We start from the raw sequence: 142532 nt of genomic DNA on the forward strand, positions 1-142532 counted from the left end.
AACCTTATTGATGGGCAAGTAGTTTTGCCCCTGGGGAACTACCCTCTTTTTAAAGAGATTGCGGTACAATCCTGTATCTGCCTGCTCAAAGTGGAAGGTCTGGCCAAAGGGGCTTTCTCCTAGAAAAGAGCGCAAAGGATTGCAGCCTTAAGCCCTTAGTTCTATGTAGTATGCATAGAGGAGCAGTCACCAGGCTGGACATGGATCCTGAGGCTGGTGCACTCCTGTGGACACACACCTCTACATCTGGTGATTCCTGATGATCCTCTCCCCCCGACTCCAGTCAACTCTACACGAAGAAGGATCTTGCTGACACTTTTGCGTGTGCCAGGTCCGTCTCTGCTTGGCTGCCTGCAGTTTCTCAGGAATGAGTCAGCTCTGGAATAGGCAGGTTTACAACTCACGTTTTACAGCTTGTCTGGTCCCTCTGGAGCACAACAATATGGTTGCTATGCCTGTGGAAGGAACTAATCTCCTCCTCAGCTACTTGGCATGAGGAGGAAGAGAAGCCACCCAGGGCAGATCTGGACTCCTTAAGATGGACCAAAAGAACTGAGAAATATCCTCTTTGCTTCTTCAGTCAAGGGCTCCTGCTCTAGTTCATACTTGTAGTGATATCATGCTCCAACTGCTCTTCTGGGGATTCAGGATTCAGAGGAAGCAGTCTGAACATAAGCACATCTGGAGTTGGACCAACAGTCTGTTTAGGCCTCCTCTTCCCCCAAAGGCCAGGCAGATGCTGGAGGAGGCAGGTTCACAAGAAAGACACAATGGTGATGTTCACACCTAACTCAGCATCTGGTCGTCAGACACATGTGACATTCGAACACTGAGGATGTAGAATCATAGAACTGTAGAGTTGGAAGGGACCACGAGGGTCATCTAGTCCAACCCCCTGCAATGCAGGAATCCTTTGCCAAACGTGGGGTTCAAACCCACAAATCTGAGAATAAGAGTCTCATTCTCTACCAACTGAGCTAACCCAGCCCTTGTGTTCAGCTGCCAGTAAGTCATACATACTAAGTTTTAAAAATTATATGCTAGTAGTTGTTACAAATAGTTAGCAAAATGAGTTGCATAGTTCATCATGCATTCTGTAAAAAAGTACTTGTTTCTTTGTCTTAAAAAAGCTGTTAACAATATCAGCACCTGTGTGTTCTCAAGGTGAGAGTGAGCCCCATTGCACAAGTAAACCTCATTCTGTGCACAGAAGCTCAGTCGAATCCCACCCTTCACTTCCCCCCTTTGTTAGCTTCCCCCTTTTTATTGTTAAATGTGCAAATAAAACATTAAAAAGGGATTTGTCATAAACTGTTTACATGTAAAGCACAATGAAGCACTGAGAAAACAGAGCAAGTGAGATAAATTGGTTCCATTCAAAGTATTTATTATTTCTTAAAACCAGGTGACTTTAAATGCATTTTCATATCTGAAAATGTCCAAAAAAAATAATGTCATATATGATAAAGGTATTTCAGAAAAAAAGATACAAAAGGACCATTAGTTTATTTTTGCCCAAAAGAATCAGGCTGGACTTGAGGAGCAATGGCCCTTCCAACTCAAAGGCTCAACGATTCTAAGTTATACAACTCTCACACCGCTGCCACCTGGTCTGGCGATAAGGAGAGTGCAGCCACTTTTTGCCTCACTCTGCAGGGCTCAGCAGGGCACCTGAGGAAGCTCTGCTACTCACAAAAACGCAGGCCTTACTATCAGCCATACTTCCCCTGGTGGGGTTGCTTATTTGGCTCCATCTCCCCTCATTGCCACTGAATGGTCCCCATGAAAAGCAAGTGCGCAGCAGAAGAAGAGTATTTTCCAGATTTCACAAAGTTGCAATTCCCAGGATTTTTCATAAGGAAGGCATGACCGGAAAGCCAGCTTAAATTTCTGGCATGTGTATGTCTCAAGACATTTTTGAGGAATCATAGAATCATAGAGTTGGAAGAGACCACAAGGGCCATCGAGTCCAACCCCCTGCCAAGCAGGAAACACCATCAGAGCACTCCTGACATATGGTTGTCAAGCCTCTGCTTAAAGACCTCCAAAGAAGGAGACTCCACCACACTCCTTGGAGTTGTTGTTATTGTTTATTGACATGGAGCTACTGAAGTTTGTGACACTTTGCAGAATGTAAGCTTTCATTTATGTTTTAAAGTTGCTTTTCTGCTGCTAAGGAGCTTACAATCTAAATTTTGACAGGAGGAAGACAGAAGCAAGAGGAAGATAGGAAGAATGTGAGCAGATATCTTTACTTAGGCTTCGTTGCAGGGGCAACTACTAAGCCAAAAGTGATGGCATGGGCAGTCCTGGGTTAAATGGGATCTCAACACTGGCAAATGAAATGTGGCGTATTTTTAATAAAACCATGAAAGCCGCAAATGGCAGAGCCTGTGGCATCTCTGGCGCTAATAAGCAGCCTGACAGGGGCTGGCAACTGTCATGGAAGTGGCATACAAAATTAGCATGTTGCTGCCCACTGCTCAGCTTTGTGAACAAGCAATTATCTAAGCCAAAGCAAGCTCACCAGCAGCTCTTTTGCAGAAACATCTAGAAGTTCGACACTACTGCCATTAGACTGTAACTTAAGGCACGTAAGAGAAGCACCAATTCTAACTATCCTCTGCTACCCTGCTTATCTTTTCTAAGGTAGTTCTGCATTTATGTGGTGGTGGGTAGCTGCAGCTTGTGACCTTCTGAGTTATCAGTGAAGGGAAAAGGTTGTCAATGTGTAGGAAGCCGGCTCAAGGCTGAGCTCCTGGAGATCTCTCGGTACGCATTGCGCAGCAGCACGTAAGGGAAGCAGGTCTCCAGCATATCAGTGGTCAAGAAGGACGACTCCTCTACAAGCTGAAAAAGAGGCAGGGAAAATGTGTACGTGGTTACCTCGTCCTGCCAGCTCGCTTAAGGGCCACGGCATGATGCATACTGGGTGCAGAAAATATCCAGATTATGTATCCCCAAATATATTTTGGATGTTGCCTAATGACACCAATGATACCACCCCACCCCACCCCAGAGAGCAGAAGGCAGTTTAAAGGAGGGCTTGTGATATGCACACTCTTCCTGCTTTCATGTCTGCTGAACAGGTTTTGGCAGTTTTTAAAAACATGGTATCAAAACCTGTTTCACCTCAGAGTTGACACAGCAGGGCAAAAAAAGGTAGCAAAAGGGAAATGAAACCTGTGTCAAACCACTTTCAACAGTCCTAAAAACTATGGTAAACTCTGCAGTCTTGATGTGTTATGATATCTGTTTCTATGACAATTCCACAGGTCCAATGGGGCTGGCCAGCTGACATACTGCAGCTTCACACCAAGGAGACAGGTTTCTGAGAGAGGCAAAGTGGGCGGGGAGAGACATCACGTCCCATGATGTGCCACACGTTACTTCTGACCCACTTTCTTCTCTCCTTGTACAGGTTACAATACTGGTTTATCAGAGGGAAAAGTGGTAAGAGTGTATATACACCACAAGCAGAAAGTCCTCTTTCAAACCTGCCTTCAACTCTGGAGAGAGGGGAAACCACCATAATATGATCTGCCTTTAGCCCAGGATGTTCAGGTTCTGAATTCCAAATAAATAGCACAATGCTTACATTCCTACCTCTCACTGATATTACAAAAAAAGGTGCTCTTAGTTTGGACAGAATGTCAAACCTCAGGTCTGGCTGCTTTGATAATCTGGAGTGGTACGTTGCAACCTCTCAACTCCTTGTGATAGGTAGAAAACAGAAAATCAGGGCACGTAGAGAGCCCTTTGCATGTGGGAATAAAGCAATGAAGGTATCAGATAACTAGAAGTGCTCATACAGGTCAGATCATCTAACTCCACACCTCAAGGCATCCTGATCGAGGCCTGTCTGGCCTTTTTGTGAAAAGCTCCAGGGAAAACAGATGCCAAAACCTTCCATGGCAGGCAGACACGTATTGCAATAGCTCTCCGTCTGCCATGGGAGGTTGGGGGATCTGTTTTCCCTGGAGCTTTTCACAAAAAGGCCAAGCAGGTCTGTGCTCTGTGGAATCACTGCCCCCACTTTGAACAGGTCAGAAGCTGGGACACCACTGACCTGCATTTCCAACACATCCCAGCTGTCAGCCAAGAGCCACATTCCCCCCCCCCCGCCACCCATCCTGCTAGCAAGCCAAAAGGCAACAAGGTTCTGCCTAAGCCAGTGTCAGAGGAGCAGCCATCCCAGCCCTCCAATTGGGACAGAGAGTGAACGCCATGCTGGCCAGCTCGTTCGCAAGCTCCAGATTGAAACATTTGCATTTAAATTGCTTTGCCGCAAAAGCAGTTCGCCTGGCGAATATCAATCCCTCCGGGGAATCCAGGCACTCCCTAGCTGAGACGTCTCCTACCATCAGTAGAAGAATCAATAACCATCTCCTGCTGCCACGGGAGCTCCTAATGGAGATGCATCACCTGCGCTGCTTCAGGTACCAGAGTGTGGCCTCTTGCTTCTACAGATTGGATCTCTTCACCTGGCCTGAAACCACTAGGCTCTCTCCTCCCTGGAGGCTCCCCTTCAAAGGACTACATCTGTGCTGCCAGTTTGCAACAAAAAGCCAACACCACTGGCCTTCGCAAAATGAACGTGCCCACCTGTTCTCCGCAAAATCTTGAGGGTCCTACATCTATCAGCCACTTTCAAAACTGCACCCCACCCATGCCACATGGCTTGGCTCCCTTGTTTGAGCCATGGCAGTTGGCAAATTAGCAAGGCATATATTGGATCTGCTCCTTCACCTCCACCATGGTCCTCATCCAGCTGTAGCCTCAGCTTGCCCCCTCCGCTTGGAGGAGTCTGGCTTCCAGTGTCCAAGAGAGTATTACCAGGCATACATTGCCTCACCTACACCTGAGCACGCCAGATAGGTTACCTACAGCATAGTCCTTCTCTGCAGTCTCCGCTATATAACCAGAGCGTTCACCTTTCCATTGCCCCTCCTGAGCAGCAGACTTGCTTATCTATTTCTTAAAAATGTCGTTTGGAGCGTTGTGCAAAAGAGAAGGAAATATAGAAGAAAAAGGAACAGAAAGTTTGCACCAAGGAGGCTATAATGTTCCAACTAGATGGTTATAACAGGATGTGTTGTGAGCATTATGGAGGAAAGGCTGGCTCAGAAGACACTTTGCACATGCACATAAGCAAGAGAGGTGGAAATCATAATGAAATCATCATAATGAAAGAAGAATATTTCAAAGACTGAGGCTAAATCCAGAGCAGGTATCATGATTTCTGCTTGTGCGTGTTAAAATCTTGGGTGTGTGTCCTCCTCCTCATTTATGTGTCATTTAAGACGTTTTAAAACCCTACTTATAACACAGTTTAATTTTGTCCTTTTATCAAAACAGCTCTGTTCCTAGCCAGCCTTGGAAGCATGGCAAGCCCTGATCTGCTGCCTCTTTGCAAAGCAGCTGCTCCTCACAGGCTGTAGAAGGCAGCCTAGAGGACAGTCTGACTTTTCTGCTTCTGGGGTCCCATTTATGCATCCGGACGACTTCCTGCAGACTGATAAAATAAGCTTCAATCAAGAAAATACTTATCTTCCACCCCTCAAAGCAGCAAAGCACGGTGATGACAGAGATGCAAGGTAAAAAGAGAGCTCAGCCTAGGCACTTTGCTACTGAAGAGCCAGCCAGCCTGAGGAGGGTAGAAAAAGCAGGGGAGCCAGGAGCAAGGGTGAGATGGAGAAGCCGCTGTTTCTGCCAGGACATTATTATTTTCTTTTTAAAGCAGGGTGGCAGTTGTTTTTTAAGGCGAAGGGTGTGAGGGGTAAGGGGACACACAGACACACACCTCAGGGGAAAGCAGGAAAATAAAGGGCATGGAAGGAGAGGGCAAGTGGGGGACGAGGGTGGGGGGTATGGACAGGAAACCCACCCAGAAGCAGATCCTGGAGCCTGAGCTGCAGCTACTGTAAATCAAAGCCCTTCCAATATTGAAACATCAGTCCCACATTGGCCAACATCTTAAGACACAAGTGAGCAGCAGATCGGGGGGGGGGGGGGGAGGGAGGGAGGGAGGTGAGCAGCAAGATGGAAGGCATGCGAGGGCAGGCAGCAAACCTGGACAGGAGAGGCGGTGGCAGCTGAAGGCTCAATAGCCAACCTGACAGCTGGCAAAGAGACAAACACACACACACACAAATATATATATATATATATATATAGAGAGAGAGAGAGAGAAAGCGAGAGAGAGAGAGTTTCTTCCTAGAAAAAGGTGCTGTACTGTGTACTGTTGTATACCACCAGAAAAAAAGCACAGGCACCAATGTCTATAAAGCATTTTATAGCAGCCCTGTTTAGGGAAGCTTTTAATGTTTGATGTATTACAGTATTTTAATATTTTTTTGGAAGCCGCCCAGCCAGATGGGCAGGGTATAAATAATAATAAATAATTAATAATAATAATAATAATAATTACATGAAGCATTTAAAAATAAAGCTATTATTCTTTTTTGCAACATTCAGTGATAATTAATCCCATTTTAAAGGTAGAGAAGGAGAGGACTGAGGTGTTGTCAGGGCAGGACTATGAAGCAGAATGAGCAAGAACACACGCACACCAAAAAAGATTTGCATGTTGATTCCTATATGGAAAGATGCAAGGATTGAAGCTGCTGCAGGTCCTTCAATCCAGGACCCAAGGATTGCCAGGTGGGCATTCAGGTGGTTTGCTCCTACCCACCTCCAGCCAAAGGAGGGAACTCTGGGGCCATTTCTAAAGAGCTTTAAGTGTTGTGCAGAAATTAAAAACCAAGGCTGTTAGTACCCATTGGCTCACAATGTAAGGGACACAATTTAGAAGGGAAAAGGAAGGAGGGAGAGGGAAAATAGGACAGAGTGGGCTAGCTGATGCTCCCTGATCCTTATAATAGTTTCTAGATCATCATCAGGCTTTGCTTGCTTGTCCAACAAGTCTGTGCTCTTTGAAGCTTCTGCTGCTGGACACACACCTGCCTTACTTTGAACTCTAAAGGAGCTGGAACTGAAAAATTATATATGAGTATTCTCATAGGAGGCCCTCTTTTTTCTCATATGAGTGCAATTCAGAGGCAGGGGCGGAGCTAGTCGTCCGTGCGGTGAGCTTCCCTAGCAGCCTGCTGCATGCACGGGGAGGGGCGCCGCTAGCCACCCGCGGCAGCATCGTCCCTAGAGGCTCGCCCCCTGCACAGCAAGTGGGGGGGGGTAGTGTGGCGATGTCTCCCGCCCTCATGGCTGACACCCAGTGCGCCCCCCGCACCTGCCTTCCTCCGCCAGTGTCCAGAGGAAGCCCCCTCCTGTTCAAACTCCTTCCCCTATAGGATACTGACCAAGTGCATGAGGAGTGAGATGGATTCCCTGTTCTTGGTTTTCAGCCGGTCAGCTTCTTGTCCCAGCTGTAAGAGGCTAACAGAGGCCAGCTAGGAAGACAGGAAAAAGACAATAAAAGCCAAGTCAAACTGCCTGTGGTCAACAGCAGCTAGAGGTGGAAAATCTTTCCAGTTTTCATCTGCACTGGAATTTTTTTTTACTGTTTTATCACTGATGTTTGCTGCCCTGGGCTCCTTTGGGAGGAAGAGTGGGATATAATACATATAATAAACAAATAATACATAATAAATTTAACGGGTACAATTAATCAGAGTTTTACTTGTAGGTTGAAGAAGCATACTGGTTAAATTGGAGAAGTCTCCAGGCTTTGTGTCCTTCTAACAACCCTTTCTTACACAAAGGAATACAGGGTCCAAAGGAAGAAATGTTTGTGTTCTCTAACACAAGCTAGCACAGTTGCAGGCAACCACTTTAAAAAAAAAAATCTTTTAATGAAAAGCAGTGGGGGAGGCTGCATTCAAAAAAGAGGAAGACCAAAAGTATTGAGATTAGATGCTTAACCCCTAGAGGCATTTTTTTCTGCTCAAAATTGCCTTCCTCAATCTGTTTTTCTCCCCACTAGGAAAGAATTAATTCCACGTGTGGTAAAGCAACTTGAGAAACAGCATGGGCACAGCCAGGATTTTTGTTAGGGAGCAGGACTTTGGGGGGGGGGGAGCAGAACTCACGTAACTGGTCAATTAGTTAAGTATTTCTATTGTTTTACTTGATGGGGGGCAGCTGCTAGTAGCATGCTTGGCTTTGCAAAGGCCCCTCCTCTACGGCCAGCATGAAAACACAGGCTGCTAGCCTTCTAGGCAAGTAAAAAAAGTGGGTGCTTGCTCCTAGGCCAAGGGGGTTGGTGGGTGAGGAATGGATCACTCCGTTCTGCCTCTGATAGCACATTGTGCTTTCCCTGCTTGTGGTGGTGGAAGAGACTTTTCTTCCTCCACAGCTAAGATGGAAACCAAACAGTCTGGCAGAGCTGAAATGGAGTGGACCTGTCTTCTGCCAGCCCTCTCTTGCCTGCATGCAGTTCTGGGTCACCTATGACTACCAGATGAGTTGTTAAATACAGGGCTGATTTAAAAAACAGATTTAAAACAAACAGCAGTCAAATGAAGCAACCAAAGAGGGTCAAGATGCATATGCCTCACCATCCCACCAGATGTGATTAAAATAATGAAAATGGCTTTTCTTTCTTTAAAACAAAGAACCCTTTAAAAAAAAAACCCAGTGTATTACATGCCAAACAGAAAATGTCGTTTTTCGTCAGAATCTTCATAAAAGCACCTTTCTTTTGTGCAATATGTAAATTTAATCAGCTCAAGTTAAAAGCTAGGGTATCTTTAATTGGTTCACAGTCTCAGCAGGAGCACATCTAATTCTATATGCCAGAGCTGGTTGCAAAAAGAACATCTCTTCCAAGTATTTTTTGCCATTCCTGTTCTGATAGATCTCCTACACAACAGGCAGAAATTCAAACAGCGAAATGCTTCTCCATCCTTTCACCTCCAGGTCATGGGAAAAGCTATCCTTGTTGAATTTCTGCTTGCTGGGGGAGAGGGGTGGTGACATTATCCAGGTGCCAGTCCACTAACTTCCAATGCACCTGACTGCCCACTATGGGATCTCTGCTGAAATGAGCTGAAAGGAAACGTTTCACCTGGTGAGATGGTGCCGGAAACATGAACTGCCATTGCAGCTAATCAACAGATAAATCATACCAACTCCTACAGGCCAGAAATAAGAAAGTGATCATGCTTAGCGGTCCCTCTATCCATCACCCACAGCCAGCGGGATTGACTCTTCTCACACTGCCAGCCATGGGATAATACAGTTGTGTGATACACGAGCAGCCTTAAATGTTAGCAGGAAGAAAGCTGTCTGTTGGCATCTGCAAGGCCTTGGGATCCATCCCCAATTGAGCACACAGGCAGTTAAAGTCCATGGAGGAGCCAGCAGTAAATTGCAATCATATTCAATCTGGCGTCTCAGTGCTCCTGGGAGCAACGTATGAGTTGTCTGCCAACTCTGGAAAAATCCTAAGTAGATAATTTGGTCACACCTGTGAATTCGCAGACTGCTTTTTCCCTTTTTCCTTTTGCACCAAGTGGCAGCCCAGATTATGGGCATTCTCTGTTTCTGGCCAATAGGAGGCAAGAGGCTTGAGACTCTCCTTGCAAGGATAAGAAGGCAACAAGCTTTGTGTCTGGCTGTGGCAATGCCCACGTGGGGTTTCCAGCAGGCCAAAGGGGAAGCGAAGAATGGTCTGTCAAGACCCCAGCAGATGGGACAGGTGAGTGGCAAGGGATTTTCAGACACACACACCACAATCAGACCCACATGTAACATTTCCATGGTGACCACACTGGAAGAATACTGTATAATTAAAATCAACCAGGAGACTTCAGATCTGCCCACCATGTATAAGTCCACATAGTCTCAGCGTTTCTTCAGCAAACGAAATTAAAAAGAAACTGCTTCTCAGTAATCAACAACTCACTAGCAAGCAAAATTTCAATTTTCAGTAAGCTGAACAGCAAAAGCAAGGAAATATCTTTGTCTTATTATTAGGGCATTGAAAAAGACAGGTGGGGGGATCATCTAGTATACCACCTGTACCACAAATGCAGCCTATTTAGCTGAATGGCACATTCCTGAGCATTTGTTCAGAACAGCAGAAGGCATCTGTTGTAAATGCTCCCCTTATCAGGACTCTCAAAAACCAGGCAAGCAACATTTTTATCATGCAGTCCCAGGGTGAGTGCTTTTCAAAGCCCGATAAAAAAGAGACAGATCTTACGGTATGAAAGAAATCCTTGCATCTGATTTTTAAGTTTAGTTCACATGACACAGAGTTCCAGCCTGCACAGGAGCATGTGCTGGAGATGAAGGCGGCAGCTTTTGTTAATAACAACAAACAGGCAATTATATAACACATTCAGATGTTCAGTGTTCAAAGCATTTCACCTGTATTACCATATTAATCCTTACAACAGCACTGTGAGGTAGTCCAGTATGAATAAAGGTAAAAGTAAAGAGACCCCTGACCATTAGGTCCAGTCGTGACTGACTCTGGGGTTGCGGCACTCATCTCGCTTTATTGGCCGAGGCAGCCGGCGTACAGCTTCCGGGTCATGGGGCCAGCAGGACTAAGCCGCTTCTGGCGAACCAGAGCAGCGCAAAGAAACGCCGTTTACCTTCCCGCCGGAGCGGTACCTATTTATCTACTTGCACTTTGATGTGCTTTCGAACTGCTAAGTTGGCAGGAGCTGGGACCGAACAACGGGAGCTCACCCCGTCACAGGGATTCGAACTGCCAACCTTCTGATCGGCAAGCCCTAGGCTCAGTGGTTTAACCCACAGCGCCACCCGCGTGCCAGTATTGCCCCCTTAATACTGCAGATGAGAATGCAGAGGCTTGTTTAAGACTGCAATCTCATATCCACTTCCCTGGGAGTGTGTGCCATTGAGCACAATGGGCCTTACTTCTGTGTAGACATGTTATAGGATGGTACTGCAAAGGAGTCTGCAATTAAGCTGAGACTCGAATCAGCAGTTTCTAACATAGTCCATTCTTTTAACTGTTATGCTACACAAGCTTCTCTCCTTGCTTACTACTTTTGTCTTTGTTTATACAGCACGTCTCATATTTACAAGCAGTATTATCCTGATCAAGGTTGAAGGGTTTGTCTGTGGATAGATAACCCCAGCTAGGCAGGGCCCCTCAAGCTCTACATGGTGGTGTTCAATGCACATTATCGCCCAGAGAAAATCAAGAGCTTCACTTACCATCAGGAATTCCTTGAGATGAGTCTCAATGTTCTTGTTGTAGATTGTAAAGAGGGCAGCCGATACTTGGATGATGGCTTTGGCTAGGCAGTGGATGTTGTTGATGAAGCCTATGTGCACACACGGGGGACGAAAGAAACTTACACCAATTCCAAACTTTTTGAGCAGCTAAATGGACCTGGAGACTGGCACTTGTCTATGGAGGTAAGTGCGAGCCTTGACCCCTCTCAGTTAAGCACTGCCTTGAAGGTAGTATTATATACACAACAGAATGGACTGATGCAAACCAGATCCCTTTTCTCCCTGTTACATTCAGGTTTCCACCTCTCCCACTTCCCTGTGTGGCTCCTATTAAATGTTCCTGGTACCTATGCTTTTGAAACATCAGTCTGGGCTGCTATAAACTGTAGTGTGTGGAGCTATCTTTAAAGATGGTCCAGAAACTTAAAAGTGGTGCAAAATGCAGCCATGCTGGCTGATTGGAGCTGTGGCCCAAAGATGTCTGAAGTTCACTCGTGGGCTACCCCTGAATTAGGATGAGGGACACACCTACTTCCTGCCCTGCCCTTTTATCTTGCATAGCCTTACCCTGAGTTGTTCTTTGTGATGAAATGCTGGCCTCCATAGAGATACAGACAATGATAGCATTATATTGCAAATCACTAAGCAAAAGGAGGTGCTGAGCAGGAAGCTATCACCGCCTGCAGTCACTGTGACTAATACTTGGCAGGCATCTCTGCCTTGGAAGATTTTCCATGAGTGAGTGGATCAATACAGGAGGTTTGGGGAGGGAGCTGTAAGCCTGCACCTTGCTTCTTACCGTCTATCTCGGTGGTGTAGACTGAGGAAGGGTCCGTGGCCAGCAGCGGCAGAGACACAGCTACAAAGACCAGCAGCAAGCAGGCAGCCTTGTAGTCCTCCTCTGTGGAAGAGCTGTCTATCAGGGAGGCAAAAGGAATGATGTATAGGAAGAGATTTCAGTAATAAGCCTGATTTACACTGCTGGTTCCTGTCTCCCCCCAGCTCGGCTGCTCAACAGACTTGACAAAAAAAAAAAAAAAACCCTAGCAGAAAAAAGGGTGGTGGTTTTTTAGAATTATAGCAGCTGTGACAGGCCAATAAATTATCTGATGGATGAAGCTGGTGAGCTGAACAGAACTGACACGGCTTGGCTCCGCTTGAATCGACACGTGTGTGTCGGTGAGACATGGAAGAAGAAACTAAGAGAAAAAGTTCAGCCCTGGCAGTGGTGTGTGGGTGTGGGTGTGTGCAGGGACTGGACTACTGCACCTTAGACAGGCAGGCGCTCCCAGCAGCATGGACCATTGAGCATCTGCGTCTGACTTGCTTGGATTCAGAGCCTAAGAAACGCCAGCCCACTCCTCTTCCAGCAGGGAGGATCAGGACAGCACTCCTCTTGGACAGCAGCCCTCTGGCATGGAGAGAAGCCTGGGGCTGGTGGGGCAGGAGGGGCGGGGGCAGATATTGTACAACAATTGCCCTGGAAATGTAGCCAGTGACTAAGAGGTAGACTAGCTGCACCCACAGAACTATGGCCTCCCAAGGCAGCAAGAAAAATAGTAAGCAAGATTTTTGAGAGGCTGGCCAGCCTTGTGGAAAACCTCTTTTACCAAGACAGGTTCTACAGAAGGGAGACTCAAGCCAAGGTTAGAAATGTGCCCCCTCCTGGCATCTCTTTTCAGCCCTCCAGACTCTCCCCCAGCCCCGCCCCTCCCACCAGTCCTCCTTGAGTATTTTGCCTTCTTGGAATGGCTCCTTGAGCTGTGAAAATGCTTCTCACTTGCCTGGATGGAGAGATGTTCCTATTTGTGGACTCTGCCTTTTCCCTGGCTGCAAAAAGGTACAGGTCATATCCATTACTAATCCCACTTTTGATTGTAGCCCCACTCATAGCATGCCTGCAGCTCTCAAAAGGATTTGGACGTGGAGATGTGCCCCCCCCCAAGCTGGTCCTAGAGCATGTTAGGGAATGGCACAGGCTCAGTTTGAGGCCAGCACTGCAGGGAGGCAATTGCTTGGCTGGTTTTGCCCCGGCTAAAAACAAAACTCTGGAACCGACTCCCATGAGAGGTGGGGACTCTCTTTCCTTGAAGGTTTTGAAGCAGGGGTTGGATGGGCATCTGTCAGGGATGATCTAGTTGAGACTCCTGCATCGCAGGGGGTTGAACTAGATGATCTCAGGGTCCCTTCCAACTCTACAATTCTATGATCCTTAGTGACTGTAGATGCAAAGCTGGGAAGAGAAGAGGAGTGAAAGCAGAAACTACAAGCAACCAAAGACTGGAGTTGAGAGTGAACTAAAGAATGGAAGCCTCAAACCCCCATGATCTCAAGTCCCAGTGTCAGTTGAAACAGGGAGATTAAGCTACTGCTGTTCTTTGCTTTGCCACCATGCTGGGAAGAAACACAGCTGCATTCTGATGCATGAAAAATGGCACTGATTTAGACAAGAAAGTTATGGGGCAGGGGCTGGAGAATTTTTTTAAGAGGCTCAGGTACCAACAAGAGTCTCCAAAGGGTAGAGAGGGGAGGGCTAGACTGGGGCACATGGGCCACTATTACTGCTGCTGCCAATATAACCCCAGCAAAGCTATGGCTGGCTGGCTGTGCTCTAGGGCTCCTGGGGCTCTTGCAATCTGCACCGGTGAAGGTGGCGAGGTGGCAAGCTTGTTTGTTTATTCCTGCATTCATATTCTCCCCTTTTCTCCAAGGAGCTCAAGGTGTCTTAGATGGCTCTTTCCCTCTCCATTCTATCCTCACAACAACCCGCTTACAAGCTGGGAACAGGTCCAAGGTTACCCAATGAGCTTCATGGCCAAGTGGGTATTTGAACACTGGTCTCCCAAGTCCTTGTCTGAGCTCCACTCTGGGTTTCTATGTCTCTTGTCCATGTTGTGGTGAAGGAAGAAGAGACGGTTGCCCGGAAGGCAATGGAGCACAGGCTATCTCATCAGAGAAGCTCAGGAAAGGGCCACACTTCACCTGCAGAAGGTCTTGAGTTCAATACCTGGCATCTCTAAGTAAGTCTGGCAAAGACTTTGGTCTGAAACCCAGAGGCTCCTGCACAATGACTGCAGACAGTACTGAGCTAGACAGGCTAATGGTCTGATTCAGTATAAGACAGCTTCCTCTGATTCTGGTCTGCTATTCTAAGAGAAAGACAGACTTCTAGGTTCCAGAAGAGGAGCTTTAGCTACTACAGTCACTTGGGATTATTCAAGGCCTCAATGCCATTAGGAGGACAATGTCACACACAGATGCCATCTGCCAAAACCAGGGCTGAGACACTTATTTGGCCCAGTGAGCCAGATTCTCCCACCTTCACCTCACAGGCCAATTTTGATAGATGGGCAGGGCCACCCACCTGCCAATTACCCAATAGGCCAACCAGATTCCCCACCCCTGGGTTTTGGCAGATGGTACCAGCGTGACGTTATCCTTGTGCAGGCCTTGAGCAATCCCAGGCACTAGGCCACTGGGGAGAGAGCGGCTAAGCAATATTGAACTTCCTGTGCATCAGCTGACACACAGTGAGTTCAATCCTGCTTTGCCCAACTGCATCTCTACCTGCTGCATACTAGACATCACATATGCTATTAGGTGTTGGGCAGGTTGGCGTGGTTTGGGGGAAATGGCCTGGCAGGCCAAATGCGGAGGGCCACAGTCCACCCTAGGCCTAAACTATCTGGATTTTGGGTCCAATGTGAAGAAAAGGAAGCAGCAGCACAGAGAAGCAAATTGCATCAATTGTGTCTGTGGCCTGAAGCTATTAAATACATGAGTGTTTTCCAGGTAGGGGGATAGCATTCAGCCCACTGGTGAGATGCAGGTGTGCAAATGGCTGTGCATGTACTGGAAGATCAAAAGCTTGCCACTGCCAACTGGGAAAGGCACAAAGCAAAATTCAGGAAAGCTGAGATTCTTGGCTGAAGCATGGGAGTGGGCCTTTTAAAACACAAACAAACCCGTGACAGCATCCAAGCAGTGACAGCCTCCTAGAGACAGAGTTAAATATTTATCAGTGCTGAGATGATGTACCACCTGGCAAGATTCCCTGTGCAGCTCCTTTGAAAGCGGAGCTTTCCTGATACTAGGAATGCTTGCCTTCTGGGATCTCTTGCCTAGTAGATAAAGGGAAGACATTTTACAGCCCTACAGCTCAGTCTTATCGCAACAGTACATGGAAACATGGGCAAGCCTTGGATCTTACCTTTCTTGAGGCTGGAAAGGGCGGATACTAAGGCTGGGTCAATGTCGCAAGGGACCCCTGCAGCTGTGGCGAGTTCAAAGATGCTCAAGGTCACCTAAAGAGAAGGGTGAAAGGGCAGAACCGGGTGTTGGTAATGCTGCTGCTGGGCCTTGGTCTCTTGGTCTCACTGCAACATATCAGACCTGGCTGGCACATGCACAAAAATAAGGTGGTAGGATTCTGGACTGTAAGACTGCAGGTGGGGAATATAATCTTTTACATTCTCTCCATGTTTTATAAAACAAAACTGTGCACTTAAAAAGGCAGCACACATAATGGAGAAAGGGTAGTACAGTGGTACCTCGGGTTACAGACGCTTCAGTAAATTAGTATAGCAGGAATTTACTAAGGAGGGCAAACAAAAAATCTTACAGGAGGACTCAGGCAAGAGACAAAGCTAGCTAAGACATGGCATTTCACCTAATTTCAAGCTGAAAAAACACTGCACTATTTAACAGAATTTCAGATATGGTAAATACATTGCATAAGTCATGAGAGGCCCATCAGGACATTTGCTCCATCCTGCTGCCTCAATGGCATATACAGGCATGAAGACAAATCCTACTAAGCCCAGATGTACCCAGCCTAAACAACCAAATCAGGGCTTCTAGAATGGGAACACCAAGTAATATCATGTGTCAGGAATCAGTCCCACTGAGAAGAATCAAACGAACTGTGGAGCAAGGAAACACAATTCCTGGTTTATTAATGGGGTCGGGGGAGGGAAACCTCTTAGGGACCCACAGTTTTGAGCCTAGCTACTATGCTCCCTTTTCTTTACCCATGTATTTATTTGATTTGGTCCTTCACAATGGTCAGCTGCTTTTCCAACCATAAAGCTGTTCAAGCCAAACACAGATCCACAATAAAACAACAGTACAATATGACCAAATCCATAAAGGATCATCTTAAGAAAAACCGTACCCAATATGAATAGCACTGGCAGCTGAAAAGCTGTCCCGAGAGTTCAAAAGCTAAGTAAGTATCCATTCAAGGGCTGAGAAACTCCCCAGGGTCAGGCACAAGCAAGCCTTCTTAGAGGACTCCTTACAAAGTTGGGGTGTCATCACTGAGAATGCTACACTCTGAGTCACAGATAGAATAACCTCTTAAAGAGAAGAGACCTAGAGTGTCTGTATTATGGAGTGGTTCATAAGAGAGGAGATGTTCCTTGTGTTATTCTGGGCCTGGGCCATTTGGGACTTTTCTTTTGAAGTGTGCCTATGTATGCATATGCAATATTGCAAGGAAAAATGGAGGCTGGGATCCAGCAGTCACCACAAGTACCAGGGACAAGAGTAAAAAGAATAAGTAGATGTAGAGGCCTTGAACAGTGGTCAGAGAAAGCTGCCAGGTGCGATCTTGTCCAGAAGGCACTTAATTTAGGGTCCTCCAATTCTTTGCACTAGGCAAATGTGCTGACATAAAAATCTAGCTGAGAAAAATGCTAGGGAAGCGGGCATGTTGACACTCCCTTCCTCCCACACTAGGATCTTTTTGACAGCTCTTCACCCCTATCATGCTTCCCTGGATCTGAGCAGTCAGAGAAATCTCCCTCGTGTTCCCTCTCCCTGGCAGCAGCAGCAATGAATACGATCGATATGAAAGCTGGGGAACTGACACTCAAATCACAAGAGACATGAAACGAGACAACCGAAGGCTTGGGTCCTTGATTTTACTACAATCTCCGAATCCCCCTTCAGGAATTTTAATTCACCTTCCCGAAACAACCTTTACTCCCTTTGCCACCATCATTCTCTCTAGCACATCTCTACTGTTCACTGAAAAACCCTGCTCTCTCCTTTCCTGTGAATCATTTTGTATAGCTTATAAGTCCTCTGGGCATGGAGGTGAGATGCATCAACAACACCTACTGCACCACTGGCACGAAGGGAACCGCTAGACTGGTGTTTTTAGGCAAGTGTATCCTGCAATATGTTCTTCACATAATAATAGTGCACCAGTGGTGGATTTGTTTTGCTTTATTAGCTGTTCTACGGTGCTTCCCCAATGCCACCACATCATGGCTGTCTTCAGCAGCTATAGCAGAACACCAAGAGGGGGCAAAGAATGTCTGTGGTATGAAAAGTTACATGATTTCAGTAGGAAGTTACAGGATATGCTCTAGTTAGAAATTAAGCTGTATGACGGCTCCAAAACTTTTGCAGATGTGAATAGTATTCTGCCGAATTATTTGGTTGGTGAGTCTCTGCATGTTTTACAGCAGGCACACTGGCATAATGTAACATGCAATGCAATGTGCTTCATGCAGAAGCCCTCAAGTGTGTAAACCCAAGTTGCATGACCTCTTTTCTATAAGGAGGAAGAACCCTGTGAATCAGTCCTCCGTGTGTATCGGTTGCTGCACGGCAGGCACACATCATGTGTGGAGACAGGGGAGGTGGGGTCCATGACTGCTCCTGTATCACATAAATTGAGCTGCAGTACTAGCCCTGTAAACTTATGAAATGGAATTGCATTTCTGGCTGCTTCCAGAAGAGAGGGAGTTGTGGGGAGAGAAAGAAGAGAAATTAACTAAACGTGAAAGGCTTCTGCAGATTTCATGTAAGTTGGCACAGTAGGCAGTTGGGGGTTGGAAAAAGTTTTAAAACATTTATAGTTGTTAAAAGCAGAAGCGACCGCTACAGCTGCCTCGAGCCCATTCTTGTGTGCTATCTGAAGCATCTCTGTGAAACACACTTCTCATCTTGATTCAAGAGGCTGTGAATGACAGAGCACCCACCCCCCTCCTTGGGCAGCCTGTGCCAATTAATCACCCTTGTGGTTAAACATTGCAACTTATTTCTAAATATTTTTCTAACTCTTAATTCCTGGCTGTTGCTTCACATTCTGTCTTCTCCAGCTAGTGAAAGATCAGAGAACTCTGCCGAGAGAAAAGGAAACTCACTGCCGAGGCTTGAAAACAAGTCTATCTGGGTGTCCCTCCAACTTCCGGGAAGACAAATTTCTGGGGAGCAAGGCTAACCCTACACAGCAGGGTTACAAAATGTGCGACTGGCCAAGTCCTTCTAGCCAGGTTTGGTTTTGGAATCAGCCCAACAAAATGGGGACTGAGAAAGGAGAGACACTGTCTCCTTCCTGCTGGACATTGTAAATCAGACCTTTGCAAGCTCCAGTTCCATATAGATGCTCAGTGGCCGATTGCCTGCATTGGCCCCAGTGTTCCGATCTCATGCATATGCAGCAGGCATCCCCATTCCCCAAAGCACATGCTGCATGGCTTGGCCTGAACTGTCACTTTTCACCTATGTGTGGCAGGAAATGTGTCCTGAGGGCAAATTAGCCACAGCAACAACAACCTGCATAGTGTCAGTGCCATCCCCCTCCCTGCTGGTCCATCTCAATGCTATTTGTATACAAATAGCACACACACACACACACACACGCGCACACACACAAACGTAAGCAACCAGAAGGCATTACATGGGCAGATCTCCCACTGATCATTCCCCAACCCCCAGCTCCTCCCACCCAAAGTAGCTTGGGTTCCCTTCCAATTTGATCCAGAGCCCATTTGAGGGAACTTGCCTGTTCCTACTTCTTCCTAAGGCCTGGCAAGGCAAAGGTAAGAGCGCCCATGTCTTTGCTCCCAAATGCATTTGCTTGTGTGGATGGTGATGAGGAATTAAGAGAGGTGTGTGAAACAGCACCACCTAGTGACACCAGGATAAGCCAGGAAATACTCCTTTAAGATGCACACCAACGGCTTTTAAAAAGCTCTGTGGGACGTGGCCTTTTTCATTAGTGCAACAGTTGAGACTCTGCTGCCATTGCTTTTTCTTTATCAAAAAAGGTGGAGGAGGGAAGGAACATTAGAAAAAGCTTACTCTTCAAAGGGAAAGAGAAACCTACAGTGCCAGCTCTGCCCGCCTCCCCTGGAGAAATGCTGCTTTGAAAGAAACCCAGAGAGGAGCTGATGTCTCTAAGCAGTTGAAAAGAGGACGGTGACAGCAGAACTGCAGGGAAGCTAAGAGGGGCTACATGTAGCTATGCAACAAGGGCAGCAGTTCCTTTCAGCTGGATTCCTGCACTCAGCCAGCGAAGGCTGCCTTGGGGACACCTGAGGCTGCAACAGCAGCAAGGATACGGCCTCCCGGAAGCCTCAGATGATGCTGAGGTGGCAGCACCACTACGGAGCTGGTCCTTGTCAGTAACAGCAAAACACACACACCTCTAAGTTAAAGCAGCATAGCCGTTGCCAAGTAGTACATTCTAAGTTTAGGCAGTTGCAGGCTGCCCAAAGTCAGCAGGTGTGCAGAACTGCAAGTTCCAAAAAAACCTCTTTCAATTCCAGCACAAACACAAAACATGCAATAGAAATCAGACACCCTCATGCATGTGGTGCTGTATTTGGGTAATGGAACTTTGTGCAGGCTCTTGTGAGAAGAATTTGTAAAGGAGGAAGGAGCTATGTACTGGACAGTAGGAATAATGGAAGTTAAAAACTGGGCAGGGGGCGACAAAAGCAGGATACCCCAAAAGTCCCCTAGGCTGGATACAACACTGGGATGCCTAATCTCTGAGAAGGTAGCCCTCAAGATCAAGCCCACCTAAAGTAACACCCCTTTGGCATGGAAGCCCTTGCATGCATACATACGTGTGTGAGCACATGTATGGTTCCTACAGGTCAGTTACTTAGGGGTAAGGAAAGAGGTAATATCTTATTTAAAATTCCTTTGCACAGCCCCGGATTGAGTCCTGGCATTAGAAGCCATGTTTTTTAATCTAAACACAGCACACTGCAGATCTTGCAAAGAGAGAGAGCTCGCATCTGTAGATACATAATCGTGATGACCAAGCTGTGGCTTGTGCATGTGCAGGAGTGATTAAGAACCACAGAAAATTAATCAGCCTGTGTTCGTCCTTTTCCTGGAGCTTTTCACATCACCAATGCTTGAACTTGGGGTGTATGCGTGTATTAATGAAGTCCCTTTGCCTCCCTCCCTCCAGTTTTAGCCAAATCACGCCCTCCCAATGGGGGCTAAGACTCCATTGCCCCACTCTCACAATTCAACTACTGCACAGCAGCACACAGGTTCTCCACTTCCCCATTCTTTCCAGTCACTTGGCCATGTCCTTCTCACACTAGTCAGCTTGGAATCAGTGGAGGCTTCCCACCAAACCACCCCCACGGCCTGTAATAGTTGGCCCAGGTCTTGCATAAAGGGCCTTCCATGTCTGCTGGAACCAACTCCTAAGGAAACAACCTGATCATCATTCTGGTTTCCCACAAACCTGTGTCTCTCTTGTTCTGGAAGGCTCCAGACAGAGACTGATTGGTGCCCTCGCTGTCATTCTGCTTAGGAGAGATGTTCACCATCTCTCTGATACAATCCAAAATACCATTTCCCTGCAAGTGGCTGGGGCTGCAAATCAGTCTTCTCTATTCATCCACAGGGCCTCACCACTAATCATAGTTGTAATTAACTTTCAGGCTGCATTGCAAAAGGGGGGGGGGGAGTTGGGTAGGTAGAGAGCCCTAACTCCCCTGCCTAGGAATTCATCAGCCTCCTCATGGGCATTCTCCACACACATCCTGGCCTCACTGTTGCTCTTGTTCAGGTAGCTGAATAATAATAATAATAATAATAATAATAATAATAATAATAATATTTTATTTATACTCCGCCATTCCCATTTCAGAAAACCAGGCTCAGGGCAGCTAACAACAAATTTTAAAAACTTAACTGTGATACAACAAAAATCAGCATAAAATACAATATAAAAGCGTGAATAACAATAAATTCCAAGTTCAAAAATTAATTTAGGGGAAAATTCATCCAATAAACATCAGGTGATCACCAGGGCTGTGGGATTCCAGAGCGGGTAATCTTCATAAAAAGGGGAGGGGGTGGAAGGGAGGGGAATAGAAGATCAGGCTAAATTCAAATTGAAAGCCAGGAGGAATAGCTCTCTTACAGGAAGGAAATTAAATCCTGCAGGGCCCTAGTCTCATGGGATAGAGCATTCCACCAGGTCAGAGCCATCACTGAGAAGGCCCTGGCCCTGGTGGAGGATAATCTGACTTCCTTAGGGCCCGGGACCTCTAAACTATGATTATTCATGGACCTTAGGGAAAGGGATGGCACAGGAGCCAAATACTCTGGTGAACAGACGCCCCTAGTGGCAGGACCCAGAGCGAACGTCATATTCAATGCAGTAGGGGAATTCAAACTGCCAGAACTCCTGGCGTGGTCACCTGTACACCGAGACACAAGGCAGCAAGAGAAATCTGGGTAGAAAATTCATAAGCAAATGATTAAGAAGTAGTTTTCAACCATACCGTTGCTTTTCTGCATCCAGCGCCTCCATAAAACACGAGCTGCATGGCCTTTAGCAGGAGCATGCATGCTAGAGTCCAAATCTCATCCTTCTGAGCCCACATGACCAACGGCCAGGGTTGATGGGAAATGCTGTCCAATAACATCTAGAGGAGCACAGGTGAGGCTCCCCACTCCAGCTTTAATACATACTTCAATGCTCCTTGCAATTTCCAGAGGTTCCAATTACCTCTAGAATTTCATGAAGCAGCCCAGATAAAGCTACCCATGAAATTTTCACCCATGAAAGGAACTGCAGTTTTGCAACCTGGATTGCCCTAAACCTAGGCCTTTTACTCAGTCCTTGTTTTCCTGGAGTTGTATCCAACCAACTTATACTCTGAGTAGACCCACCTGTTAGTCATGCCCATTAATTTCAATTGGTTTACTCAAGCACAGTTTGCACTGAGCAAAGGAAATCCAACCTTGGTAAATGTTGTGCTCCTTGACCTTCCCACCCCTTGGAGAAACAGGGCAAGTTCAACAATGAGAGCTGCAGTCCAAAGCATCCTGAAGGCACCCGGTTTGTGAAGGCTGCCTTACACAGCTCCTATTGTTGTAAACTGGCTCATAGACAACACCACTGTCATCAAATTATAGCAGGTATCAGGCAGAGAGAGACCTCTGCCTGTGGCCTTCAAGAGTCAGAGAAGACAATCCTGAACTAGGATTGACAAGCATTGGCATATGACACTCACCTATGTTCCTTTGTTCCACTTGCACCTTGCAACTGCTAGAAGCATAACAACAGCAGAACCAGCCAGAAGGGAGGATACTGGCTATTCTTGCAGCCCCAACCCTGCAGCTGGGCCGCAAGCAGACCAGTTTGCTCATCCGACACCCAACGACCTCCACAAGTACCCCTGCTCTGCAGTGGGGTGGAGGGGTCTGCAACTGGGGTATCACACACCAAGATGACACTCTCTGCGGGAGCCTCTCAAGGTTGCAACCTCAATGCCATGACACAATCAACAATGAATGAGACGCTTAAGTCAGGACATGTCAAAGGATACTCCGCACCATGGGAGGTCAGAGCTTCTAGGAGGGGAGGACAAGCAGTCCCCACAGTGACATATAGATAAATGAAATGGAACAGAGATACACCCTTGCCTCAAATGGAGGCAGAGGAGGACTCAAACAGTTTGACTAATGCAGAGAGATGAGCTTATGTCCTCTGCTCCCCAACCCCTCCCTACTATTTGCAGCAATGGCTTTTAATGTAAACTGTTCAGCCATGTAGAGTATGTGGAACCAGAATGATGGCACAGCATGAATCCTAAACCTTGAGCCTTCAGAACTGGGCTGAAATTACCTAAGGCAATGGATCCACCGGACTCCTGTGCAGGGCCTCCGATGGAATCATATTAGGTCATCCAAGCTTAATTGGCAAGCTCCACACCATAGCGCTTCCCAGTGCCATTCACTTCATCCCAACATTATTACATTTTGATTAGGAGGCCTGTAACGCTGTGCCACTTTTTAAACAAATTACAATTCACACTCTACCCCTTTTTATTGAGGAGGAGGAGGGAGGTGTCACAGACTAAGGAAGAAAGTCTGGGGACTCAGCATAATTTAGGAACTTCCATCATTTTGTAACTAGAGCACATTTAAGTTTGTAAGGAAAGAGGGATGCAGCTGGAGATCATGCAGAGCGGTCCAGCTGTACCTTAGTTGTGTGCTTTAGGACATGTGCCAGGCAGGAAAATAGAATGCTATGTCTGTCTCTTTATCAAGTCTGTTTTGGCAGCAAGCAGCTTTTCCCATCGTACTCAGCAATGACTTTACTTCATTTAGTCTTTAAATCCAACATTAATTTTCACTGCCTCTTCTTAGATTGGGAAGGGGGAGCTTCAGACCCCAACTGTGGCTCCCGAAGCCTCTTTATCTGGCTCTTGGGACAGTCCTGAGGCCACACCCCTTATCAGCCCTCTTCTGCATCTTCCTTGGGTGTTTATGCCTGGCTAGAATGTGTCCTCGAACTCTGATCATGCTTCTTGCTTGCCTGGGTGGAGGATAGAGAGGAATGGGCGAGTGTGCATAGACACAAGCCTCCCCAAAAGTGGTAAAAAAATACATTTCTTGTTCCACTGCCATGTGGGCCCCCGAAGGCTCACCAAAAAGGAATGCAGCCCTAGGGATGATAATGGTTCCCTACCTCCACCCAAGATAATGCCACATGTGAACCCACCATCTGAACACCGTTTGGGGCAGGGTAGAGGCTGAAGAGAAACAGTTCAGACATGCTAAGCCTGAGAATGTGGGATTCAAAGAACCAAGGCTACTGTCACAGTAGCATTCTGGAAGCACGCAGGGGAACTGACTCACCTGGCAGAAGCTAAGTTATATAACAGACTCTTCCCAGGCATTTTTAATACCAAAGAGTTAAATTCACCTTTATGTCCATGTCAGGATCGACAAATTCCTTCAGGCACTCGATGGGGCCCATCAGAAAAGGGCAGTGATTGGTGAACACCTGTCAAGAGTCAGAATGCAAGAAGTGATGCAACAGAGAAGTGCTGATTCTTCTTGCTTGCTATAATGCTGTATTGCCTGCCCTTCCCATAAGTCCTGCTGCATAAAGTCATTATATTTTATCATCCAGCATGATCAAAAGGAAATCAAGGAGCAGGAATGAATGCTTTTGCTCTGGGTGTGGCTGGGAATACATACACAGATTTGCGATCACTCACCTCTTGAAGGCCCTCTTGCGCCAGGGACCTGAACCACAGAATCTCCCCAATTATGGTCATCCTCTTCAGAACATTTTCGGCGGCTGTGGAGAACACATGGTTATTGGTCCCAATTTTCTAGCAGCCACAGAATTCCAGGATATGCATAACTTGCTTGGTTAATTCTATGGAAAACAGTACAGTCCAACCCACTTTAGGACAGAAACCCCAGTAGGGAGGTGTACTGTGGTTTCATTATTTGGATCTTTGAGCAGGCATTCCTACAGCGCTACATCTTCTGGAGTGTTTTCTGAACTTTACTGAGTTATACAAACCTACATTCATGAGAATTCCTTTGCCTATTTGCAATGGCTTTTTAAAAATCGCTGCTCACAAGCAGCAAAGGACTATTTCAGTTGTTGCTTCACTCCAAATTTAGCCATTCAGGTGGCTGCTTGGTGGCTTCTGGAGCAGAGAACAGAAGAACTGAGGCCGTGCGTAACCTTTGCCTGTCACCTACCAGTTAGGCGGGGTAGCAGTGCGGCCATCTGCTCTGGCTGGTAGAAGTTAGATCGGATCTGAACCAGTACATCCATATTCTCTGTCACTAGTTTCTAAAAAGAAGAAAATAAAGTTCTATCACACAGACTTTGAAAACTGGCCATATAAGATGATGTCCTGACAGGGCAGCTCAGCACCAACCATGGTCCTGATGTTGTGCATGAGTTTAAGAAATACCCCACACTAAGGTTGTGGTGAGAGGAGGCAAGATGCTGAGAGAGGGTGGAAGGGGAAGGAGATAGGGGCTGAGTCCAAGGGGCCAACCATGAAGTAACAGCAGCCCAGTCAGAGAGGTGATGGACACCTGTGTCTTCCCTGGCTGTCAACCCAGAGGGAAGGAGCTTGATGCTGCCACCCTTCTGGCCCCAAGCACTCCCCAGCCAAGAGAAGGGACTATGGTCTGCTTGGCTGTAAAGGCCCACTCACAGGAAACAGGAAATGGGTGTGGCTACACATGAGAATGACATGCTAAGGAAGAAGGATCTCAAGAGCTTGTTTCAGAGTCAGAAACTAGGATGAGAAGGCACATGGTTGATAGACAACTCTCTTTTCTTCCTTCTGAGGCCTTGAGCAATTGGTTGACAACAAAGGATAGCCTTGAGTGTTCAACTGAGTGGTGCCTGATGCACCACCCTGCAAACCAGGATTGTACTCTCATCAGTGGGTGACCAACTCCCTCAACCCTGTGGGTCAGTCGCACAGGAGAACCCAGTGGTAGCACAGCAAACAGCAAATCAGTTGGTTCCACTGATGCATGTGAATCAACAGAGGCACAGACATACGGAAGCTCCTTGACAAAAGCAGTCCAGCTCCAACCTGCCCATTCCTTCCCACAAAACAAAAGGACATTTATAACACTCAGATGCTCTGTTTTAATCAGTGCCCCTGAACCACTGTTCACACGATATGTCAGAGCTGAGTTGCAGGACAGCAAATTGCAGCAAGCTCCCTTCTCCTCCTGGCTTCATACCTTCAGCTCCACCATTTGCGAGGTGATGTGCCACATGAGGTTATCACTTAGGAACTTCATTCCGTAGGGCCCAAGGAGTTCTGCCAGGGCTCGCATCTCTGCAGAGGGAGGAAAAGGTAACAGCATACTTTGCAGACTAGCAGTAGCCACAGTGTGACCAATTCTTTATTGCTGTTCCCTGTGGATGTCTGCCAAGTGCTGGTTCCTCTCTTGATTATGCAGGCAGCAACAGAGGCCTACGCCAGCTAGACAAACTGAGAGGCCTTGCCCACCTTTCTCTGCATTGTGCAGGACATCTCAAGCTCTCATTGGCTCCTCCAAGCCCTGTCTTCTGTTTGGCTGAACACTCCTTTCAGGACAAGTCAAATCCTAACCATGAATATTTTGGAAGCCAGATAAGGATTACTCTCTGCTTCCTCCAACTTCCTGAGCTCCAGCTTCTATCCTCCTTTACTTGCTTCTCCACACCTTACTATGGATTGCTTCTTCACTTTTAAACATCCACTATAATCCACATGACTGTTTGCCCAAGATAAAAAAATGGGCTTGCTAATGGATTTTGTGACTTCTACTGAGCAGCAAAGTCACAGAACCATGCAATTGGAGGGGCACTCATAGACAGTTCAGTCCAACCATTGTCACAATGCAGGAATGCACAATGCAAGAGCATCATAAACAGATGCCTGTCCAAAGGAGCATGGGAGAGCCTATCACCAATGGTTCCACTGTCAAATAGCTCTTACCATTAAGGTTTTTCCTAAAATAACATTAGTCGTGATGGCTAGGGCGGGAAAGAACAAGTCTTTGCATGTGACAGGCACTTGGGTATTTGAAGAGTGAGATCATGACCCCACCCCCTCCATTGCTGGCCGAATAACCACTCATCGTGGCATCACTGTGGTCAGTCTTGTTGCCAAATTCAGCTCAAGAACCACTACTGCAACTAAGCCTTGGGTGCTCCAGACTGAGTGTGTGAGCACCTACCTGAAACATCAGAAAACTCTTCAGCACTGAAGGTCTGTTCCCCTTCTTTGGGTATACTGACAAAGGTCTGCATTGATGGGGAAAGGACAATGGAGCCCATGCTGGCCTGGCGCAATAGTGACTCCAGGTACCTGGGAGTGACAGCAAAGGAAACATGATATAATTTAGCTCAACAAAATGCTGCTGGAGGAGTCAGCTGATTAGCAGGTGGGGGAGAGGAGCCATGCCTATGGGAAAACCTCCTTAAACAGGACTTTGGGCCAGAGTAACAACTACCTGACACCTACCTGCCTCTCTTACTACTGCTACTGAGCTTTTTTTAAAGGAGAGAGACAGAGATGACAGAGCTGAGCCATATCTGCTGGTCCTTTGTTTCTATATGCATGAGTGAGGCTGCTCAGTGCTTAGGGAAAACTCTCTGCATATACTTAGGAGAACTCTCTTCATTAATATCTGAAATATTGGCATTTAAAGCAGATTCAGAGGCTCGTCCTGGGGGGGCTTGAAAAAAATTATGTCCTGCCTACCATGACAGTGCAATGCCCCAACCAGCCCCTCCATTTTCCCAGCCACATACCAGTTGGTATAGAGTGTGGTGAGGGTCTGTTCCCCACTTGCATCCAGGGGCTGGGTCTGCTGCAGAAGCACGTTGCGGAGGAGGCGCCCAGTATCCAGACCTATGCGATGCATCAGTGAAACCAGGAAAGTGGTATAGGCCTGCACACCTGCCAATGCTTCTGAGGGACGTGCCAGTTCTGGGGAGCTTGGGTTTGGCTTTGCCAGCCGCACCAAAGACCTGGGGGTGGGGATGTGAATGTTTATTGGATGTACATTGGCCAAAAGAAAAAAGCACCCAAACACCACAGCTTGATGTTCATCACTCTGCCTACCTCTCAAGCTAAAGTTTCCCAATATGTAGTGCTATGTTGAATAGCTTGTTTTCTTAATGAGCACTGAGGATCAGGTGATGTTCCAGGCAAGGAAGACAGGTCATATCTACTTGGATGTTTGGGACTGAAATCTGTGCTCTACTGGCAGCGGCGGAGGGTGAGGTAGATGGCAGTACGAGAAAAACATAAATGTAGCCAGAGAAGGAGACACAAGCCTGAGTTTTCCAGCTGGCTGCCAAGAAGCAGCCATGGGGAGAATTGCAAAGACTGAATGCTGTTGCTTTGGGGGAAATAGTGGTCCTTTGAAAATTAGCAAAGTTTGAGCATCTGCTCCCCATTGCTCAACTAATTAGCCAGCACTGAGCCCAGCCCAGCTCCTGTCAGGGTGATGAGAATATTAAGTGCTTCGGAGACTTCCGGGTTAACGCCTCCGGCAATGGCGGATTTCCTCTGATCGGGAGGAATCCGCTCCATGGAAATCAGGGTCTGGACTGCCATGGCGAGGCAGAGACCCACTAAAAACCACAGGCGGGAGAAGCCTGTGGACGTGGGATTCGGCTGGCACCTTTTGCGCCTCCCCTACTCGCGGGGAAACCCGGTTTCGGGGATCCGGAGCGACGTGGGGTGAGCGGCGCGGTGCTTCGAATCAACTGCTTCTTTCACGGAGTGAAGCTGCATTGCTGTTGCCGGAGAGCGCTGACTTTTTCCTGTGGACAATTGGACTTTAAACAACTACCCGTGAGTAGAACGGAAAATTGGATCTTTAAGCATCTTAATTTGGCACCGAAACGGGAAGGTTTCAAACAGGAAGTCCGCCTTCCTCTTTTGTAAATAGATTGAAGCAAAGACGTTGTAAGCTAAAGTCTGGAAAGTCTTTTGTAAAGGATTAAATCTCCATCGGTTAAAATTACTAAACCCCCCCTTGGAAGCAGGAGAAGAGGGGGGAAATTTTAGATCGCCTAAGCCTGCAGGAGAGAGAGTGAAGAAAGATAAATTACCACCGTTTTGAACCTGGGAACGGGCTGCCAGTAAGATCGACGTTTTGGGAAAGTTCATTGACTGTGAATAAAATGTATGTTGACAGATAGTTAAATAAGAGAAATATATTGTTTCCATTGTCTCCTTTTGCACTTAAGAAGGAGCAAAAGTAACTGGAACTTTGTTGCTAGATCTGTGTTTAAAAGGACGGCTACAAATAGAAATTGTTTCCCCTAGAGGGAGCTTTTGAAACTGTTGCAGGAGTGGAGCTGGGGAATTTTCCAGCTGCAGAGATTAAAGACCATGAGAATCAGAGATTGACCTTGGACAAGAATGTCGACAGAAGAAGTCTTAGTGGTTGCATTTTGCAAGACAAGTGCTTTATTGGAACAGCTTCATGAGAAGACGGATGTGATGATTATTAAAATTGACAATTTGGGACAAAAAATGACTGATTTGGGACAAAAAGTGAATACCTATACAGAAACTACTCAGGAATCGATTCAGGAATCTGTTTTGATATGGCAAGCTGTGGAGAAGATGAAGGAGAAAGTTGTTGTTGAACCTCAAGTAATACAAGTGGAGAGAGCCCCAGCCTTACACCCGCTTGGATTGGAGAAGGAAAGTTGGATGGATCCCCTTATGCAGGGATGTTCTGGCTTTTGGGATCTGGATTTGGGTCAGGGGGAGATTGGAGTTGTGGGGGCCTTTAGCTTTGGAGGGATTATGAAACACGCTTGGAAATATCTTTTGGACTTTAGTTCTGACTATGGAGAATGGGCTGACCTGTCGAGAAGGAATAAAGACATTGTTAGGTTGGAGTTTCCCTGAGATCTACTCCTCAGTGCCAAAGGAAGGAAATTAAGAACAAGATCAGCAGAAGATAAAGTAAAGTGCATGTATAAATATGAAGAAGATCTGCAGAAGGGACATGGAAAAGGGTTAAGAGCCTCGGACAGAAGATCACCAGGTTGATGGACCATATGGAATTGATAGAAAGGACTGACAGAATCCGAGACCAGGGAGAAGAGACGGTGGACGGTGGAAGAAGATTGGAAAAAAATATTTAGAGAAATATTGTAAAATTAATGAGTGTTAGAAAAATGTTGGAATGAAATTATACGGCTTTAGTAGAAATGTTATAAGGAGTTAAGTATAAATAAGTTTTAGGGTTTTAATGGTAAGATAAGGTTAAAATAAAATAAGACAATTAAATGACAGGAAACAGTGAAAGATGGAAAGGATTTGCTGAAATAATTATTAACTAGAATACAAAAAAGAGAGGTGTGAGGAGGTCGATGAAACAAGTTAATGAAAGATAAAGATATGGAAATATTGGATGTGTTTTTAATTGTTTTTGCTTTTGTCTTTGTTTTGATGTATTGTGTCTTTTGTTTTTTTTATATGTACTGTAATGTATTGATTGGTATTGTTTATTTTTTCTTTTTCTTTTTTACTTCTTTCTGTAATTCTTAAACTTTTAATAAATATTATTTTAAAAAAAATCTTACCAGCCCATGTTCAGGAGATGCAGTCACCAGGACTGAAGCACCAAGCCAACAGAAGCAAGTGCATGGGACAGAGGACAGCAGCAGCACTTTGGTGGCAGCCAATTTAATTACACTTCAGTGTAATTAAGCAAGACTCAAGTGTTCATATCTAACAAATCCACCCCACTGTCACCTTCCTGCCTATCCCACATAATCGGCACTACTGAGCAAAAGCTGTAGCACATGCACCATAGCTGTGTACTTCTATGGCTTCTCTCAAGAACAGACCCATAATGAATAGTGCCACATCACTTCCTGCTGCGCCCCTCACGTCCTGTACCTGCTAAGGCGTGTCTCCAGCTGGCTGCTGAGGTACTCTGCGGGAGTCACAGTGTGCTCAAAGACAGCAAAACTGGCCACGTTGTTCAGGCTCCAGCAGATCTCAGTCAGCGTCAGGTGCAGCTTGTCCAGACTGGAAGTGGGGGTGGGGAGAAGATGGTGGTGGGTTAGAGCAATTGATACCGACTGCCTGGTTTGCAGGAGGCAGAGAAGTACTGGCCAGGCGAGAACCTCATCAGTCCAACTCCAGAAGCACTTCGCAGGTCAGATGTAAGAGCCAAGGACAGAAGGAGCGGCAGTAGGATACACTGTCTTTTCATCCCCTGCTCTTCTGATCATGTCTGTTTACACACACACAATATGTATATGAAAATGCAACCTATTATAACCAAAATGCCCTATCTCTGGTCAAACAGGCCCAGTTATATTGAATATTCAACATGTAGCAAGTCATTTAAAGCATAAAATGCCATTAGTTTATCGATCACCCACTCTCCCAAGCCTGCACTCCACCCCAAAAGCACAGAGTGTAACTGGTTTTGGTCCTCCCATTCATTCCGTCCTCTGGTTCCCTAAGGACACCAGAATCACATCTTGCTGCCGCCATTCTAGTTCTCCCTTCAGGGAAGCACCCCACCCCACAAATACATATTAGGAACTATGGATGTTCCCAGTGTCAGACTTGTACCTCACTGCTGGGAAAACTGGAGCTCATTCATTCCATCTCTGACTGGCAAGTCTCTAGTTCGAGAGACCCTGCAATGGCACCACCGTGCGGTGTTTTGTGGGAGAATATTCCACATTTTTTGGGTGGGGGGCAGGATAGCTATAGGCAAGCTTTCTGCCATGTGCAGGGGAAACACTGCCCACCTCTGGCTGCTTTAGCCTTATTTACCACTACAACAAAAGGGCAAAATAAGACGTGACTGATCTTCTGACTTTAAAACAAACTTCAAAAAGAAGCTGGGGTGGGGGCCAGGAATGCTCCAATTTTGATTGGAGCAGCAGTTTTAGAGGACCCCTCCCATGTGCCCTGCATAGGAAGGTGGGCAGGAAGGAACTAGGGATGTCATCCTCTCACCCTGGGTGAAAACAGTAGCCTAATTTGCAGAGTCCTGCAACAACCCATTTGAGGATCCCTCCTCCACTGCAGAAAAATAACCCTCCCCCCTGTACTGTTTTCCTGACCAAGCTTCCCCACTCCAAAGCTGCTATTAGCCCTGCTGGGCAGGAAATACATATACCATATTATGCCTGTCTTTTATTTCTGAAATTATGAATAGCTTCAGGTCAGCGAGCAATTTCAGCCAGGGGAAAATGGTGGGAAGTTTAAATATCCCCTCTCTTGCAGCCATTGCTTCAATAAAAAAATGGAACTGCCATGACTGCTTTTTAAGTTAAATCTCCAGAACGTAAGGAGATGTGAGAGTATGCACCTTCCACACAACATTTGTTTTGACTGCCCCCTACTTGGAGCCAGAGCATAGAAACACCTTGCAAAACAACTAGGATTAATGGCATTTTCCATGCTAACCACCAGACAGGTCTTTGCACGCTTGACTGGTGGGGTGGTATCATTTTAAGTGCACCCTCAGTCCTGTTTTAACCGTATGGCAGTGTTTCTCAAACTTGGGTCTCTAGCTGTTGTTGGACTACAACTCCCATCATCCCTAGCTAGCAGGGCCAGTGGTTAGGGATGATGGAAGTTGTAGTCCAACAACAGTTGGAGACCCAAGTTTGAGAAACACTGCCGTAAGGCTTCAATTGTGCTGGTATGAAGAAGTTTAAGCATTAACATTGCCCATGACGTGCTGCATGGGTTCATTGTGGCCTTACTTGGTGACCAGGCTGCGGTCTTTCCGGTGGCTCTCTGCACCAGGCTTGTCCCTCTCTGGCTCTCCCTTCTTGGACGATGCTTTTTGGGTCCTCTTGTTCCGAGCCTTGCTGATGGTGGCAGCACAGTGCTTGGGTAAGAGCTGGGAGACATAAAAGAGGCGAGGGGGTTATGTGTGGGTGGGTCTGCTGCAAATCACAAGGTGTGTTGAACCAAAGGTGAAATGTTCTGGAAGGCCTGCAAGCACCATCTTGGTAGTCAAGATGACCCCAAAATAATTGGTAGTTATTGAAATAATGAGCTTGTCTATATTTACGTTTCCTTGCTTTGATATATGCTAATTGGCATGCTTTGATGCTGTGCTTATCTTTGGCCTTGCTTGGGATGCTGGGCTCTAAGCCGAGAGAGGGGAGAAGCTTTGGATAACTGTCATCTATGGCCTCACCAGCCAGGTGTGATGGGAGGTTCTGGGGAAACTGACATATGCTGCTTTGCACATAAGGCCTGTTTGCTTGGGCGCAGACATGTCATGAGGACCTCTCACTGTTGTGGTGCCCCTCCCGTGTCTGTAAAGCCAGTGAGGCCCTGCACGCTGTGTTATAAGTTTGAATCTTTCCTTAATAAAGTGCTAGAACTGGCTATTCTGGCATTCTAGGCATCCATTTTGGGTAACCCTGCACCCAATCACTTCCACAACCCCTCCTTGGGGTCTGTGGTTCAGAGCACAAGGGTAGCAGGGGTGAGGTGGGGGTGGAGAAAAATTATTCCCTGGGCAATCCTTGCTTCAACAGCTAGTCCCTGGTCACCAGGAATCTGTACAAGGCAGTTATTCTGATAAATCCTTTGCGGACTCCTCACTCCGGCTGCCCCCTTTTTTGCATTGTGCCTACAGTCACAGCGAACTCCTCTTGCATGTGGGAGTGTTCTCTCAGTGCCAGGGAAGTGTGCAGTTTTTGCTCCTTCCCAAACTATCCAAGACTTAACAGGAGCCACTGAGAACTGAGTGAACCTCTTTCATCATAGCTACACAGCCTCATTGGCATAACTTCACCCTGGGTTCCATTCCATTAAAAGTGTGGAGGATCTCACTGCCTGGGAAAGTGCTGCCTGCTGCACTGACAGAAGATGGAAGCACTTTCCCAGAGAGAAGATGTCATCTGTCACAGGGCTTGTGCTCAGCAGCTCTTTCCAATATTTTGATTTACAGTGGTACCTCGGGTTATATACATTTCAGGTTACATACGCTTCAGGTTACAGACTCCGCTAACGCAGAAATAGTACCTCGGGTTAAGAACTTTGCTTCAGGATGAGAACAGAAATCCTGCTCCAGCGGCGCGGCAGCAGCTGGAGGCCCCATTAGCTAAAGTGGTCTTCAGGTTAAGAACAGTTTCAGGTTAAGAACGGACCTCTGGAACGAATTAAGTACGTAACCAGAGGTACCACTGTACCCTTACAGTATTGAATAGTATTAATTGTTTTAATGAATTTGTTGCTGTTGTTGTTTGCTTCGTTCATACGCAACTGTGTTTGATAATACAGTGATTGCAATGTTATGATGATTATTGTGAGCCACTCTGAGCTCAACATTTGTTATTGGAAAAGTGGAATATCAAATCAAATCCTATCATTCCTTTGTCCTGCCCAAGAGACTGCAACCAGGATTGTAAGATTTTAACTCTGCTTTTGATGCTTATTTGAATGTGTTCCAGAAGAGACTGGATTATCAACCTGTTATGCCAGTAAGATCCTTTGCACATCAATGCTCATTTTGCAGATCAGCCACGAACAAGTACACAACACAGACCTCATGCAGAGAGGAAGAACAAACCAGATTCATCAAGCCAACAATCCGTGCAGTTTTTTTGTTTTTATCTGCTCTCGTATGATTTTTATACCATTTTATTGTAGTTTTGCCTCTTTATGAGTCATTGGATTTTACTGTGAGCTGCATTGGGTGGGAAATAAATGTAACACAATAATAAAACAGGAGGATTCAAACTTGTCATTCAAAGTGCAAGATATCTTCAAGTTTCCAAATCAGATTTTATCTACCTGGGTTTCCCTCTTTCATTCCATTTTGGCCAACCATCATTTCTGCATTCAACATGCCCAGAAAATGTCTGGCAAGCTGAATTAGTCATACATTCTGCCCGATCTTCCCCTGTCCCCTGCCCCATATGCTCCAATCACAGAATAGTGATTGTGCTATCCTATGCTGCAGAGAACTCCACTAGGATTCTGCCAATTTTCCCATTCTCTTCATGCCAGTCCCACATCTGCCTCCGATGCTCATTCCCCAGCGTCCATAAAGGAGTTGGCTTCCTACCTGCTCACTCAGCTTGCGCTGTTCAGCAGAGGCATCCAGGATACAAGTGCAAGCCTGTTTAGCCATCTCTTCCAGGAAATTGTTGCACAGACCCAAGGCACAGCTCTGCAGATGAGGATACTGAACCAGGAAAAGAAAGAAGCGCCTGAGATCTACAAGGCAGCCTTAGGTGCCATGTTTGCTGCAAGTCTCTGCTGGCTGCCCCTCTCAGAGGCTGTGAGTGGACACTTTTCTTGTTCATTGTCACAAGACAGGGTTAAAAGAATGGTGCTCCAAAGGCCTGCTGTCACTGTAGCCTCCAGTAGTGCAAAGCTCTCTGTCCACCGACAGTGGGATTTATTCTTGAGTAAAGTGAGCATAAATCTGCAGGCCTACCAGCTTAATTCTATGCATTTTTTAATCCAAAGAAAGGTCTGCCGTGTTCAGTAAGGCTTACTTCCTAGAAAGTTGCAGCTTAAATTAAACAAAAGTAAGGGTGGGATTCAGCGCCACACTATTATGATCATTCCGTCTGCAAAAGCATTTCTGCTTGCCAGATGGAACAATTTCCCCTCCCCTCCCCACGCTATTTGGGGGTTCTCCTGGCCCTCTGGAGGAAATGTGAGAGTCCCACTGCTTTCATGGGAGTCCTTGTACTAGTACACCAGGTCACCTGAATCTGGCCCTGTATTTTCAAACCCACGCAGAATAAATTATTCAAATAATAAGCTTCATTTACATAAATGAATACAGTGGACAAAGTTCTGCTTTTCTGGTTATCTTGGTGCAGGATTTGACATTTTTATCTCAAAGTAGACCCAGCTCTGACTACAAGGCAGGGGCATGAAAGCCGAACTCATATAAGCCCAGTAAGGGCATCTCAGTGATTTGACACTTGGCCTCTTTGCTCTTTTAGCTCCAGCTGCTTCTCCTTGCCCTCCCCATCCCTTGCATACGCACCTCCTCAGGGCACAATGGATGGGAGGCATGGCTGAAGTCAGCACACAGAAGCGGGAAAGCAATGGAATAGCGCAACATTGATGGCTCCTCCATGGTGGATGCAAAGAGTTTCTCCAAGAGGCGCACATAGAAACTGTTAAAGGAAGTGAGATGTCATGAACCAGGGCAAGTAGGAGCAATCAAGGGCACACATGAAGTTGCCTTACACAGAGTAAGACTGTAAGTCCATCAAGCTCAGCATTGCATATAAATATTTTGGGGTGGGGAAGGAGTGTTTCCAAAAATTATGTACAAAGTAAGTACTGTAAATAATTAAAAGTCAAAAATTTCAATCCATCAGAAAACTCAAATAAAATAATTAAGGAAGCCAGGTTCAAAGTGTGTGTGTGGAATGTCAAAGTTAGCTAAAAGGGGACATGGGTTTTTTAAAAGTTGAGAAACCATGGTAGGGGGGTAGGAGAGCTGGAAAAAAATGTCATGTCTGATAACCAATCCACCCCTTTGGTTTCAGATAGCACATGGATAGACGAGTGTAAAAAGCCCAAGACACAAATTTTCACAGCTCTCTAGCGGATACGTGGCTCATTTAGCAGAGGTAAGGTATTTAACTCTGGAAGTGTATACAGTGGTACCTCGGGTTGCATACGCTTCAGGTTACATACACTTCAGGTTACAGACTCCGCTAACCCAGAAATAGTACCTTGGGTTAAGAAATTTGCTCCAGGATGAGAACAGAAATTGTGCTCCGGTGGCGCGGCAGCAGCAGGAGGCCCCATTAGCTAAAGTGGTGCTTCAGGTTAAGAACAGACTTCCAGAACGAATTAAGTACTTAACCCAAGGTACCACTGTACTCATTTCTAACCAAACTAAGCCTTCTAGGAGGCTTTTCCCTAAACACATTACTTCTGGTAAATAAACTACCATAGTCGCTAGAGGGCTGTGAAAATTTGTGTCCTGGGCTTTTTAGACTCGTCTACCCAAGTACTATCTGAAACCAAAGGGGCACATTGGTTGCCAGATGTGAAATATCTTGGCATTTTTTCCGCTCTCCTACTCCACGATGGTCTACACTGAGGGCTCATTCCACTTCCACTTCTCCCATGCCTAGAAAGCAAGGGTCAGCCCATGCTTAGGAAGTGGTCTGAGTGGTTTTCCCCAGGCCCTGCTCTTTTCCCAGGGAAAATCCGCCCTTTAATGTTAATCCAGAGATCACTCAAATTGCCCTTTGCTCCAACTGAGTGCTATAGAATGGGTTTTCCCACAGAAAAGCAGCAGGAGAAGAGGAAGTGTGGAGAAGCCTTGACTAGAGCAGCTCAACAGAATTTCATAGGTCATTCCCAGCCATACCTGGAAATGCCAGAGACTGAACCTGAGACCTTCTACAAGCAAGGTGGATGGTCTACCACTGAGCTATGGTTGTTCCCCATAGAAGCATAGGTGCTTCTATATGCACCAGTTTTCACCTTCATCCCGTTGTCCATGCCTCCTCCTCCCACTCCTTTTGTGCAACCCCTCTTCCACACACACCTACAACTTTGTGCTGCAACTATGAAGCACCCTTTCCCCCTTCTGCCCAGGGATGAAGCCACCATTCTCTCCAGTTCTGCAGACCCTTTCGTATCCCTGTTTCATCCCCAATACCATTCCCATGCCTCCTACTCCCTCCTTTTTTGCAAACCCCTTTGCACCACCATTTTCATCTTTATCTCCTTTTTCTTAGTCCCTCCTCCTTATTTTTCTCAACTCTCCTCAACTCACACACTTTCACACACTTGCTCATCACCTCCTTAGCACAATCTGAGCTGGCAACAAACAGTACCACACTGCAGCCAGGATGGTTGTGTGAATTGGCACCCTCTTTTCTTCATTCTTTATACCCAGAGAACCTGCCTATGGTGGGGCCTTTATTTTCTAACCTTCCCTTCAAAAAAACTCCCAACATTTGCCAGACAACTATGCAAATTAAATGCATTGACTGAAATATTTTATGCCAGGATGCATGTGTTCTGGTAGCCGACATGCTCCACCTGTGTGCCCCAAATCTGCTCTGCTGTCACTATTCCCTTCCTCCATGCCATATACACACCAGAATATAGAGAGGTCCGATGTCTCGACCATCAAGTCCTCCACCGAGTCCAGCATCTTAGTGTGAAAGACGATGAGATTCATCACCTTGGCAATGTCATGATTCTCCCGCAGTTGCAAGGGAGCCTTACTAACGCTGGTGTATGCCTAGTGGAAGGGGGAAAAAGATATTCCTTGGGAGAAAGAACCCATGTTCTCTGACACTTCACCCTAAACACTGAGAGTAGTACATTGCTGTTGTTGGCATCCCTCTGTCTCGAGACAATGGGGTGTTTTTCCAGGAGCGAAGCCAAACTGCTGGAGAATCACAGCACCTGCTGTGGCTGCAGAGATCAGCAACCTGTAATTGCTGCCTTCCACATTACTTTTGCTGCGTTAGCCACACTGAAGTGACCTTTCCAGGGTGCAAGCCTGGGCAGCGTGTGTAGAGGTCCTGGACTGCCCAGACAACAAGACCTCTTGGCCTCACTGATACAGTCCAAAGGAAAGCAGAGTAACACATTTGGTACCAGCTGGACTGTAGGAGTTGCTGGAAGGAGGCATACAATAGGCTCCCAAACATGTCCCGCAAGGCAGTGGGTACAGATTTTTCCTTGAGGAATCTTCTTGCAGGATTTTTCCTTGGGGTTTACTCCCGAAGCCTTTCTCATGAATGAGTATAGCTGCTGGGCAGCAGAGGTTTAGGATCAGAGTTTTTCTTCTCCTGGATGGGCTACCTTCCCAGGAGCAATATTACATTTTGAGTGTTAATCAAAAAACAGTAAAATTGTACGTGTATCTGTGATGGCTCATTTACACACACACGCTAATGCTGGACTCAGTCATTATGGAATATGCAGGTTCAGTCCTCAGGAATGTGGAATCTACTTTTGTTATTCACTAGAGCCTTGAGATCCACCAACAAGAGGCAGGTCCAAAACAGCGACTTAGCCAGGCAAACACACGTTAAGTGTTAAAGAGCAGGATGCCTCTGGGCCCATGCTCATCCCAGGAACTTGTGATCAGTTCCCCAACCAAGCTCACAAGTGCTATGCAGGGGACTCCCCACTTCCATGGAGGCTTCTGCATACATAAGTGGAATCATGCGAAGTGGGGAGCACCCTCTACACACCCTCTCTGCCGCTCTTTCTCCAATACATACCAAAAATACTGCATCCAAAAATATCCACAACTAGAACTGAAGCTCTGGGGCCGGCAGGAGGCTGGTGGACATGCAGGAAAGCGGTGGCGGCTGCGCTACCCTGCACATCAGCGGTCAGGCAGGGAGGCTGGGCAGCCTGAGCAAAGCCCCGCTGCACCCCCAGTCTCTTCAGGGCTTCCTCCAGCCTCACTGACATCCTCTTTGGGCCTTGGGGTGGGTCTCCTCATAAGTTATGAGGACTCTCCAGCTTTCTCCCACCATTTGCGGGTTTGAATTGAATTATTTTTTTATTTCCCGATGCCGCACACTCCTTTGACTGCACGTAAGTTGCGGGGCACCTGAGGTGTACTGTACCACTCCTTTGGATACCCCCCAAAGCATTCTTTTTTGGCAACTGAATTTAGGAAAGACTGGAGGTTTTTTAATTGTTGCCACTGTTAAGACAATGGCAGAAGTCAGAAAGCCAATCCACTACCATAGATGTACCAGATAAATCAGAATACACAACCAGAGAGAGAAACAGACTGACAGACAGAACTTTAGCTAAAGCATCAAGAAATGCTTCTTGATGGCAGGAACAGCATTTGTCAATAGAAAGGCCACCTGAGGTCTTCAAACAAAGGCTGGGCAGCCTTGATGCACCTAAGAGGGATGTATATTGAAGCTGGCAAAGGCTGAAGGGCCAACAACTTAGACTTTGCATGGTTACATGTCTTTAGCCCCAGGTGAAAGCCTTCCTCTTTACACAGGCCTTTGGTCATTAAATAATCTATGGCCTGTTAGATGCGGCGGGGGGGGGGGCTGTTATTTGGATTGTTATTATTATGCTATCTATTATTATGCTCTGTATTACTTTTTTTAAAATGCTCTGTAAATTATGTTCTTAATGCTCTACACCGCCCTGGCTTCTTTAGATAAAGGGTGGTATATAAATCAAATAAATAAATAAATAAATAAATAAAATTATGTATTTCCAGGCTAGCAGCACAGGCAAAAGACTCTTTAGCCCCCACTTCCTCAGTGTGTGAACTGCAACACAGGGTTTGTCATGTCAGAGTGAGTCACAGTTATACCTCATTCAGAGCCCCCCCACATGAAAGCAGCCTGGCTCCATGGGGCATCTGCAGCCTCCCAGCACCAACAACAGAGAAAGCAGGAAAAGGTTTAAATACACGGGGAAGGAGGAGACTTGGGCAGCTTGTTTTGTCTGTTGTTTACCTCTTCATACCTCTCTCCTTAAGCAGCTAATTTTCCCTGCTTCTCCTCCTCCCAACTTCTAGGAAAAAATAGATTTCAAGTGGGGATAAACAAGACCAGCCAGCACTCCCCTGTGTGTTTGACTGTGATCCCCTCCAGATGCCCCAGCCCCTCGGCCAAGCAGGCAGCATGCAAAGTCCTAAGAGGCAGCAAGGGCTCCCACTGCACAGGACACCGTCTCCGCCGGCATGTGGCTGGAGCAGAAGAGGAAGAGGAGCAAATCCTGGCAAAGAATCTTACCTGCAGCCTGAACCAGTCCAGGCGCAGCCCAGAAAATTCAAATTTCTTCTTCTCCTCAACTGCAAAGAAGAAAAGTATTTAACAGAGGCACAGTTGCTAGAAAGAGCCACAGGGGTCTCTCCCACCATTCAAAGGCCTTACAGATGAGAAAATTTAGGATGAAATGCAGTGGGAAGACAGGCCTCCTCCTAGAAAAATGATTTGCCTTCCGACAGCCCATTCTAGAGGAGTTTATAAGGAGTTTAAGTACCATCCCTTTGTTCCTGGATGCAGTGGGTTCCGTTTTTACTTGCACCTACAACCTGTCCTTATGGGACGAGGGGGTGCTGTGGTCTAAACCACAGAGCCTAGGGCTTGCTGATCGGAAGGTCAGTGGTTCGAATCCCCCGCAACAGGGTGAGCTCCCGTTGCTCGGTCCCTGCTCCTGCCCACCTAGCAGTTTGAAAGCACGTCAAAGTGCAAGTAGATAAATAGGTACCGCTCCGGCGGGAAGGTAAACGGCGTTTCCGTGCGTTGCTCTGGTTTGCCAGAAGCGGCTTAGTCATGCTGGCCACGTGACCCAGAAGCTGTCTGCAGACAAATGCCAGCTCCCCCTGCCTATAGAGTGAGATGAGCGCCGCAACCCCAGAGTCATCCGTGACTGGACCTAACGGCCAGGGGTCCCCTTTACCTTTTACAACTTGTCCTTACACCAAACGCCAACAGCTTTGCTCTAGGCATCAGGACCCTGTCAACTCCTCGTTAGTATAGTGATAAGTATCCCCGCTTGTCACACGGGAGACCAGGGTTCAATCCCCAATGGGGAGACCACTGACCTTTATGACTCATCAGGACCCTGTCAAATTCACACATAGCCTTGAATGTGGGTCAGCCTCTGGGGTCAACTCTCAGAAGCTAAAGCTGGCAGAGCTTCCTTCAGTCAGAAATATTTTTCCCACCCTACTGCTAACACAAGCAGGATTCAAACAAAACCACACAAATTATGCACAACTTGCCAAATATATTCCAGTCACAGAGCCTAACCCTCCCTTGGCACTCAATTTGAGTTACTCTTGTACAGGAAGGGTTAAAATGCCCACATCCATCCATAGCAACCTCCAGCTGACACAATAATTACCTTGCTTGATGGTTAGGGATGAGAGTGAGTTCACAAAGGATGACATAATCACAGACTCCTCTTCAGGGCACACAGTCAGGTCCTGCAAGAGGCAATAGGGCTCAGAGACGAGGCTAGTGCTTTATTTGCATTTATATATAGTAGCTTGTTTGCAATGGATTTCAGTGAATGTGATTAGTTAATTAATTGATGTGCCAGTTTTAAACCTGTACATCCCATGAGTGTCTTTGGGCAGTGAGGCTACTCACAAACTCAAGAAATGATGGCCTCAGGACAAGGATATAATCCCAGAGTGCCCCCTTTGTTCTCTTGTATAATTTCTCGCTTGTGAATTGTGGGGAGGCCTGGGATGTTTTGTCTCCGTAGGCAAAACGTGTTGCCCCCACCCCCAGCAGATCTGGCACCTCTCCCTGCACCACCGTTGTGTCCACACTGCCACCATGACACAATGGCAGGGGTGAGGGCGTGTTAGTGGTGAGGGCAAGGGCACTGTGGTGGCAACAACAGTGGCACAGGTAAAGCTGTGGCGCGGCTGTTAGCGGTGCAACAGCAGGGGCAGGGGTTGCACTGTCCACCCAGGGCAAATTGCTTCACCCTACGTCATGCGAGCACCCGCCTTGTGAACAGGATTCTGCTCTACAGCATCACAGCAGACTGTGTCAAGCTGCTTTACACCATGCCAGCCTGTTGGTCCATTTCAGCCTTGCCCAGCCTGATGCCCTCCAGAATAGATGTTCTTGGACTATAACACCCATCATCGCTGAAGGGAGCTGTAATTCAAAATATCTGTAGGGGTCTGGGTTGAGAAAAGCTGCTCTTTTTGCATTGCGAAGGTTCGACTAAATGAGGCTTTTGGACCCTTCCAACTCTACAATTCTTAGATTTGTCGACTCTCACTAGCAGTCTGCTCTAGTATCTGTGATCTGGGAACCTGGAGATTGCCAGGGACTATTTGCATGCAAAGCATGCACCCCTAACACTGATATATGCCTAATTTGCAGCATTTTTATCCTTCTCTCCATTTTTGTCCATTCTCTCCTTTCTCACATTTGTTTGGTACTAAGGAATCTCACTGGAATTGGGAGCTCCTAGAGACTACCACACATAATCCCACCAACCACACGTCTTCCTCCTTCCTTGCAGCTCCCATACCTGGATAATGTTGCTGAGCACCTGGGCATCGAAGTGTGACAAGTACTGTACATGGTAGCGCTGGAGGATATTTTGGTGCCGTCGGACGAGGCGACGGAGCTTTTCCATCAGAAACAGCAGCTCAGCCAGGTAGCTATTGGTGAGAGGCAGGACAGAACGTTTGTTTGCTTATTTAAAACATTTGGAACCCCACCTTTCCTTATAAAAAGGCAGCTGACGAATTTTAAAAAAATGAACACAAAAAATAGTGGGGTGAGGAAGAACACACAGTCCCACAGTACACCTACAGAATCATTTCAGCAGATTAATAAACCAATACAATAAATAGAGCAGTTAACTACAACCCAAATGCCTTCTTAAAAAAAGAGATTAAGACTAACTTTCAGAATGCCACTGAAGGGGGGATAGATGAGACTTTGGATGAAATATAGGGAGAGGATAGCTCAGCTGGTTAAGAGTGTGGTGCTGGTAACGCCAGTGTTGCAGGTTTGATCTCCGTATGGGCAGCTGCAAATAATCCTGCATTTCAGGGGGTTAGACTCAATGATCCCCAGGGTCCCTTCCAACTCAACAATTTTGTGATTCTATGAACTAGGTGTCCTAATATACTGTATGTGTGAGGTTCCCTTGGCTGTTAACACCTACAAAGACACACCTCTGACCTGCCAGCCTGGATACAATACTCCCCAAGTTCATGCCAGAGGAATTTTACCTAATTCCGACAAGCATTAGCTTCTTCCCTTCCCTCCATTCTCACATGGCACTGCCCCAAAATGTGAGACCAAGGAGAACTGTTGTAATCCCCCCTTCTAACCAGCTCTTAGGGCTACAGAAGCTACATCCTCCTTTTCACGGGTTCACTCTGCACTACATGGTCAAGAACTGGAGGGGGGCAAGATCCATCTGTGCTCAACATGCTGGGATCCATCTCCTCCACCCCATCTTCAAGCCACACCCCCATTCTTGGAACCCACCCGATCAGTACATGTCATAAAAAGATTTGTGGGAAAGAAAAAACGTCACACAAAGAGACATTTCAGGGGCAGGAAAATTGGACTCTAATTCTAGAACAGATGCAGGCATAGAATTTTTTAATATCGGAATGTAATTATGATTTGTGTATTGGTTTTGTGTTTCAGGGTCACGTGTATATATGATGATTATTCATAAATAGTTTAAGCAAAAAAACACCCAAATCAGTACCTGTCAGTGAATTCCTCTGGGTTCTTGCTCTTGCTAACATGTTCACTGTGTCGGCAAAGCCAGGTTACCTCATCACGGCAGAACGACAAGGCCATGAAGACATAAACAGCCTGTTGTGGGGGAAAGAGGGAGAAGGGACTTTATGAGAAAAATATTCCCTCCCTTCAAATCAGTAAGGCCAGCTCAAGAAAGGGACGTTCAATATGGCCCAACACTGCACATTAACTTTTTAAAAAGCTATTCTATTCTACGTAGCCGATGTCCTTGAATTGTGTATTGCATAATGAGAAGCCTAAAAGGGGGGGGGGAGAGATCCATCATGAAAATTAATGACATTTGTTGATTACAGCTTGTTCTGGCTTATATTTTCCTGAGCTTCAAACTTTCCTTTTGCTACTATAGTGATGAAGGAGAAAGGGAACATGGAATAGGAGAGACCTGAGAGGACCATCTATATGTGAAGATGAGAAAAGCAGAAGGGTAAAAACTGGAAACATAAATACTTATGCATGGAATAGATCTACATAGATCTATAAATATATAAATGTTCCTATACAGGATTTCTTCCCTCACACACGCAACACACACACACACACACCCTCCTGGAAACTCTCAGTGCCATTTTCCCTCAAGCTCTGCCTGCCTGGAAGAAAACCTGCTGGAAGGAAGAGAAGCAGTGGGGAGGGGAGCTGCCTTGGCCATTTAAATTGCACTTTTCATTTTACTCATGACTGGAGCAGCTGGTGGTTAAAAGATGCAACCCGCTGCATATGGTTTGGCTTGTAGTGACTGCTGCAGAAGCCCTTGGGACTGCTCAGATACATTATAAAGATAAAGCAACCAGGAAAGCTGGAAATAGGATGGTTTGTTTTTAGTAAAAGTTTTGATTCTCAAGAGGCAGAAACTACATGAATTTCAGGATAAAAACAGGCACTGCTTTTTGGACAACCCTTCCTGCCCTACCCCTTTCTACTGTGGTCTTGTATGATGTCAAAAAATAAGCCACTGTAGGTAAGGACCACATTCATATCAAGTCAGTCTCGAATACAAGGTCAACACAGCATTTGGCAGCAACATGGGGTAAAGGGTCCTCAGTGCTGGTGCCCCAGCTTTGGGACAGTTTCCCTGTTAGGACAGGGGTCAAGACTGATGAGTTGTCAGCGTCAGCTGAAGACTTGGCTGTTCACCCAGGCTTTGCTGGAGTTTAACGTCAGGTGCATGGTTGTGATTATTATTCAGATTGAAATTCACCTTCTTCTGGTTCTGCACTGTTTTTACGCTCTGGTTTTATGTTAACATTTCATTATTTTAATTTGAAAATCGATCTATAATTGCTTGTTTTCAATTAACAGGTAATAAATATGTATACACACCCTTACATCTGGCTTCCTCTTCCCAGGCACACTTACACAGGCAAATGCATAGAGGTGTGTGTGTGTGCGCGCACACACACACACACACACACGTTTGCCCACTTGCCCAACTCAAACACATCATGCATGCCAGACTGTCTTCTCCCACATTCTCAGCTCTTGTCTACTTGCCTTTGGCCCCAAAAGCCCTGGCTCATTGGCCAGAATGGTCTCCATCTCCCGTACAGCATTCCTCAGGAAATGGCGCCGACCTCGATGCAGCTGCCCACTGTCAAGACAGCGCTGGAAGGTTCACACATGAAGATGACAGCTGCCCCATGCCCCATCAGACACACCGCAAGCAGCAACTAATGACAATGCCCAGCTACTCAGTCAAGGTACATAGTACCCAAAGCTGGTCAAGTTATTTTGGAACTAGAGGCAGAAAATTGCAATAAAAGCACCATCATCTATTAAATGATGAACAACTGGATGCCCTCGTACGATGCCTAGAATTGTCCACCAAATGCTCAGGCTGGGCAGACTCCTAGATGTGCTGTGCAATAGATGAGGGAGCAGGTGGATGGCAGGACCTCAGAGGGAACATGCAGGAGGAGCTGCAGAAAAGTGGAGCTACCTTTCCCCCTTCTCCAAAGGAGATTTATGGTGCAATCCTTTACACGTCTATTCAGGAATTAGTCCTACTAACTTCAGTGGGGCTTCAAAGTGGGAGCAAGTGCATATGACAGTGGTGGCTAACCCCTGTTTTAGAAGTCTGATCCAGTCCTCCAAGCAGATTTTACAAGCCCTCCAAGAACCGAAAGATTTTGGTAGTGGTGGCAGAAACATATATAACAAAGCAGACACAGCTAGAGGGTGGGCAGAGTTCAGTTTTTCCAATGGAGAATCAAACTGTCCCCTTCCTGGCCACTAGACCCATCACTGGATGAGGTGAGCAGAGAGGGAGCTTGTGTCTTAACAGCTTCTTTGCACAGATAGCTGATGAGGGCAAGTGTCTGTGTGTGCCTGAGCGTGTGGGATGGATACACCAAGTTTTAGCCACCCCTGCCCCTGGCCTGCTCCCCCACCCAGAAGGTTGGCCATGGCAATTGAAAGCAGCGAGATGCCAAAAAAGGTTAGTAACCCCTGATGTACAGGACCACAGTCTTAACGGAGGACATCTACGGTAGTTTATAAGGCAAAAGGTGGCAACTTCAGTAACAAAGGGCAGCTGGTGGAATACAATGAAGAAATGGGGATGATGGGGACATCGGTCAAATGGGGCTGGGAAGCAAATTTCAGACATGAAATGAAAGGTAAAGCTAGTGAGGCAAAGTATTAAGCAGAAGAGATCTGGTTATCTACTAGGAAAACCCTGGAGCAGACAAAGTGCAGACTTAGGCAGTAACACGGCAGACAAAGCAATGAGCAAGAAAGCAAAGGGTCATTCCTACCTGTTTGCTACAGCGTGCTCTTTGCATTCTTTGATATCAGCTATGCGTTTTCCATAACTGTGCAGAGAGAGAGAGAGAGACACTGAGATCACAGCCAAACCCCTCCAAAACATTATGTTGTGTTCTGTTGCTTCGTCCATCCAAGCAAAGCCAACTTTGTGCATGGACAAGTTTTCTAAAAAATTGAATGATTTTTAAAATCCAGTGGCACACTGGCAACCCCTTCACTTTAAAATGGCTACACCAAAGCTTTCTTGTCTCTTGTGATGTTTTCCAGGACAAGCTACAGCTCAGGAGCAGAGAACATACTGTACATGCAGAAGGTCACAAGTTCAATCCAGGGCATTTGCAGATAAAGATGTCAGGAAGAAAGTATGGGAAAGGCCTGCATTTGACTCTCTGGACAGCAACTGCCAGTCACAATCAGCAGTACTGGCCATGAAGGACCGAAGGTGTGACTCAATGGATGGCAGTTTCATGTATACAGAGGGTGAACAAATACAAAACAGGAGGACGCTCCCACTCAGAAGAACATTTATAACTTGCCTTTCCTCCAAGGAGCTCAAGGTGGTATGCACAGGGAAAGAATAAGGGAAAAATCTGATAAAATCTAGTGTTAGGATTTGCTAAAATAGTTTTGGAAATTGGGATGTAGAAAGGGGAGGTATGGGGAAGTCGACGAAATAAGGTTTAAGAAAAAAAAGGGTATGAAATTATACATGTTTGTTTGTTTGTTTGTGTTTATAAAAATTTTGTAAAACCAATAAAAAATTCTTTAAAAAACAAAAACAACAAGGTGGTATGCACAGCCCTTCATCAACCCTCACCTCCATTTTCTCCTCACAACAAGCCTGTGAAGCAGGTGAGTCTAAGAGTTGGCAATTTACCCAAGCCTCACCCAAGTGAGCTTCACAGTCAAATGGGAATTTGGATCCAAGTCTTCCCAGTCATAGTCTTCACAACTGTGCCACTCCTGTGCTTCTAACATTAGTGCAAAAGAGGGGATTCAAACGTGCCAAAATTTGCCTGTGGGTCTATCTCACCTCTACAGGTCTCTTACCCTTTGATGCTGCTGAAGGCCTCCTCTGCCACTTTGTGAATAGAAAGCACTTCATCCCGTACTAGAGCAATGTAGAGAGAGCCACGGAGAGCTGCCCGCCACAGATCCAGACAGCTTTGGGTAGAGCCCAGGCAGCTGTGGCACAGCAAGAACCCAACTGCAGGGGTAGAAGATGGTCAAAGGCAAGGATAAGGAAGCAATGGACACCGACCCTCCCTGCTCCGTACAGCAGCTAGCCCCTCCCTGCCACCCACTTCCAGGAGCAAAATGAATTATGCAAATCAAGCAAGTGCATTACAAACCATAGCGTTTCTTGCCCTAGAATTTACCTGGGTGCTAGGTTTGTGAGGCAGGGGGTGGGGAACCCAGAGCGCAAGCATATATCTGCCTATGCCCACTGCGGCCAACGAAGATGATCTTGGACAATTTCTGCACCTTTTGGCTATGATTATCCAGCTCTGGGTAAGATTTCTTGCTATACTGAGTCAAGGTTCCAGGTTGACCATCCAGCCTGGATCCTCCCCAGCCTACCAGATCAGCAAAGAACAACATGGCGACTTACTCACAATCCATCGCTCAAGAACCTCCAGAGAAAGGTATTCACAGGCCATCTGGAAACAGGAAAGAAATATGAGTTTTCTGCCTACAGAAATCTGGTATCATCATCTTCCTTCCTAAACACTCAGTGCCTCTACTAAGGTTTTTTAATGTGTGCAGCATAATTTTCTACGAGGTCTGGAGTAGCAAGGTCTCACTGGGTGCACATGGGAACCATTTGGTAGAACAGCCAGCATCACAGTCTGCTGCAGCAGTTCACTCTCTTGCTTAGGGGCAGGGGAAACTCAGGCCTGCAGCACTCCAGACTCCCTTTTTGCAGCCTCTGGGTCTCTCCCCAAGCCATATCGCTTCCCAAGGCCAAACCCCTTCTCTCTAGGTCACCCCCTTCACTGGCCCTGCTTCTGGCCTTTTTCAAGGGCCCGGAACCATGGTAATACCTCTTGCTTGCCCACATAGAACCTTAACTTGTCTATAGGTGGAAAGGAGCCCACTGTACAAACTGAAGATTCCCATCCATTACCCTGCTCTCTTTTCTGTCTCCGTGGCCTGACCCTCTGGTGGCATCATGATTGAGGGGGCCGTGGCCGTGACTGAGAGGGCCAGGGCCATGCAACATCAGCGCACCCTGCAGCATGCACACATGACACCAGTGCCCTCCCGCAGCCTGCACAAGTGATGATGTGTCATGGGGACACCCCGCGGCTTACTCCTGTGACATGAGCACACCCCACAGTGTGTGTGCACGGCTGCTGCAGAACTCTGAGGGGCCCAGCCCCTTCATTGAAAATCACTTGGTGCGCCTGGGTGGCATGTGCTCACCCCCACCCCACAGGCTGCCCACAAAGCACTGCCATCAAACTGGTTCTGCATCCCTGCTCTAGCTCAACTGCCAATAGTAACAGAACTTGTCAGCATTACAGCCTCAATGACATCACAATCAGCTTGCACTGCATGCTGGGAAACAGTGACTTATCTCACTGAAGTCCGTTGAAACACAAGAAACATCTACAAGAGGGCAGAGCCTGCATATGTGAGCTCTGTAAAAGGCAGCACTGCTGATCCAAAATGCAGGCCTCTGATTTTAAGATGCTCCAGAAAGCCTGAGTTTGGGCTGTGCTGGAGAGGTAGCAAAAGTGTCACTGTCTCTATACACGGACACGCTCACCGTGTCTGAACTGGCAGGAGCTAGCATGTTCGCGGGGTTGCTGATCAGACTGAAGAGTTGGTCACTTCGCCACTGATCAGCTGTGTGGTTTCTACGGGCGAAGAGGAAGTGCAGCGAAAGAAGTGCATTGCTCACAGCCTGGAAAGAGAACTCTGTTAGCAGCAGGAAATGACAAAACGCAGAGAGACAGAGAGAAGAAAGCAGAACTACATGTTACCCTTGGCACACATGACATGAAGAAGCATCAAGCAGTTGGGAGGAGCACTTAAATCTTCCCATACTTGCTTTTTCTCTCTTGCAAATGCTCCCCTGGAGGAATTTCCCCCACAGCTCAGCTTTAGCCAGATTTACAGGTATTTACAAAGTTAAGTATCCACTGGTCACCCACTACTTCTCCCCTACAAGTGCCCCACACTTATGTGTTTTCCTCAACTTGTACTCTACCCACAGATGGCAAACTATCATCCAAATATTAACCGAAATTTTTAACTGGATTGACCAATTCTGCAACACAGACACATTCACCTAACTCCTACTTGCTTTGGGATCATCCAGTGTTTGTTCAAAAGCTGAATAAATTTGTCCTCCTTCCTCCCCTATCCCTTCTCTACCCCGCCCCACCCCCTCCAGCGTGTGGATGACTTGATTATTAGCTTTCCTGGTTTTGCAGTTTACCTACTTCCCTCTTTTTTACTTCCTGTTCCAGTCACGGCTGCCACCAAAACTCCCCACACATTTCTCAAAATGTTATTTGTATACACTTGTGAAGCAGCAAAAGAAAAGGGAAGAAGCTCACAATAAGAATTGTAATTGGGCTACCTTCAGCCAACACCATGAGAAATTGGAGCAAAGAATGTTCATTCTCTCCAACCAACTACAGAACCACATTCACCTCCAGGCAACCACAATTCAGAGGTACAGCACATGCTTTGCACATATCAGTTCCCAGGTTCTGAGGTGGTGGGCTCTCCTTCCTTGGGGATTTTGAAGCAGAGGTTGGATGGCCATTTGTCATGGGTGCTTTAGTTGAGATCCTGCATTGCAGGGGGTTGGAATAGACCCCTTCCAACTCTACCATTCTATGATTCTACAAGGTGTGACCAGAAAGTTTGGTGAATGGTCACAGAAATCGGACAGCGAGAAATATTCAAACATACATACCTTACAGGCCTTCAAAGTAGGCCCCCTCTGATACAATGCACCATTGACAACATTCGTAGAACTGTTAGGAACATCTGGAGAAGTCCTCTTTTTGTACTGCTTTCAGCTCCCTTTTCACAGCAGCTGGGACATGTGAAATGTTGGAAAATCTGCGCCCTTTCAGAGCAGATTTCAGTTTTGGAAAAAGAAAGAAATCTGATAGGGCCAGATGGGAAGAATATGGAGGGTGGGACAACTCAGTAACCATTTCACACAGAATATGTAATTCTTCCATTACCATTCGGATGGAGAAACACTGATCCCACTTCAATAACTCACGAACTCTGTCGACATTTGCCGTCATTCTGCTCATCAACCGTCTGCCAGACCGAGGGTCATCTTCAATGGTTGCCTCCCTTCATGGAAACGCTTAAACCACTCATACACTGGCTTTTGAGTTACAGCTTCATCTCCGTACACAATTATGAGCATTTCATGGGTTTCCGATGCTAACTGTATGTTCAAATATTTCTTGCTGTCCAATTTCTGTGACCACTCTTTGAACTTTCCAGTCACACCTTGTATGTTCAATTCCTCACATCTCTAACAAAAGGGATCTCACAGGACCAAGCACTGGGAAAGATCTCCAAGATGTTGGAGAGCCACTGCCAGTCAGACTCTACAATTTGACAAGACTAGATGAGCCACTGGTCTGATTCAGGACGAAGCAGCTTAATGATACTGCATAAAAACAAACACTCCCATTCTTGAGAACACAGCAACATACGCAGGAAGAATGCATGTTACAAAATCATAATGTGAATCTGGATGTGCTAAGAAGTTAATGGAGATAGAGTCTAATGCTGAGACCCCAACGCCAGGCCTGTGGGCACCACACTGTCCTCATAAACTCTCCTTTGGTGCCTCCCAAGCCTCCCACTTCATTCTTTATTTTAATCTCACCTTGGTATGGGGCCCAAACTCTTCCATCAGCTTGCGCAAGGGATTCTCGTACTCCAGTATCATCTGACCCAACCGAGGGAAACTGGCATCACTATAGCCAGATAAGGAATGAGTCAGAGGTGTTTGCCAGCAACAGAAGCCCTCCTCCATCACTGACACTGCCCACCCATTTCACTGCAAGAGCATGACAAGAGTGCTCCAATGACAGAAGCCCTGGGCTCCAGAGAACCTTATTGGGCCAATCCAGGCAACAACACAAAACACAGGGGAATGTAACATCTGGTCTCCAAAAGTGTGGGAGGGTGGCCTTGCAGGAGAAGGGATTCTCATGCTGTGATGATGAGAGGATGATGGGGTGAGGTTGGCCTATTTCACTGCTTTTTTCTTTCTTTCCTTCTTGAAGAAGATGTGTGCTCCCATACCGGTGGTGGGGTGAGGGGAATAAAGAAAAGCAAGGGGATTGCTGTGGAGGAGGTGGAAGCCTGGCTGGTGTTTTTCCTCCAGGATAAGAGACGAGTTGAGTGCTGCTGATGGAAAGGGGCATCATGGAGTGCCCTGTTTCTAGAAAATTTATGAAATGTGTGGGTCACCACCAACAGCGGTGTCACAGGTATCTGTGACATTTGCACAAGGACATTTCACACAGTCCTCTTGCTAAGGAGGAAAGCAGAGAGAGGAACTGTGTTTTCCATATCAAAATACTGGTGTTTAATGCAATTACCTTTCAGTAGATGGGCTAGCTTGGGGGGCATAGGAGTGGGGAGGGGGAGTGATTTGTTTATTTACATTCTTTATTAGCGGCTCTTCAACCAAAGCTCCCATAACACTTTACAAAGCAAAAACAATACTAATACAGAATTGTCAGGGAACTGACATCGGAGCAGAGGGAGAAGGCGGTGCTTCCAGACTCTGCAGAAGAGGGAACGAGTAAGGGTAGAGAGAGAACGTCATCGGGGAAAGAATGTCCAGGTGACACCAGGAAGAAGGGAGAGGGAGAAAGCATCTCGGAGGAAAGGCTCCGAGACTCTGGCAGTGAAGCCAGTGAGGAGGGTAGAGGGGCACCACTAGGCACGCCCACTCTGCGCAGAAGGGTTACGCGCAGAGAGGCGAGGCGGAGGTTGCCCGTCAAGGAGCTCTTATGCTGAAGGAAGTTTAGGAAACGCCCACTCACGGATTCGTCGAGCGACTGAGCAGCAGCAGCACCCAGGCTGCTCAGTCAGGGAAAGACACAACCGCCCCTAAGCAGTTTGGAACAGCTAGAGGTTTACACACAAGCAACCCCAATTCCCGTGACAAGAATAAAAGAAATAATTTGCATTTGAATCTCCCACAAAAGCCAAACAACAACAGAACACCTGGAAAGGCCCGTATCTTTGAGAAAATGGTAGGTTTCAGCTACAGGTGGCATATTTAGGTTAAAAGTTAGGAATGGTCTTTTAACTATAATAGCATACAATAGCAAAATAGCTGTTGGGGTGGGGGAAGTGTTACCTCCTCCTCAATACTTGTCAAGAGAAGGCCAGACATCCACCTGTTAGGGATTGCTGTAGGCATCAGGAATGCACTATTGGGCCAAGGGAGTGGAATATATGGACACTGACCCTGATCCATGGATCATCTCATGGGTACACTGGTACAGGCCAATCAGGGCTTTGCGGTCATCAATACGAGAAAGGAGTAAGATGGCAGATGCATAGGTGACAATCAGGTCAAGGTAATTCTTGGTGAAGTCATAGTTTAGATGCTGCAGAAGGAAAGAAAAAAAAGTAGTTTTATTTATCTGATAAAAAGGGAAATGTACTGACATCTTCATCAACTCTGGGCAGATTCTGACTCCTGGCAGCAGCACTTTTCTTAGAATCTCAGCACAATCTGCTCAGATAAGGAATGGTGGACCTGTGGCTCTCAAGATGTTATCGGGACTATAATTCCCATCATTCCCAGCTACTGGTGATATGGAGTTATAGTCTCAACAGCACCTGGAAGTTCACAGGCTCCCCATCCCTTATCTAAGCAGATTGTGATGGGATTGTAAGGCGTTCCTCATTCCCTGTCTTAGACAATGGCTCACTTTGTGTGAGTCTCCAAGCCATGTTGGAGGATTGTGAATGAGCCTAAAGGCCGCATAAACCCCACTCCTCTCTGACACGCAGCTTCTCTCTTACTTTCCTGTTTTAGCAGTAGCCATATTTTACCACAATGTACCAAGTGTCAACCACAGTTAGTATTTGCCTTCCACTGCCAGAATCAAAAATGCATTTAAATTCTAGTTTCCAATTCTGTTCCGGAGGAAAAACACTAAGCCATAATTTGCCAGTTCAGACATTGGGGCAAACTATGGTTAGCACTAAACAGGCACTAGGTGGAGTCTTGCTTCCGGCTGAGGAATTAAGTGCTGCTTTGAGGGCTACAAAAGTTAGTTAGTTGTGAAGAACAGGCAATTCAAAATTCAAAATACGGTACTTTTCTTTTAATGGCAGAAGGAAGAGGAGATCAATCCCTCCCAATGAGTGCAAGACTAGATGAAAGGGGAAGGTGGAGCTCTGCTAAGTCTAGAGGGGAAACTTCTATGCTGCAAGATCAGTTCAGCAACGGACTTGAGAGGTAATGAAATGAAAATCTCCTTACTTGGACATTTTTTAAAAATGTACTAGAGAACATTTATTCATCTCCTTGCCCAGCCCTTACAAACCTATGATTCATGGAAAAAAGACACAGTTCCTCAAGCATTCATGTGTTAGATGAATCATACTGACAGTTCAGTTAGCAAACTGTCAATAGCCAAAAAGTTTGAATTGTGGTCCATTTGCAGCTATAGCAGCTTCCCTACGAAGTCCAACAGCAGCTTTCAGGAAGTGGGGTTTTCAACAGGAAAAGGAATGGGAAAAAAGGTTCCATTTTCCTCTCCACATACTGAGGACATTCACTTCCTGTCCAGAGCTAGAGCCGGGAATTTAAGGATCCATGCTTGGCTGCCCCTTGTGGTAAGTCACTCAGGAAAAGGGCTCTAACTTCCTTCTAGGCTCTGGTAAGACTCTGCCCAGCCAGGCAGCCCACTGATTTATCCTCACCTGATAGGGATCTATCAAAGCTTTCAGGTCAGGCTTGAGCTTTGCTTGGGCAGCAGGAGCAGTGACAATTTCTGCTATAGCTGGTTCCTATCTGCTCAACTCCTTGCTGCCTTGCTGCCTCCTTATTGCCACCCGACTGACTTTTTTTCTTTTTAAAAATATTTTTTATTAATTTTGAATTGCAAAAATCCAATATAAGCCTTATAATATCAATACCAAAATACAATTACAATTCAAATACAAATCAATCACATGGCCGATTATAACATTTAGGTGGCTCCCCGCATGCTGGACGTCAAGGTCTACTAGTTCCCTTTAATTCTGCTTACACACTATTGCTCAATCCAATTACAATCCAGTCCTGATAAAATCCCTTATACCACAGCTACAATGTCTTAACTTCAATTCATATTAACACATTTAGTAATTTATAAGTTCGCTAGTCAAGTTCTCATTTCTTCTTCCTGTGTAAGGTATTAATCTTAATCCACTGTTCCTTTATGTCTTTGTCAAATAATATGTCCATCTTGGTTATTCCCGACCTCTGTCGTGCCTTGTGGCACTGTTGACTTGGTGTAACTCTAGATAGATCTCTCCTCTTTTGTTCTCCAGTCCCTCTGATTGCAGCTGCAAAATTCCATTGCCATTACTTCCAGTCCCAGGAGGGGAGTCACCTGGCACCCTGCCAAATCCCTGGCAAGCCTCCAAGTTCTCTCTTCTCCGTCCAGCTGAAGAAATTAGCTATAATTTATTGTAGAAGAGTGATCTAGCACCCCGCCAAAGCCTTGGCAAGTCCTCAAAGTCCAATCCGTCCTCCCCTCAACCAGGGGAAAAATAAAAATTAACTTCATAGAGATTCCAAGTCTTTTAAAAATTATTTCATACTATTATGTTTTCCTCACACAGTTCAGTTTGATATTGTAATCCATATCTGTACTCCTGTCTCCCTTCATCTTCACCTGCTATATGAATTTATTTATTTTTTGCATTCTCAGGGGGTTTGCCAAGTCATTTATGTAACAAAGGATTTATAATGAAGCCGTTGGCTCCCCCCCCCACTCCACATACTGTTTTTTAGATTGAATGAAGTCTTCTTTCCAATTCGTATCTTTACAACCTTGTAGCTGTTTCAATTTGGCAGTTTTTGATCTTGTCCCATCATTTCCAGCACGCGTCTGTACATTAATCCCAAATAATCTTTAACGAACAGAAGAACTTCTACTCTTAATGGCGTCATTGGAGGGTTACCAAGAGGCGAAGTGCTTTTGCACTCAGTGCCTCCCTGCCTCCCGCATTCTATGCCAGAGCGGGAGCCAGGTACCGAGATGATCTGTGAGTGTAGCCCGTTCCCACCATCCCTGGGGGGAATTTCCAGGGATAATTATTCTCAATCATCCTTGATTAACCTTTGCCAACGATCTCCCGTTGTCATGGGAGGTAACTCCATTAAGGCAGACAGGAACCGGAAGCCCCAACTGACTTTCTAAGCTGCCAATGGCCCAGCATCAAGATAAAAATATAAGGCATAATGTCCACAGTTGCATACCCTCTCTGCATTAAACTAAAAGTAATGCCCATCTGCCTTTAATTCTCAGAAGCCAACACATCCATACTTCATTCAAAAGATACTCACAATGTCAAAGTGGCACAGGCTGGCGTCCATAGTGTTCAGCAGCTCATAGACATGGTCCTAAAGAAGAAATATTAGCATTAATAAAGCTATTGGGGTAGAGAACTGGATTCCGCACACTCCATTGCTGCATATCATTCATTTTTATTATTGCATTTATAGCCCACCTTTCCTGCAAGGGGCTGTACTTTGTTCTTCCCCTCCCCACATTACTACAGCAACTCAGTGAGGTGAATTAAACTCAGAGAGAGAGAGGGTGGGAGGAGAGAGAGGAAGAGACTGACTGGCCCAAGGTCGCCATTATAAAATTTTAGGGAATACACACATAGCAGACACACACTTCACATAAAACCAATCCTTTACCCTTCAAAATGTAGGAAATATTTCCTGAGAAAGGACACATTATTTTAGCACACAGAACAATGGAAAAGGCCATCTTGGTTCTCCTAATGACTATAAATAATTTCCTCTACAGAAGGAAATAACTTGGTGACACCTTTCCCAGTAGTTCTTTCACTTACAAATCCTGTCTTAAGGGCATATTTGATGTATGGATAGGGTGGGCTTATGACCAGGATTCAAGAACTAAGGTAGAAAGGCCAGACTGCCCAGGTAATGCAATCAGTAAAACATTATCAGGTATCTTGGCAGACAGGAGAACCCACACTCTCAAATTTCTGTGATGTATGTATGGTGCTTTTAGGGTCTTCTTTGGCTAAGGGGTTGGGAAATGTCTGAAGTCTTTAAAGGTTCCTGCACACTTTGTTCTTGGGCTCTCTCACCTCCTTGGAAGGAGGGGGGTGGGACTCTGTTGCAACAGAAAAATAAAGATCTGCCTTGCTTTCACTGCACCCTGTTTCCATCCATTCTTCTCTAACTGATATAGGGGACTCAGAGTCCTTTGGGGAGTTGGGCAGCAAAAGCCAACCTCTAATTTTATACAACAGCCACCCACACCAATTTAAAACAGTCTGGTTGCAAAGATCAACCCAGCATGAAACCATTTACCGTTCCCCACTCCATGTCCCCACAAAACTGTATGAATCATCTCAGATTTTGCTCAAGCTGCTGCTGATGACACTGACAGATGTTTGTGTTTCTGTCCTTGGACATTAAAGATCTACCTGATTATGAATTCAACTGTAAACTCTGTGTAGCATTAAAACAGACATGAACACTTCATCTTTCTTTTTTAAAAAAATTGTTGCTTCCATTCTTGAGAGGCTGGCTTTCTTATTAAGCACAAATGTGTCAGGATTATTTATTTGGCTGCTATCTTTGCTTATTTAGCAAATGTCCTCTGTCCACAGATGTGACTGCTTTTTCATTTTAATTCTATTTTTGTACACTAGAATCTGTTTTCTGGTTTTATTCTGAACAGGTTTTACATTGCCAGGGGGTGTTGCTGTGCCTCCATCCCACCCACCCCTTGATTGGTCTAACTGGGTAGTCATCCCTAGCCTACATTCCAGTGTTATTGTGAGGAAGGACTGGGGAATAAAATGTATTTGGAAGGAGAACTGGATAAAATACTGTATCTACTATATATTTTGGAAAGTTGTTTGTTCACCATACATTTAAGATATCATAAAATTTTGCACGATGGTTCTTGGGATCAAGGAACAGATTTTCATTTATGTTTGGAGGCAACTGGATGCCATTTCAAATCAAGATGGCAACTGAACCTTTCAAAACTGCACTGATTTTAGCCACTGATTTAAAATCTGCATGGTTTTTTTGGTTTCTTAGAATTCCCAAGCAATAGCAAGTATGAGACTGCTAATATAAAAATAAATAAAGTGTCCAAGTTCAAATCCACCTAGAGATAGTGTGGCATAGCAGTTAGAGGGCTGGGCTGAGACATGAGACCAGGATTCAGTTGTGAAACCCACTGGGTAACCTTCGCCAGCCACTGTCTCTCAGCCTCACCTACCCCACAGGGTGGGTTGTAAGGATAAAATGGGGAGGAGGAGAACAAGGTACCCCACCTTGATCTCCTTGGAGGAAAGGTGAGAAATAAATGTAGTAAGATACAAATGTGATGATGATAATAAATAAGAATAAGAATGTAATAATGCAGAAACCACTTGCTCTGACAACAGCCATGTCCCAAATTCTGCAATGCCAAAGTGGGAAATGCTCTGATGACCTTTTTGGCATTATGACTATTATTTCACTTTATTATAACTTACCCATCAGCTGAAATGACCACTTTTGCACAGCTATTAAAGGTGTAGGAGTCTGGTCTTCTTTTTCATCTGGTCAGCCAAGTTATTATATGCAAGGAGAAGACTCCTGGCCTAGTAAAGACTCCACAAAGGCTCAGCACTCAACAGTTGCAGTCATCCCTGTCATTCAAGAAAAACTATAGAACAACTGCTCTCCTCTTTCAAAAAGGTAGAAGGCTTTTTGAGTCAGACCAGGGCAAACCAATAGCAGCCTCAAAAGCAACATCTCAAATCCCTACTAACACTCACCCGGAATTCCATTACATCCACAAAGGTTTGATAATAGGAAGTGAGTGCCCGGAAAATATCTGCTTTCTCCTTGTATACTGGTCCCAAATGTTGCTGTAAAGAAAAGCAAACAAAGCATGGACAAGTATGACTGATCACCATTAACCTCATTCCTCTGGGAAACAGAGCAGAGCTTTTTCAGTAGTGGCTCCCTAGCTAGGGAATGGACTCCCTAAAGCTATCGATCTGGCCCCTGATCTTGGTGTTTTTTTCCCCTGCCATCATTTTAAAGAAATGAGCTTGTATTTATTTTAATTTCAGCAGGATTTTTGCAAAAACAAATTATATTTATTGAGTTTTATTAAGGCTCCATGTCCACATATACAGGTAACTCAAGTGACAAAAGCAATTGACCACAAAACAAAAATGAAACACCAACAATTCAGGTGAAATACTTGATCTGAAAATTACTGGATTCATTTTAGTCACACTCTGGCTACATTTAGGCTTACTCCTTCTGTTCAGTTTTTTTAGTGTCACATGACAGCTAATTATTATATTTTGTATGTTAGACACCACAATCCTGAACACAATTACTAGGCAATAAGCTCCACTGAACACAGGAAGAATGAATTCAGAATAAGCTTGCATGGTTTTAGGCCTTACCTCACAACTTGCTTCCAGGCCACAGGGCAACAGCGCCAAGTTTTTCCAGACTGTGTTGTAAATAAAAATATGCCCTTTTTATTTACAACAACTGGAACAAATACACAATGGCTACCTGGCATCTCCACATCACTGGGAGGAGTGGCCCAAGTCCTTCCTCCCCTGCTTGACACTTACCATTTATCTATTTTTTTAAAGAGTCTCTTTTTTAAAGAGACTGATGAACTCATCCAGCTTTCCAAACTTTTCGTTCCTGAAGAGCAATTAATATCATCTAGGCCTTCCCCAATATATACAGGGAGATATAGTGATAGCACACATGTTTACAAGGAAAAAGTCCTATGTTCAGCCCTTGCCAGCTCCAGCTGAAAGGACCTCAGGAGGTATCAGGGCTAGAAAAGGAAAGGTCTCCTTGGAGAGCAATTGGAAAACAGCCCTTGACTAGATTCATACGTTCATGTGGATTATGAAGGGCTGGAGCTCCATGGTCAAACACATACTTTGTATGCAGAAGGTCCCTGTTTCAATTCTCTGCATTTCAAGATAGGGTTGTAAAAAGCCACTACCTGAAATCCTGTGCAGCTGCTGCCAGTCCGCATGGACAATACTAGGCTAAATAAATGGGTTGGTGGTGTGGCTCAGTAAAAGTCAGCTTCCTCCTACTCAGGGATAGAACATATTTCTACCTATGCTCTGTCCTAGTTAATATAATGTAATTGGAATTTGGGGCCATCAAGAGAATGCCTCCTGACTCAACCCCTCGAATACACCCAGGATGGCAGCAGTTCTTCTCATGCAAAAGTTACTCTTGTTTAAGCCAGGAGAATAGCAATGGCCACTTTCTGTTCCCAGAGAGCACAATCCCTCCAACTCCCCACTCCAGCTCTGACATGGGGTCTCACCGTGCCGCTCCGTGTGTCCAAGTTGGGAAACTTCTTGTTGATGTATTTGATAGAGGATTCCATGGTCTTCTCGGTGAAGAAGCCTGGCTTGGTCCGGGAATCCATACATGTCTGCAAAAGTCAACAAAGCTGCACTCAGAACTGAGCAACGTGCAATGCCAATTGTGCTGCTCTATTTAATTTCTAGGGGAAGCGGGTAGCACTGTTCATCAGGAATACAGCATCCAGGGAGAAGAAAGTTTAACCCTTTACCCTACTGCAGTTGCAACACACACACAGAGTGCCTTTTGGTGCCAATAGGACCTGCCTATAAGCATAACAGCAGAGCAACAGGGATGTTACAAAAGTTGGACGCCACCCATGAACACTGCAGTCTCCCAGAATATCTAATTTCTGACTTCACTAAACTTAAGCTAGGCCCCATCTGCACAGCACAGTTAAAGCAGCATCATGCCACTTGAAGCAGTCATGGCTTCCTGCAAAGAATCCTGGAAAGCAGTTTGTTAAGAAGCTTAGAGTTGTTGGGAGACCCCTGTTCTCCTTACACAGCTATAATCCCCTGTGTTCCCTGGGAAGAGATTGTTAAACCACTTTAGGAAACATAGTTGTAGGAAGAGAATTCAATTTGATTCAATCTGACTGGTTGATCATTGCTTTCATGATGTTGGTTTGGGATTTCTAGCTCTTTGCATGTAAGAAGGGTCGGCATTCATGTCCAATCCTCCAGTTGACACATTTTTTCCAATTACGGATTATTATCCTATGAGCAGCTGCGTTAAAAGCTGTACCCATTTCCCTTTCCTCTAATAAGACCAGATATTTAATATGGCAAGATCATAACCAATAGCAACAGTCACTTTATTAAAAAGTGGAGGTAAACAACAGGCACTCCTACAAATCAGCAGATCTATAACCACACATCAGATCCCCACAGAGACTCCAAATCCCATACAAACCATACTGAGCATACAGCCACACAGTCAACTCTCAACTCACTCTGTAGTAGTAATAGTAATAGTAATAGTAATAGCAGCTTAGCTAGTCACTGTCATACTGAATCTGCCAAGGTCAAGCATTCACCTCTCGGACCATACCATCCCAACCTTGTCAGTGAACCACCCATTCAAAGGACCATTCACAGCCATTTAAGAAAATAACATTGTTTTGTCAAATCCAAGATTCTAATTCAAGAGGCACTTTAAATAATAAACCACAGGCCCATCCACAGTAATCAGATAGCAAGCTCAAATCACTCACTAAGGTAAAATGCAAGTGATGTACATGTGGTGGAACTTGCAACAGTTTGCAGTAGAGATCATGATCAAAACCGGAAGGGGAAGGGAGGTGCCGCCAACAAGACAATTCTGTTGTAAGCTGTGATCGGATCTGCTGTTGCCCCTACAGAAAGAGGAAGCTTCAGAGAGTCCTCAGCCAACACTCACATGCAACAGGAAGAGGAACCACATGCGTGTGGTATCTCCTTGTCTGCTAAAATGCTTAGAATAGCTCCAAGGTTTCAGCTAGTGGAAGATCTGTTTACGTCTTTTCAGGCCTTCTACTGAGACAAGATAAAGGGGAGCCAAACAAATGGCTCAGTTCAAAAAGTTAGATTAGCACACCTGGGTTCAAAGCCCCATGAAGATCAGTGCACGACTTTGGGCCAGTTTCTCACACACACAGGTCTAACCTACCTCTTGTTGTGATGATAAAATGTAAGCTTCCCTGAGCTCCACAGAAGGGAGGAGGGCAGACATATGCAATTTATATCCGCTCCCACATCTTCCTCTGCCTGCTGAACCTTTCTACAGCATTAATGCAACGGTGATCAAGATCACAGATACGGAGCAGCTGCCACTCCAACCGCTGGTGATATGTATTCGATGGACAAGACTAAGATGGGCAGACAGGAGATGGACAAAGGGGAATAGTCAGGAGCACCCAAGGTTGCAGTAGATATGTGAACACTAAGGTGGCTCAGGAAAGGTTTGTGCTGGTCAAAAATGAGTCTTGAAGAAAGGAAGGAATTGGCTGGACAAATAAAGAAAACTCTTTCTGCTGGGAGTTGAAGAAACAGCTTGATTAGCACCGATGAAAGCCAGGAAGTGGGACTGGGAGCTAGAGAAAATTGGGACCGATTGCAGATCCAGGAAAAAAGTATTTTTTTTTTCAGAGCGGCAGTATGCAAGAATCCCTAGTTTCCTCCATTAACCCACTAGATCCACTGCCAGCTGCTTCTAAGAAGGCATCAGCAGTAGACTGAAGAGCCATGAACTCTTCCTTGGACCTTTCCCAGTTCATATTTGTTGGGGGGTGAGCATCATGCTTTCACAACTAGGATCAAAATAGCTGTGTCTACTAGTCAATGAAGCCTTGCCGCTTCTAGGACTTCCTCAACCCAATAAAAGTAACTAGCAGCCCTGATCTCTAGCTACCTGCACCCATGGCTGTAAGAGCCATTCTCTCCTCTTGCACCAAGCCAAGAGCAGAGCACGGCAGAGGACCTCACCACCCCTTTTCCAAACCACTAGACCCTATGACTTCCTTCTCAAAGTTGGGCACAGATCCATTTCCCTGCAGAGAACACGAAGACCTGCCACTGGTCACATCAGCTCCTACCTTCTTGATGTTGTACATGCGAACAAGGACTCCCTTGCCCCTCTCATTGAGGATGGTCAGCTTCTCCGCAAACTTGTGCTGATACACAGAGGGAAGAGACATCTCCCTGCTGAATTCTCAGTGCCCTCTCAGTCTTCACTTGAAGCAAAACCTCAAAACTAGAGGCGCAATACAGTGCTGTGATCTCTTCAAGGAGAAAATTTTAAAGGGGGGGGCAAGAGATCTGGGTGCCATGCAGTGGCCACACCCAGCAACACAAGCTCCAGAGGGCCTGCGTTGCTGCTTTCGCACTGGGGCCGGCAGCTGCACACAAGCTTGTCTCCTGACACTTCCCCCTTGAGAAGCGATGAACGCTGCTTCCCTTTTGGGGCTGAGACTTCCTGTGGCTGGAGCGCTTAAGAAGCACAGCAGCTCTGTTGCAAAGCAGATCTGCAGATCATGCTAGTTTTGTTCTGTGGAAGCAAACCTCTTCCTGCTAGACAGTTAACTCTGCTGCTTCTGCCAAACCACACCTATTGTAAAATTAAAACTACCCTATTTTCTCCTGCTGCCTTTTTCAAGCTGGACAGCGAATAGAAATTATGGAGGTGAAGCTTGTTAATGGAGAAATCTGAGGGCTCCCTTGGACAAAAAACAAGGACCCCAGCCAGGAATACCAGAGCAAAACAGCAGCCAGTAGGTTTGGTCTTTATTGAAGACTGTCGCGACGGGACTCCCACCTGCCACCAGGTGGAACAAGATGGAAGCCCAGAACAAAAGAAGACCCCCAACTTTTATTAGTTGCTAATCCCCCAAACTACACCCCTAAAACTACACAACTGCATCACTGATACATCACAAAAAGAAGGGGTTGTGGGAGGAGTTTGTGGAGGTAACCTGAGTATCTTGTCACCTGGCTGGTTCCTCCTTTCCCCCTCCCCATGAGTACTTTCCAGAGGACAAAGGGAGGTGGCAGTTTTCTGCCCCAGAGGGAAGAGCTGATCATTGTCCTTTGTTCCAGTCGAGTTGAATCCACTCCCATATGCAAGTTCTTTGTGTCCTTGATGGTCTTCTGTCTAGGACCATCAAGCTTGGCATGCCAATCAGGCAGGGCTCCTGCGTACATGTTGGTACAGTCAAGGGATTATGGCCGTCCTGGCTCAAACCATCCCCTTTTGATAGTCCTTCCTTCATGGAGCAAAATAAAAGTGAAACGGTGTAGATCCGATGTACAAGTGATTTTCTATGAATTTATAACAGAAACATCGTGTATGTCATGTGTGAGTGTGTGTGTGTGTGTGTTGAGTTTGTACAAACTAAATGATTGGGGTGGGTTCCTGCAACAAGCTGCTGAACCTCTGTCCATTGAGTAGCTGTTAAATAAAGGTAAAGGTACCCCTGCCCGTACGGGCCAGTCTTGCCAGACTCTAGGGTTGTGCGCCCATCTCACTCAAGAGGCCGTGGGCCAGCGCTGTCCGAAGACACTTCCGGGTCACGTGGCCAGCGTGACATCGCTGCTCTGGCGAGCCAGAGCCGCACACGGAAACGCCGTTTACCTTCCCGCTGGTAAGCGGTCCCTATTTATCTACTTGCACCCGGAGGTGCTTTCGAACTGCTAGGTTGGCAGGCGCTGGGACCGAACGACGGGAGCGCACCCCGCCGCGGGGATTTGAACCGCCGACCTTTCGATCGGCAAGCCCTAGGCGCTGAGGCTTTTACCCACAGCGCCACCTGCGTCCCTAGCTGTTAAATACCACCAGACAAAAAAACAGAACAGCAATAACTGATTTAATTACCCTGCTCTTACACACACACACACACACAAACCACCTTTTTGGGAAGCAGTTAAGGGCACTCACTATGAGAGTTACACCATTTTACATTTAGATGTATTCCACCTTTCCTCCAAGGCACTCAAGGGTGGGCAGTTGTTGCTATTATTTACCGTATTGGCCCGAATATAAGCCACCCCCAAATATAAGCCAAACTGGGAGGGGTGACTAACACCCCAGAGGACAGGATCACACTTCAAAACGACCTTGACAGATTAGAGAACTGGGCAAAAATAAACAAGATGAATTTTAACAGGGAGAAATGTAAAGTATTGCACTTGGGCAAAAAAAATGAGAGGCACAAATACAAGATGGGTGACACCTGGCTTGAGAGCAGTACATGTGAAAAGGATCTAGGAGTCTTGGTTGACCACAAACTTGACATGAGCCAACAGTGTGACGCGGCAGCTAAAAAAGCCAATGCAATTCTGGGCTGCATCAATAGGAGTATAGCATCTAGATCAAGGGAAGTAATAGTGCCACTGTATTCTGCTCTGGTCAGACCACACCTGGAGTACTGTGTCCAGTTCTGGGCACCACAGTTCAAGAAGGACACTGACAAACTGGAACGTGTCCAGAGGAGGGCAACCAAAATGGTCAAAGGCCTGGAAACGATGCCTTATGAGGAACGGCTAAGGGAGCTGGGCATGTTTAGCCTGGAGAAGAGGAGGTTAAGGGGTGATATGATAGCCATGTTCAAATATATAAAAGGATGTCACATAGAGGAGGGAGAAAGGTTGTTTTCTGCTGCTCCGGAGAAGCGGACACGGAGCAATGGATCCAAACTACAAGAAAGAAGATTCCACCTAAACATTAGGAAGAACTTCCTGACAGTAAGAGCTGTTCAACAGTGGAATTTGCTGCCAAGGAGTGTGGTGGAGTCTCCTACTTTGGAGGTCTTTAAGCAGAGGCTTGACAACCATATGTCAGGAGTGCTCTGATGGTGTTTCCTGCTTGGCAGGGGGTTGGACTCGATGGCCCTTGTGGTCTCTTCCAACTCTATGATTCTATGATAAGCCACACCTTTAAAATTCAAGTGTGTGGGGGGGGATACAATACCCAAATATAAGCTGCTCTCTTAAAATTCTGCAGGCACTCACACCCGTTCCATTTTACCATATGTCTGGTTCAGCAGCGATATTGTAAAAGCCCATTTTTGTAGGGTCGCGAATTTAAGCCGAGCTTTAACTTTTCACGGTGAGAATTGGGGGGGGGGGGGTGAGGCTTATATTCAGACCATTACGGTATATTATTTTTAGATCTCAGGATTTGTGTTGAAATTGTCCAATGTGTACTTTTTGATGTTTTATTTATTGTTGATGGCTACTTTTGTTAAGTCTGTAATTATGTAATTTTTTACATGCTGTAAACTGCCTTGAGCATGGTTTTAGCTTTGGAAAGACAGCATGTAAATAAAAAGATTGATTCATTGATAAAAGCTTATCCCCTCTCTGATTTATCCTCACAACAACACTGAGGCAGGTTAGGCTAAGAAAGAGTGAGAGGCCCAAGGTCGCTCAGGAAGTTTCACGGTGTCAGGGGTACAGGGACAGAGGCACAGGGAAGGCAGGAAATGGAGAGCGATGGAGAGGAATCCCAGGACAGCGAGGAAGAGGATAGCAATGACGCAAGGGATTCCATGAGTCTCTCCAGCGAATCAGAGGGATCCCAGAATGGGGCGCCTGTGGTCAGGGCAAGGGAAGCCCCAGGGGGAAAGTGTCAGGAGCGGGGGCCAGCAGGGGACCCCAAAGCGGCAGCTGGGAATAAGGGCCAGCCTCCCCACCAGAGCGCAGCGAAGGGGGGGGGGAGGTTCCAGTGTGTCAGGGGAAACAGCTCCGGCAGCAGAGAAGGAGGAGGGGTCAGAGAAGCCATTCTCCCGGAAGGGGAGGAGGGCAGTGAGGGGAGTAGCGTAACTGTCAAAAGGAAGGTTAGAGGTTGGGCGCGCGCGCCAAGTTCAAATGAGGAGGCGCGCGGAAGAACAGGGAGCCCGGAGGAGGAGCCAGGTTCCAAAGCCCGCAGGAGGGGGGAAGAGCAGTCTGGAGATTCTGCGTCAGGAGAATCCAGGAGGGGCGGAACCCTGGTGGGCAGAAAGACCCTGCGGAAAAGGAAAGAGAGAAAAAGGTGAAGCAGCGTAAGCCTATTAAACTGGTGTAGGGGAGGGACCAATTCAGAGGGGACTTCTACCGTCTAAGGTTAACAGACGTGGGGGCTGCACGCCTCGGTTGTGGAACTTACTATGAACTGCAATAAACATCCTTGTATATAAGAAGAACTTGGCGTTGGTCTTTTGTGAGCTGAGACCTGAGGCAGCCCTGACACACGGCTAAGTGAGGAATTGAACCCTGGTCCTCCAAGGTCCGGGTCCAACACTCTAACCACTATGTAACACTCCACAACAAGCCTGCTAAGTGGTTTAGGCTGCGAGGCAGTAATTGGTACAAAAGCTCTCAGCAAGCATCATGGCTAAACTGGGATTTGACTTTAGGTCTCCCTCAGCCCAAGACTGCAAGCCAAGACAAACCTACGTGGGGCAAGTAGGTCCCACTGCACTTCGGAAGAGGTGCTTCTGAATATTTCTCCACAATACTTGCTAGTGTGGCGTCAGACTGTTAGCCTGGGAGACTAGGGTCCAACTCCCCACTCATCCACAGAGCTCTCAGGGTGACCAGTCACCATCTCAGCCTCACCCACCTCACAGAGTTGTTTTGAGGATGAACTCGCTAGGAGAACCATGTGCACCACCTTGGAGGAAAAGGTGGTATATATATGTAAAAATAAATTAATGAATTTTGTTACACCACATACACTAGTCCAGGGGTCTGCAACCCGCGGCTCCGGAGCCACATGTGGCTCTTTTACACTTTTGCCGCGGCTCTGGGGTGGATACTAGCGAGGGGAGGAGGCGCATTGTGCGCCCCGACACTCCCCACTGTGGCGGGCGCTGGACTGGCTGTGACGTCGCATGGGGGTGGTGCATGTGTTAGTCACGCACCGTCCCAACGTCACCTTCCTGCCCGCCCGCTACATTGTAAGGGGCGTGTACGCTGGCCACTGCATTGAAAGGGGGCATGTACGCTGGTGACTGTTTTGAAGGGGAGTGAAGAACACACACACACAAAAAGGTAACTTGTTAATTTAACGTTTATTTCTATGAGGAGGAGTAATTCTGAGGGGGTCAAACAAAGAAATAATAAAAAGTGACAAAAAGTTGTTTTGATAATGACGAGTTTTGCGGCTCCCAGTTGTTTTTTTCCTTCGGAAACAGGTCCAAGTGGCTCTTTTCATCTTAAAGGTTGCAGACCCCTGCACTAGTCAAACAGGAAACAAAAGATTGCCTTTTATCACCAGGTCACAAACATTAGCTAACGGGTTCCACCTGGCATTTCAAACCAGAGTGAATAAAAATCAATGATTTTTTTAAAATAATTTTTAAAAATATTTTTTAAAATTTAAATCGGATTTAAAATAATAAAAATAAAATGCTTTTGGAGGAAAAATCTTTCTAAAGATAGTTTTCTATTTAAGTTACCAGTAAGTGTGAAGCAGTAAAAATGAAAGTGCAAACCTTGTGAGCAGAATACTCCGCAAGTCTTGGGATCTTTGTGTAACGATTGTGCAAGTCAGTTGCATGTCTGTGCAACTCGGACTTGAGGCAAGTGCTGAAGGCTCTTCAGGGCTGGCAACCTCTTCCCAATCCCACCGGGTCCCAACAACTGCACTCACACTTAACTGTACAGAATAGGCACCTGAATGTAGAAGCAAATCCAAAGGGTGGTGGAGGAGGAGGAATTAGTAAGAGGGATCTGTAAGACCTTGGCGAGACCTTGAAGTGCCTGCCAGTCAACTAGTAAGAGTTCACTGGTTCCAAGCGCTTCTTCCCAGAGCTCGCCTGAAATTGTCCAAACGATAAAGTCTCTACCTGGAACTTCAGTCCTGACGTTCTCTGCTCCAGTCCTTGGTTCCCCTTTTCCAGCTTTCCACCAGCCTGTTTCTCCGCAGCCTGCTCTTTCTGCAAGCCTCTCCCAGCCCAGGCCTACCAACTGTATCTCTCCCCCCCCCCCCGCCCCTCCAGAAAAAGTACAGCAGAAAAGCTGTCCAAATATACAGTAATACCTCTGCAAACGGCCTTGTCTAGCGTCCATTCCAGCAAATGTCCACAGCAAACCCAGAAGTACCGGAACAGGTTACTTCCGGGTTTGCAGCTCACACATGCGCAAACACGCTAAGTTGCGCTTCGTGCATGCGCAGACGCGCAAACCGCTCCATGCACATGCGCAGACACAGCGCTTTGCCCTGCGTCCTTTTTGGCTAGCGGCCTGGGCTCCGGAACAGATCCCAGCTGCAAAACAAGGTACGACTGTAAACAGTTAACTTATTAAGCCTCACAATGATGTATTTCTAATAGTAAAACCAAATCAGTAATTTTTAATATAACTGTAAAAACTACTCTGAAAAAATATTATTTCAAAAATGAAACCTTATACCAGTAAGAATGAGTCTTTCTGTAAAAAAATAAATAAATAAATCAAGTCTTACTGACTAGTGATTTAAATAGATTTTATTTAAATCAAATCCACTGTTTCAAATGGCAAATAACATGGTAACTGTTGGGGAAGGAGGAAAGAACTCATATTTCTGCTATCAAGCATGGTGGTTGATTTTCTGAGGAAATATACCATATTTTCCCATGTATAACACGCCCCCATGTGACTTTGCGGGACTCAAATTTTAAAATTTAAGAAGAGGGGGGGGGCTCCAAAGTTGTTGAGCTTTTTTTAGGGGAGAAATGCCAAAAAAACCGCTCCCACAACAGACCAACAATGCCACTCGCACACATCGACAAAGCAAACTATCCTCTGTCCCCTCCCCAACAAAAGTAGCAAATCTCCCACCAAATTGTCGCAAGGACAGCAAATCAACACCAGCCCCTGCCACAGCTACCAATAACAATCTCTGACTCACAGCAGCAACCAATCCCATGTTCCCACAATGCACTACCCATGTATGATGACCCCAAATTTTGAACAAGTTTTTTGAATTAAAAGAATAGTCTTACACGTGGAAAAGTACGGAAGTCTTCTATCTGACTAATGTGCCAGTTCCCACCAACTGGCAAGGCACGGCTGCCCAAGGTTGTAGCTTGGAATGGCAAGTATGCAGATCCATGCGCATAAACTCCTGCTCTCTCTTAATGAGAGGAGAGGGCCAAGGCCATGCAAATTCCCTTTCATCCTGACAAGACTTGCCGTTAGAAAAAGAGTGAAATCTATCAGGTATCTATGGCTTTAATAGGTACCTTTGTTACAATGATGTCACAAAGTTCTTCAGAAAGCCACCATCCCATTGGCTGGATTTACAGTTAAACAGCAGGGTAAATTGAAACCTGAGTGACTTTGGATTCAGCAGCTGTTGAAGCCAGCCTCTTTGATTTGGTCAGCCCCACTTCTTTCAAAGCCTGCCAGCTGCAGACAAGGCAAGTGCTTCCATTTATTATCAGATAATGGACTGGGGTGTAGAAAAGGCTATCAAGAAATCTGAGTCGAAAGTAAGGTGCTCTTAATTTGTGTTTGCGGAGGTAAGCTGAAAGATTTGGGATTATTGTTGTCTTCCCTTTATCTATCTTCTATCCGGGAACCCAAAGTGCTGTGCATGTGGTTCCTATGGTATACCCTCTCTTACCTAGGGAATGACTTGACGCAGCACTGCTTAGCTTTAGCAAGGAGTTGCTTTCAAACTGCACCTTGGGACACTGTATGTGGTAAGGCTTTCGGGTTGTGTTTAATTTTGTATAATTTTAATTGTGGGAGATTATCCTGGGACTGTGAGGGGACCTGATGGGGTGAATCAATTGAGATTCAAGGACATGACTAACATGGGCCTTCAGTGGGTCTAACCTTAATTTGGAGACAACCCCGTGAGTTTAAAATATTCATATAGAGAAGAAAAGTAATTCATTACTATGGTTAGTGTTTAACCAGAGATGGTGGCAGGATGTTTGATAGTGCGGAGAGGATTGCTAGCATTATTATTTCTGCTGTTGAGTTGGAGGGATTCCAATGCTGAAGGAGCCAGGCAAGGTTCTAGGTGAGTTAAGGGGCCCAAAGTACAATTTTGAAGCTGGTTAGTAGCTCCTTATTTGTACAAGTTCAAAATGGAGCACAATCAGAAAACTTAACAAGGAACCAAGAGTTTATAAGCCTCTAATCCGAAAAACAGAAGTTAATTCTACCCCCTGGAAGTGAGAACTTTTTTTTAGCCCTCCGGCCAGATTCCTTTGGGCTGCATTCCAGGGGTGGGTGGCCAAAGGCAAAAGCAGGTACAGCGTTGAAGGTTACTTTTCTCTCTGTCTAGTAAACTAGTTTATTCACACTTGTGCGCCTCTCTCTACCCTCCATGCAGCAGGCAAGAAGCATTCAGAATTCCAAGGGCACATTCCAGCCAGGAACAAGCACTAAAGGCAGCCACAAGCAGGGCTGGTTAGGGCTGTGGCCCGGTGGGTGGGTGTCACACACATCTGTGAACATTTTACAAAAGAAAAAAGAGTTTTATCAGAGAGCATTGTTAATCTTGAAGTGATCAATCTGCCAAAGATATAATATGTGGTAGGTCAAAGCTGGGATTCAGGAGCACACAACTACCACTCAAAAAAATCTGAACTAGTCTGTAAAATCTTCGGTTTGTGGTTAAACCATGGGGCCAGCATGTTTTTAGCTGCTTGGTTGAACAAATTAAAAAGCTGAATAATTAATGTGACTATTGCACAGGAACATTACAATTAATGTATGTTTACTCAGAAATCACATTGCATTCAGCAGACTGTACTCCCAGGTTAAGTGTCAATAGGATTGCAGTCTGCAGAACCCTGAAATATTTTGTAGCATTTATTAAGCCACTTTGGGGCACTAGTGCTGGAAAGCCAGGATTAATATTTACGGAAGAAACATCCCACAAAAGTCATTGGGGTATAGGCTCTGAATATTTGGTGTGGTTCTTGCCTTGATGCATCTGAGGAAGTAGGCTGTAGTCCATGGAAGTTACGCCATAATAAATTTGTTAGTCTTTAAGGTGCCACAGAACTCCTTGTTTTGTTTTGTTGTTTCGCTGTAAGGGTACTCCTGGCAGTCCTTGCCTCAGTGACTTCAAAAGATCTTGGCTGCCTTCTGAAGCAGGCTTTCTAGTAGTCTGGGAGGGGAATTCTAATCAGGATTTCTCTGCCACTATTGCTTGAGAATGTTTCCTGCCGAGCAGAATTGTCCTGCCCAGTGGGATGCCCAGACTGTGTTTTCAGAGTAACTTATAAATCCTCCTTGTCCAAGGACAAGTAATTAGCAAATACTTTGTTATCTGGAGATTGCTGCCCTAACTGTGTGATCTCAACACATAGCAACAATAGCTGACTTTTGCTACTGAAAGTAATGCTGGGGCCTCCTGTCACATTAGTATAACTCCAACAGGCCTTATATAGTCATTCTTAATCTCTCTCTCTCTCTCTCTCTCTCTCTCTCTCTCTCACACACACACACACACACACACTCACTTTATTTTTAGCTACTGCATTGTAGTCCCGACATCCCTCCATAGACAGTGTGGCAGCACACATTCTTCTCCCCCACAACCCCCTGCAGTAATCCTGTGAGAGTAGGTACGCTGGGTGTGTTGGTGCCAGGTTGGGGGGGGGGCTCTTGGGTACAACTCCCTCCCACAGCCTGTCTACCTCCTTGCTGAAAAGCATAAAGAGGAAGCCCATATCACCAGGATGGTGAAAGCCAAAGCAGACTGTGAGGAGCTCCAAAGTAATTTCTTCCAGCTAGGTGAATGGGAAATAAAATGGCAGAGGATGGTGCGTGTCACTTACCACGATGTCCCTTTACTCTTTAAAAGGCAACCCCAAATTTCCTTCTAACAGCAATGACACAGACCTTAGATCAAGGGGTCATCATTGAGCTATCAACAGTGTGTACTGCAATGGCAAAAGCAAAATCCATGCTTTGTAAGGGGGAGTATTGGGGAAAGTATTGAAAATAAATCTGACGGGACTGTAATGCCTACTATGCTAAAATATGATAATTATTATTGTATTGCTCTGTACTGTGAGGTTGGTGCATTCCCGAAAGGGCACAATACAGCTGGAAAAAATGCAAGAAAGCGGCCAATCAAAATGATAGTGCAGATGCTTACAGGGAAAGGCTATATTGTTTGAAGATACTTTCTTTAGAAAATAGGACATATAGTGGAAGCTTGAGTTATGAATGGTAGCAGAATGGTTGGCAAACTTATTCCCTTGCATAACACTAGAAGTTGCCCAATTAAACTGGCATAAATATAGGAGTGACGAAGGTATTTTTCACAACACATAATGAATAAGGATATTATTGCCAAATGTGATGGTTTTATAAATGGGACTAGACAAACAGAAGTGTACCTAGGGTCCCTTGTGCCCTTGGTAAAGAGCTGTATCAATATCCCCCCCCCCAAAAAAAACCCTTTACTGTATGCCTTTGTGCTGTGGTGCAAGGAGGGGAAGCTGCTTCTGCGTTTGATCTCCCCATGATAGCAGTGGCATGTTGCCATATACGGTATGTCATACACTCCATAGTGATAGGTGAATTTTGTGGCCCCCCCCCAGTCTGTGCCCCTAGCAGAAGCCAGTTTATCCACCCACTAGGTACACCTCTGTACATTCTTACAGAGGACTAGTGGGTCAACAGCATTGGCATCAATATAAATGTAATCTCCAAATCTTTTAAACAATGATTCCTCCAAAAACTTTGAGGGGAAGGGGCAGCTAACAAGGGAGGGCTGTTTGCCTTCATATCCTGGCGGTTGATTTTGAATCTGGCTATCAACTGCTAGAAATGGGATGCTAATTATTATTATTATTATTATTATTAATACCCCATCCATCTGGTATAAATGGGCTAGACTAGGTTGACATGTGGTTTGATAACCAGGGCTCTTGTGCTCTAAACTGATGTCTGAAATAAGTTCAGAAGGAGCACTTCTGAGCAAATAAGCTATCTCAGCAGAGGGTCAGATTCTTAGGCTTCAGACCATGTGTCTCTCTTGTATTGTTTTGCCCTGATGCTTTGTAACATCTCATTCTTAAACACTGCTAGGAGCACAGTACGCAGCCAGTCCTATATTAATTCCATGGATCCTGAACGGCTTGTCCAGTGCCCTTATGATAAGAACCACCAGATCAGAGCCTGCAGGCTACCTTACCACTTGGTGAAATGCAGAAAGGTAAGAGGAGGGGGGAAAGAAGAGTATTGGTTGGGTACCACAAATAACTTCTCTTCTTAAAATGGCCTTGCACATCTTGGATTTGTAGGAAATGGTTGAAGTGTGTTAATTCACCACAGAAGAATGAGCTACCCTGGCTCCTATGGGTGAAAGCAAGCAGAAATCTAATTACACTTTGTGCATTGGCTCCCTTTTCAAAAGCAGAGTACTGTATTTTTCGCCCTATAGGACGCACCTTTTCCCCTCCAAAAATGAAGGGGAAATGTGTGTGCGTCCTATGGGGCGAATGAAGGCTTTCACTGAAGCCTGGAGAGCGAGAGGGGTCAGTGCGCATCGACCCCTTTTGCTCTCCAGGCTTCAGGAAGACATCCGCAAGCCTTGGGAGCCCGGCGGGAGTTCCTGCCAGGCTCCCTAGGCTTACGGATAGCAGCCTGCATCCCGAAGCCTGGGGAGCTTGCGGATAGCAGCATGTTCTGGGGGCTGGGGTCGGGGGAAGCTCGGGCTTCCCCCGCCCAAGCCCCACGCCTGGGGGGGGGGATATTTTTTTCCCTTTATTTCACACCCACCCAAAACTAGGTGCGCCCTATTGGCCGGTGCGTCCTATAGGGCGAAAAATACGGTAAGTTAGCTCTGATCTGAGGTTATGTGACATGTTGAACATCCAAACAGATGTAAACAAGTTCAAACAAAATTGCACAATGAAGCCATTTGAGCGAGTCTAGAGTCTCCTGTTTGGTACACATGTTCTTCTATTGGAAGGACTCTTAATTTTAACAATTTTGTTTTTGTGACCTTGCAGTGAGATATTGTGTGGTTTTTAATTCTGATAACATGCCCCGTGATAGCATCTTGGTATCACACCTATATCCGTGTGACCACCAGAATTGCACAGCACCAGCAGAGTAGTCTAGCAAAGCTTCGAGCGGTCAGCCTTTCCAGAGTCAACAGTGAAGGAAACTCCTTGACCACAACACAGTTCAGTGTTACGCGTTTTATTGCTTGAAGACACAAGGCAATTCAAACACACTACAGTGGTGCCTCGCAAGACAAAAAGAATCCGTTCTGTGATTCTCTTCGTCTAGCAGTTTTTTCGTCTTGCGAAGCAAGCCCATTGACGGATTAGCACTATTAGCGGCTTTTAGCGGCTTATCAGCTTATCGGATCAGCTGATAAGCGGCTTAGCGGCTTAGAAAAAGGGGAGAAAGGGAAAAAAAACCTGCAGGAACTCGCAAGACATTTTCGTCTTGCGAAGCAAGCCCATAGGAGATTCGTTTTGCGAAGCACCTCCAAAACGGAAAACTCTTTCGTCTAGCGAGTTTTCCGTCTTGCGAGGCATTCGTCTTGCGGGGCACCACTGTATATACATAAAGTTAAGAGATGCTCGTGCATCATAAACTATGCTATAGTAAGTTGGTCTTTGAAATTAAACTGAAGAGATTCAAATATACAAAGAGGTCCACATTTGAGGAGAGATGCAGCACTGCATTTTGCTGCTGAATGCAGCCTTGGCTTTATAGCTGGCAATGCACAGACACACATTCTTTGGAGAAAGGGAGATGGATGAGTCCTGCCAAAGGCCTGTGGCCTTGAACTGTTTCCAGAGGTGGCATCCTAACTCTGAACAGAAATCAGACATGGGGGAAGACACAAACCAAGCAATTAGTGCAATTCTGCACATATTTGCAAATTACACCAGCACTCCATTAATCCTCTCCAAAGTAAAGTCAATCCAGATTTAGATATTCTAGCCCTCTAGAGAAAAGCAGTCCTAAAAATAAAAAAGGAACTATTCTTCACAAAGTCCGCAATGGTTTTTCTGGGGTGGGGGCTTACTAACTGGCACATCTGTTCATAGTGAAATGACTTGTCCAAGTGGGATGAGGAGTAAAGAATCATTAACTTAACTGTTGTTGTTTTTTTTCAAATATACACCCTTTGTTTAATCCAGGAGTGGGGAACCTGTGACCCTCTAGATGTTGCTGGACTCCAACTCCCACCATTCCTGCACATTGACCAGTGGCTGGGGCTGATGGGAGTTGAAGTCCTGCCACATCTGGACAGCCACATGTTCTTCACCCCTCTGTCTCCTCTCTGTGAATAGGACTGACCAGGTAGCGAGGTCTTCTAGGAAAGCCATGGTGGATCCAGTGAAGAATGCTGGGTTCAATTATTCTACTATTCTCTAGAGAGGAAGAGAATCTATAATCATCCCATATGAAGCCAACATGGATTAAGTGGGCATGTTATCATAGTAGAGAACATCCCCTTTCATTCTTGAGTTCTGGGTGGGTTTGATGGAGGCCTAGCTCTGCACTGTTAACTTCTGACTTTTTCCCAGAACAACCAGAAGATCGCCAGAGAGCTCGCAACATGCCCCTACAATGCCCGTCACAGAGTTCCAAAGCAGGAGTTAAAATTGCACATTGAAACTTGTGAGAACAAAGTTTCTCCAGAGGTCTTGGAGGGTAAGAGAATTGCTCCTGTCTGCTCTAAAACCCAGTCGAGCATGCTGTGTCTATAATATTGATGCTGCTGGTGTAAGAAAACTTAATAACTTGCTATCTGTAGCAAAGCTCTGGGCACTCTAGGCTGGAGAGACATGCTCTGATAGCACTGCATGCTGAGCATTCAGCTGGTTGTAAAAGCTGGGCTGAAAGAAGTAATGAATGGATTATACTGAGCAGGGTGGGTGTAACAAGCAGCATTCAGGTGGGGGGAGTGACTTGGCTGAGTGCCAGTCCATTTTCTTGAAGTGTGTGATGTAATGGAAGATGGGATTAAAATTCAAAACTAACTTGATTGAAGTACTTACTGGTCAAACAAGTGAAGGGAGAAGTGCTGTAAGGTAAGGATCTAGGCATTATGTCACAAACTATAAAACAGGAGGCTACAATCTATAATACATGAAGTAAAGGCAGGCCCGTAGAACTATATGACAAAATAGAAAAAGAATGAATATTGAAGGATGTCTGTGTTTCACTTCATGTAGCATTTTTGAAAGTGCAAATTGGGTAGATTCGCCTTGAGATTCAAACTGAATTGAATTTATCACCATTCCCTAGCCAGAAGGAGCAGCCTTTATGAATTGTGGGGAACAGGTATGTTCCAGCTTAAAACTCTAGTATACAATGTATACCTTCCACTAAAAATGGTTGGTTATACTTGATAGCCTAAAATAAAACTTCATATATGAAAACTGGGATATTTTGGTGGTGATAGCTATACACACAAACCACTGGTATAGCCATAACTCGCTGTAGCCCTGTTCATGCATTCAAAAGAGCCAGTGAGGGTTTAACTTGGAGAGGGGCACCAGGCATCTCTACCCCAGGCTTGGGCCCTAGGTTATGGGTGCCCCGTGTGCATGACGTCCAGTGCCACTGGAAGCCAGGTTACAAAGCCTCTGAGATGCTGTTGAGGCCTTGCGTGACCTCGGAGGTTGCATCAGGGGCCCTGAAGTATGGGTGCTAAGCACCCACTACGAAAAATTTGTGGGTGCTCAGGCACCCAGAGTCCCCTATAGTTGGCAACCCTGACCCCAGGTATGCTCACTCCACCCCTGGCCTCCCCATGTTTAGGCAGGAAAGCCTGAAAAGATGTACCTGATGTGAACACACAAACACAATATCAAAGCATGGAGCAGCCATCTCTGAAACTAGAACTAACTTCCAAAACCAAGATGCCTTAACTTTTTTCTTTTTTTAATACTTTGACAGGCACTTCAAGCAGAGGTGATCCAAAGAACAGAATCAAAGAGGTGACAGCCTGGCAGTGCCCCCCTCCAGAAGAAGACTGGGAGGCTGGTGAGTTGTTGTTTTTCTTCCACTTGTGCAAAAACACACTTTCCGGGTTGCACCACCGGGTTGCTGAATTTGAGTGTGTTTGGCTTATTAAAAGAAAGCTGCATTTAGAATATCCCCCCCCCCAACCTTCTAACATGCTTAACCTGGAGGCACCAGCCTGGCACTTTTGTAAGGAACTGGGCCTCTTTGGCAGAATTACCATTAATGAAGAAGCCCTGCTGAATCGGACAAAGTGTCTAGCATCCTATTTCAAACAGCAGCCTGCTAGATGCTGCCGGAAATGATGACAATGGCACCTCATCCAGTGTCTGTCCCACGTTCTGCCTCAGAACATGAAAGTTTACCAGAGGAAGAAATTGCAAAGTTCATTGTCCTGGTCAGATTGTTCCAAATTATTCTAGTGACCTGCTGCTGAGGAGGCAGAATGCATAGCTTCTTGTAACTTTTATTAAAGCATCAGAGCAGTTTATTACATAAGGGCAATACTATAACAAGACGGCCCCTGGTCCTTGGGCTTGCAATCAAAATGACACAAGTTATAAGGAAATACATGTGGACTCCAGAGGAAAACAAATAATATAATCTCAGGCTTAAATTTTTACCGTATAGCATAAAGGTAAAGGGACCCCTGACCGTTAGGTCCAGTCACGGATGACTCTGGGGTTGCGGCACTCATCTCACTTTACCGGCCGAGGGAGCCGGCGTACAGCTTCCGGGTCATGTGGCCAGCATGACTAAGCCACTTCTGGCGAACTAGAGCAGCGCACGGAAACACATCGTAATTATTAAATGACCAGCTGGAATCAAAATGGTTATTGGAAAGAGGGTCTCAACAGGGCTGGTCTCCCCAAAGAGCTTAATAGGAGTAGCCCTGTTTCCAATGTCTGCTCTGGTACAGCCTAAGAACTGAAGTCTAATTTTGTTTTCTTCTGTCCTCCCCATTACCTTGTTAATCGCAGTATAGTACCTGCAAAAATGTAGCTGATTTATAAATAGAATAATGCTGTAGTAAGGGCAAATGAGGGTGTTACAACCATTTGCAGTCCCAGAGCAAATCTGTAACTTTTATTCAAGGAAACAATTCATATGGGTATTCCAAAGAACATCAGGAAACCCCACTGCTCTGAAGTGTCACTTGATTCAATTTAGACTCTCCTGAAAGCCCATCCAATCTGGAGTCTGAGTACCCCTGTAATATGCGAGTGACTATGGCAAGGGGGATGAAGTGCCCTGTTAGGAGAACTCTGCCTAATGATTTTGTGACTCTCTCCTAAGATGCTGCTGAATATCCTGCTCCTCCTTTTGTTTTTGGCACCAGGTAAGACTACATAGGTTCCTTTGTAGCCTCATGAAAATCTAATTGTATTCAGAGCCTGGCTAGCAAACACCATGGATACAAATGCCAATGGAGCAAAAATGCCAACAAAGAGGATATCCCCCTCTAACCTCTGGAGGCACTTCTTAAGACGCATTCACTTCCAAGAGTATATAATCACCACTCACTTTTGCTATTAATAAAATAGGAATCTACTCAAGTAACTTTGCTGTTGTGCCTATTTCCCACTTGGCAGCATAGGGAAAGTCAATGTAGCAACCATCGTATGTTCTTAGACAGGCTTCCTCATCCTCGGCCTTCCAGATGTTTTGAGACTACAATTCCCATCATCCCTGACCACTGGTCCTGTTAGCTAGGGATCATGGGAGTTGTAGGCCAAAAACATCTGGAGGGCTGAGGTTGAGGAAGCCTGTTAGACTTCAACTCCCGTTGGTCCCAGCCAACATAACCAAAGGTCAGGGGTGATGTGAGTTCTAGTACTACAACAATTTGGAGGACACCACATTGGCTACATCTGCTTTAACACATAGGTGGGCTGATGTTACTTTTTATACACTGTCAGGCTGTAGTACAAACCAAAAAAACATTTTTTACTGGAAATTTATCAGTTCAGCTCTCAAATATATTTCATCAGTGGCTTTGCTCTCTGACAGAACTGGCTTTTGTGACTATATTTAACACTTATCTTGCCTCTCCATACACTGAAGAGGACTTGTTATTTTAAGATGAAGAGGACTCGTTCTTTTAAAATAAATGACTAAGGACACTATACACATAACCCATGGAAAGGTTTAAATGGTTAGCTGGGGAACTTTGACAGCGTTAGTTACTGAACACAGACTCGTAAACAGATGTGCAACTTTAGACACATAAACATAGGATTTCACCTACAGAGAACAGCAGCAATCAGTATGTTTTTACCCCTTTCCAGCTCTGCAACTAGAGGTGCTTCCATAGTAATCCCTGTCTATGGAACTGCTGCCTTTTGTTTACTTTTTTGAACAGAGGATCCACTTCACCAATTGTACAGCGGTACATCTAGATGCGAACAGGATCCGTTCCAGAGCCCCATTCGCATCTAGAAGCAAACTTAACCCGTGTACGCGCGTTTGCGCGTGCCACGTTTCGGCGCTTTGCACATGCACATGACATCATTTTGAGCGTCTGCACATGCGCAAGTGGTGAAACCCGGAAGTAACGTGCTTTGTTACTTCCGGGTTGCCACGGAGCGCAACTCAAACGCGCGCATCCCGAAGCACATTCAACCCAAGGTATGACTGTAGTTGCATTCCAGTGTTCTTTTGTTGTCCCCTGCATGGTTCCTCCATCTCTCAAACCTGATTTGTGGTCACTTTTTATGGTAGTTGGATTAGCTAGTGTTGCAATGTGGACGGGTAAAGTTCTATTAAGGCTTTCCCAGTCCACAGTGCCTTTATCTGAAAGCTGCTGCTTTGTAAGTTCTGGCCATTTAATTGCTTCCTCCTCCCACATCCTGGAGGATTACAGGTAGAATGCTTCTCAGTACCCCAAATGTCAAATACCGGTAATGCCCCAACTCTTATCCTGCTCACCCCAAATTCTAACCCTGCTTGCAGGAGGTGTCAGAATCTAAGAATTGTGTGCCACTAACCCTGGGGGGGGGGGGTGATTGCAGAAATAGAACTTTGGATCTATTTTGAGAGACTTGGATTTATGAGAATGCTGAGACTCCTAACCTCTCCCCCTCCCAATGAGCTGGCAAATTTACAGCACCTGCTTATCTAGTTCACAGCATTGTCCAAGGCCAGTCTAAAACTCCAGCAGTTAAAGTAACATTGTTCAGCTGTGCCTTCATAAGACTCTCCACTATGGCTGGGCGATATCTGGTTTTCAACATCATGATATATCACCAGCTAAATATCCTGATATCTCACAATATATATTTGCAGCAACAGAGGGCCTTGCTGTGCCTCCCCGCAGTGGCAGAGGGTCCTGCCGTACCTCCTCACAGCAGCCGAGGGCCTTGCCAAGGCTCCCTGCAGTGGTGGAGGGCCTTAAAATGTCAGGAAGTAGTAGAGTTAATAAAAATATTAAATAAACATCCATATAATAAATTTAATATTTAAAAGCCCCACTGAGTTCAACTAAACTTACTTCTACTTTCCTGGGAGCAAGCCTCATTGAATTCAGTAGGGCTTGCTTGTGAGTAGAAATACATTTGCTTGCACTGCTTACTGAAAAACACCCTCTCCCATCATCTCCCATAGCACCCAACCTCCCATTTCAGCATAAAGCAGCCTGCTAAATCTTCTCCCCTCCACCCTCCCCCAGAAGGACCCCATCCCACCAATCTCTCCCTTTTTATCAAAGGGAGGGAGGGCAAGCAGGCAAAGAGATAGTTTCCTTTAAATAATAAAAAAGCTTCCCTTTTAATATGGAGGAAAAAGAGCCAGTGTGGTGTAGTGGTTAAGAGCAGTGGACTCATAATCTGGGGAACCGGGTTTGCGTCTCCGCTCCTCCACCTGCAGCTGCTGGGTGACCTTGGGCCAGTCACACTTCTCTGAAGTCTCTCAGCCCCACTCACCTCACAGAGTGTTTGTTGTGGGGGAGGAAGGGAAAAGGAGATTGTTAGCCGCTTTGAGACTCCTGAAGGGGAGTGAAAGGCGGGATATCAAATCCAAACTCTTCTTCTTCATTTAAGGGGAACCAACAACATAAACACCACCAGAAAACTCTTCCCCCTCTTTTTTCACTGGTGGGGGTGAGTGTGAGGAAAGAAAGAAGTGCTTTCCTTTTCTTTGTTTAGTTCTGTGGGAGGTCCCTCCTGGATTGTCAGCAGGCTCTGCATAATTAGCTGAGCTCCAAATGGAATGATACCCTGAAAACGAAAGAGGTCACTGCTTTGTGTGAGGGTTTATCCTCAAACAGAACTTTGGTTCCCTGCATATTGCCTTGTTGAAACACTTATCACAATGTTATTTCAATACCAGTATAGCGATTTATCACACAGCCCTACTCTCCACCCCCTCTTACCATCACCCAACCAGAATTTTTTTTGGGGGGGGGACGCAGGGGGACGCATACCCCTAAACATTTTAATAATCTTTGTACTTTTGTTCATTTACTGTATTTATTTTTCCCAATTTGAACTATAAAATGGTGATTTTCTTAAGTCAAAATGAGAGTACCCCTAAACATCTTTTTTTAGAAGAAGAAAAAAGCAATGGTTACAGCTAAGGAGTGGCTGGCCTGAGACAATGGTGCTGCCAGGCCTCTGCCTCTTGGCCTCGCTCCTCTCCCGCTTCTGGACTTCTCTCTGCCACAGACTCTCCCTGCTCACTAAAGCCTGTTACCTCTTCAGCTTCCGACCCCACCATCTCCCAGTCTTCTTCACCTGGCCACTCATTGTCCCACCACCAAAACCCTGGGCTCTGAGCCTTCCTCCCTTAAGAGGTTCCCCAGCTGGTACCTCACACCATTCCTCTGAGTCCAACCAGTCCATGACAGATCAGGATGGAGTTTACTGTCCCTCCATGACCATCAAATAGGAAAATTACCAGGGAGGAAACAATTAACATTCCCAGAGCTGTGTCAACCTTTTTTCTTACTGCCACTGCAGAAATATTTGCAGGGGCAGCGGCTGATCTGGTATCCAGACCAAGCGTTAGCCACCCTTGCCTTGAGCTAGGTATACCTGTTTGGTCAGCTAAATAAAGAAAAGTCCTCTTTGAAAGCTGCAGGATTTGTTTATAATGGGTATGTCCTTTCATTTTCTTTTTCTTTAATATAGCTACTCTGGTGAGAAGAGCTAGAAATTCACATCTTCCTTTTTCCTTTTTTGAACTGTAAGTATGTTTTTAAATACAGTAGAAAACAAGTAAAACTTTGAGGAACTCATCTTCTGGAGTGTTAAACCTGTTCAATTTGGAGAGTGAGAACAGTTGATTAGCCCTTGCTGTGCCTGGATGAGATATCCTTGTATTAATATCTTGCTCTTATGGGACCCTTCTCACTTCCAGCTTCATCAAACTTGGCACAACTGATGCTACATGGATTCGAGAATGTATTTGGGTACTATAACCAGCTTACTTGTGAGATTGTCTTATCCCATATGTGCCTAATCAACTGCTTTGATCTGTTTTTTGTTTAGATAAACCTACCTAGCTAGGTGGAATGTTTGCAAGGTGCTTTGATCTGTTTTTAGCTTATCACTGATTTTAATTATTGTTTGAATGTTTTAAATAGCTGTTAACTGCTTTTAATGATGTGACTTTATTCTTGTTGTGAACCATTTTGAGGTGCTTACAATTACATTTTATGAAATATGTTTTTTGTCCTTCTCTCCAGAGGCTCTCCTATATTTTATCAGCTCTCGAAATCTACTGCAAAGGTTTGGGGACCATCCTAATCTACTCTGTCAGGCTACCAATGGCAAAAAATACTCAAAATGTCACTGCAAGATCACCACAGGGATTCTCCAAAAGGAGCAACAGAATACATACCTTTTTAAAACGCAGAAATGCTTTTAAAAATACTTTTCCAATAAAATTTCTATAAATCCAGTTGCCTGCAATTTTCCCCTTATTCTCTTCTTCCAAGTGGCTAAGCATGCAAGTATGGTCCTTTTATCCTCACAATGGCTCCATGATATTTGGAGTGATTGGCCCAAGGCCATCTAGTGAGCTTCATATATGCATGAGATTTGAACTTTTCTCACTGGTCCTAAGTTCAACGCTCTAACCCAGGGGTCAGCAAACTTTTTCAGCAGTGGGCCGGTCCACTGTCCCTCAGACCTTGTGGGGGGCAGGACTAAATTGGGGGGGGGATGAACAAATTCCTATGCCCCACAAACAACCCAGAGATGCATTTTAAACAAAGGGACACCTTCTATTCATGTAAAAACACGCTGATTCCCAGACCGTCCGCGGGCCGAATTTACACGGTGATTGGGCTGGATCTGGCCCCCAGGGCCTTAGTTTGCCTGCCCATGCTCTAACCAAGGTCTTGGGTTCTGTCTTGGGCCCGGTCTTATTCAACATCTTTATCAACGACTTGGATGATGGACTCAAGGGCATCCTGATCAAATTTGCAGATGACACCAAACTGGGAGGGGTGGCTAACACCCCAGAGGACAGGATCACACTTCAAAACGACCTTGACAAATTAGAGAACTGGGCAAAAACAAACAAGATGAATTTTAACAGGGAGAAATGTAAAGTATTGCACTTGGGCAAAAAAAATGAGAGGCACAAATACAAGATGGGGGACACCTGGCTTGAGAGCAGTACATGTGAAAAGGATCTAGGAGTCTTGGTTGACCACAAACTTGACATGAGCCAACAGTGTGACGCGGCAGCTAAAAAAGCCAATGCAATTCTGGGCTGCATCAATAGGAGTATAGCATCTAGATCAAGGGAAGTAATAGTGCCACTGTATTCTGCTCTGGTCAGACCACACCTGGAGTACTGTGTCCAGTTCTGGGCACCACAATTCAAGAAGGACACTGACAAACTGGAACGTGTCCAGAGGAGGGCAACCAAAATGGTCAAAGGCCTGGAAACGATGCCTTATGAGGAACGGCTAAGGGAGCTGGGCATGTTTAGCCTGGAGAAGAGGAGGTTAAGGGGTGATATGATAGCCATGTTCAAATATATAAAAGGATGTCACATAGAGGAGGGAGAAAGGTTGTTTTCTGCTGCTCCGGAGAAGCGGACACGGAGCAATGGATCCAAACTACAAGAAAGAAGATTCCACCTAAACATTAGGAAGAACTTCCTGACAGTAAGAGCTGTTGGACAGTGGAATTTGCTGCCAAGGAGTGTGGTGGAGTCTCCTACTTTGGAGGTCTTTAAGCAGAGGCTTGACAACCATATGTCAGGAGTGCTCTGATGGTGTTTCCTGCTTGGCAGGGGGTTGGACTCTATGGCCCTTGTGGTCTATTCCAACTCTATGATTCTATGATTCTATGAGTGCTCTGATGGTGTTTTCTGCTTGGCAGGGGGTTGGACTCGATGGCCCTTGTGGTCTATTCCAACTCTATGATTCTATGATTCTATTCTATGATTCAGTATACCACATTATTCTGGCACTCCCTTACTTAGGTAAAGGTAAAGGGACCCCTGACCATTAGGTCTAGTCATGACCGACTCTGGGGTTGTCGCGCTCATCTTGCTTTACTGGCCGAGGGAGCCGGCGTACAGCTGGTCATGTGCCCAGCATGACTAAGCTGCTTCTGGCAAACCAGAGCAGTGCACGGAAACGCCGGTTACCTTCCCGCCGGAGCGGTACCTATTTAACTACTTGCACTTTGACGTACTTTCGAACTGCTAGGTTGGCAGGAGCAGGGATCGAGCAACGGGAGCTAACCCCGTCGTGGGGATTCGAACCGCGACCTTCTGATCACTCACTTTCCAATAGAGGTCTATGTATTTCACAAAGTGGAATGAATTCTCAAAGTGGTAATCCCCAACAGCAGGAAGCAGTATGAGAATGACCTAAAACAGGCATGTCCAACAAGTAGGGTGTGATCTACGATCCAGTATAAAAACCAGGGATGGGTGTAGGGTGGGCGGGTGCACACCACGAGCTGCTCCCAATGGGTGCAGGAATGGGTACAGGGTGGGCAGGTGGGCGCTGGCTGCTTCCCCCGAAGGGGCAAGGATGGGTGCAGGGTGGGCAGGCGATGCCGATCCTGCCTCTCTCTTCAAACCAGCTGGGCTGCAGAGCTCTTTTCGTGCTTTGGAGCCGCTGTCTTTCTGCTTATTGAGGAGCGTGCTGTGCTCAGGGTGCCTTGGGCCCGCCATCGACCAAGAGCAACCCCCTGATCGACTGATCAATCAGGATCGACGGGTTGGACATGTCTTACCTAAAAGATTTGCAAGAATTGCTTGAGACAGGCTAGAGAACTCCTGCCTTTTTCATTAAGTGCAATCAAGAGTAAGCCAAGACACATTTTAGAGATCTGTGATAGTTTGCAGTGACCTAGTACCTCTAAATACTTGGTATCTAGAAAGAGTCGGACTGTCATGACAAGCTGGGTATGGACCAAAGGAAAGACATGCATGGGGCAAGCAGCCCTGGAATATACAATGGATCGGATTCAGCTAAGTAGTTGCACTAGCAGGAACCAGCACCGAACCTGCTAGCTTAATGAGACTTGCTTTCCAAATCATTTCTGGGGGTGCGGATAAGGGGAAAGGGGGGATCATTTTGTCAGGCAAGCAAAAATGCTTGTGCTAATGGAAAATTTGTGTTAGTGCAACACTGAATTCCTCCCAATATGTTTCTGTTAATCTAATCCAGCCATGATGGGTGATTACAGAGGAAAAGCTTGGGTCTGTATAACTAACCTTTTTCATAACACAGAAACACTTAGGTGCTAACCACAAGAGGATAAGGAAGACATCTGTCCGGATAATTTAGCTGATGATGAAGCTGTAACGAAGTTGGGAGGTGGTATCTGATTCGAGACAAGTGGAACTTGTAAGGGCACCAATTTGTGCTGTCCCTTAGAAAAACAGAGGAAACAAGTGTATGAAATTTCTTCACCCTGAAAACCTAAATAGCACACACAATGCTCATCCTCAATCTCCATCCCAAGATAATGTAAGAGAAAGCACCACTGGATCCTGGTAGTGATGAAGTGCTTTGCAACTGAAGCTGTGTCCACACTGAGACATTAATGTTTGCATGGGTCACTGTTTCAGTGTGCATGCTTGTGCACCTTCACACACAAGTTCCTTCAACTGTGCGCCACCAAAATATGTTTCCCATTCTCCCACCGCAGTGCATTATGGGATGCATTTGTTCTTCACCCCTCACTAAAAGGTGTTATAGAAATAGGGGGGATCCACCGAAACACCAAGACCGAATAAATACTAGGATTTTGATTGAATGTGATATGGATGAAAGTACAAAACTGTGTCAGACAGGGAATTCAGGATATTCCTGGGCTGCTGTATGCAACCCAGCTTGGCTGGTTAGGGGAAGAGCAGACCTGTTAGTATTACAAAAAGGTGTTGATGGGCCATAGAAGGATTCTTTGGCCTGGGGAGTCAGATGTCACAAAGGTTGCTGGGGTAACTGTGTTTGAGGGACAGGACAAGGGAGATTTGAAACAAGGGTTTCTGGACAGAAGAAGGAGGAAGTAAGGGGGAGATCCATTTTGGAGGAAAGTTCCCTATGTCAGGAGTGCTCTGATGGTGTTTCCTGCTTGGCAGGGGGTTGGACTCGATGGCCCTTGTGGTCTCTTCCAACTCTATGATTCTATGATTCTATGATTCCCTGCACTTCTGTGAGCCATGCTGTAAGATCTGGACTCCATCCATGCAGACTGTAGATAGGTGACTAAACCCTACTTCTTAAAACACGCCAGTCTCAGACATGTCTTCTATTCTCCAAAGGACACAAACTCTGTGTGTGTACCTTTGGCCTCATGAAATCTGGCCACTGCTTGGGGGAGAAAGGGTTTTGCAAGAGTACTTTCCTGCTCAACATACGTTCCAGAAACCCAAAGTCCATTATGTGCATAGGCATTTGTTTACCTGTTCATATACCAGATTTGCACAAAAGAACAGTAAAAAACCTTTAAAGCTATGTATACCTCCAAACCAGGAAACCTGAGGTCCATTGTGGGCATGTATTTGGGCCTTAAGGCAGTCAAAAACCTGCTGCTTCCTTTCCTGCCTGCTGCACTTGCAAGGGCAAATTTTAATTTTCAATACAACTGTTTTGTGAAAAAGAAGTTCTGCACAAAATAGCTGCTTTACGAATAAAAATAGTAAGAATGTACCTTCAGCAACAGCAGGTGAGAAAAGGGCAAGCTGCATCCTTTCTTTTGGGCTGATGGAAACAAAATAGAAGTAGGGGATATGACACTCAGAAGGCACCCAGAAAAATGTCACCACATGGGGGCGGGGAGTCACCCACACAATTTGCTTCAGTGCATCCACAGTCATGCAACATGCAATTTTATATTGGATTTTCTTCCCTTACATGATTATTTGTGGATCAGGAAAACCTGAATTTAATGAGGAGGGAAGTGCAGACTGTCAATCGGATGAGGGTGTCATATGGGTGCTGCAAAAAGACTAGCAGCTTCAAATCCACATTAAACTGCATTGAGGATGAGTGCTTAGAATTATTTAGCTTTTAACTCATTCGAGGTATTCGTGTTGGAATGAAGACGTTTAGGAGAGATTGTATGTACTGTATTCAGTAGGACTTCAGACTTCAGATACGTTCACATTACCACCTACTCTGCGCCCAATGCTAGTTTTGGAAGCTGCATTCACACAACTTTAGCCGTTATCCATATTGATCCTATAGTTTGACCAATACTGCCATTTCTCAAACCAGCCTCAATTTAACATTAAACTGCATTCACTTCACAAATGTTTGAAACAGCTGCAGCACATGCCCAGGTGAACATACATATGCAGGTAACAATAGAAGTTGGGGTGGTTGCAGGGGGAAGGATCAAAAAGGTCATTTGTGTTAGATGAAGACATTCCCCACCATGCAAAGACAGCATGAAATGCACTGTGGGAGTGTATGACTTTGATGCATCTAAGGCGCTAACATGAACATACTCTTAATTAAGATTTAATTAAGTCTAAATTCACCCATTCAATCTTGAAAACAGAAGACTTTCACCAGACTCAGCCACCAAATTCTGCTGTTGCTGCTTCCATTTATCACATAAAACTACCTTCTAACGTCATGCTTTTGTCTTTGACCAGTCACTTTTTTAGACTCAAAAGCACAACAAAAATCCCAGCAGCTTGTTCCAAGTTGCCTTTTTAGCTGCAAGTCCCAACTACTTCCCATCCAAAATTGTGTTAGGTCTTGCATCCAGTCCTTAGCTATCTGAGAATTTAGAAACTGGGTGAGAATCTGCCAAACCTCTAGACAACACTCCCACCATGTGGCCAGAGGAAACTGTTTGTCATTGATTAATCAAATGTGAGTGGTCAATCTAATTCAACAACTCTCTAAAGTAAAAGACTTTTGTTTAAATGTAATTCTTCTTACAAAGTCCTCCTGTCTATGAGGCATTTGCATTTTTAAATTGCACCACCAGCAGGCTCTCTGCAAGAGAGAGAGAGCATTCTTAAAACCAGTGAAGTGGAAAAGAGGAAAATCACTGAACGCAGACAGCAACCCCCCTGTAATTTTACTTTGACATACGCCTGTCAAGGTTCTTTCCCCGTTTCAGATTTTATTGAATTGCAACACAAGGCTGAGAGAAAGTGCACCACAGCAAGAGAGCAATTCACTCTCCACGGCGGATCTTTTCATTTGCTCAGGGGATTTATCTGTAACCTTGAGAAGGTCAAAACAATAGCTCAAGAACAGCAAAAGCATTTTCACTTTTTGTAGGGCTACTGAACTATCTCATTTTCTTACCTATCCTCCTTTGCCCAATGACCAAATCTCGTGGCTGTACTTTTGCTCAGATTAAACATCTCTCACATGCTCCTTCATTGCTAACAGCACCTTAAGAAATCTGAAATATAGAAAGGAACTCAACACCACCCTAAGGCAATTTCTCTCTCCAGACAAGCATTTCAGCTTACCAGATGGAAACATCCTTCCCCTGCCTGCTGTTTTGGGGACTCTCCTGACCCCCTCAGAGCCAATATCAGGAGGCGTGGAGGGAAGCCTCAATGTGCCAGCAAAAGCCCTTGCACAGGGCTTCTACTAACAGGACTCATTAGTTGAATTCCGCTCATAATGTTTATATGGGTGGCTATTGTACCGCTTGTATTGTATTGTATTGTACTGGGAGAATGACAAACCTAGACAGCATCTTAAAAAGCAGAGACATCACCTTGCCAACAAAGGTCCATATACAAAGGTCCAATGACAAACCTAGACAGCATCTTAAAAAGCAGAGACATCACCTTGCCAACAAAGGTCCATATAGTAAAAGCTATGGTTTTCCCAGTAGTGGTGTATGGAAGTGAGAGCTGGACCATAAAGAAGGCTGATAGCCAAAGAAATGATGCTTTTGAATTATGGTCCTGGAGGAGACTCTTGAGAGTCCCATGGACTGCAAGAAGATCAAACCTATCCATTCTTAAGGAAATCAGCCCTGAGTGCTCACTGGAAGGACAGATCATGAAGCTGAGGCTCCAATACTTTGGCCACCTCATGAGAAGAGAAGACTCCCTGGAAAAGACCCTGATGTTGGGAAAGATTGAGGGCACAAGGAGAAGGGGACGACAGAGGACGAGATGGTTGGATAGTGTCCTCGAAGCTACCAGCATGAGTTTGACCAAACTGCGGGAGGCAGTGGAAGACAGAAGTGCCTGATGTGCTCTGGTCCATGGGGTCACGAAGAGTCGGACACGACTAAACGACTAAACAACAAACTGCACCACTTGTGCGGTTGTAAACAACCAGCAAGGGTAGCCAGATGCAAGAGAGGAGGCTCTTACACCTTTGCTATAGTTGTGTCAAAGGGGATTTCAGCAGGTGCTACTTCTGTCATACAAATTATAAAAGGTGTAAGAGTCTTCCTCTTTTGCAGCTGGGTAGTCTATTGCCTTTTCAGCAAAATTATTTTCCCAATCATTTTTGCCTAAAGAAGGCAAGCTTCAACTTCCAGCAAAGCGATGAATTCATTAAGTAGCCTTTAGTAGCCACCATTTTGCATCCTTGCTATCAGATGTGAGCACTGGATATAATAGCAGTTTCTCATATAATTAAGAGTTTTTATCCAGGTATCTGCGCTGTGCATTTAAGGTTTTTTTGTGCAGCAGGGCACAAGGAATTTCACCACTTGTGCAGCATAAACTGGAGACTTCCTAGCCAGGGAAGCCAGCATTTTTGGACCCGTGAGCATTTGCAACCTGAAGAAACTGGCATGGACATCACACACACAATTACACATTGCACCCCTATTTTATTGGCTAAAATGATTCTTTCAAGCTTGATTTTAGGAGACCCTGTGGGTGCAAGGAAAGGCCTCTGTATGCCCCCAGGCACCATGTTGGCAGCCCTTGTTTTACCCAGAACAGATCGTTGTCTTGTCTCCCTAGTCCCTACCATCACATAATTTAAAGGCATAAAATGTATCTCCGGACACAGGCTAGAAACCTGACATAGGGTTGCTGTGGGGACAACATGGATCTTTAACACATTAAATACTATTTCAGCTCAAAATAAATAGAAAACCCTCCATGGTCTTTACAATAGACATTAGTCAGTAACATTCAGCCTTAACCTAATCCTTATTTTACATACAGTGAAACTTGGCCAGGGCCAATGCTCTTTTCCTTAGGAAACCCAGGACTAAATGTTTTCACCTAGTTTTGTTTTTCACATTCTTTAGACTTTGCTATATCTATTATTTAAGGAGATGGCGACAAATCCCAAGGTGAGAAAACATGGATATAATTAGGTAAGTATGATCCAGGCTTCAATTATTAGGCATATCTCCTCATGACCTGTTTCTTTTGTGAAGACTCAGGACCAGAAGGCACATCCTACAGCCTACAGCCTAGGCTAGGGGCTGCAAAGCAGCTCCTCTCCAGGACCATTAGAGCACAGAGCACTTGAAAGCCCAGAACCACAAAAACAGAGGTTTTCCCAAAGGGCAGCCATCTTACTCTCTTGCAGCAAAAGCCATCAAATGAGGATTGTGGCACCTTGAAAGACTTGCAAGTGTATTATGGCCTAATTAGCAAGCCTGGCCTAATGTACAGACATTATCAAGTGATAAGGCTGATTTCAGAAAACAAAGCAGAGCAAGCCATCAGTTTCATTCCTGCCTCCTCTGGTCAGTTAGCATACTTAACAGATGAGATGTTCCACAGCACAGGTGTTACCACAAAAAAAGAGATTGCTCCTTGTCCTTATGTAAGGTACAAAGTTCTCGGTGCAAAGTGCAAAGACAGGCCAAGGAATGATACATGACATTTTGTTTTTTTCCAAACTAGGGGCTGCCACCCCTACTCCCTCAGCTTGCCTACTTGGCAACCACTTTGCCAACCCCTGCTTATTTACATCTCACTTAAGGTTGCCTTACATCCAGATTTTCCCAGATATATCCGGAATACCACAGTTGGCAGCAGTGTGGAAATAAGGAAAATGTCCGGAAAAATCCAAATGTATGGCAGTCCATGCAGGTAGCACTGCTTATGCCATTTTCCCATAAAAATAGCTCAAAAACCGTATTTTTAAAAAAGCAATCTTGCCCAAAAACAGTGCGATGCAGCAACAAAAAAACTAATGCTATTCTAGGCTGCATCAACAGAAGCATAGTGTCCAGATCAAGGGAAGTCATAGTACCATTCTATTCTGCCTTCGTCAGACCACACTTGGAATACTATGTCCAATTCTGGGCACCACAATTTATGATGAATGTTGACAAGCTGAAAGATGTGCAGAGGAGGGCAAACAAAATGATCAAGGGTCTGGAAACCAATCCTTATGAGGAACAGTTGAAAGAGCTGGGTATGTTTAGCCTGGGAAAGAAGAGACTGAGAGGAGATAGGACAGCCATCTTCAAATATCTTAAGGGCTGTCACATGGAGGAGGGAGCATGCTTGTTTTCTCCTGCTCTTGAGGGCAGGATCCAAACCCATGGATTCAAGATACAGGAAAGGAGATTCTGACTAAACATCACAAAGAACTTTGCGATGGCGAGAGCTGTGAAATGACAGTAAAACAGACTTCCTCAGAAGCTGGTGGACTCTCCTTCCTTGGGGGTTTTCAATCAGAGTTGGATGGCCATCTGTCACAGATGCTTTAGCAGAGATTTCTGCATTGCAGGGGGTTGGACTAGATCCCTTTCCAACTCTCAGATTCTGTTATCCTAACTTTGGGCAAAACTAATAAAAGCTCAACAACTTTTCTGTCTGGAGTTTCACTGTTTGAAGCTTAGCAACCCAATCTCACTCAATCACTCACCTATGCCTTCACTGCTCACCCGAACCTGCCCCCCCCCAGCTGTGTAAAGTCCGCCAAAAATGAGTATTTTACCAAGTCATCTAATGTTGGCACTATGGTTACTACTCTTTCCTCTAGAAAGGTTGTTCAACAGCAGCAAAGCAGGCAAAAATTCAAGAGCAGCTGTTTTGCCAATACTGAGATGAAGGGACCTGTAAAACATTCACCTATTGAATGTCTTTTGTGCAATGAAGCTGTCAAACGCACAATACTCCACTACAATAATAATAATCGTGGGACCTGACAGCTAGAATTCTGAATAGAATGTATGGTTACATCATTGTAGCTACCGTAGTTTCTACTGATGGAGACTAGCCTAAAAAGGAGCAGGAAATAAGCCACTTATTTTAATGGAGGCAAAGACTTGTGAACTGTGTCTGACCTAGTTTCACCTTCAACTGACAGGTTTTCAAAGGACCAAACAGAACAGTTTACACACCAACAGCCCCCTCCTCACAATAAATGAAAGTAATGAATGAAGGCTGAGTTAGAGCTGTTCTCTTGAAAAGCTCTATCGAGTCTTTGATTGAAAATTCTATCTATTTGAGATGTGAGTTAATGATATTTACGGGCCATTGAGTAACAGTGCAAGCAATTTTACTGTGATTATTACAGCTTTAAAATGGATTGGGCATTTTGACGTGTCTGAAACAAATGGGAGACAGGGATACTCTTATACAAAGCAATCAGAGAATGGGCATGCAGTAAACTAAAAAGACAGCTTCACGCACACAGAAGTTTAAAGAAAAAAAGGTGCAGGTGAGAAGACAGATGCAGCTGTTCCAAGAAGAGTACTGTACAAAAGAACTCTTCTATATATGTGTGGCTGTCTTGCATTTTACTTATGGCCAAGGCTTTTCTCCACTTATAGAACAATTCTATGCCCGTTTCCTCAGAATTCTAAGTCTTCAATGCAATTTATTCCTGATAAACGTGTGTAAGTCTGTTCCAACAAACCCTTGACACCCTTGTCCATATCCTCAGAAAAATGTCTTTATCCCTCACATGACACATTCAGATCACCCCACTTGGACTCCTAGGAGTGACCTTACCTCCTTTTCAGTCTCCGTTATGCTCCATTTTTAAAACCTTTTGCCTGTATTCCCAGACTGACCCAACTTACTGCATTACTTCTGTTTTCTGGCTCCCTTGACCATGTTCCTAAAATGCTCCTCTTTGCCCACACCCTTGGCCATACCCCTGCTATGCAGTCTCGAGTGCAAATGAAGGCCAGCCAGGCACATTTTGCACCCAAGGCTGGTCAAGTTATACCCGAGACAAATCTTAGGTTGCCTCCCTAACCAAAATATTAGAAAAATGCTAATCTGGTGGTCTCCTTTCCTTCCCCACCCCTGGTCTAACTTTGTATCATTTAAGTATTTTAAATTTGTAAAATTGCCTCAGCAGAAAGGAGTTAAGCCCTATGCCTGCTGTCCTTTCACGGTGCCCAAAATGAGACACAGCCCCAGGGCTGGATTTATGTATAGGCTAAGTAGGCTGAAGCCTAGGGCCTCTAGATCAAGGGGGCCTCGCCAGCCTGCCCGCTCCCCAGCGCCGCAGTCTTCCCTCTCCCAAAATTGCAAACCAAAGACTTCATGCGAGGGCAGGGCAACTCGGGCCTCTGAATCTAGGGGGCCTTGCCAGCCTGCCCGCTCCCCAGCACTGTAGTGTCCCCTCTCCCAAAATGCAAACCCAAGATTTCACGCGAGGGCATTTCTCCCCCATTTCAATGACATTTTGCTTCAAAAGGAAAGGCGGACTTGGACACCGTCTTCCTCCATAATCCTGTAAGGGAGAGGTCACATACTCAACTTGGATACCACCCTCCCCCATGATCTTTGGGATATACCGTCAAGTCCACAGCACCCCTCCCTTGAGGGAAACAATGAACATCCATTGATGGCAGGTACTTAAGGTGTTGGGAACTTGATCTGATACCCAGGGCAAGTTGATAAACTTGGGTAACCTCACGACTCCTCTCCCTCCTTGTGACATAATGATGATGTATCAATGATGGCTCCGCATATGTTCTTACTCTGTGTGGAGACCTGTTATGCAACAATAAAGACTGTGGTCTACTGACCACTCCTTTGCTCCTGTATTTGGTTGGAACTTCCTCCTTCTGCTAACAGCAGAAATCTGCGGGGACTTTCGCCCTGACGAGTATCCTCATACCCCAGAATTTTCCATCTCAGAATCCAGAACCAGCAGGCCCAGAGAGTCAACAACCAGCTGCACAGCCTTCCTCAGCTCAAGGGTCAGGTCAGTAGTGGTACGTGCTACACTTTAATCAGTGGGAGCGTGTGAGTGGGAGGCCGCATGGAGCAGATAAGACTATGCAAGCTAGCTCTCCCAAGTCTCTTCCATTCCTTCCCTCCTTCTTGGCTTGAACAGAACAAGGCAAGCACACATGACTGGCACTGGCCTCACCCCTCCCAGGCAGAGAAGTCTATCTTTCACACTGCACAGAGCCCTGTTGGTGCCTGCAGCATGCACTGCAGATTGCCCACAGGCAGAAAGAGGCCTTGGGGATCAGGGAAGGCAGCAGTGGGAAGGGATCCTCGGAGGGATCCAGAACTACCTGTAGAAGGCAGAAGGCCAGGGTCAGAGGAACTGCATTTTGTCTTATTTTATTTGTGCCTGGTGGTGTTTTCCTTTTCTGTGTTTAATTTAAAGTGCCTTTTGTGTTTAAAATCCTGTTACTTGTAGATAGTCAAGAAAATATTTGTTCTTTGTTTAAAAGCCCAGTCTAGTGCTGTGCCTAGTCTCACCCGCTCCACCCACTACCAGTGCCTTAAGTAGGGTCCTGGGAGGGGAAAAGCCCAAAAACGTGCAAGTGCCAACCCTCCAGGAGAAACACAAAGTTAGGGGTTTTCATCTCCAAACCCCAGGAGTCAGCCAGAGGGGACTCACTAGCCCTCAAGAAAGGCATAGGGAAGTCAGCGAGTGGTGGCAGCTACTGAAGAGTGACAGAAGCCCAAGTTTACCCAGTTGAAGATTAATTTTTATTCTTATTTTTAGATTCTAAGCATGAGTAAAAGATTTGAAAGTAGTGCTAGCAAGCGCAAGAGACAGAGACTCAAAAATGCTATGATAATGAAGTTAAGACCAATCACTGCTTTTGTGCATCAACCACTCATTGAAGCAACAAGAGTCAGCAGTGAAGCTATTCAGTCTGAACCAGCTACAAGCATTCAACCAGACAAAAACCTCCCTGAAAGAAAAACAGTGAAGCAGGATGTGGACCAGCAAGCTCATGGGTAGGCAACCTAAGGCCCGGGGGCCGCATCCAGCCCAATCGCCTTCTAAATCCAGCCCGCGGACGGTCCTGGAATCAGCATATTTTTACATGAGTAGAATGTGTCCCTTTATTTAAAATGCATCTCTGGGTTATTTGTGGGGCATAGAAATTTGTTCATTCCCCCCCCCCCAAAAAAAATATAGTCTGGCCCCCTACAACGCCTGAGGGACAGTGGACTGGCCCCCTGCTGAAAAAGTTTGCTGACCCCTGAGCAAACTAATTATGAGGAAGCAGCCATGATACTAGCTCAAATTGAAAAAATAGAACTAATTCAAGAGTCACTTACTGGGCAGGGAGAGGCTAAAGAGCCACAAGAAAAGAATGTGAATAGTCAGATTTAGCAGTTCACACCTGATACGATAGCAGGCCAAGTCCAAGGTGTTCCGGATGCAGATAAAGATGATGCCAAACATGCATCTACTGTACCAGATGTTGGTTTGTAGTCAGAATTATCACATGAGGAAGTATCCTACTGGGTAGAGAGGGGACCCTCTCAAGTTCATTGTGGGCAATTTTTAAATTCCAAACGAGTGTACAAAAAGTTTTGCACAAAAGCTCTTTTTTATTCAACAAAAGCAAACGGGGAAACATATAGCCGAGAGCAGCTTGCATATTCTCCCTCAAAAGAGCGGAATTTTTTTGCTTTGTTTGTAAACTCTTTCCAGACCTTGCATCTTCTTCCACAGCTTTAGCTATCAAAGGGTTTGATGACTGGCACAACCGCCATCTTATCCAAAGTCATGAAAACTCAGAGAAGCATAGGAATGCCATGTTGGCCTACATGACAAGAAAGGCAAATGTTTACTTCCAAGCTAGAGGAACAAATAAAAGCAGAACAGCAGTACTGGCGGCATGTTATGGAGAGAATTATTGCTGTAATATGCACTCTTGTAGAACGAGGCTTACCATTCAGGGGAGATGATGAACACTTTGGATCACCAAATAATGGCAATTATCTTGGTCTTTTAGAACTAGTGGCAAAATTTCATCCATTTTTACATGCTCATATCAATCGGTATGGACATTCTGGATCAGGCATTCCCTCTTATTTGTCAAAAACTGTATGTGAGGAAATTGTTCAGCTCATGGCAAAAAAAGTTAAGGATGCAATTCTGGCTGATGTGAGAAAGGCTGGATATTTCAGCTTTTCAGTAGATTCCACTTCTGACATTTCACATACTGATCAGCTGACTTTAATTACCAGATATGTATCACCTGAAGATGGTTTGCCAACTGAGAGATTTTTAACTTTCCTTGAGCTAAAAGACCACTCAGGAGAAAGCATGGCTGATTTAGTATTCAACTATTTTACTACTGAGCTTGAAACTGACTTTAGAAAATGCCGTGGGCAGTCTTATGACAATACTGCCAACATGGCTGGCAAGTATAATGGTATACAGCCAAAAGTCATCAAAAAACCAATTTGCTAAATTTATTCCATGTGCAGGTCACTCTTTAAATCTGGTGGGCTGTTCAGCTGTGGATTGCTGCCTTGATGCAGTGAACTGTTTTGGCATGATCAATGAAATTAATACCTTCTTTTCATCCTCCAAAAAGAGATGGGCAGTTCTAAAATCATTTTTGCCACCCAAGTCTAAAGTGCCTAAATATTTGTCAGACACTAGGTGGGACTCACACGCAAAAGCCACAGAAGCTGTTTTGGAAAGTTACAGTGCTATCACCAATGCCCTCAGTCATTTGTACTCTGATGTTAAGGAGAAGGGGGAGACTAGGCTCCAAGCTAACAATCTTTTGCAGAAAATGGAAGAACTGGAATTTGTGTTTATGCTGCATTTTTGGACCTGTGTGCTAGGTCATTTTCACAAGGTCAGCAAAGCCCTTCAGAAATCAGACCTGTTACTGAGTTCTTGTGCAAGTTTGTACAGTTCACGCCTGGATTTTTAAAGGAAAATTAGAGATGATTTTGATGAGCTTGAGAAACAAGCAAAAGCCACCTTGCCAAATGTCAACTACAAAATAAGAAGACAAAGAGTGAGGGAAAGGCAAAGAAATGACAGAAGTGCACCTGATGCCTTAGATGCACTATCCAAGAGATACGGTAGGTTTAGAATAAAATCCTTTATTCCTATATTAGATGCACTTGAAGCCAATTTAAAAAGAAGAAGTACTGTGTACAGTGATGTTGCACAATTGTTTGCCATTCTTGCTAATTTGAAGCAAGAAATTAAGCAAGGTGTTGAACTGTTGATGGAAGCATACCCAGAAGATATTGACATGAAACTCATTGATGAACCTTTGCACTTTCACCTGTACGTGACACAAAGCTATAGGCTTACAGCAGAGCACTCTGTCTCATACAGACCTTTATCGAATTATATACAAGGAAAAAATTCAGATGGCCTTTCCTAATGTGGAAGCAATCTTGTGGCTATTTCTTAGCCTTATGGTCACTAACTGCTCAGGAGAGAGGAGTTTTTCAAGACTCAAAAGAATTAAAAATGAAAATAAGGGCCACAATGTCTCAAGTGAGGTTGTCCGCACTGAGCATTCTGTATATTTAAAGTGACAAACTTAGACAGACAAATTTTGATGAAGTTTTGGATGATTTTGCTATGTGAGGAAGGCTAGGAAAAACATTTTAGCCTTATTGTATTTGATGGTTGTAGTTTACTTCCATTTTAAAACTGACTTTTTAATGACAGCATAAAGTAGATTCTAAAAGTGCCACACTGTCAGGTAATCATGATCATATTATTTACACTTCCCAGGCAATATAATTTGTAAACTCAAGGTGTTTTTTTAAGGATAACATTACAACTTCGTTTTCCTAAAAATGTATGCTTATTCCACACCAGGTTTACAAAGTTCAGTAATTGCAAAAGTTTTTCAGTGTTAATTCTATGCATTCTTGAAAATCACCATGGTATTTAAGTTAAGAATAACATCTTATGTCCTTTAGAGGAGAAATTGAGAATTTCAGAATTTTAAATACCCATCACCATCCTTCTCTTCACTCAATTTTGTTTATAACACTTACACGTTCCTCTAGTCGTAAGGGTGGGGGATGGGGGGCCTCACAAGAGGAGTAGCCGAGGGCCGCTCTCCATCTAAATCCGGCCCTTCACAGCCCCCCCCCCGCCCAGGGCTGCCCTCAGGCGATGGTGGGATCCACACAAGCAGCAGATCCCCAGGGAAGATTTGTATCCCCCCCGCTGGGCGCTTCCCTCAGGCGCCGGCGGCGCTCTGCCTATGGGACCCCCCCCCCCTCCAGCGAGTTAGGCCAGGAAGACCCCCCCCCACGAGGGAGCGGCACTTTGACGGACCACGAAGGGCCGCTTCTCACCTGACATCCCTTCCGGGCATCAGCGGGAGCATCCTGCTCAAAGGCTCCCTTCGCCTCCGGCGCCCCCTCCCGGAGGGGCGGCGCGCGAGCCGGGGGGGCGGAGCTCAACTGGCGCCGCGAGGCGCGCGTTCGAAAGCAGCGGCAGAAGGCAGAGAAGCGAGTGCGCAGGCGCGGTGGGGGCGGGAGAGGAGCGGGAGAGGAGGCGCGCGCCTGGGGCGGAGGGCGCCATTTCCCTGGCGAGGCCGGCGGGTAAGGCGCCTCTTCCAAGGCCTGCAGGCTGGGGGGGGGGGCGCGTCTTTGTCAGCCCCCTTGGGAGGGAGACCCTGTAAAGAGGTGCAAGGGCGCTAAAAGGGCCGGGGAGAATTTCTGTACAGTGGTACCTCAGGTTACAGACTCATAAATATTACCTCAGGTTAAGAACTTTACCTCATGATGAGAACAGAAATCGGGCTCCGGCGGCGCAGCGGCAGCGGGAGGCCCCATTAGCTGAAGTGGTACCTCAGGTTAAGAACAGTTTCAGGTTAAGAACGGACCTCTGGAACGAATGAAGTACTTAACCTGAGGTACCACTGTAGTTGTTAACTCTAGAATAAGCTATGGTGATACCTCAAACATTTCAAAAGAAATAGAAGTGAACTGCTGTCCTGTAATGTGCAAGACTTTTCCAGGCAGGGGAGAATCCAGCAAGTATCTTATGTTTTAAGTTGCTGCCCCCATGCTATATAGATCACACAGGATTCTTGTCAGGACATGATAAAGTAAAAAAAAAAAAAAAGGCTGCGTAACATTGGATCCTCCAGACTGGGATGCCTACTTGAATAAAATATTGGGACTCGTCATAAACAATCACATGACATGGCACGCGCACACCCCATATGAATAGGAATTTTCTTCAACTTAGTGGGTCCCAGCCCCCTCATATATTTTATTGGTACAAAGGGATCTCAGCCCCTACCCTAGGAATGGGCTCTTAGGCCTTCCTATTACCCTGGCCATAGCCCATACTTAATCAGAAAAACACCTGCTGTAATAATTAGTCTTGAATAGAAAAAGAAATCATGTGCCTCAAACTGAGTTCTCCCTCTGTTCATTGTCAGTTTTTCAAAAGTTAATAGATGAACATACATGTTTGGTTTTTTTGTCTGTTCTTTTCTTGCTGTTCCTGATCGTCCCAGCTGTGCTAGGAATAGAATAATACTCCGAATTCAGACTGAGAAGAAAACAGACCAACAATGAGTTACAAGGTATATTTTAAACAGTTTTAAAGAATATTGGTGATTATTCTGCCAGTGCAGAGATGGACTTTGGCAGCTTAGTTCCTCTTTGATCAAATTATCCAGCTTTCTCTAAGGTGTATGTTGAGTTTACATAACTGAGGTAACTTAAAAATCTTTGGTACTAGCATCTTGGTTTTGATGATCATTAAAAATGTGCACATTCCAATGCCACTTATATTTAGTGCTAGTGGTATTGGGCTTAATGAGTTGAGGAACTTGAGCACAATGTGTGACGACTCACACATTCTCCAGTAGGATGTTACCGTAGATTCCCGCATATTAGATGACTTTTGAACCCCGGAAAATCTTCTCCAAAGTCAGGGGTCATCTTATATGCTGGGTATGGTTGTGGCAGGTGGCGGCGGTGGCTGGCTTGGAACAGCGACGGGCAGAAGGATGGTAAGAGCCGCCTCCCAAAGCAGCAGCAACTGCGGCAGCCTCCCCTTCCCGCGGTCAGCCAGGGCTCGCCCGCCCTGCCACCATGGGGACCACCAGATTCCCGGGGGGAGGGAGGGACTTCCACGCACCAAACACCTCGCCTCGGGTGCTGCTGCTGCAACGGCAGAGGCAGCGGAGGGGTGCATGCTCTCCCCCTGGCGGTGCTTGGCACCCTTGCACGCTGGGGACAGGAAACAGCTGTGCAAGGAGGCCATCTCAATATGGGATAGATCCTGGGGGTTGGAATAGGTCTGCCTGCCTTTCTTTCCACACCTATTTATGGAATCCTGATTATGTGTATGTGTCCCATCTGCCTGCGGAAACAAAATGCAACGGTGCTGAACCCCTGCAACCTAAAGGCAGAAGTTGTTTGTTGCCCATTCCTGGGCATTCCCTAACTTTGTGCCTTCTCTCTTCTCTCCCCACTCTCCCCCATGCTGGCATGATCATGGCTGACGGCTCCTGGCCCCTGCGCTGTGCCCAGTCTTCCTCTTCCATCTCTGCCCGCCTCCCACTCCTCCTTACCCTTCGCTCGCCTCCAGGGTGGCGGGGGACGCAGAGAGCTCTGCTGCCCCCTCCTCCCCGCCCTGGGCAGCACCAGCCCAGCCCTGTTGTTCTGTCACTGAGCGCTTGGCGGGCGGCCAAACTCTATAATTTAACAGCAAAAGTTGGGGGGTCGTCTTATACGCCCAGTCGCCTAATACGCCAGCATCTACAGTACCTTCTTTGCTGAGTCCTAAGGTTTACCTTTAAGGTTGCTAGAAAATCTGTACATAAGGGGACTTGCTGTCCCCACCCCGAAAAATTGCAGAACACAGAAGAGTTGCACTTTTCTGTACTCCTTGTTCATATGGCTTAATTGTTAAACCATGTGGGTGAGAAGTGTTTGTTCATGAAAGTGGTATGAAAGTGAGGTTTTCCGCACTAACTGAATTTGCAACCCAATCTTGGTAAGTGTACTGCAGACATTGGCTGTGCATTCAGTGTAAACACCCATATTATTGCACGACAAGTAAGACTTTCTACCAGGCAGGGAAGCTTTACAAAAGCTGCAGTTTTGGGGTTTTTTTGTTTTTGTTTCAAACATGTTTAGTTCCTAGGAAGTGGGTCTTCTGTGCCTTCCATTGCTACAGCCCTACACCGTCATGTCCCCATTGCAAACCCCACTGAATTGAAAAACAGATGGTAGTGTGATGGGGAGAAGGTGAAATCTGGTGTGTACACAAGCCCTCATATACACAAATAAACACAGCCTTCCCAGTAGTTGCACCTGCCCTGTGCAATGCCCTCCCATCAGATTTTAAGGAAATAAACCACTATCTGACTTTTAGAAGACATCTGAAGGCAGCCCTGAATAGGGAAATTTTTAAACGTTTTAATTAATTTTTAATATCTTACTGTGTTGTAATTCTTTGGAATCTGCTCAGAGTGCCTGGAGTAGCCCAGCCAGGTGGGCAGCATTTAAATTATTATTATTATTATTATTATTATTAGACAGGAAATTGAAAAATCCCGTTATTTTAGGGAAGACTGGTGGCCTGTAATGCCAGCTTTGGCAAAAGTATAAAACTGTTTAAAATAATTGCCTCAAAAATAGCGGCTTTTGTGCAAAGTGAAGAAAAACAAGTAAGCCTATTAGGAAGGAAATACTAATTATTTTTGTTATTTGTAGGGAAGACGGGGTTCATTACTGGGTTTCTGTATTACCCATTATGAAAACTCAATAAAGCAATAAGGTGTATGTATTATTTTTTAAAGTTTCGTAGCAACTTAATGTTTTTTCGTCGCATTAGCCAGGTGCTTTTGTGCCTCTGATGGGAATGTGCTATAAAAGTGTGTATGCAGGTAGGAGATTATACGTTTGCTTTTTGGTACAGTCATTCATGAGCTTTTAGAATCAAGAGGGGAAATTGAGGGGGAATAACTGCTCCATATATATGAGACTAGTTTATGTACATCTAATCTTTGTATGACTGAGTTCGCTTTTAACCGAATTGGTTTTTGTTACCTTCTGATTTCTGGTCTTTAGGGCAGATATTATATCTCAGAGACTCAGCAGCATAGTTACCATAGCTTCTCTAATCTGGAGATGGAAGACAACTATGGCAAGTACCAATTTTTTTCTTTCTTATTTTTGTGCTGATAATCATTCCACAGTTTTGACTCTGTGGGGAGACTGTTTCAAATATTCAGCTGTGAAGCTCACTAGAGGAGAAAATGAGGCAATAAAACATTGTGATCCATACAAAACTCTGTCGTTGGATAAATGATTTATACTTAAGCACAGCATACATTTACTTAGCAATATGCAATGTGTTATGAGCGTGTTTTATTACTAGATTTGGTAGTTAGTTATTTCTCAGTGCAGCTGGGGAGATTCAGCACTGGGTGCCACGGGGGCTGGAGGGGGGCACTTCGGCCACCGGTGAGATTTAGTTCATAGAGCATATTGCTGGTAATAATGATATAGAAGGAAAGGAAAGCAGTTTACACCTGATGACTAACAGACCAACTCCATACCTACTAAGAGGCTTCTCCAACCCCTTCTGGTTTTGACAAATGTAAGACTATTGCCAAACTCCATGTGGGTTTCTTTCATAACTGTGAAGACCTGAAATAGGATTTTCATGTTTTCTGAAGTAAAAGCACAGAGGAACCTGCAAAATCTGTAATATGATTCTATGTAGCAAAGTCTTAATACAAAGGCCCTCAAACCAAGACCCACTTGTCTTATGAGACCATTGGGGAAAATGTAGCCATACCTCTTCAATTTCCTTGAAGAACTCTTTTAATTGGACTGCCTAATTGAGTAGCTTCAGGGATTCAGTTCCTTGGAACTTGCGCTTTATTTCATAAATGTGCTCATTAACGTCTGCAGCAGTCTTGCACCACTGACTACATTTTCTTTGTTTAGTACCCTAATCACCTAAATCTTACAAGTGGGTGTATTTAGCCACTAAACCTGAAGTAATTCTGCGGTTATGGAATACTTCGGCTGGGGAGGGCGGGATATAAATAAAATTTATTATTATTATTATTATTAATACTGAGAACCAATAGCTTTTCTCAGTTATCTGATTAATTTCAATATATTAGTGTGTTCCCACTTTTTAACTGTGATACATCTTTTAGACCACAAAGCATGCTTCCATCTTTGTTTTTTCCCTAGTTGATCCTTCAGATCCTGATAAACTAATGCAGTGTCCATATGACAAGAATCATAAAATCAGGGCATGTAGGTTCCCCTACCACCTTGTCAAGTGTCGTAAGGTAGGAAATGTAGATTCTATTATTGAGTGTGTGGAGCCTGTATCTTGTGGCTTTATAGTTGACTTAAGAACATAAGAGCTCACTGAATCAGGCCAATAGCCAATCTAGCTGGAGGGTGTCCGGGAGGGACACAGCTGCTCCGGCAGCAAACCCCACACTGCTTTTTCAGGCAGTACTGGGCCTGCGCATGCCAGCCGCATTCCTCTCAGACGCCCTCAGGACACAGTTGCTCTGGCGTGCACCCCACACCCTAGCGCGCACACGCACACACACCCCAGGTGCCAGCAGGGCTTGCTACACCCCTGGAAAGAGGCAGCCCACCCTACTCGCTCAGATGAAGGCAGACGAGGAGGCAAGCAGAAGAAAGAGCACTTTCTCAGGCTCCCTCTGCCAGGGCCAGGGCTGGGCTGTGGAGGGAGTGGGCAGCTCCTTCGCCCGAGCAAGTGGGTAGCCACCTTCCCTTCTTCCTGGTCCCTCCCTCCACAGCTCAGCCACTTTTTCAACCTTTTTCAGGGTTATTTCAGACGTCATGATGCATCACTGTAGAGTGGTACATCAGGTTAAGTACTTAATTCGTTCCGGAGGTCCATACTTAACCTGAAACTGTTCTTAACCTGAAGCACCACTTTAGCTAATGGGGCCTCCCGCTGCTGCCATGCCGCCGGAGCACGATTTCTGTTCTCATCCTGAAGCATAGTTCTTATGTAACCTGAGGTACCACTGTATTTCAATGGTTAGCTGGTGATACGCCATATTTACTCAAATCTACTTCTCACCTTTTTTGGCCAAATTGCATTGCAAAAATTAAGGTGCGCATTAGATTCAATGGCATATTAGACTCGAGTAAATATGGTTTTACAACATTGGAAAACCAGATATCATCCAGCCCTACTTGGGGCACTTCTACTTTCCACATTCCTCTTTTGGAAGAAATGTCCATTTATTCCTCCTCTCTGCTTCCTGTTATCTAACCAGTTTCTGCCTGAGCTAAGCGGACTCATGAGTCTTTGAAAGCTTTGTTGAAAAGCTTTTTGGAAGTCCAAGTATACTGTGTCAGCTGGATCACCTCTGTCTATACGCTTGTTGATGCTTGGGATGTGTCAGTGCTGTTACTCTTTGCAGTTTGTGTGAGATGAATTTTATCAACTAAATGACATTTTAAAAAAAGACAGTGTGGAGATAAACTGAAACCGCCCTCCAATTAAGTGCACACCAGCCATCTGACCTGATGCTCATTTTTTCAGTTTATCTCCAGAACTACATAATGGGTAGAGAAATGTTAGCCTAATAATAATAATAATAATAATAATAATAATAATAATAATAATAATAATTTATTATTTGTACCCCACCCATCTGGCTGGGTTTCCCCAGCCACTCTGGGCGGATTCCATAGAAACCAAAAAACACTAAAATATCGTACATTAAAAACTTCCCTGAACAGGGCTGCCTTAAGATGTCTTCTGAATGTCAGGTAGTTGTTTATTGTTTTGACATCTGATGGGAGGGCATTCCACAGGGCGGGCACCACTACCGAGAAGGCCCTTTGCCTGGTTCCCTGTAGCTTTGCTTCTCGCAATGAGGGAACCGCCAGAAGGCCCTCGGCGCTGGACCTCAGCATCCGGGCAGAATGATGGGGGTGGAGACGTACTTGGTACTAGGATATATAAACCTTCCGATTGCAAGGTGGACTCTCCATCCTTGGAGGATTTTAAGCAGAGATTGTATGGCCAACTGTCACAAATGTTTTAATCAAGATTCCTGCATTGCAGGGGTTTTGGACTAGATGACCTTCGGGGTCTGTTCCAACTATACAGTTCTGTGATTCTGTGAAGGACGTTTTGGTCAGGCCCAGTGGAAAGGTAGATATTTCTCAGGCATAAAGGCCTGGTTTGTGCGTAATACAAAGCAGTGTTTTCTTAGAATGTCCAAACCCAGCCCAGCAGACTAACCATGAGTGCTTGCATGTCTAAGCAACTCTTCCTGACTCTTCCTGACTCTTTTTCTGAAAAAGCCCTTGTTTCTAACTTTGCCTGAAAGCAGGCTCTTCTCCCACCCCATTCCTCCAGGGGAAGCCCTTGCTTACAAGCTAGACAAAGCCACCTGTTTGTGAAGAGAAAAACTGTAATGGACCATGCTGCTGTCTTTAAGTAACATATACAGTGGTACCTCGGGTTACATACGCTTCGGGTTGCATACGCTTCAGGTTACAGACTCCACTAACCCAGAAATAGTGCTTCAGGTTAAGAACTTCGCTTCAGGATAAGAACAGAAATCAGGCTCCGGCGGCAGCAGGAGGCCCCATTAGCTAAAGTGGGGCTTCAGGTTAAGAACAGTTTCAGGTTAAGTACAGACCTCCGGAACGAATTAAGTACTTAACCTGAGGTACCACTGTATGCTGTTAGTTAAGGCACTGGTGAACTGATACCCAGCTAGCCTGATTGTTTAATCTCTTTACAATAAAATAATTAACACTTCATGGAAAGAAAAACACCACTGACCTTTCACAGCAAGCATACATAAATCAAGACTTCAAGGTGCTAGGACAGAACTCCTGATTTCCTAGTTGATTTGCATGTTTGTGAGCCTGTTGGTGTGTTGTGTGCTTGTTCTACAGCTAATAACTTTTGCCATGCACATAATCAGGGTTGTCTGAAATATACGTACTGTATATAGTTTGGTAGTTCTGTATTGCATAGCTTTAAAATAAGATAGCCATGTCTTTGTTTTCTAGAACCATCCTGATAAAGTGCAGCAACTGGTCACATGCCCATTTAATGCCCGTCATCAGGTGCCCAGAGAAGAGATCAGTCAACACATATCAAGCTGTGATGACAAAAGGTGCATTGAGCAAGACATTGGTAAGAAATTTTTCAGTATGAATTAATGGCTGGCAGCTGCCTCTTACCTTGACTTTTAACATTACAAAGGGATTGCTCTCAGTCTTCTATAATTCCTTTTTGAATCTATAACACATGTTTGTGGTGCCTGTTTGATTGTGATTTGAAGTAGTATGGGTAGAATAATATTTTTTTTCTTGCTGAGCGTGCAAGTTTTTCCAGCACCTGGCTTCATCAGGCTAGTGACTTTTATTGTTGAATATTGTATCAAAAATTACTCACATTAAGATGAAACCTACTTGGCATTTGAGTTAATACAAGACAAGAAGGGCCAGGATCATAAAAATTGTGGGTAACTCACGCCTCCTGTTCACTAGATGTTTGAGGTCTCTTCTCCAGCAGGTAAGTTTGGCTATGCAAACATGGACAAGATATAAAATAACCAATACAGCTTGGACAGCTTTGAACACAAAGATGGGTTCAAACCCCTAATCACAGCCATGAAGAAAACTTGTCCTTACAGGGCCAGCACAGGCATAATTCTGGCTGACCTCTTGTTAGACTCCTGCCGCCCACCACAGCTTTGCTGCTCAGTTTACAAAAATGTTACCTGTGCTTGGTCATTAAAGAATTGGGCAGATTAAGATGAGGGCGTTAGGAAATTAGGTCCATTTTTCTGTCACACCCATAGCCAAGGAAGGGCTGTGCTGTTCTAGAAAAGACAGGCTTGGTGCCCAGCACTGCGTTAGGCACTTCATACAATGGTTTTTCTCACAAATAAACTTCTTTCATTTAGCAATCCATGGGGATAGCCGCAGAAGAGAGGTTAGTGTGGTAAGCTCCTGGCAATCTCCTCCATGCGAAGAAGACTGGGACAGAGGTGAGACTCTGTGTTTCTGATACTTTGCTAGAACATCTGCAAGACCAAGGGCCTGTCGCCTCCTGAAACTGTAATGATCTTAGTAAGAAGGAATGCTTTTTTCAAACACCTGTTCTGCCTGAGCCATTATTTTCCATCACCTGTGCTGGGAAGAAAATGATATGTTGTACAACTTGAGGTAAATTACTTTATTAAATGGCTGTGTTTGTTCAGGCAGAACTGCATCAGTTGTATTCTCCTTAGTAAAGTCTGGTGTTTATTCCATGCTTCTCATATGTGGCTTCAGTAATATTTTTGTTTTACCTGACAGACGTAGCAGGCCAATCAAACTCGGTCTTCATTTGGGGCACAGGCCACCATGGTGAGGCAAGCAGGTAAAGTTGGGTTATCCGGCACTGCGAAGATGAAGGTCATCTTCATCTTTTCCTTCCTTTGCGCTTGTTTGTTGTGGACAGAGAAGTAATTCTTTTTTAAAAAATTATTTGGGGAGTTATCATGAACAATGTAAGCTTTTGCTTACACTTGTGGGGGATAAGCCTCCTTCAGATCTTTGCATAGGTCTAACACACGAGGGAGAGTTTTGATGAGTGTTGTGTCTCTTTTTCTATATTGAGAATGGCAGTGTGCAGTACAACCTAACAGTAAGTGGCACTCCTCTTGCTCTGGGCAGGATGGCTTCTCTCCTTTTTTGGAGGCACAAATGATAGTGATTTCTTTCACTACTCAGGAAGGACAAGCTTGTCTTTCCTCCATTGTGTGGGTTGGCAGGATGACAGCTCTCATGATACTGAGGCTTGTTTCATGTAAGCTTGCTGTCTGCCCCTGCCCCCCAAACACTCATACACACAGTTCAACCTTCCCCAACCTGGGTCAGATGGTGCCAGGAATACTGGATTGGGGAATACTGGATTACAGTGGTACCTCTGGTTACGTACTTAATTCGTTCCAGAGGTCCGTTCTTAACCTGAAACTGTTCTTAACCTGAAGCACCACTTTAGCTAATGGGGCCTCGCACCGCCACTACACGATTTCTGTTCTCACCCTGAAGCAAAGTTCTTAACCCGAGGTACTATTTCTGGGTTAGTGGAGTCTGTAACCTGAAGCGTATGTAACCTGAAGCGTTTGTAACCCGAAGTACCACTGTATAGCAAACTGGATTACTGTGGAAGCTTCTGGACGTCATGCACACTCACAAGCAGCACAATTGCATAGCAGGAACCAAATCCAACCATGAACTTGCAGTGAGCCATGACTTAGCCTCAAGGTTCTTACCAGTGGGTGAGTTATAAACTCCCAGGAATCCTCACCCTCCAATCCAATTAGTGTTACAATAGCTGCCTTCCAATCACACTGTTGGTGCTCAGAGGGCAATGCAGTAGTCCAAGCGGGAGGGCATTGGAACATGGACTGCTGAGGCCATGCTATATTGACCCAGGAACAGCCACAGCCAGTGAAGTAACCTAAGCTTGGACATAAGCACTCCTAGCTAAAGCAGCTACTTGAGACAGATTGGAATCCAGCGTGGGATTCAGCTAACAAGCCCCACTAGGGATGATCTGCCCCCCTCTACAGCTTTGAGCTGGGGACTGGTCCTTGTTTTTGGTGCTCCACTCCAATCACCACAGAAGTACAGCACAATTGCTGGAACAACACCCCCAATTTGGACCCGTGGGAGTATAGTCTCTGAGACAAGACACCTCACCTTTTGAGAGAGCAGTCCTAACAACAACCAGAAGTCTTGGTTGATAACCACTGTCAGACAATTTTTCGATCCCTGGGAAAACTTTCTACTGTTTCCTAGCAATGAGCCTTGGGGGATGCTCCTCCTTGGCATGAGAACTGCATTATGTTGTAGATCCAGTACCTTATAGTGGCATTACTTTCCATCTTCTGAGTCTGACAGTCCCTAGTCATAATGGACTGTGGTAGGTAGGCGGTTCCATGCATCTCCTTCTCCCTAGCATTGTTTCAGTTGCAGTGCTAAAAGACCTACTGCCAGGCAGCTGTATAAAAAAAACTCCTGGCAACATGTTTAGTTTGTCATGACCCATCACAAATAATCCTTTTAGCAACTGGGAATCTGTAGACTATTAGTGCTCAGAGTTGGAAATAATATTGTCACCTGCAAAGTATAATCACAATATAAAGGTGGAAAACCAGGAGTAATGTCTGGTCTGTCTCAGCCTTATAAATTAGCTGCTTCCATTGTATTAACTGGGGATAAGCAGCAAGTGATTTTTATCTTTGTCCCTTTTAAGCACATAACAAACACTCAGCATGAATGTGTTTCAAGACTAATTAACAAGTTGCTTTTCACTGTTTTAAACCTTGTTATTTCAGTGACCAGAGCTTTTACTTTGTTTATTGCACTTTATCCTAGCCTGAAGAGTGAAAAGAGCTTTTATAATCTGCTCTTCACCACCCAAAGGCCCCACATTAATTTTTCATTCCTTCCCCTCCCCTGCCCCACAGTTCTGGATCAAGCCCAGCCGTGGGACTTAAGAACCAGCTAGCTTCAGGACTACGAGCTCCAAGGTCCCTGCCACATGTACTACCATGGAAGAACAGTAAGTGATGCTGGAACTGTATCCATAGTCTACATTGGACCATGAGGTCCCCTGCCACTTTAGTGTGGCCCCTTGACTCTTGCTAGGTGGGTGGAGCCAGAGCAATAGATGTAAATTTTACCATAGTACAGTAAGCTACTTTCTATACCCCCTTGCATACCCCTCTCTGTCTTCCATGCAGACAAGCAAGAGGCATCATCACAGCTCAGTATCACATTCCAGCCTGGCAAAATCACTCCAGGTGCAAAGTAGGGTCAATGAAGGGAAGAATTCTGAGGGCCAGAGTGGTCTGGAGGGTTACATTTTAATCTGAGGTTTCCCACCCAGGCTTAGTGTTAAATCTAGAATCATAGAATCATAGAGTTGGAAGAGACCACAAGGGCCATCGAGTCCAACCCCCTGCCAAGCAGGAAACACCATCAGAGCACTCCTGACATATGGTTGTCAAGCCTCTGCTTAAAGACCTCCAAAGTCGGAGACTCCACCACACTCCTTGGCAGCAAATTCCACTGTCGAACAGCTCTTACTGTCAGGAAGTTCTTCCTAATGTTTAGGTGGAATCTTCTTTCTTGTAGTTTGGATCCATTGCTCCGTGTCCGCTTCTCTGGAGCAGCAGAAAACAACCTTTCTCCCTCCTCTATGTGACATCCTTTTATATATTTGAACATGGCTATCATATCACCCCTTAACCTCCTCTTCTCCAGGCTAAACATGCCCAGCTCCCTTAGCCATTCCTCATAAGGCATCGTTTCCAGGCCTTTGACCATTTTGGTTGCCCTCCTCTGGACACGTTCGTTTGTCAGTGTCCTCCTTGAATTGTGGTGCCCAGAACTGGACACAGTACTCCAGGTGTGGTCTGACCAGAGCAGAATACAGTGGCACTATTACTTCCCTTGATCTAGATGCTATACTCCTATTGATGCATCCCAGAATTGCATTGGCTTTTTTAGCTGCCGCGTCACACTGTTGGCTCATGTCAAGTTTGTGGTCAACCAAGACTCCTAGATCCTTTTCACATGTACTGCTCTCAAGCCAGGTGTCACCCATCTTGTATTTGTGCCTCTCATTTTTTTTGCCTAAGTGCAAAACTTTACATTTCTCCCTGTTAAAATTCATCTTGTTTGTTTTGGCCCAGTTCTCTAATCTGTCAAGGTCGTTTTGAAGTGTGATCCTGTCCTCTGGGGTGTTAGCCACCCCTCCCAGTTTGGTGTCATCTGCAAATTTGATCAGGATGCCCTTGAGTCCATCATCCAAGTCGTTGATAAAGATGTTGAATAAGACCGGGCCCAAGACAGAACCCTGTGGCACCCCACTAGTCACTCTTCTCCAGGATGAAGAGGAACCATTGATGAGCACCCTTTGGGTTCGGTCAGTCAGCCAGTTACAAATCCACTGAGTGGTAGCATAGTCAAGACCGCATTTTACCAGCTTCTTTACAAGAATATCATGGGGCACCTTGTCAAATGCCTTGCTGAAATCAAGGTAGGCTACATCCACTGCGTTCCCTTCATCTACCAGGCTTGTAATTCTGTCAAAAAACGAGATCAGGTTAGTCTGACATGACTTATTTTTCAGAAATCCATGCTGACTATTGGTGATCACAGCATTCCTTTCTAGGTGCTCACAGACTGTTTGCTTAATGATCTGTTCCAGAATCTTCCCTGCTATTGATGTCAGACTGACTGGGTCCTCTCTTTCCCCCTTTTTGAAAATAGGGACAACATTTGCCCTCCTCCAGTCTGCCGGGACTTCGCCTGTTCTCCAGGAATTCTCAAAGATGACTGCCAGTGGTTCTGAGATCACATCTGCCAGTTCTTTTAATACTCTTGGATGCAGTTCATCTGGCCCTGGAGACTTGAATACATCTAAACTAGCCAAATATTCTTGTACTATCTCCTTAGTTATTCTGGGCTGTGTTTCCTTTGCTGAATCATTTGCTCCAAATTCTTCAGGTCGGGCATTGTTTTCTTTATCAGAGAAGACTGAGGCAAAGAAGGCATTGAGGAGTTCAGCCCTTTCTGTGTCCCCTGTTTGCATTTCACCATCTTCTCCTCTGAGTGACCCCACTGTTTCTTTGTTCTTCCTTTTGCTACGAACATACCCATAGAAGCCTTTTTTGTTGCTTTTAACCCCTCTAGCAAGCCTGAGTTCATTCTGTGCTTTAGCTTTTCTGACTTTGTGTCTACACGTGCTGGCTATTTGTTTGAATTCCTCTTTGGTGGTTTCCCCCCTTTTCCATTTTTTGTACACATCCTTTTTTAATCTTAATTCAGTTAAAGGTTCTTTAGATAGCCACCCTGGCTTCTTTAGGCACCTTCCATGTTTCCGTCTCATTGGTATTGCCTGACATTGTGCTTTTACTATCTCCCTCTTAACAAACTCCCAGCCATCATGAACTCCCTTTCCTTTTAGTATTGCTGTCCATGGGATCTCACCCAGCACTTCCCTAAGTTTTATGAAGTCGGCTTTCTTAAAGTCAAGAAATTGAGTCCTAGTATGCTTGGCTGCTCCTTTCTGCTGTATAGTAAACTTCAGAAGAGCATGATCACTCGCGCCTAATGATCCTTCCACATCTACCGCACTAACCAGGTCATCAACATTGGTTAGGACCAGATCTAAAATGGCCGTTCCTCTTGTTGCTTCTCCCACTTTCTGGACAATGAAGTTGTCTGCAAGGCCAGTGAGGAATCTGTTTGACCTTATGCTCTTGGCTGAGTTTGACGTCCAACAAATATCCGGGTAATTGAAGTCCCCCATTACTACTATCTCCCTTCCTTTTGCATGCTTGGCCATCTGTTCCAGGAAGGCATCATCTATGTCCTCCGTTTGGCTTGGGGATCTATAGTAAACTCCCACAATGAGGTCTCTGTTATTCTTCTCTCCCTTAATTTTGACCCAAATGCTCTCACTTTGGCTTTGAGGTTCTAAATCTTGGATCTCTTCACAGGTATACACATCCCTGACATATAACGCCACTCCTCCTCCTTTCTTGTCTGGTCTGTTTCTCTGAAATAGATTGTATCCCCCCATTATTACATTCCAATCGTGGGACTTATCCCACCAGGTTTCAGTGATGCCTATTATGTCATATTTAGTTTGCTGTACCAAGAGCTCAAGCTCATCTTGTTTATTTCCCATGCTTTGCACATTAGTGTACAGACATTGAAGTCCATTAATCATTCCCCCGTGTCTCTTATTTAAGGATTTCTTCCTCCCACCACTAGGTCCGCGTGCTGTTTGCTCCATTTGGTCTATGACATTTGGATGATCATCTTCATTAATTGATAGACTCCTACCTTCAGGAGCACTGTCTCCCTCCCCCACATTAGTCAGTTTAAAGCCCTCCTGATGAGGTTTCTGAGATTTTTGGCAAAAACATTTCTCCCAACCGTTGTGAGGTGCAGCCCATCACTTGCCAGAAGTCCATCTTCAAGAAACTGCAGTCCGTGATCTAAGAATCCAAACCGTTCCTGTTTACACCATTTGCGAAGCCAGCTGTTCACTTCCACTATTTTCCCCTCTCTCCCTGGGCCACGTTGTTCAACTGGGAGGACAGACGAGATGACAATTTGTGCATTTAGTTGCTTCAATTTCCTGCCGAGAGCCTCGTAGTCTCTTTTGATCTTCTGGAGGCTATTGCTTGCAGTGTCATTGGTTCCCACATGAACCAAGAGGAAGGGGTATTCGTCAGTGGGTTTTATGATTCCTTGCAGTCGTTCAGTTACATCTTGGATCTTAGCCCCGGGGAGACAGCACACTTCCCGAGACATCTTGTCAGGCCCACAGATCACTGCTTCTGTTCCCCTCAGTAGGGAATCCCCTATCACCACTACACGCCTCCTCTTGGGTTTGGTCAGGGTTCTTCCGTGAGCTGTCCGTTCCAAGGTCGCCTGCACATTCCCTGAGGACTGACTTTGCTGCTCGTCTTCATATACCTGATCGACTGTAATGAGGGAGAGATCCTCAAATGGAGTCTGCTCTTCGTCTTCCATGCTAGGGGAGAGGACCTCAAAGCGATTGTGTATTTCTAAACAATCAGAGTGAACCCTGGGCCTCCTACTTCTTTGAGTCACGTTTCTCCATATATCTGGCTCCTGTGTTGGTGAACAAGCCTCCTTCTCAGGGGAGTCCCCTGTCTCCTCCTTGGTGGGGACGGTGTGCTCTGTTGCTTCCAAGAAGAGCTCCAGCTCTCTAATTCTTTGGAGCGTAGCTACACGTTCCTCCAGTTGCTGGACTTTGTCTTTTAAGAGGGCAATCAACATGCAATTGCTGCAGGTAAAGCTGCCTGCAACCTTTGGCAAGATGGCAAACATTGCGCAGGAATCGCAGGCGACTGCAGCTGTTCCCTCCCCTTCCATCATGAGATCGTGTCGTTGGGGGTGGCTACAGAGGTCCTCCATCATAAAAAGCTTGAAGACAGGACAAATAACTTCCCCCACACAAAAAAAACCTAGGTCTCCCCCAACAAACGTTTGAGACTAGCTCCCCTAAATCTAAAAGATGGGTATAACTGCGCGCGCCGCTGCCCTGCAAACTCTGATAAGCTCCTCCCACAGCTAATCCCCTGCCCCCTCTGACCTTTACACAGGGAAAACAGCGAATCAGCCACAAAGAAACACACACACACAAGAAAACCCTTTTTGCTCCTTCTTCAACTGCTGCCCTGCAAACTCTGATAAGCTCCTCCCACAGCTAATCCCCTGCCCCCTCTGACCTAAAATCAGGCTTATCTCCCCCAGTCAAGCAGCAAGTGATAAGTCATAGAAGAAACAGAACACAGGCTTGTGAGTTTTGGGTAAGACAAACCATGAGGCCAGGTTCAGACATAACTAAGACAGCACCATGGCTTGGCCCCTGTTAGTTCAGCTGCATTTTGCCCATTGATTGTATATATGAATGGGAATGTTGAATGAAGGGTTTTAGTTTTGCTAGTCTAACTGGACAAGAGAGGGCACTGTTTGCCTCTGCCTCCTGACAAGCAGCTGCCTTGAAATACAAGTTTAGGAGTGCTTTGGAAGAAGCCCGTCTGGGAGCATAAATAGTATCTGGTATTTAAGTGAGTCCAAAACAGTTGTGGGGGTTTTCAGTATCCCCTCCTGCTAAATTCAGTGGCAGCTTTGTGGTGAACAGCTGCATTTGGTTTACAAAGTCTCCTCCTCTTCAGATCTCATGTGCAGTAACAACCAGGAATGTGTTTGCATGGAATTATTTTTGTCCCCTTCCCGGGTAAAGTGGCTGAGCAGCTCAGCATTCCTCTCCCCCACCCCTTGTCCTATCCCTGTGGTGACAAAATGCCCCTTCCCTCTTAAGGGTTGTGGATACAAGGAGAAGTGTGAAGGTCTTTCCATTCTTCTGTTTCCAGACTTCAGCTTCTTCCCATGGAATACCATATTTTTCGCTCTATAAGACCCACCAGACCATAAGACGCACCTAGTTTTTGGAGCAGGAAAACAAGAAGAAAAAAATTCTGAATCCCAGAAGCCAGAACAGCAAGAGGGATCTGGCTTCTGGGATAGCCTCTCGCTGTTCTGGCTTCTGGGATAGCCGCGCAGCCCGCATTCGCTCCATAAGACGTACACACTTCCCCCTTACTTTTTTGTAGGGGAAAAGTGTGTCTTATAGAGTGAAAAATACGGTATGTGTGAATGTACTATTTTTCATGCAAGACTAATAAATATGGTGGCAGCTCCTATGCTAACAGCTGCAGTAACTAAATTGGTGGCAACATGCTGTAGCTTTCTGCAGTGACTAGTGAGCTTTCCCCAGCTGTGCCCTCTCTGTGCTGAGAGTAGAGGTGAGAGTAGAGGCAGTGCTCCGTAAATGACAGAAAAAACAGAGAAATAAATTCTTGTGTGTGTGTACATCTATCTATAATAATTCCTTATGCAAGACTTCCTGCTTTGAAAAAATGGCTATCACTTAATATGGATACATTATCCTTTACACTCTTTAATTATCATGCAATTCCCCAACATGGTTGCCTTCAGCTGAAATAAAGAAAAAATGCTTAGTTCCTCCTCCCTTCCCTGGCCCCATTTTGCCAGGTGTTGGCAGCTCCCCTGGTGCTAATTACCATTAGGGTCCAGAGTGTTGAACTACCCAAGAGAATCTGCAGTACTGCACTTGAAACCCAGTCTTGCTAATGTCAAAAGCTATTGGCCCTAAGAAGTTTTACTTTCCTGCTCCCATCTATCCAGCTTACATAAGTAATAAAACAGGCTGGCGAAAATAAACAAATTGCAGGCTGGAAATGCAACCAGCTGGCAAATATGAATAGGCTACTACTTTTTAAGTTGCTCAGCAACATTCATGTTAAAAATATCTCTAGGGGTACATTCACTTTTTATAATAAAAAATGTGGGAGTTAAGTACTCCTGCTCTACTTAATCTAAGCTTTTCCTTAAGGCTAAGGGGATAGGAAGGATCTGCAGCTGCCCAAAGGTTTTAATTTGAAATTTAGAGGTGTGCTCTCTCTAAATTTGTCACTCTTTAGGTTATTGAGAGATGGAACTCCATGTTGCAGCTTCTGTAATGCTGCCCTGCCTTTTCCCTTCTACTCTGTTGGAGCAGCTAACAACAATGGAGCCTGGAAATATTTTTTATTTGCCCCAGGCCAATGACTAATTCTGAACACGCTTCATTCAAGGGACACATTCTTTCCTTGTCCACCTGGAGGGGATTATGGCAATGAAGAGGTGGAAGAACAGGAGTTCTGCTTTCTAATATGAAATTACCCCATCTTTCTTGACAATAGCTTTATAGGAAGAACTGGGAAATGCTATGAGCAAATATTTGATGTATATTCAGGCGTGGTCAAAGAAAGGAGGAGGAGCTTGGCATAAATAGGAAACAGTTTTCCTTGGACCACCTTCCTGAGGGTGAGAAGTGGCTTTTAAAACATACAGAAAGACTAGAGGGAGACACCTCTGATTTGAAGCTGGGTAAAGGTGAAATCAGAACCGGCTTGACCTACTTGTTGGTTCATAAGACCTTGTAAAACCTCTCCACATTTGTATAACTAGTTTCAAATTCTGCAAAGTGCCCTTTAGCTTGTCTTGTGTGTGCGCACAAATCACCATCTGCTCTGGTTGTGTGGAGCAAAGTTAAGTGAGAGGCATTAATGTAGTCTTAAGTTAATCAAGGAAATAACATAAGCAGCTGGGTTGAGTCATGGTGCAGTTGAAAGTACCTTAGAGTAGTTCTGCATTTTAAAATGCCCCATTAGGCACACTATTTTTAGAACAGCAATTCAAACATCCCTTCTTTTTCTCCTTTTTCCCTTTTTCAATTCATAAAATTTAATCATCTAGAAAAGAATTGCCTAGCAGGACTCGTGTTTGTAACACATTTTGTCCACATTCTTTAGGAAAGCAAAACTCAGTACTGTATAGTATATAAAATTTTAAACCTCTAAGCTATTGTCAACTTTTGGCTGTCACTAATTCTGCATTTTCTTGAAGGATGGAATTAATAAAGATTTCCATGTGTTCAGAGGATTGTCAACTTGGTCCCAGATTCAGAGGATGGAAAATATCAATAACCTCTACTCTGCACTGATAAATCCCATTGGCCTGCTGATAATCTAAGCTTGATGAGTGATTGGCAGAGTTAAATCTCTTAAAATAGATGGCTTTGAAAGAAAGATACCTCAAACACAGTGGAAAATTCAGTAATTCAATATCAAACTTTCAGAATCCCAACTTTGTAAATATGGTCATTTAGATAGTCTGAATACCTTGTTCAGGATAAATCATTGGTGCTCAGAGATAAAGCAGTTAAATATATTGTGATGTGCTTGTTTTTGACCCAAGAAGATGAATTTGCCTCTGGATTTCACTCCTCACATGTTGTTTAGTACCTGTCTCAGTTTGATAGCCTTGCTACCATCATATGGCTCTTTTCTTGAATTCAGAACTGCTACTGCAATTTGAGTTTAGCAAGAACTCAGAGAATGCATTCTTTGCCTGAAGTTAAATACAGGAATAGTGTGACAGAGCTCATTTTGTTCAAGTAAACAGCAAAATGCTTCCCCAGCTCCTCATGGCTGTAAGAAGGTATAAACTCTTTTCTTGTAATGCATATCAACAAAGAGTGGTACAGATTCTGTTTGCTTGCAATTTGAGTGTTTAACCTGTTGTGATATTTTTGCCCTCCCTTCATATCTCTGTGAGCAAGTAAACTATGAGAAGGATTGGTGGTGCTGTTTTGAGATAATGGCCTTTATGTTAGTGGGATCACAAATCAATTTTGCCTGACACATTGTGCGTGGATTATCATGGCTTCTATTTTAGGGCCTAAAATTGCTTGCTTTTTATTTAATTGCAGATGCTGCAAATTGAGGACTGTGGCAGAAGCTGTGCCTTCCAATGACTTATCAAGAATTTTGGCAAATACACAGTTTGGCCACTGATAGTTCCTTCAGTCAGGGTTACTTCAATAAAAGGGGCATGTTTAGTTGCTGAATAAAAATATTTGGAGAATTTAAACATTCATCCCAAACAGTTGTGTTGTCAAGTTTAAGCCCCAAAATACTTCCCAGCTACCTTTGTAGATTTTTTTCTGTTGGCGTGGTAATTCTAGATCCTGAGGAAATGGCTACTTTGATTTCTGTTAAATTTAGTTAAATTAAATAGTTAAATAAAAATAGTTAAATTTATCCCTTTTTTCTGACTGCGTTTCTGCAAAAAGAAATTGGCTGTAAATAATTTAAAAGCAGCAATTATTAAAAGAATTCTAGTTAATAATATGTTGTTGCCTCATTGATCTCTAATTCAAGAAAGACCGCTTACTCTGAAAACTGGTAAAGGCTAGTGGGATCAGTGTTGCTATTAGGACATTTTAGAGTTTGGACTGCCCCCACTTTTGTTTTAAAGTGTTAACATGTATTGCTTCGTTTAAATTCAAAACGTGGCAAGCAGGCCTTCTGCATTGGGAAGACCCTCTTGTTCATTCTTCTGAGTTGGGCCCTAGACAGACCTTTGCCTCAAAGTCCTGCTCTGACTGCCCCGCAGGGTGGTATCCTATAGCCCTCTTTCAAATGTTTCCAGGACTGGCACTTTGGGGGATTGGTGTTGTGGAGCCTTAGCAGAGAGAGGAGAGCTGCCAACCCACGGTGCCTCCTGACCCTCATGTTCTTCCCTGTTGTAAGTGCTTCTTCCCTCCCCTGAGTGAGCAGGCAGGGAGTCACAGAAGCAAGCAGCACTAACGGCCAGAGAAAATGGGCCAACCAGCGAGCAACAGAGGTGGGAAGGTGGTAAGCCCACCGAGGGCACCCTCTGTTTGCTTGGTACCTAAATAGGTCATCATTCAAGCTTCCAGCCCATTGTATCTTGACAGCCTGTAGTAGGTTTAGCTGTTTGTTTGGGAAAGGGAAATTGTGAGGTGGGGAGGGACAAAAAGAGCAGCATGTGCCTCCGGACAGGGACAGTTCAGCAGCCCCCAATTATTGTTCAGCTACAAGTCAGACATAGAATGGCAACTCGGCTCCCAGACCTCTTAACACTGTCGCTGTTGGGGAATGCTAAAAGTGAGAGGAGAGACAAACCATAGAGAAAGAAGCTAGAGCAATCAATACTGATACGGACCAAGGGGGGGGTGCCTATTCCCCCCTTCTTCTTGACTGTCCGAGGCGATGACCTCAAGGGTGCCACCACACACCCACCCTCAAACCCCCTTCACCGTTGCACAAGCACCACACTTTCCCCAGACCATTTTCCGAGCGAAATAAGCTCGAATATACATATATTCCCTATCTTTTCCTATGCCTATCTGCGCTCCATACTTAGAACGAGTAGACCGAGTGTTTCTCCTCTCCGCTTATCCCTATGGCCGCGCTTTGGCCAATCACAGCCATGCATTCGTCCTGCAGAAGCTAGCTCAGGGAGCTCTTGCACGCCTCATTTCACTCCTAACAAGCTGCGGACGGCCCCCCGCTGTGAGAACAATAGATCCGAAACCAAGGACCTCGTAAAACTGTCAAAATCCTGTTACAATGTATCCATTCTGTATCCGCCTGTCAAAACCTTGTTACAATGTATCCACCCTGCCTCTGCTTTCCCTAACAGTGCGGAATGGGTTAGAGATAATAGAAATCTTTGGAAATTAATATAAAATCAGCCGTAGCCCCGATTTTCTTGCTCTCGGTGTCATTCAACTCAGTTCCCCCTGAACTCCATGATGCTGTCCCTACTTCCATAATCCCCAAAGCGGCGAGTCACGTACGCAGGAACTTCCTAATCTTGCCTGATCGTTTCGCCAAACCCTTCCTCTAGGCAATATTAAGTGGCAGACGATGCATATCGCTGACCCATTGTCTTGCCACCACCGGTACTTAATAAATGTTTATCTATGTATATTTCTTCCTCCGCATATCCCCCTCCCTCATCGGAAATGTTAATGAATGTAATCCCACCCCTTCCATAATCTATTCATGACGTGTGTGTAATGTATTCATGATGTAACCCACGAAACATGACCTTCCCATAATGTATTCATGACGTTTCTTGCACTGTATTCTGGGTTATGGAGGGAACTTTTAAAAGTCTATGTCACCCCATACTCGGGGTTCAATGCCATTTTGAACCTGTTGCACAATAAACTCGGATCTTTGTAGTTTGCTCCTGTGTCCGGCTGAGTTCCTTTTTCTCCGCAAGGACCCGCGGACCCAGTCCGACGAGCCGGGTGGCTGTGCAACCACGCACCCGGAATTTTTCCGTAACAATACCAAGCAGGATATTGTATCCCCTGCATCTGGGAAATTGCACAGCTATTCCAAATTGTTGTCTTTAATTGATTTTATCAGCTGGGGGGGGGGGCAAAGATGAACATGAAAAAAATGAGGTGTTTTCCTGTTGTTCCACGACTTTATAAATTACTTGGATGAAGGAGTTGAGATGCTCTTACTAGGTCCAAATCAGAAAAATTAACTACAAACCCCCAAATTTGGGATCCTTTCCAAACTGGTGCCAAAGCTTGGCAGATTTTTTGTAGCAAAAAAGTTTGACACAGGTTTGGCGGTGTTATAAGAATTTAAGGTCTCATATAAATTAAATGTTCATAAATTTACAAGACAAACACATAGATAAGTATATAAACCACATGTCTGAAATAGTGCAGGAGAGCAATCCTGAAACCATTTTGACTCAGTTTGGGGGTTGGACTCGATGGCCCTTGTGGTCTCTTCCAACTCTATGATTCTATGACTCTCCCAAATGTTTCTCTGCAAGGAGGAAGGAAATGGGAAAGCCTCTCCATTGTCTTGTGCTTACCTGTCTTTAGGGCATCTTTATGTATGAATAGGGTGAGCCTGTGACCTGGATTCAGGAACTAAGCATTTAGCATCGCAAAAGGAATGGCCAGGCTGCCCAGGTAAAGCAATCAAGTGACCACTATCAGTATCCTGCCAGACAGGATTTCTGTTGTAGACCACCCCCTGTGATGTATGTGTGATGTTTTGGGGGGTGGTCTTGAACAGGGACGCGGGTGGCGCTGTGGGTAAAACCTCAGCGTCTAGGACTTGCTGATCACATGGTCGGCGGTTCGAATCCCCGCGGCGGGGTGCGCTCCCGTTGCTCGGTCCCAGCGCCTGCCAACCTAGCAGTTCGAAAGCACCCCCGGGTGCAAGTAGATAAATAGGGACCGCTTACCAGCGGGAAGGTAAACGGCGTGCCGTGTGCTGCGCTGGCTCGCCGTGTGCTTCGTCACGCTGGCCACGTGACCCGGAATTGTCTGCGGACAGCGCTGGCTCCCGGCCTCTAGAGTGAGATGAGTGCACATGCCTAGAGTCTGTCAAGACTGGCCTGTATGGGCAGGGGTACCTTTACCTTTACCTTGAGCTACAGGGCAGGCAATTTCAAAAGTCTATATAAGGGCTTGCATACCGTTGTTCTGGGTTCCTCTTCCTTCCTGCATGTGGTGAGTGGGGACCCTGTTGCCAGGGGTAGAGGAAGGGTCCATCCTGGGTGTCATCACTGAGGGGGGTGATATTCATCGCGCCACCCGCCTGCAACTCCCAATTCTACCCCAAGCTGTCGGGGGAAGGGGTGGAGCTGCACCACCTTGCTGGCGGCCTTCCCCCTTTGTTTTGACAGCTCAGGGGAGGCTTGGTAGTCAGGGGCGGGCAGTGCACCATTGCCCCCCACTCACGGGCTGCTTCCGGGGGCGGAGCCTCCCCGAGCTGTCAAAGGGAAGGGAGGAAGGCTGCTGGCAAAGCAGTACAGCTCCCTCCCCCCCCCTCCCAGGAAGCCACCCGCCATGGGCGGCTTCTCAATATTCTGTGGTTGGCCTCTGTTATCTTCTCCTTCTGATAGCGAACCCACTTAAGGACTCTGTATGGGCTCTTGGATACCCCTTAAAGAGCAGGTTTTTTCTACATCAGAGGGGACCCTATATTTTGGGGTTCAGAGTTAATGTTAAGTACGGACCCCGTGTTTGATGTATCAGTTGCTCAGTTTGTTGGGTGCTGCAAAGCTTGGGGGGTCTCAGTGCAAAATGTTACAAAACAACTGCAACAGTTTGGCACAGGTTTGGAGAGGATCCCAGATGTTGGTGTTTGTAGTTATTGTGCCCAGCCGAATCTGTTGGTGTGTTAAATAGTTGCAAGGTTTTCATCTAGTGCAGAGCTGCTCATCAAGCTGATGAAGAGCATGGTCTTTTTAAGTTGAATCTGTGGCTTTTCAGATAGACGTTACCTGATCAAAGAGAGGTCAGCAATAGCTGTGTGTATTCACTTGGAATTCCTTTAGTGCTACCAGAGCAGCTATGTGGAGCACTCCAAAATAATTAACACCCAAGTCCATGAATATGTCACACAGGGAGAGGCTTAGATGTCTGGAAAGACCACAGGGACTTCCATAGACATTCTGTGTTTTGTCTTTAAGGCAGGTGTGTGCTTTGGCACCTTTATACACAGTCAGATATCACCAAATATCCTTGGTGGTTAGAATGTCCCCTGAAATCTTAACCTGCAAAGCAACCCTCCTTTGCTTGCTTAGTGCATTCAGGCCACATCTAGACCATACATTTAAAGTGTATGGCTTCCCCTAAGGAACCTCGGAATGCTGTCTGGAAATGGAAAGTCTCTGTGAGGGATAGACTACAGTTTCCAGGATTCTGGGTGGGGGGGTGACTGTTAAAGCGGTAGAGCCAGTTAGTATTCATTGATGGTATTAATGCAGCTTTTATGAATTCTTGGTTGATCTTATCCTTGCATGTTGCACTCTGCCTTGGTATATTTTTATGAAAGTGTGTCTTATAGATTCATAAATAAATACTGTGCTTTAAATGCATGGTGTAGATGTGACCTCAGTTTACCGCACTGCTCTTTGCCACAGTTTTGTAACTGCCAGTCCGGAGTTTGGTTGTGATTTCTGAGCTGTGAGACAAATCAGATTGCAAGAGCCTCCTTCAAAGCCTCTCTAAGAAATTCCACTTAGAAATGCTTGTAATTTGCCAGGCAGCATTCAATAGGAATGTTGTGACAATTTCTGAGGGAGTTGGCCTGCTTTTTCAATGCAAAACCCTCCTGTTTGCATAAAGTAGGATGTGCTAATCTTTTTGTTATCTTTAGCTCCCCTTTCATGGCCCCTACAATGTGATTGACTTTCTGTTGTATTTACCTTGTACTAGATAAAAGTCACTTCAGGCAGCAGAAGTGGTTAGTTTGTTAGTTAAGGAGTTCATTGGGAAAGAAAGAAAAAATGTGCAAGTCTTGGCTGCTTTTGTTCAAAGTATTATAGATTCTGACCATGCATGATTTCAGACAGAGAAAGATAAGCCCCCCAGATACAATGTTGCTGGTTATTATTTTTGAACATAGAGTCACCTACAGTCCACATGTTTTGGTTGCCATTTCCCCCAACATTCCTCAGATGAAAATTTCTCACTCCCCCCCCCCACTGACCCTCCTTGATCCCCCCACACACATTTTTTGCCATCCCCCTGCAGAGCATTTCCTACCCCTTGCCTGCTCTCTAGCAGCTGCTGCAAGTTGCCCAAGGGAGGAGGCTGGTGGTGGCAGCCACGGAGAGACCAGAGAGAGGCAGCGGGGTGCTCCCTCAAAGCCGCCATCGCTCAGGACAATCCCTGGCTCAGGTTCCTCCCTGAGCTTGGCGGTACTGGAGAGGCTGGAAATCCAGGATCAAATCAGAAGCCGGGATGTCTTCCGTAATTCTGGGTCTGTCCCTGGAAAATTGGGACACTTGGTGGGTATGTGGTACTGGAACATGTTATACTGGTTTAACTAAAAGTTTATTGCACTTAATGAGGCTTCTATATTTGTATATTACATACAGGGTGTTTGATTAACATAACGTGCTCCAAAACTAATTGACGGCTTCCAGAAATGAGCAGCCCATAAAAGGAGGTCATGTTTAACATTTGCTCTCAGCGTGACCAGTCAGCTGCCTGTGGAAAGGCCAAAAGGGGGCCCTGAGCCCAGCAGCACTCTGACAGCGGAGGCAGAACACAGCCATTGGGGCTCATAGCTAGTCATGGCCTTATCTCCCATGAATTGGTCCCACTCTCTTTTGGAGCCATCAACAGTTGGGCTGTTAGGCTGCTGAACGGAAAATAATATAGTGTAACTGACTTTCAGGGTTGGTGTGTTGTGCAACAAGCACACAGAGTGCAATGGGGGTGGGGAGGCTTGGTTAATTTCATTGTACACAGGTTGTACATTGGCAATAAAGGCATTATTATTATAATGATAGCCATCACCACTTCTTGGGTTAGTAGCCACCATAGCTCAACCACATGGTGCATGAAAAAGGACCTCTGTCTGCCCTGAACCTTCCCACGTTCACCTTTGTTGGATGTCCTTGAGTTATGAGACGGGGAGAAAAAGTTCCTGTCCATTTTCTCCACATTTTGCCTAGTTTTATACACCTAAATCATGTCGTCCTCTCATCACCTTTTCTCTAGATTTAAGCCCCCAAATGTTGTAGCCTTTCCTCCAAGGGGAGTTGGGTATAAAAAGCATTAAACAGACTGTAGCCAGGTCTTGACTACTGGCAGTTTCTGGAACGTCCGGGCCTCCTATTTGCAGTGTCCCCACCCCCACCCTGGCCCGTGAATCCACAGGCACAGATGCTTTGGCCATGACTTCACCAGATGACGCTGCTTTAATAATGGTGGTTCTGCATGTTTACAGGTCTCACCTGTGGGATGTGACTGACAGTTTCTTACACTCTCTCGCACACCTTGCCATGCCAAACAGCATGAGGTAATTGCATGGGAGGAATTCACACTTCTTCCCAAGCACCTGGTGGGATCGGGTGTAAGTCTTTGGATGTTTAGTTTGTATGATACAATGAAGGCCGTTCTGCTGGAAGTGGAGCAGTGCCAAGAGAGCAGCCACAGCCAACCCATGGTGTGGGGGGGGGGTTACCCTTTGAAATATTTTGCCCCCTTTCCAATTTTCCATTATTATTATTTTTTTAGAAAGCCTGCTTATTGGCAGTGAAGGATAATGGTGCAAAACGTACTCTGTTTCTGAGCAATGAGGTAAACCTGCTCTTATTTTCCACTTGTTATAAGAATTCTAAGGTCCCAAATATAAAATAAATGTTCATAAATGTACAAGGCCAACGCATACATAAGTATACAAACCATGTGTTTGAAATGGTACAAGAGAGCAATCCTGAAGCCATTTTGACTCTCCCAGTGACCTCAGATATTCCTTTGCAGTGAGGAAGGAAATGGGAAAGCCTATTGTCTCTTTGCTCAAATCCTATCTTACAGGCATATTTGTGTATGAATAGGGTGAGCCTGTGACCTGGATTCAGGAACTAAGTATTTAGCATCTCAAAAGGAATGGCCAGGCAACCCAGGTGGAGCAGTCAGTGACCATTGTCAGGTATCCTGAGAAAACAGGATTTCTGTTGTAGACCACCACCTTTGATGTATTTCTGCTGTAGCCCACCTCCTGTGATGTATGTATGATGTTTTGGGGGGTGGTCTTGAGCTGCAGGGTGGGCAGTCTATATAAGGGCTTGTGCACTGTTGTTCAGGGTTCCTCTCCTCCCTCCCTGTGTGGGGTAAGCAGGGAACCCTGTTGCAACAGTTTAATAAAGATCAGGCTTATTAGCTGTTTCTCAATATTCTCTGGTGGGCCTCTGTTATTTTCTCCTACCGATAGGAAAACTACATACGGGCTCCTGGATATCCCATAAGGGAAAAGGAGCTGTTTTTTGTTGCCAATGAGTGCAAAGACACTATGACAGACTCATAGAACTGTGGAATTGGAAGGGACCCCAACGGTCATTTAGTCCAACCCCTTGGGATGCAGGAATCTCAGGTGACCATCCAGGCTCTGCTTTAAAACCTCCAAGGAAGGAGAGTCCACCACCTCCCGACAGAGAGCGTTCCACTGTCAAACAGCTCTTACTGTCAGAAAGTTCTTCCCGATGTTTAGGCAGAATATCCTTTCTTGTAACTGAGATCCATTGGTTCCTAGCCTTTCAAGCAGCAGAAAACAAGCTTGCTTCCCATCCCCATGTGGCAGCCCTTTGAAGATGGCTCTCCTGTCTCCTCTCAGTCGCCTCTTATCTAGGCTAAACATACCCAGCTCTCTCAACCATTCCTCATAAGACTTGGTTTCCAGAATTATTATAATCCATTCTAATCGACATTGAAGGTCATTTGACTGAAAGGTGGGATATAAATCCTCTAGATAAATAATGAGAGCCCAGCCCAGTGTACAGTTAAGTGAAGAAAAGTTCAGCAATAACACAAATGAAGAAGCATCACCTCCTTTCTTGAAATGTCTGTCCTTGTCGCCTGGCAGACTTCCAGACTCCATCTCAAGTCTGCAGAGTTACTGGCCTCGTGTGTGGTCCTGCACATATTGCTATGACTTCACCTCAATTTCTCCCAGTTTATAAAATAACCATCAATAATAGTGGTTGCCTGTCAAGGTGAGAACTATGATCACACAGAAACAGGGCTGATAATTGTCTTACATATCATAGGCAGATCCCACAATGAACAAATCTTGGGGGAAAGTTCAACTTCCATTTGAACTCCCAATAGTTGTGTTGAGTTTAGAACTGGATTACTAGCCAGAAGAGAAGCTCTTCTAAATGGAGAAAGAAGGGACTGTATTTTTGGACAGCTGGCTGAGAAGGTTATGGAATATTGGCTTGCAGACTTCAGTGACATTTTTAGTCTGGCGCATAAGGAGAAATAAAAGCAAATGTTGGATGAATTACGTTAACTATCAGAATCCCTCTTACAACTAATGTCCAATCAAATATTCTGGAAATGTTAAATCCAGTGGGAAATAGTGGTGATGATAATAAATTGTTTGATTGCATCCTCTAGCAAGATTTTCTTTCCCATTTTTACAATCTCATGGATCAGTGTTACTGAAAAAATATTTAAACAAATTAACATTCCCCCCCAAAAAATAATGCATCACGACTGCAATCCTATGCATTGCTTAAAGGTAAAGGTACCTGTGCTAGGAATTTTGATGTCGTAAAGGTAGAGGGACCCCTGATCATTAGATCCAGTCGTGACCGACTCTGGGTCTGCGGCGCTCATCTCGCTCTATAGGCCGAGGGAGCCGGCATTTGTCCGCAGACAGCTCATGGTCATGTGGTCAGCATGACTAGCCCGCTTTTGGCAAAACCAGAGCAGTGCACGGAAACGCCATTTACTTTCCCACCGGAGTGGTACCTATTTATCTACTTGCACTTTTGACATGCTTTCGAACTGCTAGGTTGGCAGGAGCAGGGACCAAGCAACGGGAGCTCACCCCGTCGTGGGGATTCAAACCGCCAGCTCTGATCAGCAAGTCCTAGGCTTAGTGGTTTAACCCACAGCGCCACCCGCGTCTTAGATATATGTTAAATGTTCATAAGTGTACCAACCAAGCACGTACATAGATCAGCACAGGAAGACCGACCTGGAACCATTTTTTATTCCCAAACTGTCCCAAACTGACCAAATGTTTTCTCTGCAAGGTCAAAGGAAAATGGAAAAGCCTCCCCATTGTCTTTTCCTTCACAAATCCTGTCTTATGCCTGTGTTTGAATAGGGTGATCCTGTGACATGGCCCAGGAACTAAGTATTTATCATTACTAAGTATTTATCATTACAAAAGACTGGCCAGGCTCCCCAGGGTATCCAGTCAAGTAAGCAGGCAATCCAATCAAGTGACCATAAAACAGGTAACCTGTCAGAAGAGATAAACAAGTCACTCAGATTTCTGTTTTAGACCGCCTTTTCTGTGGTGGTGGTGGTGGTGGTGATGATGATGATGATAATAATAATAATAATAATAATTTATTTGTACCCCGCCCATCTGGCTGCGTTTCCCCAGCCACTCTGGGCGGCTTCCATAGAAACCAAAAATACACTAAAATATCACACATTAAAAACTTCCCTGAAGAGGGCTGCCTTAAGATGTCTTCTGAATGTCAGGTAGTTGTTTATCACTTTGACATCTGATGGGAGGGCGTTCCACAGGGCGGGCGCCACTACTGAGAAGGCCCTCTGCCTGGTTCCCTGTAGCTTTGCTTCTCGCAATGAGGGAACCGCCAGAAGGCCCTCGGCGCTGGACCTCAGCGTCCAGGCAGAACAATGGGGGTGGAGACGCTCCTTCAGGTATACTGGGCCGAGGCCGTTTAGGGTTTTAAAGGTCAACACCAGCACTTTGAATTGTGCTCGGAAACGTACTGGGAGCCAATGTAGGTCTTTCAAGACCGGTGTTATGTGGTCTTGGCGGCCGCCCCCAGTCACCAGTCTGGCTGCTGCATTCTGGATTAGTTGTAGTTTCTGAGTCACCTTCAAAGGTAGCCCCACGTAGAGTGCATTGCAGTAGTCCAAGCGGGAGATAGCTAAAGCATGCACCACTCTGGCAAGACAGTCCGCGGGCAGGTAGGGTCTCAGCCTGCGTACCAGGTGGAGTTGGTAGACAGCTGCCCTGGATACAGAATTGACCTGCGCCTCCGTGGACAGCTGTGACTCCAAAATGACTCCCAGGCTACGCACCTGGTCCTTCAGGGGCACAGTTACCCCATTCAGGACCAGGGAGTCCTCCACACCAGCCCACCCCCTGTCACCCAAAAACAGTACTTCTGTCTTGTCAGGATTCAACCTCAATCCATTAGCCGCCATCCATCCTCCAACCGCCTCCAGGCACTCACACAGGACCTTCACTGGTTCTGATTTGAAAGAGAGGTAGAGCTCGGTATCATCTGCATATTGATGGACACCCAGTCCAAACCCCCTGATGATCTCTCCCAGCGGCTTCATACAGATGTTAAAAAGCATGGGGGAGAGGACGGAACCCTGAGGCACCCCACAAATGAGGGCCCAGGGGTCTGAACACTCATACCCCACCACCACTTTCTGAACATGGCCCAGGAGAAAAGAGCAAAACCACTGTATAACAGTGCCCCCAGCTCCCAGCCCCTCTAGACGGTCCAGAAGGATGTTATGGTCGATTGTATCAAAGGCCACTGAGAGATCCAGCAGAACTAGGAAACAGCTCTCTCCTTTGTCCCTAGCCCGCCGGAGATCATCAACCAGCGCGACCAAGGCAGTTTCAGTCCCATGATGAGGCCTGAATCCCAATTGGAAGGGATCCAAATGGTCCGCATCCTCCAGGCATGCCTGGAGTTTTTCAGCAACCACGCGCTCCATCACCTTGCCCAAGAATGGAAGATTTGAGACTGGGCGATAGTTGGCCATACTGGCCGGGTCTAAAGATGGTTTTTTAAGAAGCGGTTTAATGACCGCTTCTTTCAACGGATCTGGGAATGTTCCCTCACAGAGGGAAGCATTCACTGCCCCGCAGAGCCCATCGCCCAGCCCTTCCCGGCTTGCTTTTATTAGCCAGGATGGGCAAGGATCAAGGAGACAGGTGGTTGGTTTCATGCGTCCAAGCAGCCTGTCCACATCCTCGGGGGTAACGGATTGAAATTGATTCCATGCAACTTGACCAGACAGGGCTCTAGCACTCTCCCGCCCCGGCCCTGCTCCCACGGTGGTGTCTAGCTCCTTCCGAATATGAGTGATTTTATCTGCAAAAAACTTTGCAAAATCGTTGCAGGAGATCTTGGGGTCTTTACAAGGCCCCGGTGGTAAAGGTGGTTCCATTAAATTGCGGACCTCCTGAAAGAGTCTCCTGCTACTATTTTCTGCAGATGCAATAGAGGCGGTGAAGAAAGTCTTCTTCGCCATCGCTATCGCCACTTGGCAGGCTTGACATTGAGCTCTAACCTGTGTCCGGTCAGATTCGGAGTGAGTTTTCTACCACCAACGCTCTAGCCGTCTCAGCGATTGTTTCATCGCCCTCAGCTCCGAAGAAAACCACGGGGCTGTCCGGGCTCCATGCAATCAGAGAGGGCGCTTCGGAGCCAGACAGTCGATAGCCCTGGTTAACTCCGCATTCCAGCAGGCCACCAGGGAATCAGCTGAAAGGCCATCAACACGGGATAAAGCATCCCCTGCCACTCTCTGGAAACCATTTGGATCCATTAAGTGGCGGGGGCGGACCATCCGAATGGTCCCACCTCCCTGCAGAGGGGAAGGGTCGCGGAGAATTCCAGTTGCACCAGGAAGTGATCTGACCATGGCACTTCTTTGGTTTCGCTTTTACTTAATGTCAGATCACCAACATCCATAGAGGTGAACACCAGGTCTAAGGCATGCCCGTGGCTATGGGTTGGGCCAAACTTATTCAGGGACAGCCCCATGGAGGCCATGCTTTCCACGAAGTCCCGAGCGGCCCCATGTAAGGTCGTGTCGGCATGGATGTTAAAATCCCCTAGGACAACCAAACTAGGTGTCTCCAGGAGAACATCCACCACGACCTGAAGCAGCTCGGACAGGGAATCCTTGGTGCAGCGGGGAGGTCGGTACACCAAAAGGAATCCTGTACTGCCCCTATTGCCCAACTTCCAGAACATGCACTCAGAAAACTGGGTCTTCCCAGTTGGACGCCTGATGCAAACTAATGACTTTCTAAAAATCACTGCAACCCCCCCTCCCCGCCCACATGACCTGGGTTGCTGTGCGTAAGAGAAACCTGGTGGACAAGCAGCAGCAAGGACAGGCCCATCTGCTTCCTCCAACCAGGTCTCTGTCACACATGCCAGGTCAAATCCTCCATCCACAATCAGGTCGTGGATGGCAGTGGTTTTATTCATCATTGACCTGGCATTACACAGCAACACCTTCAGGTCATGTGGGTTTCCCCTGTTGATTCCAGTATCCATCCGGTCAAGGCCAGACCCGGAGGCAGGGATAGTCCTCAAACAACGACTAAACCTGCCTCCTCGGTAATGACATGGTCTGGTCTTAGCGTAACTCCATGATGTAGGTATGATGTATGGAGGGGTGGTATTGAGCTCCAGGGCAGGGAATTTCAAAAGTCTAACCATTGTTCTGGGTTCCTCTTCCCTCCTGTGTTGTGTGGTGAGTGAGGACCCTGTTGCAAAAGATCAATAAAGATCAGGCTTACTAGCTGCTTTGCTTCTCAATAGTCTCTGGTTGGCCTCTGTTACTTTCTCCTACCAATAGGGAACCTATGTAAGGACTCTATATGGGCTCTTGGATACCCCGTAAGGGAAAAGGGCAATTTTGTTTACAACATACCCCTGACCATTAGGTCCAGTCGCGGACAACTCTGGGGTTGCACGCTCATCTCGCTCTATAGGCCGAGAAAGTCGGCATTTGTCTACAGATAGCTTCCGGGTCATGTGGCCAGCATGACTAAGCCGCTTCTGGTGAACCAGAGCAGTGCACGGAAACACCGTTTACCTTCCTACCGGATTGGAACCTATTTATCTACTTGCACTTTGACGTGTTTTCGAACTGCTAGGTTGGCAGGAGCAGGAACCGAACAACAGGAGCTCACCGGGGATTCGAACAGCCAACCTTCTGATGGGCAAGCCCTAGGCTCAGTGGTTTAGACCACAGTGCCACCCGTGTCCCCCTATCAGTAAATTGCATTGAACTTCCTGGGACTGAGTTCTGCTTTTGAGTGTACATAAATAGGATTGCATAGCAAATCATGCTGGCAGCCATTTCTGACTTTTAGGCATATACCTGAATGATGTGCATGTTTCTGAAACAGCTGTTTGTCACAATTTCACTTTGAAGTCTTCAGTAATGTAGCACGTGGAGAGAGGTTGGAACTTGTAGCTTTCTGAGCTGGTACATCCAACTGCTAACATTCTGCAACAGACCTGAGGCACAGCAGCTGCACTGGGCACTTCTCTTTCTCTCAGTTGGTGCAGGGAGGTGTGATGAAAGATGAGATGGGAACAGCCACAGAGTCCTAAGTGGGGTCATGTGTCCTCTTTTCCCAGGACACATTCTCTTTTTCAGGGGTAAAATCTCTGTCTGGGTGGGTTATTTAAATTTACCTAAATGTCTCTGGCTATACTTTCTGGATGAGACATAGCCATAACAGGTGGCTGAAGACTTGCTTTCCACTTCTCTTCTCCTGCCCCCCTCAGTAATATATCACAGCTTCTATAGCCTACGTATAGTAGGGGAATAATAATAATAATAATAATAATAATAATAATAATAATAATAATAATAATAATAAATTATTATTTATACCCCACCCGTCTGGCTGGGATTCCCTAGCCACTATGGGTAGCTCCCAACAGAATATTAAAAACACAATAAAACATTCCCTAAGCAGGGCTGCCTTCAGATGTCTTCTAAAAGACAGTTGTTCATTTCCTTGACATCTGATGCCATTCTGAGGCCATTCCACAGGGAGAGCACCACTACCAAGAAGGCCCTCTGCCTGGTTCCCTGTAACTTCCATTCTCACAGTGAGGGAAACAACAGAAGACCCTCAGAGGAAGACCTTGGTGTCCAGGTTGAATGATGGTGGTGGAGACGCTCCTTCAGGTCTACTGGGCCGAGGCCGTTTAGGGCTTTAAAGGTCAGCACCAACACTTTGAATTGCGCTATGAGAGTCATCATAGCATTCTCTTTTTTGCTCTTCAAAATATGGCAACCCTAGCTTTCTGGATCTTTTATAACCCCTGGTCTTTGATTCCCTTTCCTGCTTCCCTGTTTCCTTCACCCAGGGATCTAAAGAAGACTGACTGGGGTGGGTGAGCAGGGCTTCAGCAGCAGAATAATTCTACCCTGTTTTTGCAAAGAGCCTTTTCCTTGGTAGTGGCACTGCCCTCCTCCCCCAAAGTATTTAAGAATTGTGCTTTGATTTCAACAAAGAATAATCAGTTGGCATGGGGGGGTGTCTCTGCTCTGCTGATGCTACTCTTCTATCACTGTGGGTGCTGGGAGCTGCATCTGGAGTACCCTTGAACAATTGGTGCTATTGCAAGGAGCATTTTCATGTGTTGCTGCCTTTGGCAGACGGATACATCTTGTGTTTGGCCACGAAATTGAGCTGACCTTCTGGGAGCATTTCTGCTGCTCCTGCCATCAGTGAGTCAGAGGTAAGTTGGCATTAGGGAGCCACAGTGGGATAAATGTTTCCCCAGCCACCTCCACTCCGCTTTTCCCTTAACAGCTGCAGTATGCATATTGTTGTTGTTGTTTAGTCGTTTAGTCGTGTCCGACTCTTCGTGACCCCATGGACCAGAGCACGCCAGGCACTTCTGTCCTCCACTGCCTCCCACAGTTTGATCAAACTCATGCTGGTAGCTTCAAAAACACAATCCAACCATCTCATCCTCTGTCGTCCCCTTCTCCTTGTGCCCTCCATCTTTCCCAACATCAGGGTCTTTTCCAGGGAATCTTCTCTTCTCATGAGGTGGCCAAAGTATTGGAGCCTCAGCTTCACGATCTGTCCTTCCAGTGAGCACTCAGGGCTGATTTCCTTAAGAATGGATACGTTTGATCTTCTTGCAGTCCATGGGACTATCCAGAGTCTCCTCCAGCACCATAATTCAAAAGCATCAATTCTTCGGCGATCAGCCTTCTTTATGGTCCAGCTCTCACTTCCATACATCACTACTGGGAAAACCATAGCTTTTACTATACGGACCTTGGTTGGCAAGGTGATGTCTCTACTTTTTAAGATGCTGTCTAGGTTTGTCATTGCTTTTCTCCCAAGAAGCAGGCATCTTTTAATTTCGTGACTGCTGTCACCATCTGCAGTGATCATGGAGCCCAAGAAAGTAAAATCTCTCACTGCCTCCATTTCTTCCCCTTCTATTTGCCAGGAGGTGATGGGACCAGTGGCCATGATCTTCGTTTTTTTTGATGTTGAGCTTCAGACCATATTTTGCGCTCTCCTCTTTCACCCTAAATAAAAGGTTCTTTAATTCCTCCTCACTTTCTGCCATCAAGGTTGTGTCATCTGCATATCTGAGGTTGTTGATATTTCTTCCGGCAATCTTAATTCCGGCTTGGGATTCATCCAGCCCAGCCTTTCACATGATGAATTCTGCATATAAGTTAAATAAGCAGGGAGACAATATACAGCCTTGTCGTACTCCTTTCCCAATTTTGAACCAATCAGTTGTTCCATATCCAGTTCTGACTGTAGCTTCTTGTCCCACATAGAGATTTCTCAGGAGACAGATGAGGTGATCAGGCACTCCCATTTCTTTAAGAACTTGCCATAGTTTGCTGTGGTCGACACAGTCAAAGGCTTTTGCATAGTCAATGAAGCAGAAGTAGATGTCTTTCTGGAACTCTCTAGCTTTCTCCATAATGCAGCGCATGTTAGCAATTTGGTCTCTGGTTCCTCTGCCTCTTCTAAATCCAGCTTGCACTTCTGGGAGTTCTCGGTCCACATACTGCTTGAGCCTTCCTTGTAGAATTTTAAGCATAACCTTGCTAGCGTGTGAAATGAGTGCAATTGTGCAGTAGTTGGAGCATTCTTTGGCACTGCCTTTCTTTGGAATTGGGATGTAGACTGATCTTCTCCAATCCTCTGGCCACTGCTGAGTTTTCCAAACTTGCTGGCATATTGACTGTAGGACCTTAACAGCATCATCTTTTACAATTTTAATAGTTCAGCTGGAATACCATCACTTCCACTGGCCTTGTTATTTGCAGTGCTTTCTAAGGCCCATTTGACTTCACTCTCCAGGATGTCTGGCTCAAGGTCAGCAACGACACTACCTGGGGTGTACGAGACATCCATATCTTTCTGGTATAATTCCTCTGTGTATTCTTGCCACCTCTTCTTGATGTCTTCTGCTTCTGTTAGGTCCTTACCACTTTTGTCCTTTATTATGGTAATCTTTGTACGAAATGTTCCTTTCATATTTCCGATTTTCTTGAACAGATCTCTGGTTCTTCCCATTCTGTTGTTTTCCTCTATTTCTTTGCATTGCTCGTTTAAGAAGGCCTTCTTGTTTCTCCTTGCTATTCTTTGGAAATCTGCATTCAATTTCCTGTATCTTTCACTATCTCCCTCGCATTTTGCTTGCCTTCTCTCCCCCGCTATTTGTAAGGCCTCGTTGGACAGCCACTTTGCTTTCTTGCATTTCTTTTTCATTGGGATGGTTTTAGTTGCTGCCTCCTGTATAATGTTGCGAGCCTCCACCCATAGTTCTTCAGGCACTCTGTCCAGCAAATCTAAATCCTTAAACCTGTTCCTCACTTCCACTGTGTATTCATAAGGTTTAGATTGTATCTTACTGGCCCAGTGGTTTTTCCTACTTTCTTCAGTTTAAGCTTGAATTTTGCTATAAGAAGCTGATGATCTGAGCCACAGTCAGCTCCAGGTCTTGTTTTTGCTGACTGTATAGAGCTTCTCCATCTTTGGCTGCAGAGAATATAATCAATCTGATTTCGATGCTGCCCATCTGGTGATGTACATGTGTAGAGTCGTCTCTTGTGTTGTTGGAAAAGTGTGTTTGTGATGACCAGCTTGTTCTCTTGACAGAACTCTATTAGCCTTTGCCCTGCTTCGTTTTGATCTCCAAGGCCAAACTTGCCAGTTGTTCCTTTTATCTCTTGATTCCCTACTTTAGCATTCCAATCCCCTATAATGAGAAGAACATCCTTCTTTGGTGTCACTTCTATAAGGTCTTATAAGTCTTCATAGAATTGGTCAATTTCAGTTTCTTCAGCACCAGTAGTTGGTCCATAAACTTGGATTACTGTGATGTTAAAAGGTCTGCCTTGGATTTGTATCGAGATCATTCTATCATTTTTGAGATTGCATCCCAGTACAGCTTTCGCCACTCTTTTGTTGACTATGAGGGCCACTCCATTTCTTTTACGGGTTTCTTGCCCACAGTAGTAGATATGATAGTCATCTGAACTGAATTCGCCCATTCCCGTCCATTTTAGTTCACTGATGCCCAGGATGTCAATATTTATTCTTGCCATCTCATTTTTGACCACATCCAACTTACCCAGGTTCATGGTTCTTACATTCCAGGTTCCTATGCAATATTTTTCTTTACAGCATTGGACTTTTATATATATATATATAATATTTTATTAGGTTTTAACAATAGAAAAGTTTAGAAAAATACAAAAAACGAAAAAGATACAAAGTTATATAATACAAAAATACAGACATTAAACACCTAAAAAAAGAAAAAGAAAAAAACACATATAAAAGAAAACAAAAATTCCCTCTTTCTTGATTTCTCCTCTTTAGTTAACTTATTTTCCTGACTTCCTCACGTCTCCCATTTTTGTATCCCTTTTAAAAATTGGTTCAGCAAATTCATGTCCTATTAGTCTATCTATTTATTAATCCAATCTTACATTTTACCTTGTTGCTAGAACCCCTGCAGTTCATTTCAATGTCCTCAACATTCACAAATTTTACAATATTTCTGCAAATAAGTTTTAAAATTCTTCCAAACTTCTTCCACCGACTCTTCTCCCTGGTCTCGGATTCTGCCAGTCATTTCCGCCATCTCCATATAGTCTATTAGTTGCATCTGCCATTCTTCCAAGGTGGGTAGGTCTTGTGTCTTCCAATGCTTTGCAATGAGAATTCTTGCTGCTGCTGTAGCATAAAGAAAGTTCTATCCTTTTTTAACACCGATTGGCCAACTATGCCCAGGAGAAAGGCCTCTGGTTTCTTCGGGAAAGTATATTTAAATACCTTTTTCAGTTCATTATATATCATTTCCCAGAAAGCCTTAATCCTTGGGCACGTCCACCAAAGGTGAAAGAATGTACCTTCAATTTCTTTACATTTCCAACATTTGTTATCTGGCAAATGATATATTTTTGCAAGCTTGACTGGAGTCATGTACCACCTGTACATCATTTTCATAATATTCTCTCTTAGGGCATTACATGCTGTGAATTTAATCCCGGTGGTCCACAACTTCTCCCAGTCAGCAAACATAATATTATGTCCTATATCTTGTGCCCATTTTATCATTGCCGATTTTACCGTTTCTTCCTCAGTATTCCATTTCAACAGCAGGTTATACATTCTTGAAAGTGTCTTAGCATTGGGTTCTAACACTTCTGTTTCTAACTTTGATTTTTCCACCTGAAAACCAATTTTTTTATCCAAGTTATAAACCTTTCTTATTTGAAAATAATGTAACCAGTCTCTCACCTTCTCTTTAAGTTTGTCATAACTCTGCAATTTCAATTTGTCACCTTCCTGTTCTAAAATTTCCCAATATTTTGGCCATTTAGCCTCCATGTTGAGTTTTTTCAAAGCTTTCGCTTCCATAGGTGATAGCCACCTTGGGGTTTTACTCTCCAGAAAATCTTTATACCTTGTCCAGACATTAAACAATGCTTTCCTGACAATATGGTTTTTAAATGCCTTGTGTGCTTTTACCTTGCCATACCATAAATATGCATGCCACCCAAATATGTTATCATACCCTTCAAGATCCAAAACATCTGTATTCTCAAGAAGTAGCCATTCCTTCAGCCAGCAAAAAGCTGCTGACTCATAATAAAGTTTTAAGTCTGCCAGGGCAAACCCCTCTTTCTTTAGCATCAGTAAGAATCTTAAATTTTATTCTGGGCTTTTTGCCCTGCCAGACAAATCTAGATATATCTCTTTGCCACTTCTTGAAACAATCCATCTTATCAATAATTTGCAATGATTGAAATAAGAATAACATTCTCGGCAATACATTCATCTTAATAACAGCAATTCGACCCAGCAAGGAAAGCTTCAAATTCGTCCAAGTTTCTAAATCTTTTTTCACCTCTGACCAGCATTTCTCATAGTTGTCTTTAAATAGGTTCACATTCCTGGATGTCATATTCACCCCCATGTATTTTACCTTCTTTACTAATGTTAAATCTGTCTCTTTTTGAAACCTCTCTTTCTCTATCGGCGTCAAATTTTTCTCCAACACCTTAGTTTTCAGTTTATTCAATTTAAAGCCTGCCACTTGACCAAAATCCTGGATTACTTCTGGGGCCCTCTTAGTGCTTGATATCGGCTCCTGTAATGTCACAACAAGATCATCTGCAAACGCTTTAAGTTTGTATTGTTTAGCTCCGACCTGAATACCTTGAATCAAATAGTCCCTTCTAATCATATTTAGCAAAACCTCCAGGACCGAGATAAAAAGCAGTGGGGAAATTGGGCAGCCTTGTCATGTCCCTTTCTCTATTTTAAACTCTTCTGTGACCATATTGTTTACTAACAATTTAGCTTTTTGTTCAAAGTATATCACACCTATACCATTTTCAAAGTTTTGTCCAACCCCCATCCCCTGAAGATTCTTCTTCATAAAGCTCCAGGAAATGTTGTCAAAGGCTTTCTCCGCATCTACGAAAATCAAAACTGCTTTTGTGTTAATGTTCACCTGCAGCTTTTCTAAAATGTTAATTATATTCCTCGTATTGTCCGATAGATGTCTTCCAGGGAGAAAGCCAGCCTGGTCTTTATGTATCACCTCTGCCAAAACTTTTTTCAATCTTCTAGCCAAAATATCTGCAAAAATTTTGTGATCCACATTAAGTAGGGATATGGGGCGATAGTTCTTAAGTTGTGTCTTTTCAGACTCAGTTTTCGGTATGTGTAATATAAGCTTCTTTCCACGTCTCCGGCGCCTTTTTCCCCTCCATAATTTCATTACAAACCTCCTTTAATGGTTGAATTAAATAGTCTTTCAAAGTTCTGTAATACTTGGAGGTTAATCCATCAGGCCCTGGAGATTTGCCCAGTTGCATATTCTGAATCTCGCCTTCCACCTCTTGTTCAGTTATTTTGTAATTCAATAATGCTTTATTTTCTTGAGAAATTTTTTGTAATCCATTAATTTTTAAAAACTGATCAATTTTGACTCAGTCTGCGGCCCTTGTGTGTAAAGTTGTTTAAAATATCTCTGGAAGCAGCTTCTGATCTCCTGTGGAGTCTGTATATTCTTTCCATCCACTTCAAGATTAGTAACCGGCATAGTTCATAGCTTCTCTGAGTTATTCAAGCCCCTTCGCCACGGCAAGGCAGTGATCCATGAAGGGGGCAGTATGCATACATAATATTAAATACATTGTACAAAAGGGAAAAGGAGCTGAGAGGAAGGCATGTTTGGCAGATCCGCACTGTGATCAACTCCCACCTAGAAACATATGTCCCCATTGTAGAAGGACATGTGGATATTCATGGAAGACAGTCTTACTCAGCTATGGGTGATCAACAAAGGAGGAGGAGCAACATTGCTATATCTAATATAGAGGTCATTTGAGGCCAGCCAAGCCCTTCCAAGGATATTCCATTCCATTCCATTTTCTGTCTACCTCCTCAGTCACTTGGCGTTCAGTGACCACTGAACATACTCATTCCTCACTGGACTGTTATGGTGGGGATCCTTCCCTTGGTAGGGTTCTCTCCCCCCCCCCCGATGCTTTTTAACCACAATCTGCAAACCTGGGGGTTCCTCTAAGCCTAGTGATGTGCATGGATGTTGCTGTTTTGGCTACATACAGAGATCCACACTTAGGGGCTGATTTCACTATTAGTACATGGGAATGGGGTGGGTATTTATATTTTTGGAGCTAACATTTCCACATGCTTTATTCATTATGTGCTTCTCCCACGTTTCAAGGCTCAAGGCAGCCTGTGTGGTCCCTTCCCCATTTTCTAACCACTGCACCACACTGGCTCTTCCAGAGTTTGGGATGCCTTATGCCAGCCATTGGTTCCCCATGAAGGAGATTTGTATAAAAACCTGCACACATACGGGGTCTGTGCCCCTGCATCCACAATGATGTCTGGTTACTGCTTTTCTAGTGCCTGATTGGCCGCATTTGTTTACCCGATGCTCAACTGCTCTCTGTGAATATTCCTAGAACGTTTCTTATTTAAATGGTCATTGCTGCCTCTGGCTTGTAGCAAATAGCTACCGTAACAGCAGCTGACTTGCATCTAGCAACTCCCTTTCTACTGTGGGGCAAGGGCATTCCTTTCAGCCCTCTCCTTCCCCTCCAGGTACATACATAATTTTATTTGTATGCCACCTTTCCATAGTTAAAACCATGCTTAAGGGGGCTTGCAACATGAAAAAGACTTAATTTCAACATAATGAAAGTAGTTGTAAAAAAAACCATCAACAAGTACGCAACCAAACTGAGTAATTTCCGCATAAATCAGAATAAGATCTAAAAGATGCAAAAAAATTATGGTGCCCACGCCAACAAACCCCCCCCCCATAGCAATCCCCCAGCCCAAGTGTGTGTTCAGCAGCCTCAGCTGCTGTAGCTGAAGTCCGTTGGGGCCTGGCTCTCCCAGGCCAGGTGGGGGAAAGCCTGCAAGGCAGGGAGGAGGTCTTCCAAGACTCGCAGCCAAGATGCTTTCTGTGCTGCTACATGGAAGCTTCGTTGGGGAGGAGGGACAAAGTGTTCCAGGCTGCAGCAGGCTGTGCCTAAGCCAAAAGTCCGATACTCAAGGTTCAAGTACCCAAGGCTGCCCAGAGGTGGCAGTGTAACCCTGTGTGCTGGACTCTTGAGCAGGCGGCCAGAGCGCTATTGTTGGAAGGCTGTGCAGGCCTGCATAGGAGAAAGAGTTTATGGGGAGCGCCTGCCTAGAGCTGGCCTATCCATTGCAGCAGGCCAGGGTCTTTGAAGCTTTCTCACAGGGTCCTTCCCCAGGCCAGTGCATAATAGCTCAAGGGAGAGCTGCCACAGCACAAGGGCAGCTTTTAAAAGCAAAATCCTCTTCGTTGAGGGGGTGGGAGGGACGGGCTTCTATATGTCAGCGAGAGGTGGGTGGTTGCTGAGTAACTGGCACTTCGTGCATGCTCAGAGGTACTCTTATTACTGTACAGATTTGAAAGCAGCATCCTGCCAGTGGAAAGGTATGTTCTGGAGATGAATGGCTGTGGCCAAGGCCGGCTCTAGCATTAGGCAGAGTGAGGCAATGCTGCTTGGTGGCAGATGCTGAAATGCAGCAGTGGTAGCCCCCCCCCCCCCGGCATATTCTTGAGCCTGCTGATCCCCACTGCTAGAGATCAGAGCTGTGAGAGCTGCAAACCCTCAGGAGCAGTAGAGGATCCCGTCACACTGCTAGGGAGGGTTGAGGTAGAGTTGCTTTCCTGAGCAAATAAGTGTATTTTAAAATGTTCAGCCTGCCATATTGATTCAAAATGACATTAAATTGTAACTGAATACAGACCAAACCTGCTCCTGGATCTTGGGAAGGAAGCATTG

General features: G+C 45.4%; 3 protein-coding genes and 3 long non-coding RNA genes across 19 annotated transcripts; 4 read left to right on the forward strand and 2 right to left on the reverse strand.

The window, feature by feature from the left end:
- Positions 1 to 2073: 2073 nt before the first annotated feature.
- On the reverse strand, positions 2074 to 69975 carry NCKAP1L (NCK associated protein 1 like). Of its 5 annotated transcripts, none has more exons than XM_082207842.1 (31): positions 69844 to 69975; positions 60361 to 60471; positions 58814 to 58906; positions 56340 to 56396; positions 53237 to 53379; positions 51636 to 51726; positions 49533 to 49670; positions 48372 to 48420; positions 47810 to 47966; positions 46750 to 46806; positions 45488 to 45584; positions 43944 to 44053; positions 42741 to 42873; positions 41589 to 41670; positions 40472 to 40530; positions 37835 to 37980; positions 35749 to 35881; positions 34810 to 34929; positions 32486 to 32625; positions 30651 to 30782; positions 27530 to 27748; positions 26953 to 27083; positions 25969 to 26066; positions 24958 to 25051; positions 24459 to 24541; positions 24161 to 24241; positions 15386 to 15479; positions 11975 to 12091; positions 11155 to 11264; positions 7320 to 7409; positions 2074 to 2850 (listed from the first exon to the last, which is right to left on the reverse strand). In XM_082207842.1, the coding sequence occupies exons 2-31, from the start codon at positions 60463 to 60465 to the stop codon at positions 2725 to 2727; spliced, it is 3285 nt and encodes a 1094-aa protein (XP_082063968.1). In that variant the 5' UTR covers positions 60466 to 60471; positions 69844 to 69975; the 3' UTR covers positions 2074 to 2724. The 5 variants fall into 5 exon arrangements, with proteins under 5 accessions (XP_082063968.1, XP_082063969.1, XP_082063970.1 ...); XM_082207843.1 differs by lacking the exon at positions 69844 to 69975 and adding an exon at positions 68707 to 68828; XM_082207844.1 differs by lacking the exon at positions 69844 to 69975 and adding an exon at positions 68353 to 68537.
- Positions 41635 to 44799, forward strand: LOC309524518. The gene is made up of 3 exons (XR_014215952.1): positions 41635 to 41700; positions 42732 to 42869; positions 44346 to 44799. It is a non-coding gene; the product is annotated as an uncharacterized lncRNA (long non-coding RNA).
- LOC309524534 lies at positions 45563 to 47921 on the forward strand. The gene is made up of 3 exons (XR_014215980.1): positions 45563 to 45693; positions 47027 to 47201; positions 47801 to 47921. It is a non-coding gene; the product is annotated as an uncharacterized lncRNA (long non-coding RNA).
- On the forward strand, positions 49660 to 83710 carry LOC309524457 (gametocyte-specific factor 1-like). 9 transcript variants are annotated; one of them, XM_082209056.1, is made up of 8 exons: positions 49660 to 49780; positions 54112 to 54239; positions 73904 to 74030; positions 76369 to 76495; positions 77747 to 77833; positions 79109 to 79151; positions 82939 to 82993; positions 83496 to 83710. In XM_082209056.1, exons 1-7 carry the CDS (start codon positions 49766 to 49768, stop codon positions 82958 to 82960), a joined length of 549 nt encoding a protein of 182 aa, XP_082065182.1. In that variant the 5' UTR covers positions 49660 to 49765; the 3' UTR covers positions 82961 to 82993; positions 83496 to 83710. The 9 variants fall into 9 exon arrangements, with proteins under 9 accessions (XP_082065182.1, XP_082065180.1, XP_082065179.1 ...); XM_082209054.1 differs by having other exon boundaries at positions 49666 to 49885; positions 54116 to 54239; XM_082209053.1 differs by lacking the exon at positions 49660 to 49780 and having other exon boundaries at positions 54116 to 54239.
- A 13237-nt stretch (positions 83711 to 96947) lies between these two features.
- On the reverse strand, positions 96948 to 99781 carry LOC309524535. Its single transcript, XR_014215981.1, has 2 exons — positions 99710 to 99781; positions 96948 to 98375 (listed from the first exon to the last, which is right to left on the reverse strand). It is a non-coding gene; the product is annotated as an uncharacterized lncRNA (long non-coding RNA).
- Positions 99782 to 99821: 40 nt separating this feature from the next.
- Positions 99822 to 119727, forward strand: LOC309524498 (gametocyte-specific factor 1-like). 2 transcript variants are annotated; one of them, XM_082209067.1, is made up of 9 exons: positions 99822 to 99958; positions 100885 to 100953; positions 103454 to 103529; positions 104594 to 104694; positions 107429 to 107555; positions 108331 to 108414; positions 108725 to 108788; positions 110887 to 110981; positions 117736 to 117758. In XM_082209067.1, exons 2-9 carry the CDS (start codon positions 100942 to 100944, stop codon positions 117741 to 117743), a joined length of 567 nt encoding a protein of 188 aa, XP_082065193.1. In that variant the 5' UTR covers positions 99822 to 99958; positions 100885 to 100941; the 3' UTR covers positions 117744 to 117758. The 2 variants fall into 2 exon arrangements, with proteins under 2 accessions (XP_082065193.1, XP_082065192.1); XM_082209066.1 differs by lacking the exon at positions 117736 to 117758 and adding an exon at positions 119307 to 119727 and having other exon boundaries at positions 99823 to 99958.
- The last annotated feature ends 22805 nt before the right edge of the window (positions 119728 to 142532 follow it).

Source organism: Podarcis vaucheri (genome assembly GCF_965113315.1).
Source record: "Podarcis vaucheri genome assembly, chromosome: 2".
In the NCBI taxonomy this organism is placed as follows: Eukaryota; Metazoa; Chordata; class Lepidosauria; order Squamata; family Lacertidae; genus Podarcis; species Podarcis vaucheri.

What these genes read in the sequence shown, in the direction of transcription:
- LOC309524498 (XM_082209066.1), top strand. An exon ending in GGAGATGGAAGACAACTATG is followed by an intron (nt 103,530 to 104,593) that starts GCAAGTACCAAT and finishes TTTTTTCCCTAG; the next exon opens with TTGATCCTTCAGATCCTGAT. An exon ending in CGAAGAAGACTGGGACAGAG is followed by an intron (nt 108,415 to 108,724) that starts GTGAGACTCTGT and finishes TTTACCTGACAG; the next exon opens with ACGTAGCAGGCCAATCAAAC.
- NCKAP1L (XM_082207841.1), bottom strand. Translation starts at nt 63,078, where the DNA reads ATGTCTCTTCCCTCTGTGTATCAGCACAAGTTTGCGGAGAAGCTGACC. An exon ending in AGCGCAAGCTGAGTGAGCAG is followed by an intron (nt 32,626 to 34,809) that starts GTAGGAAGCCAA and finishes TATGTCTCCCAG; the next exon opens with CTCTTACCCAAGCACTGTGC. An exon ending in ACCACACTCTATACCAACTG is followed by an intron (nt 27,084 to 27,529) that starts GTATGTGGCTGG and finishes TGTCACTCCCAG; the next exon opens with GTACCTGGAGTCACTATTGC.
- LOC309524457 (XM_082209054.1), top strand. Translation starts at nt 49,834, where the DNA reads ATGCTCCCCTGGAGGAATTTCCCCCACAGCTCAGCTTTAGCCAGATTT. An exon ending in TTCAGCAACGGACTTGAGAG is followed by an intron (nt 54,240 to 73,903) that starts GTAATGAAATGA and finishes AAACACTGCTAG; the next exon opens with GAGCACAGTACGCAGCCAGT. An exon ending in TTCTCCAGAGGTCTTGGAGG is followed by an intron (nt 76,496 to 77,746) that starts GTAAGAGAATTG and finishes ATACTTTGACAG; the next exon opens with GCACTTCAAGCAGAGGTGAT.